The sequence below is a fragment of the Enoplosus armatus genome, chromosome 7 (assembly GCF_043641665.1).
Source record: "Enoplosus armatus isolate fEnoArm2 chromosome 7, fEnoArm2.hap1, whole genome shotgun sequence".
In the NCBI taxonomy this organism is placed as follows: domain Eukaryota; kingdom Metazoa; phylum Chordata; class Actinopteri; order Centrarchiformes; family Enoplosidae; genus Enoplosus; species Enoplosus armatus.
Window position 1 is genome coordinate 20,698,642 of NC_092186.1, and position 139,339 is coordinate 20,837,980.

The 139,339-nt window shown below is 40.9% G+C and overlaps 5 protein-coding genes across 5 annotated transcripts; 2 read left to right on the forward strand and 3 right to left on the reverse strand.

The window, feature by feature from the left end:
* The first annotated feature begins 362 nt into the window (after positions 1 to 362).
* On the forward strand, positions 363 to 24,656 carry rfx2 (regulatory factor X, 2 (influences HLA class II expression)). Its single transcript, XM_070908681.1, has 18 exons — positions 363 to 485; positions 11,450 to 11,558; positions 12,184 to 12,273; positions 13,718 to 13,800; positions 14,486 to 14,756; positions 16,054 to 16,128; positions 17,095 to 17,276; positions 17,477 to 17,596; positions 18,648 to 18,769; positions 19,165 to 19,283; positions 21,808 to 21,920; positions 22,136 to 22,287; positions 22,618 to 22,715; positions 23,152 to 23,301; positions 23,480 to 23,688; positions 23,830 to 23,983; positions 24,083 to 24,125; positions 24,236 to 24,656. The coding sequence occupies exons 2-18, from the start codon at positions 11,451 to 11,453 to the stop codon at positions 24,355 to 24,357; spliced, it is 2,211 nt and encodes a 736-aa protein (XP_070764782.1). The 5' UTR covers positions 363 to 485; position 11,450; the 3' UTR covers positions 24,358 to 24,656.
* A 1,730-nt stretch (positions 24,657 to 26,386) lies between these two features.
* fcho1 (FCH and mu domain containing endocytic adaptor 1) lies at positions 26,387 to 54,539 on the reverse strand. The gene is made up of 25 exons (XM_070908319.1): positions 54,510 to 54,539; positions 51,036 to 51,110; positions 49,873 to 50,014; positions 49,423 to 49,575; positions 48,626 to 48,730; positions 46,777 to 46,875; positions 46,000 to 46,096; positions 45,605 to 45,722; positions 45,370 to 45,394; positions 43,711 to 43,771; positions 40,894 to 41,075; positions 40,251 to 40,275; positions 40,073 to 40,129; positions 39,223 to 39,274; positions 38,066 to 38,190; positions 35,575 to 36,645; positions 34,254 to 34,360; positions 33,758 to 33,899; positions 33,003 to 33,114; positions 32,097 to 32,252; positions 31,880 to 32,012; positions 31,115 to 31,311; positions 30,158 to 30,222; positions 28,083 to 28,250; positions 26,387 to 26,964 (listed from the first exon to the last, which is right to left on the reverse strand). Exons 2-25 carry the CDS (start codon positions 51,077 to 51,079, stop codon positions 26,936 to 26,938), a joined length of 3,465 nt encoding a protein of 1,154 aa, XP_070764420.1. The 5' UTR covers positions 51,080 to 51,110; positions 54,510 to 54,539; the 3' UTR covers positions 26,387 to 26,935.
* A 31,968-nt stretch (positions 54,540 to 86,507) lies between these two features.
* Positions 86,508 to 93,570, forward strand: prg4b (proteoglycan 4b). Its single transcript, XM_070909616.1, has 13 exons — positions 86,508 to 86,574; positions 86,950 to 87,066; positions 87,365 to 87,487; positions 88,086 to 88,145; positions 88,756 to 88,815; positions 88,925 to 89,218; positions 89,835 to 90,569; positions 91,057 to 91,143; positions 91,369 to 91,505; positions 91,724 to 91,880; positions 91,968 to 92,075; positions 92,394 to 92,561; positions 93,461 to 93,570. Exons 1-13 carry the CDS (start codon positions 86,508 to 86,510, stop codon positions 93,568 to 93,570), a joined length of 2,223 nt encoding a protein of 740 aa, XP_070765717.1.
* A 63-nt stretch (positions 93,571 to 93,633) lies between these two features.
* Positions 93,634 to 116,102, reverse strand: tprb (translocated promoter region b, nuclear basket protein). Its single transcript, XM_070908609.1, has 51 exons — positions 115,952 to 116,102; positions 115,438 to 115,542; positions 115,260 to 115,333; positions 114,849 to 114,945; positions 114,630 to 114,733; positions 114,315 to 114,479; positions 113,924 to 114,016; positions 113,675 to 113,755; positions 113,078 to 113,165; positions 112,754 to 112,894; positions 111,603 to 111,706; positions 111,277 to 111,474; positions 110,873 to 110,980; positions 110,527 to 110,753; positions 110,072 to 110,235; positions 109,453 to 109,595; positions 108,776 to 108,924; positions 108,415 to 108,577; positions 108,145 to 108,279; positions 107,908 to 108,048; positions 107,540 to 107,708; positions 106,882 to 107,048; positions 106,486 to 106,638; positions 106,237 to 106,353; positions 105,628 to 105,831; positions 105,170 to 105,357; positions 104,813 to 104,960; positions 104,503 to 104,640; positions 104,145 to 104,276; positions 103,854 to 103,984; positions 103,528 to 103,738; positions 103,211 to 103,357; positions 102,785 to 102,983; positions 102,485 to 102,678; positions 101,763 to 101,824; positions 101,416 to 101,612; positions 100,927 to 101,217; positions 100,317 to 100,471; positions 100,142 to 100,219; positions 99,499 to 99,687; positions 99,228 to 99,383; positions 97,373 to 97,466; positions 96,482 to 96,642; positions 96,220 to 96,273; positions 95,976 to 96,067; positions 95,724 to 95,833; positions 95,508 to 95,606; positions 95,168 to 95,324; positions 94,715 to 94,836; positions 94,498 to 94,593; positions 93,634 to 93,864 (listed from the first exon to the last, which is right to left on the reverse strand). Exons 1-51 carry the CDS (start codon positions 116,100 to 116,102, stop codon positions 93,815 to 93,817), a joined length of 7,092 nt encoding a protein of 2,363 aa, XP_070764710.1. The 3' UTR covers positions 93,634 to 93,814.
* Positions 116,103 to 122,197: 6,095 nt separating this feature from the next.
* On the reverse strand, positions 122,198 to 123,753 carry pdcb (phosducin b). The gene is made up of 3 exons (XM_070908324.1): positions 123,708 to 123,753; positions 122,976 to 123,124; positions 122,198 to 122,713 (listed from the first exon to the last, which is right to left on the reverse strand). Exons 1-3 carry the CDS (start codon positions 123,751 to 123,753, stop codon positions 122,198 to 122,200), a joined length of 711 nt encoding a protein of 236 aa, XP_070764425.1.
* Between the last annotated feature and the right edge of the window lie 15,586 nt (positions 123,754 to 139,339).

Sequence of the window (139,339 nt, forward strand, 5' to 3'; positions counted from 1 at the left end):
AGTTCTATGTTTATTTTTGCACATCGTTGTTCAGCGTCCTTGTTTTTAGCTGTATGTCTATTTCTATCTTCCGGAGTCAGATTCCTTATATGTGTACAATACTTGGCTCATAAAGCTGATTCTGATCCTAAGAGAAAAATGGAGATCTCTGGATAAACTGAATTTATGTGATTTATGCGCTTCCACTGGTTCCCTAGCTAATACCGCCTCCTAGTGGTTCAATTCAAATTTACAGCCTTAACTGGGCGGGACTCGTGTCCCGTTGGCCCCTCCCTTACACAGTGAGGGCCCTGACGTAGGCATTCGAGGGTAGCAACAGTTGCCTCGAGACCCCCTCGCGCCATAGTGACTGTAGCCGTGGAGACAGTTACTTACCAACGGGCGCAACACTCAGCAACAGCAGCAGCAGCATCTGGAAGTCACCGAGCGAGTGGGAGAGAGGGGAAAGAGAGCAGAGCCAGGGCAGAACTTTTCTCAAGGCAAAGGTGATTATATCTTTATAGAATTTAGATTCTGAATTTAATTTGGAGAAAAATGCTCTGGGATCGAATGCGTTGCTAGCACTCTTGGTTATTTTCCACAACATAACTTTCCCTTCTTTGTGGCATCCGCCCCAAGTTGCGAACGGCTTTCCACTCCTCATTTTACCTAACTGACGTTCACCTATTGCTGGCAACAGCTTCTTGCACCTAAAGCCAGCTTGGGGAAAATATCTATTTCACCACTGCTACTCATGTAGTTACTCTTTGCTTGAACGTTACACACAGCGTCAACGTTACTCCAACTCAAAATGGATTACTGGATCACTTTACACTTGTTGCTACGTTGAGAGTGTGTGTAGAGTGTGTCGAGATGTATGTGAACGCACTTCCAGCTCGATCCCAGCAGGATGGATTGTTAGGCTACCAGTCAAGCTACAGCTAATGCTAACTTGGACAACCAGCAGCGATGAGTTCAGTTGTGAGTTCAACCTTTTGTCGCGTTGTTAACGGCAGGTCTGTCTTGTTCGTCACAACACGGACAAACTTAATTTCTTCCCGTGTCTTTTCTCAGAACCGCATTCAAGCAGGTGGGAATGGAGCTAGCTAGCGTTAGCAACGTTGGTCCTGGTGCTCAAACTGTAACTAACGTCCGCTACAAGCAAGCGTTAACTCAGCAGGAGGACAACTTTCGATTCAGCAGGCAGTGTGCCAGCAGATTTTCACTCACAAATTGCATCGTAAAAGGAATAAAAAAATACTACAAAGTCGAGCACAGATATATGAAGTTCTCCCGGCGACGTTACGACACTCACCGTAACCAACCCCAATGCTTTCGCTGGTCTCGAGCACAGTAAACTGTCAAAATGAACTAATGTCCGTTAATAAGATTATATAACCTTTGCTATCTAGATTAAACAAAGTTGGTACTTCACAACGTTGTTATGTTTTTATTATTTCAGAAATCGCTTGAATAACTGGATATGTTACAGCTAGGTGGTGCTGTGATGGTTCTTTTATTCTGCTCTGTCTTGTTTTTACAGTCTTGGGTGAGAGATGGAGTATTTAAAGTACTGTTTCATGTGCTTTTAAATCTAGGCATTAAATCAGACCCACTTGTACACGTTATGTTAAGCAGAATGAATCATTAGACCTGATTCCTATTCTGTCCCTCATTTAATTTAGCTCCATCAACCCACCTTTCCAGTTTTACTGATGCTATAAACTGTATATGAACAAACCCAAAAGGAAATTGCTTGCTAATAGCTACGTTGTTCTTAGCAGCACTGCTTCAGTGTTCAAGTGGCAGGTCTCATTAGGGTTGCTGTTTGACCTCTCTGCAGAGTTAAAGGCTCATATCAATCTGTCTTATAGCAATAATGAGAAACCAAGGAAAATTAGACCCCCAGTGATTTTAAATTCCTTTTCATTAGTTTTACAGTGTGGCGGTGGCAGGTTTCCAGCACTTTGCATACCTTTTTTCTCCTTTTGGGAGTCTGTCTCTTTTTGTCCCCTGAGATACATTCATTCTAATGAACTATCTTTTCAGAGACAGCTGTCAGGTGCTCGGTCATTTGTAATGTTGTTTGCTATTGAAGCATCGGGAAGAATCTATGCAGCATGAAAATTTCTCTAATTAACGCCCTCTCTGCTCGGTACTAATGAATTGAGTTATAAACTTTCAAATGTGTATTTACATAAAGTATTCATCTCGTAAAAGAAGAGAGCTCAATGATTAATTTAAGGAGATGTATTATTGATGTAGCCCAATATCTATTTCCTCTTTGGTGAAAAGGGGTCAAAAAGCAGGTCTGAGTATGCTTATATTAATCATAATTAATATCTAGGCTGCATAATATGTTAAAATGTAATGTTCGTGAAGCCTCCCTCCCGCCATGATATTACTCCCTTTGGCCAGAATATAGGGAAGAATTGAATGTGCATTAACAGGAGACTCCGCTTGTTTTGAAGCAAGTCTCAGAGAAAGAAACTTAACATTGATTGGTCAGACACCTCACCGCAGCTACAAAGAAAATAAAGAGATGACTGCGCTGAAACTGTGTGTGTAACCCCCCCCCCCAATTTAAGCGTGACACTGTTATGTTTACATGGCAACTTGATATACAAATACACCCAAGTCATGGAAAGAAAGGGGATGGAGTGGGCCAGGGGGTGAAATGTTATTCTTTTAAAAGTCAGTGTTTTTAATCAGGTTATTTTCATCTCCCTCTTTGTGGTAAGAGTGCATAGCTTTGGCTTGCAGAGGCAGGTCAGAAAGAAATGGTGCTCAGAGAGGAGACTTAAACAAAGTGGAAAGCAGCTGGTGGTTGGAGAGTTCTTTTAGAAATTTCTTACTGGCTTTAGTAAAGTACAGAAAATTATTAATGAGAATGTCAGTTTGAAAGGACAGGTAAACCCCCCTTTTTTTCTTTTAGTTTTCTGGTGTAGGTTACTTGTAGACTATCTGTATCCTGAATTTCACTGACCAAGCTTGCCTTTATTAGCCTATCCTGCAGCCTGTGATCATGGTCGTGCTTTGGTCCATTTCAGCAATGAGTGCCACACTCACCTGTGATTTACATAAAATTATGCTCCCTCTTAAGGCCTAACCTTGTCTCCTCTTGCCTTCTTTAAAGCCATTGCGTGCATGATTGTGCATAGCAGTGTCCACCGTTAACCGTGTGCCATTTTGAGTGTTTAATGGACCCATGTGTGTAGTACAGTTCAGCTATCAATAGGACAGCTGCAGTGGTCTCTTGGGCAGCGGGTGACCTGACACAGCTTTTGGTCACATGTTCTGTGTGTGTGTGTGTGTGTGTGTGTGTGTGTGTGTGTGTGTGTGTGTGTGTGTGTGTGCACATACATGAGTGTGCTGTGTGGATGTGCTTGTGTATGTGTGTTTGCTCATGCTGTATTTAGCTTATCTTGATGAGGCCTTCTGTTGCCTCTGGGAGAAGTTCTCAATCCAATAGCCTGCTACAGATATAGACATGGACCTAGTCACTGCCATCAGTTTTGTTGCTGCTGTTTGCAGTTGATCATATCCATATAGAGTTGCATATACCCCCTGTACTAACTGAACTGCCTGGGTTTTGCACATCTCATTGTCTGTCACTGATATTAACACAGTTTTAATGGGTTATCCCATAACTCCAGTCAAAGGCATGTCAAGAAATCATAGAGCAAAGCAGGAGAACGGAGAGGAGAATGCCTTGTGGGGCTTGTTAAGTGGAAAATAATAGTGCCATTTGTACACATGAAATGTTTCAGTTTTATAATCTTCATAATTCATTAAAAGTGATGTGCTGTTACTGTTTTATAAGAATCTGTTGAAAGGAAAATAGTTTAAGTGTCCTCGTGATTCTCACATCACGTCTTCCAGCTTCAAAGATTTTTGGAAATCATTGTAGGCTTACGCTGCTAGGATACAAAGAAACAAATCTTGTCATATACCAAAAAAATGTTGCCACTGATTGGCCCTCGCGCGGTGGTGGCAACAAGTTGAAACTCGTTGTGAAATGAAATGTTTTTCAGTCTGTCTCTTCTGTCTGTGTGTGTGTCATCAGAAACATTCTTAACATTCCACCTGTTTGTATCGTAGCTACACAACTGCTAATTAAATTTCCTGCCACAAACAGCAGACAAGGCAGTTGCATTTGCATTACAATGACAGACCCCCCCCTCTCTCTTTCAGGCATGGATAGTAGCAGCCCCCCACCCTCTCCTCACTTTTCCTTTCTTTTGTAGAATTTTAGGCTAGTTTGTGAAGAGATGTTTATTTGGCTTAAAAAAAGAACTTCTGTCACTGTAAACCTGCTACAAAGTAATTACCAGAACCAAGACTAGGTCTTTAGTGGAGTGAGATTTACCAGATTTGCAAATGATCAGACCCAGACAGTATTTTTAGATTCAATTTGTTGGGTCTTCGGCTTTTCAGAAGCTCTTTAATTAGGAGATTTTGGCAACAATGCCAGGCGACGCCATTGTCACAGGTGAAAACAACCCTGTTTCAGCTAAATGGTGGATGTCCTTATATAGTGCAGCCCTCAGATCCCATTCCTGGTCTTTGAGAACCCTCTCTTCCCACTCATTAGCTTCAAAGGAGAGCAAATGTTAATGTTGTAATGTTTAATATGGGGGGTAATTTAAAAGCAGCGTTGTATGCTAATTATGTTTCATGTAAGAATTAACAGCATTTGTGTTGCCTGACTGAAGAGTGTTTCAAATTGTAGCCAGAGTAGTTGGTCTGGCAGTAAAGTGTTGACAAAGTCAACCAATCTGTTACATCAGTAAAAACAATATGGAAGGCAATGAAATTAATAACTGAAACGTTTGAACCTAAAGAGCACCAATATGCAGACCAATAGACAGGATGTCGACCGTATCCTGTCACCACCTTTTACTGTAACTTCTATGACTTCCATCTTGATGCAAATTGCCATGCAGGAACACTTTTCAGATCCTTAAGTAATTTGATGGTTAATGATGTGGAAATGACACTGAATAGGATTTGCTAAATTACTGTGTGAATGCTGCTGACATTATGTAACTTATCATTTTTAATATCTAAAGCATATCACTGGATCTGGCTGCTGGCTGTAGAGATGATTTAAAATCCAGACCTCGTTCGGTTTCCGTTTGAAAGGTAGAAATGGATTTAGGTTGTATGCTAGTTTGACTAAAATTATGCTTAAGTATGAGTTTTGACCCTAAGTTGCTATATTAAGATTGCACCATGTTATATTAAACACATTAACATGTGGCAACTGTAGTTATTGTAGCAGTATCATTTACAAAAAACAGACTTGCAGACTTCGTTCTTGTGTGAATGGCAGTGACTCAGCATTTACCCGTGACCACTATTCTGGTATGACCTGTCAAATGCAGACTGAACCCATGTTTTTAATGCCAAAGAGGTATTAAATACTTAAATCTGAGTCTGATGGCAAGAATTCAGCATGGCACAGTACTCCCTGCATGAACAACAGACACTTGGATCTGTCTCAAATTTCAAGCATTAACTGATGACTCATTGTTTGTGTCAAGTAGTGCCTGTGAAAACATACTGTACATACAGTATGATGATTCTCAGTGTCATATCTGTGTGGAGTGAACGCTTGCCAAGAAGGCAGACTCCTCCAGTGCAACAAAACGCTTATCTCTGCTTCATCGGTCAAGATCGAGGCAGCACGCTGCCAGCGTCTGAGGTAATCTTTACAGAATGTGGTTCCCTGGGAAATAAAACTCCACAGGTTGGAAACACACCTGTTTGAGAGAGCAAGTGAAAGCAGATTTAAAGAATGTCAGCATTTTGCATCTGGAGTGAGATTCAATATTCTTCCACAGAATAGGATGCAAGTCCGGGCTAGGCTAAAGCGTTAGGATACTTAACACGTCCAAGTTGTCAGTCTTGGTGATTGGTTTTGATTTAATGCTATGTCTTTGTGAAGATTTTCAAAGACATGGCAACGTTACCTCAGGCAATGAGGTTATGTTCGCAGTTCTTTCTATTTGTCTGATAGTTAGCAGTAAATCTCATTAACTTGTTTCATAAAGTTAGGTGGAATGGTAGGCCGTGGCCCAAGGAACAAGCGATTCGTTTTTGATTAAGATCTAGATCCCGGATCCTTGTGAAAACAGAATAAAAAAAACATTTTAACATCACAAGTGCATTTTCAAATATTTAATTTCATCACTTCATTTTCTCATGAAGTTAAACATAACCACTTAATATTCAGTCACTTAATATTTTCTATTATTTATAGAATAGAAAAATTTAGCACGTTGTGCAGCCCTGGCAGGTGTATGTGTGCTCTAAGTTCTTTCTGGATTTGGGAATATGTTCAGTGATGCATAAACTTTAAGAGGGGCCCGTACTATATGCTGTGGATCTAGCTGTGACCATGTTTAAACTGAGATTTAGCTAATCTTTACATGCTGTGCAGATATGAATGTAAAGGCCCTGAAGTGAGTTGAAGGATCAGAAAAGTTATTGCATGATGGTAATGTGTTTTTGGGTGTGCCAGACATTAATAATGTTTTGGAAAATGGGGAATAAAACCGATATCCAAGAATCCCTAACTGTTAGCATTTGCCAGTTTCCATCTCCTTAAGCAGCCAGGTGACTCGAGTGAAGTTCCCTCCTACACATTAGATAGATACTCGTGAAAGAGGGAGACGCCAACACGTTTGAGTATAGTCTGATTACATTCCCTGTTATGACCGTCTCCCCACTCCTTCCCTCCTCGTCTTTGTAGCATTTTCCAGTTGAACATCTCAAAAATGTTCAGTTTCAAATCCTCATTCTTCATGTCGAGGTGTTAAACATTAAGGATGAGGGCTGGGGGTGGGTGGAGGTGTGTGTGTGTGGGGGGGGGGCAATGGAAATCTGGAAAGGGTTAGTAGAGGTAGGGCGTTGGGGGAGGAAGTTAGTGTAGAGCATGGGCGAACACACAATCTCCATGGCAACAGTTTGATCTTTCCCTCTGTGGCTGTCAGGCCTGCAGCGCACATGGTGACGGAGTGGACAGGTTGTGCTGATGACCAGAGGTTGGGAGGTGAGCTGGAGAGGGGAGGGGGACGCCTGGATCAGAGACAGTGGTCGGTGTCTCCTTTTTCTACTCTCTCTCTCTCCCTCTCTTCCCCTCAAACTCTGCCATCTGCAGACCCCAAGAGCTGCTTTGATTGGATTAGCCATGAATTAATGAGACAGGCTTGAAGAACAGCCTCTGTTGTGGAAATGTCTTATCATATCTTAATTCGCTCTTTGTGTGAGCGCGTGTGCCTGTGTGATCTTATTTTCTTTTTTTAATGAAATCAAAGAAAAGCAAGTCTAATGTTTTTTCAAACACCCAAATGACAATTACTTTATTTTGCAATAAAAATATAATTCTCAAATTGGGGGACACATCTTAAAGCCTCATCAGAGACCTGTTGCTCCTCTTGGTACATCATATATACTTGAGACATCTGCATATGGCTGAACAAATGTCCTCTGTAGATGTCCCTTTAAAAGCAACAAGTGTTTGCCTCCACTTTATTATTATTTTTATCTTCCCCTGAGTCAGAAAAGGCATCGCTCTGCTCAAACTGTTTTACTATCTCCTCTGCCCAAGGAACTTTGCAAAGACTCGGCCTTTGGAAGTGTTGTTTTTGGGTGGCGTGACTGTAAAGCAACCTTGAAGAATAGACTGTTGTCTCCCTGATGACTTAAACATTCCTCCTTCTTTTGAGCTCAAAGTAGTTGCAAAAACAGAGCACTTCATCCTGTCCTCTTCAATCAAGTCAAAACCAGCATAAAGTCTGTACATTTTTATATAACTGCAACACAGGACTAAGTCTGCCTCCATGTCCCCTGTTGTCTGAAATTAATAGCTTACATAGTATTTATTGTTGTAAGTTTCTACTTAGCGTGAGATAGAGGGATCAGGTGGGGGGATGGCATTGTTTGGTTTGGGAAGTATTCTGTTGGTTGCATAGCAACAGGCTCCTGGAAACGGGAGTGGACGGTGTTGCCACTAGCAACCGTTGTTGCTCTGCAAACAATGTGGGCCAGTGCAAACATGAGCCAAGACTGTGGGCTCCTGCTTTTAATTGAACATCTGTATGTGTTTTTCTCTGATTGAGCCCTGTTTAAGTTAGATATGTCAGTGACGGATGTTTAAATCTTGTCTGCACTGTTAACATTATAGACCATAGCATTAATGCGACTTTGGGGTTCTTCGAATGTGACTCGTCTTGTTTCCGTATAGCTTTAAAACTCAGGTAACTCTTGAAGGAGGGGGCTGTTGTTGTAATGTTGTTAAGTGCTCATCTGGGATTTGCCTGAATGAAAGCAGACTCACAGACCTGACATGAAAAGTGTGTAAAGTTGTCTCTGGGTTGGAGGCAGAAAGGTTTTGCCCTGAACAGCAGCCCATCCAGAGTAGCAGTTTTGCAGCAGTGTGCTATGTCTCCTGCTGTGTTCTACCTTTGTGCCTTTCAGAGCTGCTAGTGGGGAATTTGTGTGGCTTTTAACCTTTCCTGAACACTAAGCAGAACGACTCCTCTCTGCCTGCACTCTCTCCTGTCTCTCCCCTCCAACCCAGTGATTTGATTTGACTTTAATTGAGCTTTAATGGTGGAAAACGTGCAGGTCAGTGCTCTGTTTCCTTATCCCCCACCATTTTGCTGTGCCACCCACTCCCTAATGGCATGAAGAAGCCCTCAGGCTTGTGTCACTTCCTCTGGTGAAAATGACAAGTCTGACGATAAATGATGGGATTGTTACAAGTGTATTTATAAACTAAGTGACACTCCATAGACAAATTCCTTGCTTTAGGAAGATGCTTGAGCATTGCAGCGGCTTTCAACATGTTCACTCGTTGTTAGCATCATTCTGATAATAGCCTTTTGGTACTTAAATGGCATACAGGAAAGAAGTGTGAAGATAAATTATAATGGAATATGAGAGCCTTTACATGTAAGTGCTAATTGTGCCCTGTGCTAGAAAAGACATAGAGGGCTATTCATGGTAGACTGGATATGGAGCTTAGGACCATGTGTGTGTCTGAAGATTGACACATATCAGGAATTTCAACATAGGCCTCCTCCACTCAGTCTATTAGTCATGTAGGCAGAGCAGTGCCTTTGCCTGTGGCAAAATCTCCACAAATGGAAAATGCCAGTGGTGGCACACCCAAATAGGTTGTTTTTCTATCTTAAAGGTACACTCTCTGAACTGATTTTGCTATTGCATCCAAGAGTACCCCCCAAACCCTAAATATCCCCCAAGTTACTACTGTCTAAAACTGTCAAAAAGGGTTCAAAAGGGTTTCAAATGTTGGTTTTGTGGCTAGCAGGGAGATTTGTTTTGTGAATTTGTGTGCTGGTCGTCCCCTAAAATATTAAATTAGTGTATCTTTAGCAATCTGTCCAAGGTCCAATCTGTTGATTTCTGTGCTTCTTTCAGATAGTTTACAGATCAGAAGTGTAATAATCTGTTCACAGCCAGATTACAGAAATAAAGAGTGAAAGTGTGAGACTGGCTCCTCCTGTCAGTCAACATGCAGTGTGATGCAGCCTTGAACAATATTTTGACCTATGTCAAACGTCATCCCGTGCGATTCTGGGTAAAATGAGAATCACTATTTTTTAGTGTCAAGATCTGTTGGAAAACTATTTTAATGAAACATTTTCTCTTGCAATCTCTTTTTGCCTGTGGGAACGTCTTGATTATGGGTGGGAGGGATTTTGTGGCAGTGTCTGTGATGGCTTCATCATGTTGTATTTAGTGGCAACATTTTAGGTGGTTGTATAAATGAGTGGTGTTATCATGTATCATCTAAGTCTTTAACTCTGAAAATGTTCCACAAAAGAGGATGTGACTCCTATTTTGGTGTGTGCACAACATTTTTGTTGGAACTAAGGTTTGGTTAAATTTATTCCCTCTTCCTCTCCATCACCGGTGGGGTTTCCTTGATTCTGACTCATTTTGCCCCTGTTTTTCTTTTCCTCTCTAAGTCACATGTGAGATTTCTTTTTGTTATTGCCCCTTCTGTCTGAGTTCAATTTGTCACATGGTCTAAGGCAGTTAGTCATTTATTGACAAGAGACACATTTAGATCACTCGGTTTGATGCAACGGATGGAGGAAGGCCTTCTTAATACTTATGTAATGCAGACGCTTGAAATGGAATCACAAGTTTAGGTTGGGTCTTGAGAAAGCCAAAAGACAAGCGTGGCTGCACCTGTTGCTTGTGTCTAATAGCTCAGCCTCCAGATTACTGCAGCCTAAGTGGTGTTCGTCAGATCTCTTCCAGTAAATTAAAATAACATTGTAGTGCATGTCGTGTGTTATGACTAATCACAGCGTGTCTAGAGCAGGTTGTGTCTTGCGGCCCTTTGCTGTAATGCTTCCGGTGAACACCATTTTCTCGTCTACCTACTGACTTTTACTGCTGCTCCTGGATTTCTGCTTTAAACCAAAGACTGCTCATCAATTCAACCCACCCCCCAACTGTGCCGTATCTCCCTCTCCCTCATTCTAATCCTCCTCCCCCTCTTGTCTTTGCGGTCGCACTCGAAAGTTCCTTGTGCAAGAGCTTTATAAAGGGGGGTGGAGGAGTGAACAGGGAGGGGAGGAGGGGGGTTGAGTTGGGGGTGGTCGTCATGGATTCCTCACCATAGCAACCGACAAACGTTTACAAAGCATTGAGGAATTTCCTCATATCAGCTGGATTATTGGAGCCCTCAGAGAACGGCTCTCGTTCGAAACAAACACTGGATATCATCAGGACCCTGGCAGGGGCTGGAGCCCCACTGCCATTTTCATCTTTTTCCCCCTTCGTTTTTTCTTTTTTTGAGAGAGTGGGGAAGTTGTTTTTTATCTGCCTACTCCCCCTTGCAGTTCCATTCTTCTCTTCTCCCTGCCTTACTCCCGCTCTTTCCCTTTCTGTCCTTGTTGGAAAAAGAGAGCCTTTGTGTCACTCCATTTTTAGCTCCCCTTTGCTATGCTGTGCACATTGTCACCTAGTGGAAAGCCGAGTGGCGGCAGTGGGTTTGGTCCTCAGGAAGCATTTTAGTCCTGTTGGTAACTTGAACTCCTGTACTGTAACTTTTCCACCTGGGTCTGATCTGTCAGCAGGACCAGGAGTGTCTGTGTAATACTGTTGAGCTGCTTATTTCGCCATTGATTAAGGCCCAAGGTGGGCAGCCTCTGGGGCTCTGAGAGCTTCACTGACTCAGCTTGACTTGGCAAAGCCAGAAACCCCCTGGGTGACAAAGAATACCCTGGTGGCTCCAAAAGAGAAGGGGTGGGGTGGAAGAGCATTTATTTCGTATGGCTGTCCATGTGTCTAGACTTGAATTGCTCTTATTCTTTTTTTTTTTTCAAGCCTCAGTGTCACCTGTAAGAGTATTTCTTCAGTCTGGTATAAAATCCCCCCTACTCATGTCTCTTTTCTCCTTCTTCATGTGTCCCTTGCAACCCAGCATGCAGAGCTCCGAGGGAGGGTCAGACACCACGACCAGCGTGGCGGCGCTGCGGACGTCATCATCAGCTCAGGCCCCTGTGGTACAGCCTGTCCCAGCCTCTCAGCAGGTAGGGTACTACCTCTACCCTGCTGCCACTGTAACAACAGGACAAATGGGGAAAGTCTGTAATGACGTAACTGTTCTATCCGGTTTCTTTCCAAGTGTTAGATATAACAGACTAGTTATTTTGGAAACCAAACCAGCCGTTCACTATATCAGTGCTTGTGCATGGTGTCTGAAAAGAAACAGTGCAGTATCTTGACAACAAAATCTCTCGTGGACTCACTCATAGTTTAATGTTCCATGCAGCACCTGCAATAAATAAAAATGTTCTTTTAATAGTGGTTCCAATTTGTAACTTGTCAGCAACTGAAGCTGCCACCCGTCCACTCTGCCAACAGATGCCTCTTGTATCCATTTACCATGCCAGCTTCTGCCATAACTTCTCCCCGCCTTATTGGACCAGTACTTCCATTTTGCCACAACCATTTGAGGCTGTAGAAAGCCACAGTGCTGTATGAGCGTTAATATGAGCATTAATCTATCAGCAGTAGCTTAAAGTCTTGACGGAGGGCATTTGTTGATAACTTTGCCCGTGTTGTGTTGACTGTCATTTGTTTACAGTGATGTGTGTATGTGTGTGATTGTGCGTGCATACCTATGTAATTGAGTTATGTCTTGTATCCACACAGAGGGTGCTGGTTCAAGCCACAGGCTCAGCTCAGAAAGGAGGACAAGTACAGCAACTTTCAGTACCCAGGGTTCAACAGGTCCCTCAGCAGGTACACAGTGCTGTACATACTTATACAGTGCTGTGAAAATATTTGTACACCCCTTGACGTTTTACAATTTTTCCAAAAAGTTAATTATAATGACTTTTATGACTGAGCCTGAGACCTATACAGTGTTTTCTTTTACAATAAAGTAACAAGAAAATAATTTATTTCTATGAATTCAAATAAACAGAATCTAATGTTGGCAAAATAAGCACATAGCCTGTTTCACAAGGGCTTATTTGTGTCACTTACAAATATTTGATAAACTTTCTGTCTCATTCAGGTCAGAATTTACATTCAGGTTAAATAATAACAGTCATACTGGGGCGTCGTAGGTTTGGCCTTCGACTGACACATTAGACAGTAAACAAGTTAAAAAGCAACCAAACCATGTCTGTGGACGAAGATCCCAAACATGGCAGCCCATTCATTCCACCGAAAGCTGCTCATCCAGGGCATGTGTCAAAATGTTTCTCCTGCTCCCTGTGCCCCTCATAGGTGTGTGAAAGTGTCTTTCTCTGGCTGAGCCTGGCCCACTGCCTGCATACATGAATAACATGAAAATAACATCGTAATACAACTCTTGGTAGCTTTTAAATACTTATTAGCCCTAAGGGTTGGTAATTAGAAGTCATTTTGTGTGTCATGTGTGATGATGCTGCTGCTTCTTTTGTGATGATGTGTATGGCAAAAAGTCTTCTCTGGCTCCCTGGGTATATTGTGAACGTGAATGTGCTTCCTGGGGGCTTGAACCAAATCCCAACTCAAGATCTGTGTGATGTCTAGCGTCTAATGATGAAAACCAGGGGCTTACCTGACTGTCTGGTATTAGGTCGTCTAAGGCACCAGTCTTATATTTCTAGCTGATGTCACATGACACAAGATCAGCCAATAGCAGATGGACAGTTCATTATGTGTTTTTCACCATTCTTATGCTTGTATTTATTAAACCACAAATTATCAGTTCAAGTTAAAATCAATTCGATTATGATGTCACCAGCTTTATTTTTGAATTACAGGGGAAATGTGCATTTTAATCAAACATTGTTCCAAATCACTTTTACTCGTGATCCCCTTTCAAAATAACGTGCTTATTTAGCATTTCAAATATTATAGAAGCTCTACATAAAGAACCTTGGTAGGTCTGAATACATTAGGCAGTGTTTTTTTAATGTTAAATGATATTGTTGAGGCTTCTGTTTTGGACAAATAATTATGCACAAACCAAGGGGTGTACAGACTTTTTCACTGCACTTCATGTACACTCTGTAATTGTGCACATGCCTACACCCACAAGCAAATATTCTCATTTTACGCAGTACTTGAATGATTAAAAGACTCCGTCTCTGTTCCAATTGCAGTTGCTATTTGACTTACATTTGCACAAATGGGGAAGCATAAATAATGATTTTCCTTCTTCCTGCTTTGGTTTCCTGTTGTCTCTCTGTAGGTGCAGCAGGTGCAACATGTCTACCCATCCCAGGTCCAGTATGTAGGAGAAAGTGGAGAGACTGTTTATGCCAATGGAACTATGTAAGCAATGTTACATTACTCCACAATTATAACAGAGGAGTATGTTACATGTTTTTCATGTTGTGTAGTCCAAGTACACTATGAAATGAAGTTTAACTCAACCCAGTAAAGTGTACAATTATATTAAGATAAACTTTAGCAATAACTTGACTTAACTTGTAATATTTGTTCAGAATGTTTATCATAGTTACAAATTGCCACTGTGTCAATGTAATGCTGTAAAACATTTTTGTTTTTTAAATTAAACAGACACATCTCTGTGCATAATATTTGGCTCTACTCCAAATACAGAGTTATCTTGAATTATGTATGAATAGGTGCTGGATGAGAAGCCTAAAAACAAATACGACTTTCCAGACCACTTTTCTCATCATTTTAACATCCAACTTGCTTTTAAAGTGGCTCTAATCAAAACGCCTAATTGAAGCCAAAGTGATTTTTTTCCCCCCACAGCTTGATGTTTGATTTGACTCCAGCTTAACTAAATATTTTGATGACATCAGTTATATTGTTGTCTGTGTAAGAAGATTATGTTCTGCATCAGCAGTGCTGTGTTCCTGTGCCTCGCACAAAGAAGTGAAAAGATTGTAAACTGCTCTTGTACTCCTAAAATCCATCAGTTGTCATGAAATGTACTTTGTTCAGCGTCGTCATGGAATGACTTATTACAATGATCTCTCCCCAGCCGAGCGGCCTACTCCTACAACCCTGAGGCTCAGTTGTATGGGCAGAGCAGTGGGGGAACCTACTTTGATTCGCAGGCCGGTGGGGCTCATGTCACCACGGTGGTCTCCTCTGCAAGTGGTGGGGTGCCCCCTCATGGCATGGTGGGCATCGCTATGGACGTGGGCAGCAGCCACATCATCTCCAGCGGAAGCACCTACCTGATCCACGGAGGAAGTATGGAGGGAAGCCGCAACCACATATCACACTCGTCACGCTCCTCCTCAGCTATGGTGAGCAACACCCATACCGACGTTTCTGCGGTACTCTGAAGCACTTTTTCCAATAGAATGGGATTAATGAGCCAGCAAAACAAACAAACTGTAAATCAGAGTTTCGCACCCACCAAAGCCAAATGACTGACCAAATTTACTTGGGGGATTGTTTGTCTTTTCTCACCTGCTATGTGGCCAAATTATATTTTTTATTCTCTAAATACTGTAAATAAGTTGTTACTACTAACTCTCAGTACAACATGGCTTACTGAGAAGAGACCCCCACTACCATATGGTGTTGTGAACTGTCATCACTGCCACCCGAGCCTGTGTCCAGACTGGCCAGGCTCCCGGACAAGCCTGAAAGGCAGGGAGAGACACACAGGGTTTACAGCAACCTGAGTTGGGGCCTCCCGGCTCTGCAGTGACACACAGAGAGCAGAGCAGTACAGGGCAGAGAGCCTGTAGAATCGGGACGCTGGCTTAAATAATTCAGCACTGCCTTGTTTCAGAGGTTTTCACAGGCACTTGAGCGCCCTGTGAAACAAAGCAACCCCTGGGGCTCATTACCATTTGGCCATGAGCCCTCGGGAGCCTTCTTAAGGCTTGGAACGCTGCCTGCCTCTTTTTCCTTTTCTTCCATGTCTCCAGTTTGGCTGCAATACCACACATCTTTTCTTTTTTGACTTGATTTTCTTCTACAGCTCAACAGAATGTCCCTGGTTTTGTCATTCACTTTACCCGCCAATTGGACTCTATTATTTTTTGTTGTCCAAAGACAGAATAATATGCCAGTGTACTTTATACCATGACACTTGCTTTTGTCGTAGTTGCAACTCACTCTGAATTTTAGTTTTTTCAAATATTATTTCTATGTCACATTGTTTGATAAGTTTTGGAGATGGGGTGGGGTGTGGTGGGGGTAGGCATTGTTGACCTGGTGTCCCCAAACTTGACGTGACCTGCGCCCCTGTTTGTGGTTCCTATTTGCATACATTAGAGTGTCTGACCGCAAACCTTCACTGAGCAGCTTAACCCTATGAGTCCCTTGATTTGCATGCTTTTGTCAGCCAATAATGGATTTGGCTGCAACACTGACTGATTTTAATGGAAATGCAGAGATCTGGCTGCTCGCTAACAGTCTTATTTCCTTTATCTGTTTTTTTTTGTGTGTATGTGTGTATATATATATTTTTTTATATACCCCTGCTTATTTCTGTCCCCTCTTTTTCTATCTCTCTCACTCTCCTGCCTCCTCCCTCTCCTATGTCTACTTTTTTTCCCTTTTTGTTTTGCATGCTTCTTCTTTCTTTAGCTTGAAATGGCGATTGAAAACCTCCAAAAGTCTGAAGGAATTGCAAGTCACAAAAGCAGCCTGCTCAACAGCCATGTAAGTCAACCAGGAACTTTCTTTGAAAAGGACATGAGAGAAAGTGAAAAAACAAAACAAAACAAAAGCTGAACGTTTAGGCAGTGTGTTCCACTTGTGTTCTGCAAAGTTGAACACGCTACCTACTGCTAGCTTAACTTACCCTCAACACTGTCCCACTGACACACATAATTGTCTTCGTCCTTGATCTGAACTTTGCTATCACTTTTTTGCATCTTGTATATATTTCTTAATACTCTGCATGGACTCAAATTGATTGATTTATTTTCAAGATTTCTGTTTATTTCACTTCTAAGTACACCAAGACGTGCACTCAGTATCACAAAATGTTATTGCAGTATAACTTTTCTTGTTTGGAGGCTGTCAATCAATTATAATGAAATTTAGATACGATTGATGTAGTATTTCCCACCAGACTTTTCCTCACATGGGAAATTTGATGGTGATTTGAGGTTTCCCTACACTCCAACTCTTAACCTCAGCTGCCATCTCACAATCTCCACATCATTTGTATGAATAGTGTTTGAAATATCTGCTTTAAATTAGCAAAATGGTAATTTGAGCTTTTTATGCAAATTCTTTATGATTGCGCTGTTTCAGACAGGGCTACAACTGTCCTCCTCAATATTGACTGTCTTGGAGATTTGTCTGATAGAATAAAAAGCACTTCAGATGTTTGAGTGTTCACTCAATCAGCCATTCTCTATGCTGTAGTCACTTACTGCTTCAGTCAAGAATATTAAGGCCTAAGCGTAGCCACAGCGGGAGTGCAATGGTCTCTTTGGTGTTTAACCTCCTAAAATAGGTGGTTATGTGTTGTGTGTGTGGTGTGTGTTATCTGTCTTTTGATGTGATAATAAGCTGCACTGCTCCTCTTCATTTCTGGCCAGGTGACTGTCACAGAGCAGAGTTTCTCCATTGGGGCTCACTGATTGTGCAACCGTGTCTTCCTCTGTGTGTTTTTAGCTACAGTGGCTGCTGGACAACTATGAGACCGCGGAGGGAGTGAGCCTGCCCCGGTGCTCCCTGTATAACCATTACTTGCGGCACTGTCAGGAACAGAAACTGGATCCGGTCAACGCAGCCTCCTTCGGCAAGCTCATCCGCTCGGTCTTCATGGGCCTGAGGACCCGCCGCCTAGGCACCAGGTACAAACAGGAAGAGGTTGTTGTCGATGCTGAAGATGCCGATAACAGTAATCATGTAACCATTATAGATGTGACGAGTATGATGATGCTTATAGGCATTGGAGACTTGCTGATGGAAGAGGATAATGATAGTGATTACACTGATGGCAAGTCTTCTCCTCCTCACTGGTTTCTGGCTTTTCTCTCACTGAATCTACCAGAGGCAACTCTAAGTATCATTACTATGGTATCCGAGTGAAGCCAGACTCACCACTCAACCGGCTGCAGGAAGACACCCAGTACATGGCCATGCGGCAGCAGCCAGTCCACCAGAAACAGAGGTCAGCACTCTCTCCCCATCTGCCATTTTTACCTGTCTCCTCCCCTTTCCTTTATATTTGTCTTGCTCTCTGTCACATTTGTCACAACTTTCATCCTGTGTCATTTTGTTGGTTATTTTTTCCTTTGGCAATAATTTTGTTTAGGTGTTTTTTGAATGAAGATCATATGTTAATCCTCCTCAACTGTGGAATAACCTTCCATTGGGAATCAGACAAGCTACAGCAGTGTCCTCTATTAAAAACACATTTTTTATAAAATGGCTTTTAATTAGAGTTTTTCTTTTTGTTTTATGCTTTTGATCATGTATTTATTGTAAAGAATTTTTTATTTATTTCATTGTCTTTAAACTTTGTTTCTTGACTGCATAGGACTTACTCTGATTGTAATTGCACTATGTATTTTCTGTTTTTATGTCTGTGAAGCACTTTGTAAACTCGTTTTTTAAAAAGTGCTATATAAATAAAGTTTATTATTATTATGTAGAAGTGTACTCTGGGGTGTGTCAGTACAACATGACATCAGAGGTGTCGGAGGTGAAACGGACTTGAAACTTTCAATCAGAGGAACACGGCTTTTCAGCCTGTTTTAAAGTTACTCGTTAATGGTAATGCAAAATACACACCATAGATAGTGTTTAGAACCACGATAGTGTGTGTGTGTGTGTGTGTGTGTGTGTGTGTGTGTGTGTGTGTGTGTGTGTGTGTGTGTGTGTGTGTGTGTGTGTGTGTGTGTGTGTGTGTGTGTATTGGTTATCATCCCAGACACACCCACCAAACTGAGGCAAGCATATCTCAAAGGTAAACAATTTGCTCTGATGGGAAGAGGAAGAAAACCAGCAAAATGTTGTTTTCCTTTTTAAACACACCCCTGGTATTTCATTAATTAGCCCCGCTTTGGCTGAAGGTGTGCTTACCTGGGAGTTAGCTGTGTGTTTTTCATTGGAATGAAAACCTGCATAGTCCCAGCCCTCAGTGGCACGTTCTTTCTTATTCTCTTCGTTCCTTCAAAACCCAACTAACCAACATGTCCTGTCCTCTGCTGTCTGTACAGGTTCAAACCTCTACAGAAGGTGGACGGTATGTCTGACAGCCTGTGTGGGAGCTCTCAGCACTGTAACAGCACTCCAGAGCAGTCCGTAGCTGCTCAGAGCCAACACCACCAGCAGTACATAGGTAAGGACAGGAGCTGGTAGGTTGCCACGACAACTGTTTGTCACTTAAGATCACGGAAGTGTTTTAAACTCATCACTTCTACTTCTTTCTTCAGATTTCTTTCTGATCCCATCTTTCATAACAGTATTAGATTTTTTTTCCCCCCAATTAAACTGAGAGTGGAATCATATTTGGCACAGCTACCGCCACGTGTTGGCTTTACTCAATCATACATTATAAACACACGTAATAATTTATTAACTATGGTAATAACTGTCCAACCTGTAAAAAAAAAACTGTCAGGCATCTTGTTTGTTGGGACAATTATAGGATATGTGTCACTTTATGATCTACCCATACAGTTTTCATAGAGTGAGCCTTTGTGTGTGTGAGTGAAACATTTTTGCTTTATGCAGATACGTCCCACACCTTGCCTCCATTTCCCTCTCCTGACTTGGGCACCCAGCCTCTGCCTGAGCGCATCAACATGAATGATATCAAGAAGCTTCAGTCACTCTACAGAGACCACTGCGAGGTACGTCATCACATCACAGCACCAATCTTTTTGTATTACACCTTTCACACCGTAGGAAAGTTTGAACAGATATTTAAGTTGTGAGCAGTGGCTTGCCCCTCAGCTGTGTATTTCCTCACATTCAGACTTGCAGCAGCGCTCGTCCCTGATTACACCACACACTGCTTTCTGTTTGAGGTTGTTATAGGAGTGCAATGCTAAATCAGTGAAGTACTCTTTTTAAGATTCAAGCACCTTTTTAAAAATCTAACTATACATCTGTGATCCGTTTTGAAACGGCTTGGAGTGTGGAGTGCCACAGACAAGTACTTTGTCACTCAAAAAATCTTGAGCAAGTGACTAAAACACTTCTGGACTTCTTTGTGGGATTTCTTGACTATAAGAAAATTAAAGAATAATACCAGCCTCATCAGGGTGAATTGGTTTAATAAGGGCAGATACACATCCTGAAACAGGAAGCACGATGAAAGCTAACTACAGCTAGTCGACAGGTGTCCTGTCAAAAAAATCTGTTTATGGAAATGTATGAAGAAATGGTGTATTATGTAGTGACATTTCACATGTGGCAGAGCATCATTCATAGACTATTGGTAGGACAATGAAGTAGTGTAGTAGGCAGAAGAATAACCCTCCAGGATGAAACGCATTGGCAATGAGAAGAGTATAAATAATATTGAACATTAAAATTTGGGAGCTTTACATGCAGGAGAGGGGCTGTGATTAAAGCAGCAGAGCTCTGGCTTTATCATATTATCCCTGCCCTCCCCTTGTCCAGTCTCACCACGCTCCCTTTGTTCCAGCCGTCTTTTCATCTCTGTGCAGCTTTCAAGACATGCCAATTAACCTTTCAGCGCGCTGGGTGGACATCTTGGTGTCTTTGTGGTGGCCTCCCCTTGGGCCTTTGTGTTGCCTTGTCTGTGGACAGGCACATGGGCTCCTGTCTTTGTCTGCCAAGCGCATTTCTGTCACTCTCACAGCTCTCATTGCCTCTGTGTGTTTAATGTTTATGCATTTCACTTCCCCCCCCCTCTTTTTTTGTGAGCCAACAGCGACCTGTTAACACATTAGCCAAGACTTTTATTGACACCATTTAAAGTTACAGCACAAATAAAGGTAACAAGTTGGCCTAAGCGTAAAACAATATCTTATTTCTTACTTTCATGCAGTTAAATTAGTCTCTTTTCTTTTGAGCAGGGCTGATTTGTATCCACTGTCGGGCATGTATTTATTAGTGTCATGGTAACAACAGCCAAATATTCAGTTATCAGCCGTGCCATTAAATTAAGTCTTAAGCACAAATGATTAGGTGTTTAATAAAACTTTTAGGATAGTAAATCACACTGTAAACCGCAGTATTTGTCGTGCGTGTGCACAGATGTGAGGGGTTAAGCTTCAGGAATCTCTGCCGCAGGCCGCTCGTCTGTCTGTGACCGTGCATGTGAACATGTGTTATTTCTCCTCCACACTTTCTTCTTCTTCTTCTTCTTTTTTTTTCTTTTTTTTAAGGCAAGCTGTTTTTCCTGTGTGGTGAAAAACTGTGGAGGCAAAAACGCTCTTGTTTAGAGGGGATGGGGGAATTCTCCTTTTTGTTTTGGAGTTCTGTGTTGGACCTGTTGCTTGGGGCAACCGTAAACAAGGTTGCCATGGCAACGGCTAGAGAGGAAGCAAAAACATATCATGTGATTGAAGCCCTACACTGCTGTGTAACAAGATCCAGCGGCAAGTGCATGTCCTGCCAGATAGAGAAAGAAGAGAATCATCCGGTCACGGTGTGAATCATACGACTCAACGCAGAGATATACCAAACAGTTTGAGACAAAAAAACGAAAGAGTTTGACCTCTGCCTCATGTGGAGTCAGGCTGACGTTTCCTCTGTTGAATGTCCTCAACTACGTCTACAGTGCTGGTTGTTTTGTTTTACTTTCACATATGCGTGTGGAGGTTTAAAGATCACCCTCTTTTTAGAACCAAGTTACGGCTTTTTCTGTCCAAGCCCTGAAACTGTTGTTTATCATTTTACATCACTAGCTTCCCACTGCTTCCTTTCGCGCTCTTGCAGTGTTCAATTTTGTGCAGTATACTCTGCTTTCTAAGGGCCTCATGCATATGAACAGGAAAGAGGAAGTCACATGGGTTAGTTCAGGTCAGCGCCTCGCCTAAGAGGAGGCAAATGCATGCATAAATCTATGAGACTAATCTGCTTTATAAAGGCAACCAAGATTTAAAAAACAAAACTGATTGAAATCAACTAAGAAAACTCCAGATGAAACCTAGACGTGGCCTTTAGGATCCTCCTGATGATTAATGTGCAGGGAGCTGTGTTTGAGCTGGCTCATTGTCTAACCAGGAGGGCCTGGAGTGAGCGAGAGGCTGCCTGCCTGCCTGCCTGTAGAAACTTTGTTGTGTGTCTGGTTGCCATGGCTCAGCTCTGTATGTTTTGTCCCCCCTTCCTCCCTCTCTTTCCCCTCCTCCCTTCCCTCCCCTCATCCTCTCCCCCGCCCCCTCCCTCGCTGCTCTCCTGCAGGCTACTTTGGACGTGGTGATGAACCTCCAGTTCCACTACATTGAGAAACTCTGGCAGACCTTTTGGTATTCAACACCGCCATCTAGTGACGGAAGTACTGCCATCCCCAGCAGGTCAGATCACATATACAGGAAGAGCAAAGCTTCAGCACTGAAAAGAAAGCTACTGCTTTTACTTTTGTTAAGTGCCACGTATGAGCTAAATTAAATATTTAATAATGAATTAAATAATAAATATTTAACAGTATGTCAAATCAAAACACCTCTTTGCCTGACTGTCTGCTGAGTTGATTTACAACATATATTCTTTCCCTCCCATCTGTGTGTAGTGATGATGACCTGGAAGGTGTGATCCCCACAGAGAAGCTGGTGGCTCTGTGTAAATATGAACCAATCAGACTATGGATGAGGAGCTGTGACCACATCCTCTACCAGGCTCTGGTAGAGATCCTCATCCCTGATGTGCTGCGTCCTGTTCCTAGTCAGTACCATTGATATTTTTACGTGTTATGATTTTAACTTTGTGGGTGTTATCCAACACTCCTGGATCACCTCACTATAAGTAACACACACTGATGAAGTAATACCAATCCAGCAAAATCTAATCCTCAATGTCCCAGTTTTCCTCAGTTATACACTGACACCACACCCAACGACACATTCAAGGGATTTAGCCAATTATTCGGTTCCAGAATGACTTTAATCTTCTGTATTGCAGTTGGCTGCGTTTGCACAACTCTACTTAAGATGCTTTATGCATAGTTGAATGTAGTGAAGGCAGTTTGTAATCCAGGCTGTTCTGTTTCTTCAGGCACTCTCACTCAGGCCATCCGTAACTTTGCCAAGAGCCTGGAGGGCTGGCTGACTAATGCCATGACCAACTTTCCTCAAGAGATTGTCCGCACTAAGGTAACAAGAAAACCCCCTTTTCAACAGCTGTTATCTAGATTGTTCGTGCACATAAAATATGCAAATTGTGAACTTAATTATGAAATATGTCTCTAGTGGGCTTATAGAATCTATCACATTCAGCCTTTACGGTTACCTGTAATCATCTCATGTGGCTGGTTCGTGGTCCATGAGTCATATGTTACTATGCATGTGACCTTAATGATCGGATCTATTAAAGATTATACATGTTTATGTAGATATAATATTAAGCCTGGATCTGATTGAAAGTGCATTATATTTACACCGTGTTCATTTCTCCAGAGATGGTCTCGGTGAGTAAATCTTGTGCATATATGAAGTGTAGCACAGAGAGCCCGAAAACCCAAACTGGGTGCATGTCTGACATAAAAACACTGAGCGACATAAAATGTCTGGTTCTGTCTCCATGGTGTAGGTGGCGGTGGTCAGTGCGTTCGCCCAGACACTGAGACGTTACACCAGTCTGAACCACCTGGCCCAGGCAGCCCGTGCCGTCCTCCAGAACACCTCCCAGATCAACCAGATGCTCTCTGACCTCAACCGGGTGGACTTTGCTAACGTCCAGGTAAACTCGTCTGACTGCTTCCCCATTTATTAAATGTCACGACTTCATGTTAAAATGTCAGATGTCACGTTGCACAAGGTGCCGACTGTTCATGCCAACTCTCCCAGAGTTTCCCGTCTTGCTGTGTGATGTGGTTTTCTTGCTGAATGTGGTTGGGTGTGTTTGTTTTGTCTAACAGGAGCAGGCGTCATGGGTGTGTCAGTGTGACGAGAGCGTGGTTCAGCGTCTGGAGCAGGACTTTAAGGTCACCCTGCAACAGCAGAGCTCTCTGGACCAGTGGGCTACCTGGCTCGACAATGTGGTCTCTCAGGTCCTGAAGCCTCACCAGGGCAGCCCCAGCTTCCCCAAAGCTGCACGCCAGTTCCTGCTCAAATGGTCCTTCTACAGGTACTTTCCTTAAAATTGCTGCATCAGTCTGCTTTGTTTCTACATTTTAGAGAAAAGGCTGATGAAGCAGTCTGTGGTGGTGTAGCTGTATGTCTCCAAACAGCACTTTATAGATGATCTGTTTCTCTCTCCTGCCTGTAGCTCCATGGTGATCAGAGACCTGACCCTGCGTAGTGCAGCCAGTTTTGGCTCTTTCCACCTAATTCGTCTATTGTATGATGAGTACATGTTTTACCTGGTGGAACACCGCGTGGCTCAGGCCACCGGAGAAACTCCTATTGCTGTCATGGGAGAGGTAAGAAAGGAGATGCTCAAAACACTAATGACAGTGATGAAAACGATGCTGAAAATTGTTATTTTGTTGACTAATGCTGTTTCATCTCTTGAATCACAGTTCAGTGACCTGAGCTCCATGATGCCATCACTCATGGAAAAAGGTAAGCCATCATTATTTACAGGGATAGTTTTAATGTTAGTCTGGTCGTCACAGTTGATCTAAAACTAAACTATTTCGACTCCCACAATCCCTCTCTCCCTGTGCCACTAGATGCGTCCTTCTCTGATGAGATGAGTGACCTGGGCAGCGACGCTGATGCATCCAGAGGGCCGACTGAACCGGCTGTGAAGAGAGAGAGGATCGAAATGAGCCACCCTCTGCAGGAGATGTGAGTCGAGTCTGAGCAGGGCCGGACTGAAAGCCACAAGGACCAGCATCTCTCCCTAAAAAGGTGACCCTAAAGTGGCTTTTGGGCCGAGCACACTGCGTCCTCCTGCAGTCGGTGTGCGCGATGTACATAGAGGAGAAAGTAGCAGTGTCAGTCCTCCCCCCACTGGCGTTCATAAGGACGGTGATCTCTCTCCCTCACAGGAAGCTCACGTCTGTTTTTTTACTCACAGGGGCGTAACACAGGTCTGATTTTCTTTCTGTTTTTGTTGCAACTGTGAATGACTTTGTGCAGTACCTTTTTATTGGATGTGTAACTTTGAGTGGTGGTGTGTGGTGTTTATGTGATTCCTCTTTTTTTTTTTTTTTTTTTTTTTTAAGTCCAACTTAGCTGTGCCATAGTGTCATTTGAGTGCCTTAGATCGCTAACTTTGAAACCACCACTACAGATGTCTATCTGTCCCTCAGCTGTGCCTCTACCGCAGTATGAATGTATCGTCTCCAAACCTCAGACATTCAAAGCACCTTTAACATTAATTAGGTGTGTACACTCCTTGTTGCCTCTGCTGCAGCTTGCAGCAAACACACACACACAAAAAAAAGAAAACCCAACAATGAACATGCAACCTACTGACCCAAAGGACCTTTCCCTCAGTCGTTCCCACCAGCTTAGCCATAGTCGCGGCTCTGTAGGGCCTCGTAGTCTCGCAGTAGTCAGGAAGGCAGGGAACCCAGTATGTTACCTGTGTAAGATGTTGGTTTGTTTACCTCAATAGATTTTTATGCTGTGCTGCGTTCAGCTCAGATGACATGAGGCAAGTATTAAAAAGAAAAAAAAATGTAGCCACTGTTGCGGTTTGTGTCTCCCACTCCCGTTTCCTTTCATGTAAATAGTTTAAAATCCTGTGATGGCTCCTCCGTGTGCTGTACAGATGCACTCAGAAAGCCCTCAGTCAGTCATACCTGTGGTGGTTCACTCAGCCGCCACAGAGTTGGGAATTAAATCCAGAGTAATAGACTTACTGGAGATGGGATGTTAAAACCGAAACTGGAATCTGGTCTGTGTCATTGAGCCTCATTTCATGATAATTTCATCGAAGGAAGACAAATCAATACACGTTAAGAGTGTTGGACCTGTAAAACCAAAACCCTTACACAAAAAGAGGATCTCGGTGGCGTCTGAGCCAGCACACGCTCCCCTTCTTCAGATACTTTGACCTCATGCTGTTACTCCGATAAAAGTCTTATGTTCTGTTTGAATTAGTTAGAAAAATACATGCGTTATTTGGGGAATTTGTCCATAATAAATTATATATATAGATATATATATATATATATATATATCTTTGTATGACGTAGAAAGTGTGTGCTCTGTGGCCTTTGGTCTTTGCCTAATCTCCCTCCTCACACTGTACTTGGTTGGTCACATTGTGTCAGAGGAAAATGCTTTGATGTGTAATTGATTAGACTGGCGTTTGTGATAAATTTGTTTCCAAACTCAATTGTTTAATGTATGAAATTCAGTTATTACTGCGGTGCTACTGCGCCCGAGTAAGCTATTATACTGTCACAAGAGAAATTTCTATTTATATGACCTATTCTGATTTGATTGACATCAGCTTTGTGTTGAAATTTGTTTGGTTGATTTACCCCCCCCCCCTCCCGCGGATGATTTTGTTGTAGCGATGAGAATCCTTGAGCTTGAGTTATTTAAGGCTTTTTGTAACTTGTGCCTGTCACAGTAATTTGCCTTCAAGTGCTTTGGAGAAAAAAAGTAATTTCTGTGTGTAATTTGTAATGTTTTGTAAGGCTGTTTTAGATTTTTGGCGGAGAATTATTTTTTATTGAACTAGATTTGGTTCTTCTTACAAGTATACTGAACCCTTATTTTTGTGCATTTTTAAACCTGTTCTTGACTACACTTTAACTAGCCAGGACAGATGATGGTCTGTAATAAACTGCATAGTTCAGCTGTATTTTGTACTTGGTCACAATGTGTAATAAAGTGGTGTAAACCAGAAGGTTTGAGCACATTTATTTTTATCAAATATCAACATCACAAAAACTCTATTTGGAACTAACAGCTGCTTTACAAATATTTCTTTTGCTCAGGTTTGGTAGAAGATCTTTGATCCTTTAAGATGCTCAAGAGATTTCTTCCATACAGTATTTACATAATTTAAAAATCCTAGTTTCCATGGCAACTCAGTTCATGACAGTAATATGCTTAATTTTTATTCACACACGTTTTCCTTACCGCTGCAGTTGAGGAAAGGTTCGGACATCTAGCTCAGTTTGCAGCCTCAGAACATGACGAACAGGAGATTGAATAGAAAAAGAGTTTCCCCTCCTGCTAAAGGCAGGACGACTGAGTGTACAACACACAATTTAAATTAGAGGAAGAGAAGAAGAAAAGGCTTGGTCCTAAAACAGCAGGACACTGTCAGAAGTAAGTGCACATCGTCCTTCAAGACCGAGCTGTCAGTCTGAGTCTTCAGGTTTAGCGTCTCTCCTCCGTTCGGCCCTCGACTCACTAAAAGTGCAAAGTTCTCTGAACCGGCAGCCGGTGGTCCTCTGCACGATTCACAAGGAGCAGCCTGCCATGTACTTCCCTGTCAAACACACGACAAAACGTGAATGTACAAAAAGGAAATGCACTGCCAAAATAAGCCTCAACCTAAAGCGGACATTTGTGTAAAAGCTTTTAGTGAAACTAACTCATTTTAAACACAAAGTGAACTGAAAATGATCTTTTAGTTACATTAAATTAACCACATTACTTAAGCTTTGATTATTCTCTTCATGTTTTATCTTATGAATACGTCTGTTTTTGGTGCTTTATTTTGTATTTATGTCGGTTGTCTTATTTCTTTTGTGAAGCACTTTGTGACGTTCTGCTCTTCAGGCGCTGTACAAATAAAGTTATATCAACTAATGTAAATACGTTCATGAAAATGTATTCCAATTAACTCATACATTAACATAAAAAAAAAAAATGAACTTGAATGTTACATGTTGCAACTATTCTTTTTAGGGCTGCAGATAATGATTATTTCCATTAGTGATTAATCTGTCCATTATGTTTTCGATTAATGGTTGAAAGAATCAATGAATCCCGCACACTGTCGATGGCTTGTACTCACTTTATTCACACGTTTTACGTCTGAGGACAGAAACATAGTGAATCAAGTGAGAACAAGTGATTGACTATGTGCTTTTGGTTCTTTCTCAGTCTGATGCACCTGTCTAAGACTTTCTGTAGTGCAAGAACTATTAATGGTTTATGAAATATTAATAAATAGTCTTAATATATAGTGATATAAAACATAAATCAAAACATTTATATTAGACCTAATTGATTAATCCATTATCAAAATAATCAGCAATTAACTTTCTGTCAATTGACTAATTGATGAAGCACTAGTACACATTATGAAAACTATATATAAATATAAATATATATAATATATGGTCCACAGTGATGAGGACCAGACTGGCACCTGAGGGTGGATAATGCCCACTTATACCATCATATTTCTTAAGTTAATATTAGGAGGTACATTTCTACACATCTTTTTAAATAAATACACATGCAGTGTCATAATAAAATAAAATAAAACAGTTTCGGGTGTGTTAATGAAACTTTACCAAAGAGCCCATTGTCAGCAGCCAGTGTAAGACAGCAAACCCAAGTGTGTGTGTGTGTGTGTGTGTGTGTGTTCAGTGTCACCTGTGGCGAATCTTTTCTTGACCAGCGACATGCGGTAGCGGCTTCCCACCAGCTCCACGTTCATGCCCGACAGCGAGGCCCCGGTGCCCACAAACTGAACAGCCAGGCTGGGTGGAGGGCCGCGGGGAACCTCCAGGCACTGCCAGCTGGCACACAGAGTCCCTGAGCCTGGGACACCGCCGAGAGACACAGCTAAGATTAGAGACCACGAACACAGTGGCTGTCTCTACTACCATTGATGAGATACTAGCACTTTGATTTTTAGTGATTATCACAAAGACGCAGCTTCTTCATGCTCTTCACACAGCAGTTGACATCAACAGCTCAGATTTCAGTGTAATTTTCTATTTCTTTACAACCACTGAAAGACTGAGAGAAAAAAGAGACAAAAGAATCTTTGAAGACAGAAAACCAGTAAGAGCGAGCAGAGCGGTCGAAATGGACAGCTAAAAGTAACAAGCGTGCAGCTTCTGCTTCTCCAAGTGGAAACAGTGCGAATGCAAACTGAACAAAGAAGAAGAGTGACCAAGAATATAAAAAATAAATAATAATTGTTGTTTTTGTTGTTGGGTATTCCATTTTATTTTTGCATTATTAGTAATTGTCTGATTTTACTTTGCAGTCCTGAAATGTTTTAATCCTGGTTCTACTGTTCCGTGTAGCCAGCACATCTATTGAAGGGCCACGATGAGGGGGGTCGTCTGAGCCCATCTGGGGGGGGGGGGGGGGGGGGGGGGGGGAGGGGGGGGCTCTGGTCTACATTAAAAAAAGCACTAAACTTGGTTGGAAAGTGAACGTTTTTAGACTTTTAGATCACATTCAACAGTTTGACAGCAGTTTCAACAGCATTAGTTTGTTCTCATCTTCTCTGAAATATTCAATTCTAATCAATAAATCAACAATAACAATCAAGCGAGACTCAGAGGCCTCTCTGTATGTAAATATCACAAACACACTCACGTCCATAGATTTATTGTGGATGATAAAAGCAGCGTGAAGGAATATGAGGAGAAATGCTGATAAATGAGGATGAACTACTTCTTTTCAGCCGTCACGCTGAGAAATGTCTCCTCAAGACGACGTCCAGTAAAATAAATTAATTACTGCCTCAACACTGCCAGACATTAATCATGAAAAGCAGCGCTTTTCACATTCTAGTGACAAAAGAAACATAGAGCAGGAAAACAGTATTTTCAGAAGGGACGGGGAGGAGTTATGGCGACCTTTCAGTGCTTTGTCACTGGCTCATAAAACAGAAAAGTCTTCTAACTATAAACGTTTTCAGCCTTTAACATCCCATCCATCACTGATGGCTACGAATAGTCTCTTTTTCTCTGTTCTCCAAGCCTGTAGCTTCACACAGGGATCAACAAAGTATTTCTGATTCTGATTCTGATAATATATCATTAGATGAAGAAAAAAGAACAATAAAATAAAAAGAGGAAATGCGCGGTACAAAGAAGCACACAGGTGAAGGAAACCTCGAGCTTAAATTTGATTTAATTTAAGACTAGAATTTAAGATTAGAGCCAGAAAAGCCTCTGTTATCTGCCGTCTCTTATCGGTGCACCATTACGGTCGAGAAATAAGAGCAACAATCAACTTGACACAAAATAAAAGAGAAATAAAAACGCTCGTCTTCGTGTCAGTTCAGTATTCGGAAGCACCCGATGAAAGCAGCTGCCACCTTCAGATGCTGATGCTGCTGTTAAAAAGGTAATGATACGCCTTCAGACTGTAGCTTTTTAAAAAGAGAAGGATGTGGAGAACACTCGTCTCTTTACGCAACTCTTGATTACTCATTTCTGCATTTGTAAGACAGAAATGTAGAGCTGTGAACCCCCGAGAGGGAAGGCGATGAAGCTGAAAATTCTGGCACTCATTTTAATGAGGAGGCAAATATAAGAATCAGATTGCTGCTTTTAAAAGACACAAAACAGGCCGTCAGTTAGAAAGATGTCAATGTGGGAGCATGTACGTCTTTGCCACCTACATTTTCTTATTAGACTTTCCCTTGTTCAATGAGGGCTAAAATAATAAAAGAGGTAAAAAGAGAGCAGCAGCAGAGCTCTAACCTTTGCTGTGGTTGGTCGGGGAGAGGTTGGGGAGTTTCCACAGCAGCCGTCTTTCCTCAGCGTTCCTGCAGACGCAAATAAAAAGTCTGTGAGGCCGAACCCGCTTCTTAATCGCCACTGTTTGACTTTCTTTAGCATTTCTCATCCTGAAATTCTTAAAGTGACACCTTACCAGCGATAATCAGAGGGTCATCAAAACATTTCTGGTATTTTTAGAGCAGCAACAAACAATCATCTTCTCTATCGATTTTTATTATTTCAGCAATTAATGGTTTAGTATATGCTGTAAAAAAAGTCAGAGTTTTGTCTGATAATTTCTCCAAAATCCATTTTCAATTTACATGATAAAAGACAAAAAAAACAAACAAACAGCAACAACAACATGAAAAAGCAGCAAATCCTCACATTTGAGAAGCTGGAAACAACAAATGTTAGGCATGTTTCAGCAGCTCTAGGGAGGGCAGTATCGATGGATTGTCATGAAATTTGGCATTTGACAATTCATGAAATTTGGTTCAGACATTCATGAATCCTGCTGACTTTTGTGATCCCCTCAGTGTTCCTCTAGCGCCACCATGAGGTTGCATTAGTGTTTTTTTGGTGAAATATCTTGGCAAATATGGGATGGATTGCTGTGAAATTTGGTACAAACATTCAAGTCCCCCTCATGATGAATTATAGTCACTTTGATGAGCCTCTAACGTTTCCTCTTGCGCCACCATCAGGTAATTTCAGTGTGTCCAATACTTTGATGTATGACTAAATACCTGCAAAATTAATGGCACTCCCACCAGCCGGAGCTGTACTTTGTGTTTAGTGCCAATAGTTAAATGTTTGCATGCTAACGTGCTAAACTAACATGGCAGACTCTCGCTAAACCAGTTACATGTGACTGACAGTTCAACAATCAACAGAAACTGAATATTATCCCTCCATCATCACATCTTCACTGCTCACCAGGAGGCAGGCGGCTGGCACTGCAGGTCCGTGGCGCTGTGGTCTAATGGCAGCAGCACCTGGACAGCGGTGAGCTGGGTGGAGGGCGCGGTGGCGGGACAACAGTGGTAATCCAGGGACACCCGCGTCACTGTGCCGCTGCGCTGACACTCTGCAGACAGCAGGAGGGGGGCCCGACCCGGGTCCTGAGACGACACCTGAGGAAACAACGGAGACTTCAATTAAATGAATTTAAGAGAAAAGAAAGAGTCCAGAGCAGGTTTGGTATAACCTTAAGGTCAACTGAAGGAATGGGTTTTACAAAATCTGATGATGCTTTGTTTTATGGGTGCCTAATTTCTGATGAATAATTTCCTGATAGTTGCCACATAAGTTTACTAGAAAAAAAGATGTAATTTGGTACCAAGTACAGGGAAATAGAGACAGTTGTTAACACACTTCCAATTAAAGGGCAACACAGAGAGTCCTCTAGAACATGCAGAAATGTGACATTTGTCTACAAGAAAACTTCAAGGAAAGGTTTCCAATTATAAGCAAATAGTGAGTGAAGATTTACTTCGGCTTAAATTTAGCTTTTATTTCAAGGAAATTCCTACTTTCTTTCCAGTAAACTTCCTGCAAGTCATTTGGAAATGATTCAAGAATTTAAGACCTGTAAAATAAAGCATCAGTATTGAATGTTTATTACCTTAAAGAAGTTAGAAGAAGAAGAAAAAGTATTTAAAAAAGGCCCAAATAAGCAGAAGGTACATTTTCAATCCTGACCTGATACTTGAGCAGGCCAACGTTGTAGTACGAGGCCTGAGGGTTGAGTTCAGCCTCTCTCTGCAGGTAGAGCTGCAGCGCCTGCATGTTGAACCAGAAGTCTCTGGTGTCTGGGTCACTCTGAGACGGATCACTGGAGAGACATAGAGGCACGGTGGTTAAGGATTGCATACAGTAAAAAAAACAGCTGCGGTTCAAAATGCAGAGGGCAGCTGACCTGTAGAGCAGCTTTTGATTCGGCAGGAAGTGATCGATCCTGGAGATGTTGACCAATCTGAAGCTGAGCACGGGAACGTTGGGGTTGGCTGTGAAAATGCGGGTGATGCCTGCCGGGAAGGACATCGTCAGGTCGCCCGTGATCTTCACCAGGCAGCTGGAGAAAGAAGGAAACACACGAACCAAGTTAAAATTAATCCTGTTAACTCTGAGATTCAAGCACCCGACAGATGGGCATTATCGATGTCATTAAAAGGGGAACTCCACCGCATTTTACACATTAACATCAGTTTACTCGCCAAGAGGAGTGCTGCTCAGCAGATGACGACTCAAATTGGGCTTCAGAATTTTTAACAGTCAGCCTGCGTTACAAACGGGGGGGCATGGAGTTTAAAGGACACTGTCAGATTCCAGATGGACAGTTAAAACAAAAAAGGGTCAAATTCAATGCAGCAGAAACAGAGATATCATCTTTATTCATTCCACACATTATTCTTCCCTGTCAAAGCCTGGTGTCTACATTACCCACAATGCAATTGGACTGCAAACAGTTTAGTTGGAGATTCGGGTGTGTGTTCGTAGCCGCTAATGTAGCCTTGAGCCGCTAGTCTCAAGCAGAGATGAGGAGCGGGCTACAGAGGTCTGGTAAGTTCACGTCTTCCTAACTCAGCACCTGTAGATATTTTTCATTTCCAAACTTGCAGTCTTCACCTCCAACCAACGCTGACTCACGTGACATCACTTGAGGCAATTTAGCAGATTTTGTGCAACTTTGTTCACATATGCAGTAAAACTCCCCCAGACCTGTAAACAGACTTTGATGTGTAAAATCAGCTCCTCTCGAGTTCCCCTTTAAGAGCAGAGATGTGATTTTTCTTTTCTTTTCATAAAGTAGCATCATGCTGACCGGTTGTGCTGTCCACCTTTGAAGTACGCATTGATATATTCGGTTATGGCTGCTGCCACTGGCCACGCCTCCTGTGTGCTGAGGGAAATGGGACTGGGACCTCTCGACAGGTGCACTGTGGAGAGCAAATGTGATCATTCTGAGTCATTCTGTTAATATAGTGAAGCAAGTCATGTTTAAAGGAATAGTTCAACATTTTGGGAAGTATTTTTATTCGCTTTCTTGGTGAGAGTTAGATGTGAAGATCGATACCATTCTCAAAATATATATGAAGCTACTGCCAGCAGCTGGTTAGATTAGCTTAGCACAAATACCGGACATAGCTAACCTGACTCTGTCCGAAGGTAACAAAGCACCTTTAAAGCTCCTTAATTAACACATTATCATCTCATCTTGTTTGTTTAATTCGTACAAAAAACAAAAGGGTAAAAATGACAAACCACAGTTTTCTGTTATGAAGTTATGTGCCGGACTATTTCTTGGCCTGGAGCACTTTGATTTTTGCACTGATGTACAGGAAAGCTGCTTCTTGTCTTAATGCTAAGCTAAGCTAAGCGTCTCCTGGCTGTAGCTTCATGTTTACCGTACAGACATGAGACTGGTATAGTTCTTGCTGGTTCACGCTCACTTCTACAGAAATCGTGTCGCTACTGTCCAACATCCATCCTGCGGTGTCACTTTGTTTATGTGCTGAGGCTTACGGGGTCTTTGTTGGTGGTCCTGGTGCTGGTAGGGCAGCGGCGAGGCTTGTCCTACCCTGGCAGGACTGGGCGCTCGGTTCTGGCCCCCCCAGTCGTTGTCCCGGGCCTGAGGCCCCCACTCGCTGGGGCTGGAGGAGGAGGAGGAGGTGAGGGAGGGGCTGGGCTCAGGCAGCGGGGAGGAGCACAGAGACCGGGACTGAAACACACAGGGACAAAGTTGGACCAATATTGGCACTATTTTCATATATGATGCCCCATTCATCATTTATACAGTTTACATGAATTTGGTTATATAATATTTGCAATGTGGACATTTTAGACACATTAGAACCACCAGAAAGATAATATTTACAGTATTACAAGATTATTATATCAAAGTGGGTTGGATTTGTCTTTTTTCACTCAGTTAAGTTTCAGTTTTCCAAAAATGTTATGAGGCTGTTATGAAGTCATGATTAAGTCAAATAGTTATAATAATAAAAAACATAATATTAAGAGAATATGAATGTCTTAAATTAGCTGAGCTGTTACCTCATGACGGGTAACTCACCCTCTCACAGCCGCTGAGTCGGCCTGAAGTCCTCTTGGCCCGGGCCGCTCGCGGAGGAGCAGCTGCGACCACTTCAGTCGTGTCCTGTCTGAAGTTCTGCTTGGACCCTTACAAAGACAACAGACACACAAAGTCACACACATCACACAGTGAAACGGGATTATAAAAGGGACAGACAGCCTCTAAAATCAGCCAGAAGTTGTGTTCAGAGCAGCCGGAGAGACGAGCCGAACGAGAAACGCTGCCAAAACAAGCTGGCACAAAAGCTGACGACATTTCATTTGTGTTGGTTTAATTGAGGGATTTAGCACCCGAATATTCTTCAAAGAGATTTTCCTCTTCAGTGAGAAAGAACCAAAACATCCTGCATCACTTGTACTCATTTTGAAAGTGACGTTTTCTTGAGTTTATGATAATATGAGGTGAATTTTACCTGCTAAAGCTTGTTAATAAAGTGAGTAAAAGGCATCGACGGTGTGTGTCAATGAGACTTAATGGTGTGTAAGAACTTTTAAGTAATTGTTACTGAGAAAAAAAATTAGGGAATACAGACTGTAGTTCAATCTTGTGTCTCAATTTGATATTTTGAAGATGTAAGCAACTATGATGAAATGAGCATTTTTAATATGATTTATAACTCTAATTCAAACAAAATCTGTTTGCCAACGTGACGTCTTCAGATCACTCGTTTTCTCTGAGCAGCAGTCCAAAATGCAAAGATATTTAGTTTACCATCACTGATGACAGAGAAAAGCAGCAAATCTTCACATTTCAAAAAGAACAGCCGGGTCATGTTTGTCATAAAAACTGACTTAAAAGAAAATCCTTGCAGCCAATTCACCAACTAAAAAGAGATTTAGCTGAATAAGCCCTTAATGGACGGTTGGCCCGGCAGACCCCTGATGGAAAGATTAGGCTTCATGTTGACTAATTATAAAGGCTGTCTCAGTGCAGAGGTGTGCTTTTATTAGAAATTTGCAGAACAGAGGCGGACATTTCCTGCGTTGTATATGAAAATGTGTCTTAATTCAACCGTTCTGGGCCAAAGTTCTGAAAGTCTTGTTTGGATGGTTTGGTTCAGCAATGCCTTTGACTCCTGATTTATGTTTATTAACGCGGTAGATCTCAAATACCAAATATATCATAATGTGAATCTTTTAAGTTGTTATGGTTGGTCTCTTTCTCTTGCTGCTTTTTCGATCTATCTTCTCCCATCAAGCAACTCACCTTTGTATGCACTTTATTTCTACCAACCTCAATAAAAACCAAAATACCTAAAAAACAACAAATAAATCCATACCCTTGTGAGAGCCGATGCTGCATGGTATCTGAGTGTTCAGATCCAGGCAGTCTTGATCTTTGTCTGTGGAGAAACACAGATCCTCCTGTGGTCCTGAATGCCTCGTGAGTGGAGGGGCGTTCCTGCGTGGCTCACTTTCTGATGATCGATGTTTTCTCCTCTCTCCTCCTCCTGCTCCTCCACCCTCTCCTTTTCCTCCTCCTTCCTGTGTTTTGGAGCTGCTCAGCGCTCCAGAGACACCTTCACTAAACGGGTTGTGGACAGAGTTCCAGTGCATCAGCTCCTTCTTGGGCTGCGCTGTGGGCAAAGAGCTTGAATTAGCATCAAGTCCCAGCCTGTTGCTACTGGTAGAGACACTCCCGCCGCCGCTGCCGTGTGGAGGGATTAAACCAGCTGCTGCAGCCAGTGACGACTGGTGCGTTGGGCTGCCAATCATCGTGATCGCAAACGGGTCATCAGAAGAAACAGGAGGAGGGAGGCTTCGGTCTCGTTTCCTGTCTCTGTCTTTACGATTAGAGGAGGATGAGGAGGAGGAGGAGGATGAGGTTGGGAGTGTCTTGGTGTCGGCAAGGGTCATGGAGAATGGGTCCCCTCGCACCTCCATCCCCCTGCCCTCCTGGGTCGGGCGAGGCGGTGGGCGCGCCCAGGCGTCAGACAGATTCAAAGTCTCCTGGGTGACCGTCCTCTCAAACGCAGCGAGGAAGGGGTCCTCAGGGGGGATGTGTTTGCAGTTCCACACTGACGACTCCATCTCAGGTGGGGGGAGAGACTGGGAGAAAGCAGGGAACCGCATGGATGAGGAGTCCATATCTGGGGGGACACGAGAGGGACGTGACGGGCCGACGGACCAGACGCTGACAGGGTCGTCCTGCGGGTGAGGACTCCGGCCAGGGGAGGGGTCACGGAAAGCAGAGAGGAAAGGGTCCGCAGGTCGTCCCAGTGTTTGTGTCTGCTCTTTACTCTGTGACAAAGGGGGCCAAGCTGCCCAACCCACCGGCTCAGGGGAGGGCCCCAGGGGCTGATGGGAAGGCGAGTCCAGGCCAGAGTCTTCGACGTTCTCCGGAGAAGAGGAGTCGGACGAGAAGGCAGCATCTGACACGCACATTAAACACATCACAGGATTTCAAGGCAGCAAATCAGGGGTTACGGATACCACAACTGTATCAACACGGTATTGACATCAATTTACCATAGTGGCCCAAATATAACGTTTTTTTCTTGATATTACATTTGAAAAAAATGGGGGTCATATTATTTACAGATTCATAAAAGCATCCTTGAATGGAGCGAGCACCAAAAAAGCTCAAACAGACAATCGGAAGGAGGGGCTTATTTACAATCAGAGAGTTTTTTTTAATCAACAAGACAACAGTTAGCTACAGTCCAAATTTAGTCTCCCTCATGGTCATTTCTTTTACAGGTCTCTACCTCTAAACATCTGATATCCCACCTCCTCTGATCGTCTCAGAGCGGCTCGGTGGAAGGAAATTGAGTTATCTGATGAGCTTTGGGATGAGGGGATGGAGGATTAAAGAGCTAGTACAGTTTAAATTCATGCATTGCATTTCAAAAGATCAGACTTAATAGGATCTTCCAAATCGGTTTCAGCCATTTGTAACAAATTTAAAAAAAGACTAATCTTCTCTGGGATTTAAAGCATTTTGGGAGGAAACATTTCATTGAGTCAGTATAATTATTGGGCGGTTGTTCACTAAAACTGCCACATGAGACCCAGCAGACTTTAGTGTTTTGTTTTGTTTCGTATTATAGCTGAAAGAGAATGACATGGTTTCCTGTGTTTATTTGGAGTATTTAGAGGTGATGAAGTACTCCTCACCTGACTCATTCTGTCAGTTTGTAAAGATTTGGGGGCCATTTATTAATTATATCAGAAAGCAAATCGACTCGGCTGCAGAGGTGTATATTTATTTATGTGCCTCTCTTGAGTGTGGCTGAATGTACAGTTTATTTGAACTACCTTTTCAATCATACGCATTGTACATCCCCGAGCTGAGGCAATATACAGACAGTTTCAGCCTGTATGGACACTGGAGGTGCAGCATATGTGGGCATGCATGGACAATTATTTGCTCCTCCAGCAACCTTGTTTGTTGTTTTTGTTTTGTTTTCATCGTATGTCGGTGGGTTTTTCAGGGTGGGGGCCTGTGTGTTGTTGCCTCTTGTTTGTGTTTTTGTTTATACTTGTCCTTAAAGTTCAACATAAAATCTAAAAAAGGAAAATAATTTCATCATCAGGAGAGTGTGAGTGAATCAGCTGCACTGACAACGTACCTGGACAAGCTACAGAAATCTGGGATTTAATTCAAGTGTTTCGTGTTTTAGTTTTAGGAGAGACTTCAGGGATGAAGATGATCTCAGGGAAACTTCCCACCTGGACTAGTTTGACACTACAACAGCTGTTGGAAAATGGGAGATGGTCTCATATTTGGGCCAATCCGTTATTAATATGAACAGACAAAGAACATATCTTTAACACAACATCAAGTCTTACATTCAGAGGCACCAAAAGCGCTCTGCTCTCTGAGTTGTTCCCGACCATCAAAGCTTTTGGACTTGAAGGCCGACTCCAGCGGCGGTCCAAACAGACTGTCTGAACCCGATGCTGTTGAACTCAACCTGGTGAAGACCGAGGACGGGAAGAGAAAGAAAATCAGGGAGAGTGGTGGGAGTGATTGAGGAAGCGATGAGGTGGAGGAGGGGTAATAAAGGGAAGGAGAGTGAGAACAGACGTGTCGGTGTAAGTGAGCGAAGAGGAAATTGGGGGATTGTGAAGGATCTAGGAAGAAAAAAGTGCATAAAACGGCAATCAAACCCTGAATCCTGAGGTTTTTTTCTTTTTGTAACTCTCTGAAAAGATTGTATGTGTTATTTCCCTCTGTGTAACTCTGTGTAAACTCTAACTATAAGAATGAATGTTGTATGTCATAATAAATAAGTGAAGATCTGGTATTTCCGCAGGGTCGGTTCTCTCTTCTGTACTGTTTGAGGTTGAAATGAAGATGGAGTGGCTTTAATTCTCCTCCCATTATTTTGTTTTACGAAACCGTTCACGCCAAACTCAGAGTTGTAATTCAAAGTCAGAGATAATTTTCAAAGAATTTCTGACGGCTATGATGTCTCCCACTTGCCAGGAAGAATTGTTGTCAACAAACCAGTGGCATTTCTCTAACGACAACATCTGTAACTCTCTGAGTAAACCAACAATCTGATATTCACACTCCCTTCGGGCCGCGATTGGCCACACATATATCAATTTCTCTGAAAACTGGGAAAATAACTCTGGTTTAGGGCTGTTTTTGCTGGTTTGGGTTGCTTAGTTCCAATTAAAAGGAAATATTACTTACTGCATATTTTAGACTTGTTTTTAGACAGTGTGCTTCCAACTTTGTGGCAATATTTTGGGGAAGGCCCTTTCCTGTAACATGACAATGTCCGCCTGCATAAAGCCAGGTCCATAAAAAAATGGTTTGGTGTGGAAAAACCTGTACAGAGCCCTAAACCCCATCAACCTGCTTTGGGATGAACTGGAACTACAAGCCAGACCTCATCACCCAACATCAGTGTCCTCTTTAAAAACAACTTAAATCAATCAGTCTTTCTGCACCGCTCAGAGACAGACATGAGAGATGAGGGGCAGAGCCATCTTACCTGCTGTGATCAGGACTGGAGGTGGACCTGCGTAGGCCCTCCTGCTCTCCATCTGCAAAGAGACCACACACACACATACACATACACACACACACACAGACACACACACACACACGAGTGACTCACAGCAGAGCATGTTTCCTAGTAATCAGGACTAATCAGCAGCATGGCGCTCTTCGTCAGAGCGCTGAGGGAAGGCTGAGATCGAGTGGGATAGGACGACATGAGGGAAAACCTATCAGCCATTAGCTTCTCTGTGATAAATACCAGCAATTAGCCCGGTCTCACTCGGCTCCAGCCACCGCTGCTGTGGCTGCAGAGTAACCGCTTTAATCAGACGCTCATCGTTAATCCTTAATCCTGCCACCTCTGGATTTAGGAGAGAGAGAGACTCCTCGCTGCTGTGAAGCAGCAGGTTGTAGCCTTCCACTCCAGCCTAACCTTCTGGCAGCTGGCGAACGTGTCGGTGATAAAACATGCTTTGGAGCACGAGCAGAGGGCCGGGTGTGACTAATGAAGGGTGGCTGTTCATGCAAGGTCAGCCAATGAAGAGATTTGCTGTCTAGAGGGGAGAAAACAGGCTGGAGGTAGAGATGCTGCACGAAGGAATAATCACACACTGTGAGCGTGTGAGAGAAATGTTTTTCATCCTTTTCAAATTACAACCACCGACGAATGAAAGGATTTTAACTTAAAAACCTCGTTACAGGTATAAATGCGCTACATGATTGATGATAATCTTTTGTCATTGCAGCACAGATTAGTACAAAAACAATTACTTTCATTATCGATACAGACAGACAGGTAGATGGATAGACAGCAGCGAATGAGACAATAAAGTCAGACTCACCCCTGTGTGACAAACCCTCGCCCTCTTCTGAGCGACCTCCTGCAGTACTCGAGTTTCCTACAGAGACACAACAGCTTTCAGAAGTCTGGACTATAAGATGCCGTACACAGACTACAACATACTGTGTATTTCCTATTGCTTTATAGTACAGGAAAGAGACACATTTGAATGAACTTACTGGAGAGATGCCGCTTGATTGAAACCTGAAAGTCAAGAGAGGGGAACAGATTTGGTCAGTGCAATGGACTCGCGTAAAGAAAAAGGATGGTTTTATTTTGTAGTTCTCTTATTGTCCAAAAATCCCACAAAAAGACCAAAAACAACAACGAACGAATCCGAACCCTGTTCGCTGTCTGTGGCTTCAAGGCCACTAGTTCCAACTGATGAAGACAAAGAAGTAATTTCTTAAACAGCTGGACACTGTAGTTTTTAGCTAATCAAACAGTAAAGAGTAAATAATGTGTGTTCAGGACTATTTTCTGCTGCAAATGAACATGCATTTGGGGCTGTAGTGAGTATTTACAGCAGCGGAACTCAAAATAATCTACAGCGTCCATGTTCATTGTGGTGATTTAGGATTTTGGTCATTTAGGAAAGGTTTAGATTTGAGTGTGGAGACTCATTCAAAAGGTAAATATTCTAAAAGTGAGGTCCACTTATTTAACTATATCCAGAGCTTCTTCAGGTGGTGGACGTACTGTAGCTCAGGGAAATGGCTAAATGAGGAGAACCACAGAGTTTTAGATTGTCTTCAGAGGAAATCCTGAAAAACATACAGAACGTGACAGAAAAACCAGAACAAGCACAACCTGCTGCCATACCCCTCTGTTGGGTGGCAGAGTGAGCGCCCCCACGGTGGCTTTCAGCTCTTTCTCTGTGGCGGCGGAGTTACTGCGATTGCTGCTGGCGACCGGTCTGATCTGGATGTGGAACTTCTTGGGCTCCTCGTCATCGAAGTCCGAGTCACTGGAGTAAAAGTTGTTCTCCTTCTCCTCAGAGCAGCGTACAGGCAGAGAGGATGGTCAAGGAGAACAAGCTCATACTGTAGACTGGGAATGCAAAGTGATGGTGTTTGACAAGTGCACATCAAGAAAAGAAGGCGTTACAGGCACTCTGACTGAGACAGACAAAGAGAGAGCCCTTCTTGGCTCATGTTATAATATTTTTGTAATATAATTGTTTTGGCTCCGTTTTAATGTGCAAAACTCTTAATGCAAAGAGCCAAACTGACTTGAATTCTTACGTTATTCTATTTTTTACACATGCTCGTTCCTTCAAACATAGCCACCTAATATTAGCACCTAGCACAAGTTTCAGAGCTGAGACCACTCAATCAACATGTGTTTGTCAACATTTCTCTTTTATACATTTTTATGAACATTTTTAAGAGCACAGTGTTGGGAGAAAGTGGAGAATTGAGCCGAAGCAATTGTAAAATACACTGGGTCCAGACCTTTGAATCCGCCCACTCGACTACTTCTGGTCTGGCATCATGGCATGAAACAGCAACCGCTTTTTTTGGTTGAAAAGCGATCAATCGAGATTCAGGCGGATTCAGGCGGTCTCTAGTGATTGGTTAGGAAAAATGGAATCCCCCCCGCCCCGACGGAAATCGGTTAGAGTGGAGGCAATGTCAGACTGAAGATGGAAACAGAGTGGAACATGTTGACAATTTTGTCTGATATCAGGCAACTTCAGCTAACTTAATACCTCCGGTGTGAACACTATTCAAAAATAAAACTAATATGAGACCAAAAAAATGCATGGGAGCACATTACAAACCAGCGGGTGCAAGTTTTATTACCCCGGCTCATCGTGAATATTGCTATTTGGACAAATGCTGTGACTTCCTTCAACAGCAAAGAGTCATTTTGATTCACTGTAAGGTTGATTAAAGCAGGACAGAGGGAAAAAATTGCAGTGCAACACAGACACATACGCAAAACAAATAGAGGTAGAAGCACCGCAGAGTGTGCTGGAGGTGAGGGGTGCAGAGCAGGCAAACCGCCACTTCCTGCCCCAACGAATGTCACCTCCATGTCCTCGTTATTTGGACTCTGCTGCACGTGAAGAGGAAGTGTTGCGTCTTGTCACGTGAGATGTGTCTTGTGTTCATCAGAGAAACTGCAGGATCTGAATGTGAACCATCTATTCTGAGCAGGCAGGGGGCCTCGAATGGGGGCATGACAAAGTCAGGAAGAGTTGTTATCTCAGAGCTGTCAGGACCGAGAGCTACCAGTGATGAATGGATCAAGAGTCAGGACATGGAGTGTTAGGGTTAGGAGGACAATTCATTCACATCCCATGCTGGTGGACAGCAGGCTTCAGCTCGTCTGTATCTAACGAGGGGGATGCATTTAGTGATTTGCGCTAACAAATAGGATAGAGATCTTAAAACTGTCTGGCTCTACAGTTAATGAGGCCATGAATGTAGACGCTTGTGTGAACTAATTGGTTAAATCCCGCCTCTCACCTCCGACCTTCCGATTACGCTTCATTTGAAACGTCTCCATCTCAGTGAGTCTGTTCAGCAGTTTCATGAGGTTAAGTTTGTGATATCCTTCAGACACCTCTATGAATGTGAAAGACGTGGGTGTTCCAACTGAAGTGATGTGATGAATTTAAAGAAGGCTCCAGATTTGTTTTTACAGTTGTGCCTCTAACTCTGGTTACTCTCATTTCCATTGAACTGACAGTGTGTTGCTGTACAGATGTACAGATGTGGTTAAGGTTCTGTTTATCAATTAGTCAACCAACAGAAAATTAACCAGATTTAATTTATCAAAATCATTGTATATAAAATCATTAAGTAAAACTACCAAATATTTGCTGATTACAGCTTCAGAAATGGGAAGACTTGCTTCCTCTGATTCATATAACTGAAGAAATGACAGCCTGAGAAATGACAGCTGTTTTACTTTGTGTGGTTTATGGTCGATGTCTTAAACCCCTCAGTCACTAAGCTAACCCTAAATAAGCAAGTTTAAGACGTCACCTATGATGGGTAATTGTTACTATTTGCTAAATGCTCAATACAGTGCCCATACACTTCCCTGTTGGAGGTTTTCATGTTTTACTGTTTTACCACATTAAATCAAAGTGGGTTAATATGGCACACTCAAGTCCCTTTAATGTTGACATGATAACAGATCTCTTCAAAAGGAATCCAAATTAACTATGAATAAAACTTCTTTTTATAGGGCACTGTATATAAAACAACAGCAAATTAAATCAATAATGTGGCCCCAGATGCAATATACAGATGGGTGACAAACTAAAGGAAAAATATAAAGAAAGGAGTGGAAAAACATAATGAATACAGATGTTTCCATTCAGGTCACGAGGTATGGTTTGATAAAAAATATGTGAATAATATGGTTCAGGACAGCACTCTCCATCACCATCATCAAAACACCAAATCTTCTGGAGGAAAGATCTTCAAAAGAAACTTGGATAATCTTTACTCCTTTCTCACTCACAGAAAAAAAAAACCACACCCATTGACAGTAACTTGATCCACTTAAAACAAAGAATGAATATGACCGATTATTAATCAAAGAGTGAAAAGTTAAAAGTTGTAATATGATATTATGGAGTGAACCATCCTGGCTGAACATGTGTGAGCAGAGAAAGGATATCATTCTGTGTGCTGTCAGCTCGGATGACAAATCCCTCGTCGTCGACTTCCAGGGGTGAATTCTATATGAATGGGAACAAATGCGCACGAGAGAAAGAGAGGGAGTCAGACACCAGCTGGGTCAGCAGCACTTCAGCCACATACCTGACACACAGAAGTGCTTTGTCATCCTGTGTAACTCAGCAGCCTACATGAGCAACGGAGAGCTTTCGACAGGAGTGTGTGAGTGAACAGTAACAGTAACAGACCCTACAAATGTTAAAGGCATAAGTGTGAGTCAGTGACTAACTGCTACAACTATTAAACATTAAACACCTTGTTACCAACAGGTCAAACAAAGCTGCGAGCTAACGCTACGGGTGTGCTTTAAATCATTTCATCAGACCAGGATGTCTGGATCCATGTCAGCTGTTTTTTCGCTGCAGTCATATGATCTTCAGAATAAGAGACATGAGGAAGGCCAGACTTATGATCCAGCCAACGTGGGAGCAATTATTTTTAGACTGTTTTAGAGTGCGGACACACACAGATGGTATTTGATTAGATCTGATTTCAGTAAACAGATCTCAACAGGTCAAGCTGACATGGCGTGTAGCCATTGATATTTTTCTCAGGAGTTGTTGGAGACCAAAAGAGAGATAAAAGCAGAGTGAATATTGCACTTACATTCATCAGGAGCCCAGAAACACGACTCCAAAGACATAATAATCTTGTCTCCTCTATGTCTAAGATGTCACATTCCTCATAACAAATTTATAAGGCGATGATATGTCAGTGGTGTTTGTTGGTGAGCTTGTGTTAAAGTTCTTCTGCCCTCTAGTGGCAAAAAAGAACAAAAAACATCAATAAATGCAGCTTCAAGTAGTAGAGTCCTTCACTTTACCTAAAATCTAAATTTCATCCAGCCTCTCATTCAGTCAAAGGTCTCCTCACCACCCAACGATATATTTTGGGGAAAACACTATTTAAGCAACAGTATTAACGCAGACTTGCAGACTTTTTCTTTTTCCTTAAATAAAAACTATTATAATGTTCAATCTAGAAGGTGAATGGACGTCAACTCTTAAAGTGACCTCTGCTAACATTTCTAGTACCTATCACACTACAGTCAGAAACGTAATACCCTTGAAAGTGTAAAATAGCAGCACCAGTAGTTCTGTGATCTGCTGTTTACTCTCTTCTTCCACGCCAGTCCGTTAGGTGACTTTCTGGCAGCGTCCAAAGCCCTTTCACACACAAACACATACCCACACACACACGCACTTTCTCTCATACACCACTTGCACACAGGCAGGCACATACACAAACACACACTCTTTTCACGCAGTTACGTACTTCCCCTCTGTCTGCCAAAGAATCTCAGAAACCTCTTCTCAGAAGTACTGGAATAAACCTGGGAAACCCCACACCGTCACTCATGTCATTATCACACACTCTCATGATCCCCTGCTCACCTTCTTTCTATAAACACACACACGATTCTCCTTCCACCCCCCCCCCCCCCGACCCCCCCCCCCCCCAAAAAAACCCACACTCTTCTCACAGTGCAGAAGTGCTACCAAACACAGCTGTCCGCAGGGATAACTGCAGACAGGACTGCTAATCGAGTCAATGGTTTTGGAGCTGCAATGTTTGGGTGTGAATTATATCTGATACTCACCAGCGCTTCTGTCACTGCCGAGTCTCTGCAAATACAAAAACACACATTGGTGTATCTTGTTTTCATTAATCAATAGCAACATAGACTGAAGCCAGTATCAAAGACGAAGATTCAGTTTCAGAAGATCAGGGCTTGTAGAGCACAGCACTGTGTGTGTGTGTGTGTGTGTGTGTGTGTGTGTGTGTGTGTGTGTGTGTGTGTGTGTGTGTGTGTGTGTGCGTGCGCGCACACTCACGTCGAGTCTGGCTCCTTGTCCCTCTTGCCCAAGCCGGGGATCCTGAAGGCTTTTGCTCGGCTCTTCTTCCCACCTTCAGGTGCCAAAGCTGTCATGTACTCCTCAAAACCAACCAGAGCTGCAGACGACAGGCAGTTTGATAAGAATAAAACACATTCAGAAAAACACACACACACACAAACAAATATATGCATGAAGACACTCTCAAGCACTTGAACCACTCACTATCTGTTGTATTTTGTCACTATGAATTATTCCACCCCCCACAACATTGCTTTGAGTGTGGGTGTGTTCACATTTCTGTAGTTATGTAAGCTGCTGAAATTGTGTGTTTATGCTTTTATTTCACTCCTACTGCAAACAAGCCAAAATTCACCCAGGTGAGCTCACTGTACCTGGCCTGTCTTTGCCGGTGCCCTTCAACTCGGCAAATTTCTTGATGAGGTTGTCGATGCCAATGTTTTCCACATTCTGCTTGAATTCCTCGTGAACCTGCAGCAGATGATTATTTGGTCCTTTAAAAAGCATGAAATATTAGAATAGATGGCATGCAAATTGTTGTTTTTGTTACAAAAGCTCCGTGTGATAACTTGTTATTGTAAAACATTAACTTTTACATTAAACATTACATTTTTACCAGGGTTGTAATTGAGCCCAACAGGATGTAACGATGCATCCAGCTTAAAAAGTCTTGAAAAAATGCTGTTGTTGGTGAACACTAGCATGAAATTGAAGTGCCGCATGGGAACTTTTGAACACCCTCAGCAGACACTAGAGCCCTGTGGAGGGTAATGTTTACTTTTAAATTGAGAAGATGTTGATAATAATAATCAGAAATCTTAAATAATGTTTTGTACCATTCCACTTTTAATGCATCTGCAAGGTGCTTGTTTGTGTTTTAACATCATCAATTATGCAACAGCAGAAATGAAACTGCAACTGCAAATTCGGACCATCTGACATGGGTGCCATTGTTATTACTCCACTGATAGCCTGATGAAAGAAAAACAAACTGTTGCTGACATTGGCTCATGATTCAGAAGTGACACAAGCGTAGTTCTACTCTCTGGTCCTAAACTATGACACGCTGAGAGGTTTTATAGATATATAGAGAATAAAGGACACATGCTGCTCTGTCGTCAGAGGAGGGTTTAGTGTCAGCAACAACATACCTGTCCCACTTGAACATGGGTGTCTTCTATGGAGTGGGAGTAACCTTTGATCAGCTGTTTCATCTGCCGCAGGTGGGCCTCCTCGATTTCCTGAAACTTCTACCCACACAAACATGTCCCCACACACACACACACACACACGCGCACACGACAATGAAAAAAGAAAGAAAAGACTGTGTTACCATGTGAAAACCTCAAAACTCCACTGATGACTTATTTGTCTTTCTCTGTGGGTGACATCTCTGGTTGACCTTTTGTGTTAATTAAATCCTTTCTAAACCAAACAAATAACATCAAAGCTACACTGACATGTGCTTTAAGACACAGCTGTTTCTTTAAATTGCTGAAAAGACAAATGTTTTTTTAATCAAACAGCAAAGAAATGCAACTTTTCCAGTAGTTTTCCAAAAAATAATTCCATAAATGAATATTTGAGAATTAGGATTTTGTATTCCTTTTTGGTGATGAATGGTATGTTCATTGATATGAGGCTGGCCTTGTTTTTTGTCTGGTTTTGTGTTACCTTAGTTGTTGCTTGTTTGTTCTTAGTATGTGTTTTGTTAATATTTATTGCTGTGGTTGTTACTGTTTGTTTCTGCAGTTCTTTCTCAATTCACCCTCTCTGCAGAATGGTACGAGATTCAGGAGCATTCAGAGAGGCAACCAGAATCCAATAAAACAGCAACTTTAAACTCGATATCTACTGTGTGTATTAAAGTGAAAATAGCTTTTGAGCAAGATCTAAGGATTCAGGAGCAGCTACAGAGAGGCAGCCAGCCAGCAGAAGAGGCACCGGGTTGCCAGGTCTTTAAACAAGCGATAATTCGAGAGGATTTAGTTTGATCCTGCTCTTTATTCTGCCAGCTCATTTGTCGTTGTCTGGTTCAGGGGAATTGTCTTGATATAGTGCCATTGGCTTTTGTTCGAGTTTGTGAGCAGAGTTTTGCCAGTTTCTTTTGTCCAATTAACTGGGCAAAACCTGGGCAGAGAGAGCAAACGTAAAATATTTCTCTGTCATATACACTGACAACCCCCCATAAAAAGTGGAAAAAGTAGCCTAGCTCTTTTGAAATATCTTTATGTATATTTCATTATATTCATGGCAACAATAACAGCACAGAACAATTAACTGTTCAATTAACCCAAATAACTTAATACCTGCAGGACAGTCTGTATAACTTCATGTTTACGGCTCTGTGTCAATGTGACTTTTATCTTCCCTTGGTCCAGACCAAATGAACCAAACTACAGGTCTGAAAGTGCCCTCAGTGAATGTATTTATTTATCATGATGAAAAGCACCCTGTTCTCTTATTTACTGATCTGTTATTCATTCGTTCTTCCTCTATTTCTTCTTCGATCGTTTGACACTTTTTTCTCCAAGGTACCACATACTCCCACAAAATAATGACCATATCTTCCCCCCGAAAGCTATTAGAAGAGATAATTGGTCACAAAGATTTCAGTCATCATTTCAAATGTAAAACACAGAAGCACTCATTGGGGTTTGTTGAAGATTTCCATGGAAACAGCAGCAGTAACCATGGAAGTGTGGAGGCAGTGATTAAAGGTAATGAGCGGGGGGCAGGATGTGCATGTGTGTGCAAGTGGGTGGGTGTTTAGGAGTCGGGGGTTGAGGTTTCCATTTTTGGGGAAGGCATGATGTGGGATAATAAATGAAAGCATAAGATGGAGTTCTTGTGTGGTGGGAGGTTACAGAGAGGGTGAGTCACAGAGATAAAGAGAAAGTTAAGCCCAGGAGAAGAAGAAATACATAAAAACACCACAATCAGAGGGTGGGAGAGAGAAGGAAAAAAGTGGCCCTCAGCCCAGCTGCAGTCAGAGCTGACCTGGGCGGACTCGCTCATCTTCTGCTCAAACTCTCCTCCCACACGGTTGTACTTCTCGATGCACAACGCAAATGACTCAGCCGCTTTCTTAGACTTCAGCTCCGCCTAGTGAGAAAGAAAAGGAAGAGGGAAATAATGGCCTTTAGCTACGGACTCATTCACAAACCTGAAATGAACATAATTAGCACAGTGCATGAATGAGAAACATTTCTGCCCCATAATTACGACTACTTCAGTCGAATTCAGTATTCAGCCTGTGCCCGAACAAAACAAGAACAGCAATTTATTCACTGCGTGGAAGTCTAAGAGCAGAGCAGGTAGGAAATGTTGTTTTACATAATTGTTAAGACAGGATGAGTCTAATTGATTTAACTTTAATATAACAGACACTCTTGTCCCATGAGTGGACCACAAGAAACAAGCGTATGATGGATTTTAGGGTCACAAGACAGACAATAATAACACGACATCCCAGAGCTTTCTAAGGAATATTGATGGAGGACACTGAATCGTCTGGACTTGAATATACTTTCAATACAAATTATGCACTTTCAGATCTATTATACCTTTCTGTTTTTTACGAAATGATTTCATAATTTCATCTAACATCATGGTTATCTGTTTTTGGAAAGAGATGCTGCGGTTTCTTAAAACACCAGAGGTAAGTGAGAAAATGTGGCTTTTGTGTGAACCAACCCTTTCATTTTATTTCATCGGACACTTAATTAGCTTCTGTTCTGTTTAAAATCTGAACTGCCTGTGAAACAATCTTGAAAATAGAGAAAGTGGTGGCTAACTTTCTCCAGTTCTTTCTGTGGACCTCCCTCCTTCCTGAGCCGGTCCAGCTCCAAACACTTGGCGTGGTAACCCTCCTTTGACTTCTGAAGGTGACCGCTCTGAACCTGCAGCGCCTGCACCGCCTCCACTGTCCCCACCATCTCCTCCTTTGTCTGGGTGATATGCATGCGCACGCACACACACACACACACACACACACACATACATACACAAAGAAAAAGACAACACATCGACATACTGTACAGATCATTATTGTACTGTATTATACTTTAAAGGGAAAATGCAGCAATTACCATGAAGGGAGAAGACAGTAACTGGATTTTCTGAGAGATAAATTGGATCAGGAAGACAGAGGCTCGATGCAGGCAAGTAATGAGAAAATATGTTCTATTTTATGTCTATGTTCAGGACAGGGTATCGGTAAAGCATCCCTCATCCCAGTTACGTACCTTGCGGTGAATTTTGACCTGCTCGTCTCCGTACTTGTTGATGTCCCGGATGAGATCGTTCATCTTTCTCATCAGCTCGAGGTGGCAGAGGGCCAGTTTGTCAGAAGACACCCTGAACACATCCCACATGGGAGCAAAGGTCCTAGGAAACACATACATAAGCATCACGCACACACACATAAGACTGCAGAGTCTTCCTTTATTTAAGATTCATGAAAGTGTCATACCGTGGTTGTAAAATTACATGACAAGAAACAGCCAAAAAAAAAAACATTTAATGAAATAATATATATAATATGTTAAAAAAGAATCAGTGTGGATAGTATGAAGATGAAATTTGTGAAGACATGGAGAGACTGAGAGTGTGAAATCTGAATCTTTCCATGGTGGGGTTGGGCACTTCCACCAGCCTAAAAACTGACCACACCCAGCAGCAAAGCCACAGTGTACTGACCCACCAAGGTGAGAAGTTAAACCAACTGGAGTTGTTTTTCAGTCTGGATTAAATAAGCAACAATCAAATTTAAAATAGGAAAAAGGTATGATTTATTAAGAGTTTAACATTCAAAAGCTCAGCTTATCTGCATCATCAGGATTGTGTGGGTGTGGTTTGATCAGATTTGATTGACAGTGAACAAACTACCAACCAACTGTCATCATATTTAGATGCAAATGTTGCTGAACCCTGATTGGTGCATGGAAGTAAATATATGACATGACATTTTTTTCTAACTGAGCGCTGTCCAAAACTTTCTAACTCAGTTCATGCAGGACCATATCATTTATAGTAAGAAGCCGATTAAGAGAATATGTTTTCTGCACCTTTAAAGGCCAAATGTGCTCTTCACTTAGCCCTATTTGTTGTTTTATCCAACCTTTAATAACTACATACATTACTATTATTATATTATACACTATTTTAAAGAAAATTTGTCATATAATAGACAACATATTAACATATTAACCCCTATAGGCTAAATAGCGGAGATGGCATCATTTTAATAAATATGGACATTTGGTGATGCAGATGGTACTCATTCATATCTCATGTATAGCCATATGACCATTACATGTATAATTACAGTAACAACTTCCAACAGTACAAATTCAGCTGTAAGGCGCTGAAGGGGATGAGGAGGGGTTGTTTACATGGCGACACTCACCCCTGTGGACTTCCGTTGCTGGCCATCTTGGCCAGTTTGCTCATTGATTTGGAGTAGGTCTCCTCAATAGCAGCACTGCAAAAACAAACACACACACACACACACACACACATAGTAACATTAGCAGCATAACAACTACAATAACTCTAAAGCAGGTCAGAAGATGAAAGATCTTTCTTTTTGTTTCTCTACTAAAGTCTAAGTTGCCAGTAATGAGACAGGAAGAGAAATGCTGTGTGCATTCTCTAACATGTAAATTCCTCTAAATCAACTTTAGACTGGTGAGTGTGATGTATTCCAACAGCACTTCCTGACAACGCTATTGCCTCTGCTAATGGCCTCATATGTCATGTTCTTTATCTGGTGCTTACTTTGGCCCAAACTCTGGGCATCCACCACCAGATTCAGTGAGATAAAGATTAATGTTCATCAGTGTTGGGTAAATGTTGCAATAAGCCACATCTAAATGATAAATAGACTTGTTTTGCAAGGCTGGGCATAAAACTTTAATAACCATCTGTAGACCCTGAAGAGAAAGAAGGAAGGAGCATTGATCCCAATATCCTGAGGACGAACAGAACAACTTACTACTGAGAAGTACTGAGAGTCGACAAACAGACTAACACTGTCCATCTTGAGCAGTGATGCTGAAATTGTTCACAATAACAATACAATTAACTAGCTCAATACCTGCTGGATGTGTGAATAACCTACTGTTTGTTAACAAGTTTGCCATATCAACTGAAAAGATGATGATATGTCAATGTCGTACTCAAAACTTGTTACTGCTGTCCTCAAGCGGTAAAAATAAATCAGTTACTGCAGGATTAAACAGGCAAGTTTCAATCTAAAACAGATCTGCGTTTACCTGACAAAGATCTGATTGAGATCAAAAAAGAGAAATACATTCAAAATTACAGTATCACTGCTTATTTATTTAGATTATCTATTTATTTAGACAATAAATAAACAATATTTGTTTCAATCACATTCAGTTTGTGTCAGACCAAAATGACAACATTTCTGTCCCAATCAGATGATTAGTTGATTTTGTTTTCTTGTGTGTATAAGTTCTATATATCCAAAGGTTTTCTATTTACAAACTGCCAATTCTCACATTTCAGATGCGGAAACCAGAGAACAATTGTGATTTTAACTTGATAAAAGAAATTGAACAATGAATCCATTATCAGAATGATCTTTGAGTGCCATACTGATGACTAACTAATTGATTTAGGGCTGCAGATTAGATTCATTATCAATGAATCTACCAATGATTTTCTACCACTAAAGCCTTCAAGTCTTCAAATGTCTTGTTTTGTCCCAATAAAAATCCAAAGAAATTAAGTTTACCTTCATATAAAACAAATAATTCTCACAGTTAAGAAGCTGGAACTAGGGAGTGTTAGGCCTTTTTGCATGGAAAATTACTGAAACTATTAATTGATTATCAAATAGTTGCTGATTAATTTTCTGCCGGTATAATGATTGATTAACCAATTATTTTAACCTTAAACACCATTGTTTCAGCCTGATGTCTATTGTGTCCCCACTATAAACAGTCCCCCACTAACAAGAAGTAGCAATACATCTCCATTAAACAGAGTACCTGGATGAGGGTAGTGAATGTGACATTCAGTAGCTGAGAAACCTTGAGAATGAGTTGTTATGGTACTTTAACTGAGTGTTTCATATAGTGTCTTATATCAAAATGACCATTCAGGCAATAGAGAGAGAGAGAGAGGCGGAGGAAATCTATCAACACAATTGCCTTTCCTCCGTCCTGCAGGATAACGCACTGTTTTACCCACACTCCCACAGGGCCCCCATTTCATTTCCTGACTGTTGATTTGTTGTCTGCTGCTGTCCGAGCAGATAAGTGAATTTCCCCCAGTGAGGAATGTGCACAGGCACTCTGAATCAATGTCAGGATTATATCACTGGTCTGACAGTGCGCTCTGTGTACGTTAACTTCCAGCTGTGAGAGCACAAACTCCTGTGGGAACCTCATTATTCCCCTGAATTTACTCACTGCTAATTACTGATTAGAAGAGTATTTAATATAACAAGCTACCTACTTTAAGAGGACAATTTTAATTTGGTAATTGACAGCCCCCCCCCTTAGGTACTACTGGCAAGCCTGTCAAGCTTTCAAATCTCACACAGCAAATATGTATTTTACAATAATAACGGTGGTAGATTTAGCACTCTAAATTCTTAGGCATTTTTGAAACAGTGGGCCCTTGATTTCAGACAGAGGTAAACACAAGCAGGCTTCTCATTTCTATTCGGCTAACATCAATTTTATCAGCTGTAACCGCTAGCTACAACGTTTCTAGCTGACTCGTTTTTTTAAAAGGAAATCATGTAAAAGGGTTTTAAATATGCACTTGATGGCTACACACACGACATTGTGCTAAAAGACAAAGGCTGAAGCTAACAGGTAAAAGGCAAAAAGTCAACACTGTCACCAGTTTATGATCCCTGAAAAAAAACGAAAATAACGAAGAACCCTTGTTCTTGTATGACAGAGTAGAGCTGGTTAAGTACGATGAGGATATTCCAACGTAACCTTGTTTGGCTTCTTACGTACACACTATTTTTTCGCTTTTAGCATTATAAGAGAAAATGCACAAAACACGAAACTCTCCTGGATAATGTAACAATCTATATGTTTATGTTATGGCCACCAGTTTTAACTATTTCAACGTTGTTTCTGAGGAATATCTACAGCGTGTTATTGCCACATGTTGATCAGTGGAATAGTGTGCTCCACAGCGCTACTGGAGGTCTAAAACGCCACAGGGAACCTTAAGCTTGGTTATTAGATGTTTCTTGACGAAATGCCTCTTGGGAGTCGTCTCAAAGTTTGTAAATACACAGGCTTGTACTTTACGCTTATCAAAGAACCACTGGACTGATGATTTAACCATGAGAGTTTCAAAGCGATCCAACTGTGAGTCACCTAACATTGTCTATGGTAAAAATGAACTGGATTTTTACATCCAGAACCAGAGGCGTCCGACATGGCGCCTCCCACTTTGCAACTCTATTGAGAAACCCAGCAGTTGCAAACGTGGATAAAGATACACGGCTGTACTGCAGGAAGCTCAAGGATTAAGCCACCTACTCAGGCTTGTGAGTGATGGAGAGATGGTGCACTTAAAATAGTAGCACAGTAGAGAGGACAGGGGTCAGAGATCAGAGCAGAGTATTAACAAAGAAAGACTTGTTAAAGTGTTCACTCCATAATCTGCATTCTGCTGACGGAACTCCAAAACAGAATTAATCATGAGCATCTTGTTACACTTCATTTATAATCTCCGAGCATTTCACCCAACCTTGGGTGGAGAAATTCTGCATTATTGACTCTGTACTTGGAAAGAAAGATGAGATGAGATGAGATGAGATGTGAGAGTCCCATCACCAGCATCACCTCCCACACAGATACTCACAAATATACCCAAACCTTACCTCTCACGGACAAACTCGGCGAGCTCTTTGGTTGCCAGCTGGCCATGCTTCATGTTGTGGTAGAGCACGTCGAAGCCGGTATTCTTCTCCCCCTGCCAAGGTACGAATACAACACAAACACACACATCGTCTGTTAGCACGAGGAAGAGCAAACCAACATTTGGACGTTAAAGAGAGTGATGTCAGTTGGTGCTTCAATACAGTGAGTTTAAGCCTCATTACATTTTGCCACTGATATTCCTCCGAGGACAGACAGTCGGACTTCTCAGTGGCTCCCAGGAAACATTTCACCATCAGTCACTTACAGATCATTCAACAAACATTTACAGTATAAAATTGATATGAAACTGGCTTTTGGATTGTGTTTAGAGTTCGAGAAATAAAATTGATAAACTGCAGGAAACAATAAGGGTGTATTGTAAGTGTATTGTTGAAGTTTTTTCAACACTGACATCAATACTACACCTTAAAAGGCACAATTGGTATATTATTAGCTTTCTGGGAGCTATATGTGCAATTAAAGTTTACTTTAAAATGAAAAATAATTGTTTTTATTTATCAGCTGATCATAATTGAGCCTGTTTTACTGTTTTAAGAAAACCTCTAAAGGCCGTTGATCGGTACATGCCCTCTGGACTACTGTGCCACAACAAAATGATGCTTACAATAAAATCACATTAAATTAAATATGATTAGGCAAAAACAAAAAGCTGCATAATAATTATTTAACTATACAAGCTATTAGGCGGTCTGTGCAACATTTCTCCTCATCTCTCGCACACATCACAGCCATAAACTGATTTTGAGCTAAAGCATCAACACAGAAGGTAAACAGCCCATCAACACCTTACAAATATACAGATCTTAATTTAGTAAGTGAAACACAATGAAACACAATGCTCGCCCACTCTCTCTCTCTCTCTTGTCTCTCTCTGTCGCTGTCATTTTCAGACACCCTTATGTGAAAACCAAAACTGTTTGACAGAAAATAGTGTATTTATGTAGGAGCACTTCCCTCACAATAAGAAGTTGAGGGCCTTTAACAGTAAAACAGTAGAGTTTGTACATTAGTATATCAACAGCTGTACCAGTTTGGTTTAGATATTATCACTGGTTAACTGTGTGCTGATACGTACTCAGTACATGCCCCTCTTGTAGAGGGAACACACTCATTTTGGTGATGGTATACATTTAAAAGGTTTTTCAATATTGCCGTCGTATTAATTCAGAGTAACATGCTCGTTTGGTAACTTTGGGTTGTTGGTTAACTGGCACTCTAAATGTAAAACATGTCTAAATGTTGGTTTGGTAAATATCAAAAACTACAGTACCAATTATGTTCTTCTCTCATAATCTTTGGAGCATTTTGTTGCTTTTGGTTTAAAGGAACAAACCCAACAGAGCTGATGCTTTACTGTAAGTTTCAACTACTGCACATGTGGCTTTGAACTGCTGCTGCACTCCACTGGAACTTATCTCGCTGTTTGCTGTTGTCCTCAAGGCGAACATGACTCAGTAAAATGTGAGAAAACCACAGCGCTGGGTTGTTGTTGAGAGAAGAGTTGTCTACCTTGCAGCTAAACAGATTTAACACAGACTACAGCAACACCTCACACCCATTGCTGTCGTTATTACACAAACCTACACCTGCGTTAACTTAAGTCTTCATAATCCGAAAAAAGAGGGCCCGACTCAGACAGCATTATTGCAAATAGGCGGTTTCGTTTCTCGAGCCTCGCCACATTTTTCAGTCAACAGACGGCCGGGCTGTCTGTGCAGGGACACAGACAGCTGCTACTCAGGACCTAAAAATACCCTGTCGGAGGAGAACAGACCAGTTCCCAGGTACCAGGGGAATGGCTGGAATGCCAAGGAAGGGTCACCCAAAACCACACACACACACACACACACAAACTGACTACCTGCCCAGTGAGCATGCTGCTAAGCAGAGACACAGTCAAGCGCACTGGGCTCCAGACTCCCAGCGGTCAGGAACAGAGACGGCTGTTTTGAGAGGCGTCTCAGACAGGTCGATAACACAAGACCTGACAGAAACAAGCGAACCCAGCCACTGAAGCATCACGGCTGACATCAGCTTAAGACGGTCATTTTCCCTGAGCTTTTTTTCTTAATGTGAAAGATCAAAACATTGCTTTCATTCAGTCCAATAAAGTTTAGGAAGCTTTAATCTAGTGTGCAGATTAGACCTGAAAAAATAAGTTGTTTCATCGATTAGTCAATGAACAGGAAAGATTTCAATAATAGATTCATTCAATAATAAAAATTCTCTGGATCCAGCTTCTCGATTGTGGATTATCTGGGAAATGTTTCTGGAAAGACATGTTGGTCAAGTTTTTCAAATGTCATTTTTGTTGTCAGCACCACAAGTTCAATTCTACTCGCCACAATGGTCAGGGAGGAGGCAGAAATATATATGTCAATGTATATCACAAACTTTATTAACAGAGATGCATCTGGGGGGATAACACTAGTGACAAGTGAGATAGCAAGTCTTTTTGTGTGTGTGTGTGTGTTTATGTGTGTGATTTGGGTGAACTGACCCTTTATGCTTCTATATACCATAAACATATAATACAAATATGATGTAATTTCTGGTATTGTGAAATAGAGTTATTGTTAGGTTCAATGACACTGAATACAGCATGAAACAGCTAATATCAGTCGTTTTCTTATCTATGTTCAATCCTATTTTCTCCCCTTCTTAACAAAGGATAAGGGTTTGTATTATTACAGCTGAATGCTCTGACATTGGCTTTTCATAAACAATGGGCGTTCTGCAGGCACTATAGTGTTGTTCATTGGCAGGGGCAGTTGGCAGACGCCTTTTGTTGAAACTCTACCCTTGCCACTGAAAGGTGAGCTGCCAGTCTAAGCCTTCAACACACACACACACACACACACACACACACACACACACACACACACACACACACACACACACACACACACACACACACACACACACACACACACACACACACACACACACACACACACACACACACACACACACACACACACACACACACACACACACACCTCCACAGCTAGACACAGCACCTGTCCGTCACTGCTAGCAGGCTAGTCTGTCAGCTGTATGCAAATAGAGGTTATCCACAGACCACTGATTATTACAGTGTTCAAACGGTTTTGTGTACAGTATTCGATAACAGTAACAGTCAGCAAGAAGCCTTCTTGAATATTTGAAAAAGCACATATGAGCACTCTGTGCTCTGAGCGATATGCCGTAACTTAATTGCAGCAGCATTTGAACTGTTTAGCATATTATATTTACTTTTTCAAATACTCTAATATTTACTCACGTCCTTGTCAGGAAAGGTGAAGACTCCACCATCATAACTTGACATAAAGTAGTTTCTAATTCGACATGCCACCGTTAGTGTGCCATCTTATGCCGCTGTCAAAGTTTACAGCTTTGACACCCCTAAAGCTGCCAATATACTTCATCAGCAGTGTGTCAAATAGCTTCGGTCGGAAACCCTCTAAAAAAGGCGTAGCGGCTGCAGCGCTGAACGCATTTAAAGTTAGAGGGACTACGCACCAATACCGACAGAAGGAAAATCTTGGTGAAATTATATATTCGTGACCCAGTTTTAAAGTGTTAAAGTGTAAATTTGTGTTCAGTAGTAATACATGGGCTTGGGGCTGAGTGCCAAAGACAGGGTAGGAAAGTCGGAAAGTATTGAGAGACGGACAAACTGACAAAACAAACAAAACTATAGAATATCACCAGCCTTATCCTTTAACTGTTTATAGATGTATGTATAACTCACACAAAGAAAATATATGTATTTCCCCATGTCAAAGACTTGAGGGAGATGGAACAGTCACCTTTTATAATAAGGCTCATTGTATGGGAACACATGCTTCAGACTGGCAGGTGCAACAAAAATGAAATGTGAGTGTCCTTCTTCACTCTTGACTGATACAGAACTATACCCGCGCATATTTAAGTATGCAGGTTCTTGACCGAGCAAGCAGCTGTGAGCTGGTACTTGTAGATGTTGAGTCTAAACAGCACATTACATGACAGCTTCAAGCCCACCGACAGTCGTCTTCTAGTGTCTTCAAGTGCCGTAATGTATTCCTTAAGCCTTCAGTGAATGAAAATCCTTCATGTCTGATATATGCAAACCCCCTCTTCTCCCCCCTCCTAGTGATCTCTTTTTTCGTCAATTAAGTTGACCGTTTTGGTCACGCACGATGGACTCCATTACCATGACAATGGCGGGGGGGGGGCTGACGGGAGAGGAGAGGAGTGGAGGGGGGTGTATATGGGGAGGTGTAAAATCTGTACAGGGACAACTTTCTCATGAAGACTGAGACTTCTGACAACCACTGAGGGCTGTGGGGGATCTGCTGAAATTTGTTAAGGGGGATGGTAAGCAGCGGGGAAATTATCATTTTAACTCAGTAAATCAAATGCCGACATTGCTGTGTTGAGGGGTTAGGATGCCTTCCTCAAACTGCTCATCGCCGTGGTGGTCAGGCCCATTAAACTTTACGAGCTTTAAAAACAGGTGTGCTGATCTTCACTTTCAAATCTCAAAGCAGAACTAATTTCAATACATAACATTTGCAGTATATTTGACGTCCAAGCATTCCCACTAAAAAAAACAAACAAAAAAAAAAACAGTTAAAAATGCAAATCCAAGTTCTTTGGGGAAAAACATATTAACAAGGGTCAACGTTTAGGTTCAGCCAAGGGTCAGTTCTTTCAGCACTGTTCAATGGTGGAGACACTGCTGGCTAACATATGTTATTGAGGAGACATATGCCTATATATCTATTCCATACTATTTTAACTAACTAACTAATACATTGAACTATTTTTTTTTTGTGTTTTTCTGCAAAAGAACTTGATTTGATGAATCTGAGAACTGTTTGACTGATGTTGAATTGATTAAGCTACAGCAGACTTGGCCTGTGCAGTAGTAGTAGTCTCATCTCTCTCTCATATTCCCTAATATAGCTATATTTAAGATGCTGACACTATATATTCGAACAATTAATATGGTCTTCTGTTTAGCCATAGGTTACAGTCAAAGACAGCACCTCCTTATTCGTATGTCATGTTTCTCTCAAACCTGTGAAAAATGCTGAATAATGAACAGTTTGAAATAAAATAATAGATAGAGAGATAAACCTTTATTTTATTGTCCAATGCAACTGCAACAACTGTCATTTGTGTCTGAATCTACAGTCAATTTCTAAAACATGCCTCTGAAGGAAATATTCTGATATCACTGACAGGCTAAATAATTTGGATGGAATTTGGCCAACAAGCCAGCATTTGCCGAGAAGGTCTCAGAGGTTCAGAGCTGCTCATGTGAGGTGAGGATATTCTGGTAATAACACACAGGTTTTACAAGCTTTACTGTAGGGACGTGTAAAACAGAACAAGGCCTGCAAAGCTTTGCTGGGAGCTATGCCGACACTGGCACTCAATATTTTAGATAACTGAAAGTAGAAACAGATATTTTTTATTCTATACTGTCTGAGCCAGCTGACAAAGTCCACCGTACTCATTGTATTACTCTGTGTGTGTGTGTGTGTGTGTGTGTGTGTGTGTGTGTGTGTGTGTGTGTGTGTGTGTGTGTGTGTGTGAAGCCTGTGAGTGTTTTATGTGTCTCCCGAGTTTTTCCCATCTAACTGCTCTCACTTGATTCTAATTAGGCGCATCTTCAGACTTCCCCTCAGGCTTGTATGAAACTAATTACAGACAGTGAGGAAACTTGGGCTGCACTAAACTCTGCACTGCAGGGCCTGCGTCACAGCTGCTTCACTACAACAAATAAAAGATCTTCATTTGCATGTTTGCCTTAAACGTCCAAGTCGTGCCGTCGACCACAAAACTACAGAGGGAGTGAGGGACAAGGGATCTCTGCTGAGGGCTCCTCGTGGACAAAACCTTTTATATATTAGCCACAAAAACAGGCTCTAGGCAAGCAAAACCTGCTTTTATACCTAAAGGTCAGGAAACCAAGGACCTTGTGATACCAGCCCACATGTTTTGCTTTCAATGTTCATTGTGCTATGGCCAAACACAATGGGCATTTGCTTTCAAATAGACTGAATAACAGATGATTGACAGCTGTCTCTTTTACCTCAGACACCAGCATAAAGCCCTCCTACACCTGACAGGATGAACACACAGTCCACTGAGCTGTCAGCGGTCTTTGCGTCTGATTTTCAAACTTGAAAAATATGATTGATGTTTCAGAAACATCACATTTCTCCTAAAATATCCATCAAAATCCGATTAATTTGAGGAATAAAAAGCCATGTAAAAATGAAGAAAATACAAGAAAGAACGCTCTCAGTGATCCAAGTGACGACAAGAGTACAAAAAGAACAGACTGACAAAGAAGACTTTTCTTAATTAATTCTGTTAGGACAGCACGCACTTTCTAACTCTGAGAAGACACACAGAGCGCGGTGCAGCGAGGTGTGAAACAAGTGCAAGCATATCAAAATCAAATTAGTAAACAGGTTGCACGTCTCTTCTCCAACATCCTCGGGGAATAATCATCACATGTAAAAGAAAACCAGCGCGTCCTGTTTATCAATTTGATTTTAAAGGACAGTATGTGCGCCACTAAATCAGCAGACTGGAGCACAGAGCTTGGTGGCGCTCATTAATTCAACTGAGACAATGTTTTGTCACTGCAGTATACTGATGATGTAGACTATACTGTGATCTCAGCATTATAACAAGTAGTGTATCTACACCTTCACATACTCCCAGTGGAAAAAGTCTTCTAGACTTCTGTTTTTGCTTTGAGGAGTTGTTTTCTTCCAATTTTGTGTGACCAGGAAAGTGAAGTGTTGCTCAGCTTGGCTCAGGCTTTACAATACAGTGCTTCATTCTCTGGCAATGTCTAGAGCGGTGCCTTTAGTTCTGGCCATTTGTCAAATCTGCCTTCACAGTCTGTCTGAGACTGGATCCAGTGTCTGAGGACATTCCTGTACTGTAATACAGCGCTTCAGTCATATGAAACTAAAGGTACAGAGCAGAACAGAGCACAACTGACCAGAACAAAAGAGAAAAGACAAGGCGGCTAAAGCTGGAATCAATGCTTCTCCGGGGTGCACGAAAGTGAACGAGCACAGTGGTTGCTGAGATGTTAGCGTTTCTTTTATGCATAGGTCCGCAGAGATGTTTAATACGTGCATCTTCTGAGAAGCATAATTTCACCGTAAGGCTCTGCATGTTTTCAGCAGACACAACACTGCCAGCAAGTCCACCAGGGAGGGACAGTTGTTAGAAACATCTAGACATACATACATATCACAGCCTATAACTAGTATGACGTACGAAGGCCATACACACACACAGGACAGGCCTTAATACTCAGTTCAGGACAGCTGTTCATACTGCATCTAATTTGTTTAGACTATTGTAGAAGTTCAGATCTAACTGCACACCAGACATTTGAATTTCTGCATATGATAAGAACATTTTTGGGAGCAAACATTGTGTTTTGCATTTAGCTTCATTGGGTTTGTTCTCTTGAGTTTCTTATCTCTTGAAGGAATAAAGAATAATAACAGTTATTTGTTTATTTGCACTCTACCATCACCCAAACGAAGATGCTTTTTCAGTTGTGCCAGAATAACATTTATTCTATAAAATAATAAAAAAAAAATTTGGGTGTGTATACATGTATTTAAGGATATCATTTGTATCTTCCAGCATCATGAACTAACAGAAATGTTGCAGATGTGCAAAAAAACTGAACTGCTGGTTTTGAACACATTTCATTTGTAGTTCTATAAGTGACTTGAAATTTCCAAAATTGTCACAGGTAAATGACATAAAAATTACTTTCTGTCACAGTAATTTTGAAAAGCTACAAATACATTCAAATCAAATCAATCATTCAAATACGGACTGCATTTGATCCAGCTCTTATGTAGCTGCAATATTATCAGGCGTCCGTCTCAAGTGAAGCTGGAAACATTCCACTCCTGCATCATACTGTATATCACTAAGCCATCCAAGAGGCAGACTGACCGGTCTGTCAGCGCTGCTGTGAGTTTAGCTGACTCACAGAAACTTTTTCTGCTGATTGGGCAGGTTGAGCCGAACAACAGTCCCCCAGCAGAGAGGTGTCAATAACATCAGGAGCAGGTAGCAGCAGCAGCCTGTCATTACTGATGGCTCTAGCCAATTTCCTGTAGGGGACAGTCTGACAAATTCACCTCTGCTAGTCTAAGATGCTTTATTTATGCCTGCTTTGTTTCGGAGGAGGAGGGATAGGCCCAGCACTGTGATCATTTGAATCATATTGCTATCTATCATGGTATAGTTTATATCCTATAAAAGAAAATTCTAATTAACCGTTTATAGATCAAATCACCACCCGAGAATGTTTTTGGCTGACCCAGTGAATTTAATACTTAAAACTACGGCTAAAATCACCTTACCCACCCCAAGCTGTGCACAATCATTTCATGCTGAACGTATCCTACTTCCCTTATATTCACACACCAGAACATGAACACAATCGATCTATCTTAGCTCTTAATCTAAGTTGGCACAGAACAGATCCACGAGGAACGACTGAGAAAGAACAAGAGCAAGGAAAGGGGCGGAGGTAAGGAACAGGGGAGGAGAGATAAAATCAGAGAAGAGACGGAGACAAGAGAGGGAGGGAAACATGGGAAGGAGAAAAAGTTTCGCACTGTGTTTACTGTTCTTCACCCCGAGAGAAAACACCACGACTCAAAGTGATGGGAGGGCAACATGGCATCATTAAACTGAGAATCAGGCAATAATAAAAACCCACTGGGCGTTGTTTCTGTGTGTGTTTCTGTGCACACACACTCTCGTATCTGCAGGCAAGGAAGGAGCTGTTTCTAAGAAAAGAAGATACTGTTTACTGTACAGCCTCAAAACAGAACAGCTTGCTGATCTTTACTGTTATTCTTTGAAATAGTTCATTTAAATCCCCTTGGATATCATCCAGACTCACAACAAGGACTTTTCATGGTCTATTCACCGCTGCAGAGAGAGAACACGCGGTCCGTACAGAGCGGAGAGGTGGGAATATTATTACAGGTCACCTTAATCCGAACATTTTTCCGTTATGTTGCTTTTATTTCCATCAACTAAAATCCCACCAGAATGAGGCTACTGTGTGCAGTGAAGCAGGCAAAACTGCACAGTGGTGTCTCAAATGAAGAGAATCACGTTATACCCTTTATTCTCTTATTTAAAGCAATGTGACCCTCAAAAAAAATCTAACCGAGTTTCTGTGGATGAGTGAGCTTCACGTTCATGGTGTCCCAATTCCATGCAACATACTTATTCTAAGCAGGTTTTGAGTCTGTAGTCAAAACAGCCAGCCAACTAAAAAAACCTTTGATTTTTGAGTGAGCTTTTGAGGACACCATTGTCCCACAGTGCAATGCACAAAGGAAATGGAGGAGCTGTTCACAGCTGGGGAAAAAAAATAAATAATTGTGGATGATGGCTCCAGGAACACCTCAAACAAAAACAACAACTACATTTTGGGAATAAACATTTAGCTGTCTCTTTGTTAAGTTTACAAGCCAGTGGCATACTAAAATAGTATAAAATGGTTAAGGATGTTGAATTATTGTATATATGTATACATAGAAAAGCCATAAATCCCTTGACATTTCAGTTAATACTGTGCTTTGGCGGAGCATATTCCCATATTTCCAGGCAATCAAATTACCCCAAACTAATTACCCCACAGTAAACTCGGGCATTTGAAGCCCATCAGAGTCTGGGGCCCTGGGCAAGCAGTTTAAGGAACGGGGATAACATAAAGGTACCACACAGCCTGCTGAAAGACATTTTCCATTATCATACTTTTTGATCATCTCTCATGAGGAAATTCTTTTGTGATGCATAAACTCTTTCTGAAAATGTAAAATCTAAATTCCAAGAATAACTAAGCAGCACCAATCCTTAAAGAAGTTCTATTCCTAAGACTTAACAGCGCCTTAATTTACGGATGTACTTAATTATAGCTGACGGGTTTCCCCTGTGGGCCATGAGCACAGCTCTTATATAGTTAATGGGAAAGGACAGCGTGCTATGAGGAGGCTTTGTGAGCGGCTGTGAATGTTCTTGAGCCAAAGAAGACGACGCTCTGTGTGTGTGACTTGTTCCCAAGTGGCTGTACCGTCTAATTAACTGAAGGGGTGATTTGTATTACACAGCTATTTGCGTCTGAACGCAGACTGGGTGGGAAACACAGTTATGAATATGTAAACACACACACACACACACACACACACACACACACACACACACACACACACACACATATATATATAAATAACACGAAATATTAGCTTAAATGATCAAGGAAATGTAGCTGTATTTCAGAGGTCGGCACTGTGATAGCGCCGAAAATCTTATATTCCCTGTGATACAGCAGCTCTCTGACCTTGTCTTCCTGCCTGGCTGAATTTCTGCTGCATGACTCCCTGTCTGCTTGCTTCCCTCCCTACTAGTTTGCTCTAATTTTCTTGCTTTTTCCACTTGCCTCCCAACCTGCAGACCTGCTCTTCTGCTACTCTGCCCACCGCACAAACACTGCAATATCCATGGATCATAGATGGGTGTTTAGCAGGCAAATAAACAAACAGACAGACTGTGCATGACTGTACAAATACACTAACAGCTAAGATTACTAAGCTCATAATATTACTCATCCATTGAAAACACACATGCATATCCACATCCAAAGAGTTTTGAGTACCATTGTCTTGTTTACTGCTTTGGCCTTTAATTATAGAACACCTCCACTTATCTAATCAGCTTTATTTTTAGATGCTGGAACACAAAGCAAAGTTGAACCACCATTTAGACAAAAGCAGACCTGATGTCACTTGACATATGACATTGACGGATGGACAGAGAATGATCTATAGGCAACCACTCTTCCTCATCTTTGCCTCAGGTACAAATACCTGAATACAGGCTCAAATTGGGGGAAAAATAACTTTATATTAGAATCTTAAATGTTCTAAAACCCTTCAGGTTATATGTGCTCATTGTCCTGTGAATTAAAAGTCATTTTAGTTCAACTGCTAAAATATTACTGAGGACTTTTCTAAGTCTGATGAGGCGAGGTAGAAGAAGTAGGGCACACCTGAAATAGATGTACCAGGTGTGCTGGGACAGAGCGGAGAGGAGGAAGTGAGGATGGATGAGAAAATGAGGAAGAGAAAGAGACCTTGTAACAGCTGACAAAGTCACTGGGGGATGAGAGAGTGTGTGTGTGTGTGTGTGTGTGTGTGTGTGTGTGTGTGTGTGTGTGTGTGTGTTTCCACTTTACTCATCTGTGGAAAGTTGCTAATGACGCCATTAATTATTGCACAAATTAAGCTAAACAATGCCATAATTAACTAGTACTGCTATATTGATTTACCAGTTTATTATTAGGTACACTTGTAAAATCTAAAGCCGTCTAACAGAATACATCCTAACTCTGTGAGGCTCGTTTAGATCACAAACACATAGTCACACTGCCGCAGACACAGTCTGTGCATCCGTTTCTAGCTAGCTTACAGCTAAATTTAAAAAATATATATATATTGTTATGGTATTGGTACTAAAACTCAGGCATCCTACTGGTCCTAATGACAAGACAATGTCACACATACTAGGTACCACAGAGTTATATCAGACAAATATAAACTGTGACACTGCTTCAGAAAATAGCCTGTTACATTTAGTAACACTGCAGAAAGTGACATTATCTCTGCCTACAAGAATATTCTCAATGAGACTGCTCTCCATGTGGCAGATAATAACGCCTGAATATAAAATCGATCTCTATTATTTGCAAGTGAGTGGAGGAGGGAGACCGCAAATGCTTCCTGTGCGTACCTGACGAGCAGCAGGGAGCCAGAAGCTTGGCTGCTTGGCTGAGAATATAAATGAAAAGCTCAGTGACTAATGTTTGTGATTCAGCTATAATAGGCGGATAAGTAATATGTGGCAGTTAAAGCTCAACTTATAAAAGCCTGATCAATGGAGCTATCATAGGCACGTGTCCATCATTATATTGACTCATTTCCAGGTGATATCAAGTCACTTACCCAGAAGTTGTTCTGAAAGAAGGCCATCTTCACTCAGAGATTCACAGCAATCTGTAAAGGAGGTGGAGGAAAAGAAGTAGAGCTGCGTTAGAGAAGTAGGTGACATTAAGACTTTTCTTTTTTAATCTGCCTGACCTCCATTTTCTCTAAGTGCTTGCAAGAATGACCTGGAGGATGCCTTTTGGGTTTCATGTAACAATCTGTTCAGCCTTGTCTCTGTCCTCTGACAATAAACTGCAGCATTAAAGTCTCTGCAAATTGCACATAAACAAGTTTCCAGAGAGTCCTGACTTTATAAAAAAAAAAAAAACTCCTGAAGCACCTTTAATGTAGGAAGGGAGCTCCTGTGGGAGCACAGAGGAGAGCTTAACAAATGACTTCAAAGGATAAACTCAGAGGATGGAGGAAGCTGAGGAAGGAAGCAGGGAGGAGGAGTGACAGGAGAGATGGGGGAGGAGGGGGAGGGAACACAGGAGAGGAGAGATAAATCGATGGAGGGAACGAGGCAGAAGAGACGGAGGTAGCCACCAAGGAGATGATCACAGCTTGTGAAAGTGGTAGCTGCAGTGCTCGTCGGATCTACTGACTGAATGACACTACTGATCCTAGTGAGGGTTTGCTTTTGTTTATTTACTATTCTTCTATGTATGGTGGAAAAGAAAGCATTCATTTATCATTTCAGTGATGTGCAAAAACATCACAGCAGTAACTGCTTAGCACTAAAGAAAAAAACCTGCCACATTATACTTAATACAAATTCATACTACTAAAATAAAAATGAAAAATATATATTAGGTATAATTATTAAAAGGAAAAGTTTGACATTTTGGGAAATACCACTCTCATATCTGTACAGTAGTTAGTTTACCATAGCACAATGACTGGAAACAGGGGGAAACAGCTAGCCTGAAAGGAAACAAAATAACCCTATTTATTAAGTGTACTACAAAATTTACACTAAGTATTATGTGGCTGTGAGGTCTGCAATTACTTTTGTGTTGATTTTTCACAGAATATCAGAAAAAAAAGAAAAAAAGAAAATCACTTATGAATCAAACAGAGTGGCCATGAGGAAGGGTGACAATCTTCTTTACCACGCTGGTTCAAGCTACCTTGCTCCTCCTTTGTCACAAACATATTGTCAAACTTTCTGTGCACCAGAAGACCTTTTTGAAATTAAGTGTTTTAGACAGAAAATAGAGGAAATTGTTGCAGCTTTCATGAACTGGCTATTAGTTGAACAAAGTCTGCAGAAGAAGAAGATCAGGACAGCTAAGAGTCATTGTTAGGCTGAAGAGGTTTTTATGGATTTAGTAATCTAATTTTCTGATACTATGTCACTATGTACTGTAGGACATTACGCTGAATTGGAGTCATCTCCTTAGCTTACTTTAAAGATATCAAAAGTCTAGTTCTAACCTACAAAGTGAAGAGACATGTTTTGTCATGACTGCAGCGTTTTCATGAATGACACACTTTTTATTGGCTGATGGCAGGAGGGAATACACTGTCGTAGCAGCTGAGCATGCACCTCACACAAACCTCACAATCCAATATACACACATGCAAAAGCACTGGAATTTGGTTCTGCCCTTTCCAAAAGTATCCATAATGCGAAAGTGTTTCCCCAGGGCTGCCCTCATACAGGGTTCCTGTTAACTGTTATTCTGCTGACTCTCTGTGTGTGTGTGTGTGTGTGTGTGTGTGTGTGTGTGTGTGTGTGTGTGTGTGTGTGTGTGTGTGTGTGTGTATAAACAGCCCTTTTCCCTATTGGCACAGACTCAGCTCAGGCCTGGTGACCTGGCATCAACACACACATAACAAACACGGGAAGACCTACTGTTGTCATTCTCTCACACACACACACACACACACACACACACACACACACACACACACACACACACACACACACACACACACACACACACACACACACACACACACACACACACACACACACACACACACACACACACACACACACACACACACACACACACCTTGTTAATTAGCTCAGCAGAGGACTGAGGCCCCTGCAGACAGCATTCTGTTTGGCAGAGCAGGTCACAGAAGGGAGAAAGATACAGAAAGACAGAAATATTATCGAGCATAGCTGGGTGATGGTTCAATAGTTCAATATTGCCATTTATTGATTTTCAGTGGAATGGTAGAGTGACAATATGATCATACCCCGCATTACCCAAATGAATAATTCCAAGCACACTAATTAAAACACAATTAGTTACTGAAGTTTTAATTTTCAATGTGTGGAAAAACTCTGATGTAAAGCATAAGATCACAAGATGTGACAACCTTGTCAACAAGGTATTTTAAACTGAAAATGTAGGAAATTATAAGTAACAATATTATAAAAAGTATTTTTTGTAATATCAGTACATGATATTTCATTGCTCATGCTGGCTAGTTTCTGATTTATATCTCCTGATTAATACCACCAAAAGACTCCTGGCCTCTGGACTGGACTATGGGCTGACTGATTGGTTGAACTTCTGGTTATATATATATATATGAGTGATTATTGTATCTATTTTCAGTATAAACATATGGGATTCAGACAATCTTTTCAGCGAAAAGTGGGAGATGAGTTAACTTGGATCTGTAAGAGATTCATAATGTCAATAACTCAATAAATTAAATCTATTGACCAACCGTAATATTTGAAAAATATCCTGACATTTGAACATCAAACATTGACACTGAATGAAACCATTCATTCACTTTACATTTTACTCTAATTAGTTCAGAAAAATGTGTCACTTAACTGTAATGCAGCATTTTAGATCAGGAAAAGACGAAACATATATGCTATACCTTGATATTAATATCTAATTTGATTGATTATCATATTGATATTAAATCCATATATTGCCCAACTCTACAGAAAACGCAGGCCTTAAACCAAACAATCCAAAGAGAAACTTAAACCCAGCCAATCAGTGAGGTGAGATTTCTAAAGGTCACCAGCCCACAGCCAATAAATGCAGATTTTCATGGCAAAATAACCATGTAGGGGGACAGTGATCCTGACCAAACCACCAGATGGTTTCAGGGGAGCAAAAAGAGGGACAACACACCGTGATGATGAGGGAAACAGAGCGGAAGCTGCTTGTTTTCTTCTTGTGATAGCCTGGTGTGCCATATTGAAACATACTGTAGATCTGGGCTAATTAGCCATTTTGTTTTAATCCTCACGGTTTTGACACAGCACGATCCAGAAACACAAAGACAGAGAGAGGTGTGCACTGGGACCCCATGTGGATACCAGCCACGTTGGGATGTATAGAAGTAGCTGACATCCAGCATTCTCCATCTGGTTCCAGCTAAACGTTCAGCTGAAGTCAGCTCTGAGGTAAACAAAGCCCAGAGAAGAAGTGGGACACACTGTGACCTTGAATCCTCATGCTCAACATAATTTTTTATTCAGAAATTAAATGCCCACACACATTTTGGTCTTGCTGCGTGTGTCACCATGCACATATGGTTAAACCACAGCAGCAAATTTCAACTTACTGCAGACACACACACTAAACTATAACAAAAAACTAGAAAAAGACAGGAATTAGGGATGCCCTTTGTGTACTGGTGGCTGATATATTATTCTCAGATAAATGAGAAAATGAAATTGACTGATAACAATAACAATTTTTTGGAAAATAGGAAATTACTTTCTGTGGTTTAGAAACAGCCATTCTGACACTTGTTTCCCATTGGAGCATACTATAAAATGGCTACTATACATGTCTTGTGATCCTGTTTCCCTGCCAATCTGTTTACATGCCATCATGCTTGATCAGCCCCTGTCTTTTATGCTCGATGATTATGTTTGAAAGGTCAAAGAGCCACACAAGCAGACAGACGAGCAAAGAGAAAGCATGGAGAGACAGAGCAGCAGCACAGTCACACAGATAGTAAAGTAAATAAAGAAACACAAGGTTTGAGGAGAGGAGCATATCATCACCAGACAGACTGTAGGTCAGTCCGAGAGACAAGGCAATCAGCCTTATCAATGGAGACAGACTAACTTCTTCTCCTGCTCTCTGCCTGACAACACACAGATGGCTGCCATGAAAAATTAGGACTTAAGAAAAGCAGATGGGGAGGAGTGAAAGAAAGTCTTATATGCAGACAAAAAATATACACAACCCATTTAATTCCTGCAGGAAATAAATGGTGTATCCCCTCCGCCCATGCTGAGCATTTCTGTTTTTTATTTCCCTTTGCGCTTTCTTTTGCCAGAGAGGAATCTACTAGCAGATGTCTCTCAGAGGAAAGGGAGGGAGGGTAGGTCAACACAAACTCCCGCCTCCTCACCACCTCCACCTGCCTCTCTCCCTCCTCTGGGGTGAGAGAAGAGATGAGAGAGGTTGGACAGGAATTACTCCCCATGACACTGTCATGAGAACAGCCTCCTCCTCTGGCTCAAAGAGCGAAATAAAAATGAAATTGGGTTAAATGTAATGACACAGCCGAGTGTGGAATAAAGATGCTTCACTAACCTCTGAACAGGCACATTTGTCAGAGGCTCAGGGAGCAAAGCAGGAGGGAGATAGAAAATGACACAAAGGAATAGAGCACAAAAGAAAGAGGACAGATAGAGGTGAAAAATAGAGATAGAGAGGAGTGAGGAGAGGTGGGTGAGACTAAGAAATGAAACACACCAACAAGCAAGCATTTTGCAAAATCAGACAGGTAAACATAAACAAGCCCCCAGAAAGGTGAAGGACAAGTTGAAAAGATGAGACAAAAACGTGACATAGTGGCTATGGCTAAATAAGAGGGATAAAAGTCTTCCCCACAACATGTTGCAAATATTCAAAGCCAGCGGTGCTTTAAGTTAAACGCTAACATCTGCATGCTAACATGACAATGCTAACATGTTAAGAAGGCAAAACATTTACCGTGATTGCCATTTTTGTTCAGCATATTAGCATGCTAACATTTGCTAATTAGCGCTAAACACAAAGTACAGCGGAGGCTGATGAGAATGCCAATTTTCTGGTCGTAAACCAAAGTATTGGACAAATTAAACATTTGATCTTATAAAGGGCGCAACCTGAGGGCAATGGAAATATTTCATGGCAATCCATCCAATGATTGTTTAGATATTTCACTCAAAATTACAAATGTCAACCTCATGGTGGTGCTGCAGGGGATCACAAAGTCAGTGGGATTCATCCTCTGGCAACCATGATTGTCTTAATGGCAATCCATCCAATAGCTGTTGAGGTTTTTCAGTCTCTGGACCAAAGTGGTCGACCGCCAGACAAACAGACAACAGACTAGCTTCTAAATTGTGAAGGTTTGCCCATTGTATTTTGAACATCTTTGGGTTTTGGACAAAACAAGCAATTTCAAGACATTACCCTGGAAAACTGTGATGGGCATTTTTCACTATTTAAAGTCAATTAATCACAAAACTAATAAGTAATTAAAATAATCCTAGTGTCCAGACATGTTTTTAAAAAACATTTTCAAGTCATTACTATTTGAGATACCAGCAATGCAGTCATAGTTCTATTCCTCAAGTGCAGGTGTGAGGCGCTGAGAGAGGTAGGACAAGGACAAACAGACTGAATTTATGGAGCAGCTAGAGCCATACAGAGGAGGTCTACTGCACTGCAGATCGACTCGTCTGTCCTTCAGTATTAGTTTTAAACCTGATTTGGCGAAGCGTGGAGGAGAGATCATTTCGTGTCAGGCCTAATTTCCCCTTCACCGCCACTGACAGTCTTCTGCACTCCTCTGCCACATCTTCCAGCGTGGGATGACTCACTGCTGTGGCTGGATATTTAGAGCAAGACTTCACTGTGGACAATTAGTAGTTTATTTCATGAATACAAAACTCATGTGGTTTGATAGGATCAGTCAAGCTCCAGTACAAGATTTCAGTTCATCTGTACCGATGTCATTCAATAGAGCTTCTCTTTCCATTAGTAAGAACATATTTTTGACACAAAATGGAGCACAGAGAGCTTATATCTGTATACTTATTTTGATGCTCCTTTTTATTTTTCTCTTTCAACTACTAAACTTACCTGTCTGCATGATCACTAGTGACTATCATGAAAAACACACGAACTCCCAGGGATCAGTAGTGTCATGTCAAGTCAATTTTATTTAAATAGCTCAATATTACAAATTTGCCTTCAGGGGCTCTACAATCTGTATAACATACGACACCGTCTATCGTTAGACCCTTGATTCGTATAGGGGGAAAAATAAATCTTTAACATGGAGAATAAATGGAAAGAGGACAGGCTACACAAACACACAAGAGGCAAAGCTCAAGCATACCATTCACACAGGTGACCTTTGGGAACAACATATGGTGAAGAGAATCTAAGCTCAAAAGGTCAACTTACAAATGATTCGGAGCTTTCAATGCATCTCACGGTCTTCATTCAGTGAATGGAGCCGGCTGGGGAGTCATCACGTGACCTAAAAGTGAACTTTTGGTCACGTGATAACATGTGGTCACATGCATATAACAATATTCGATTATATTTTACCATAGATTGATTTGCAGATTATTTTCTTGATTCACCGATTCATTTTTTTAGTCTATAAATTAGACATTTTTAGCAAAAAAATAAAAGGAAAAATGCCCCTCACACTACCACAGCACCCAAAGTGGTCAAATTGTTCTGACCATTCGTCCTTAACCCAACAATATTCAGTTTACTATCATGTATGACCAAGAACATGAGCGTATTCACATTTGAGTAGCTGAAAACAGAGAATGTTTCGCATTTTTGCTTGATGGACTAATCGCTTATTCGACTAATCGATTCAGCTCTGAAACATTTCAACAATCGATTAATCATTCAAGTCATTCACTGGTTCCAGCTTCTCAAATGTGAGGATTTGTTGCTTTTCTCTGCTTTATAATCATTGTAAAGGGAACATCTATGGACTGTTGGACTGCAATTTGAACAAGTCTTTTTGGGCTCATTTTTCATTACTTTCTGAAATCTTACAAACAAAAAGATGAATCAATTAATCGAGAAAACTAGATAAGTCAATCGAACTTGTGTATGACGCTGAAATACAGATCAGATGAATTGTCTGCATCAGACCTGATCTTACACGATATACGGTATCCTGGTGGTGATTCATTGAGTGTGTATTGTGAAGAGAGTTTCAATCATCAACAACAAATTCAGCACCCCTAAATTGTCAGCACAGCCCACAAAGCCAAATGCGTCAACAAAAGCACTAAAACACCAAAACCAGAGCCTGCACTAAACAATGACACGCTGAAACCAACAATCACATCACCCACAACTTGATGACAGAATCACACCCTGTATTTAATGACTAAAGCAGCTTCAGAAACGCTGCGCAGAGATATTCTCTTAAAGAAATAAACAGGCTGCTTGGTGAACGTGTGCTCGAGACCGAACGAAAGAAACAGTGAGACAGCAAACACAAAAGACAGGAGGCCGTGAGAGAGAGAGAGAGAGAGAGAGAGAGAGAGAGAGAGAGAGAAAGAGAGAGAAGCAGAGTGATAAACACAACCCAGGCAGTCAGCTCCCCATTGTCCTGGCCTGAATGTGCTTTTGTCGCTGCAGCATACAGACCCAGTCCAGTCCAGTCTATGACAACGTGCCAGGCGGGCATCACTTCCAAGCCCTGGCATGACCAGCGGTGTGAGAGCAGAGAGTGCACAGCGTGACAGCAAACAATACCCGTCGACGTCCATACACAGCTCGAGATGAGCATGTTTGCAGAATTGCAGCTGTGAATTAAGAGAGCCGAGTCTAACACTGCAGTTTATTGCATCTGAGGAGAGACCGAGAACACATTTACAGCTCTTAGTTGTGTTCCATTTGTAATTCGTTTCTATTCTTAGTAACCCATTAACATGGCTCCCTCTCATTTTTATATAAAATTTTCTTTTGTGGAGCCACATACAGTATGTCTGATATTTGTTAAATGATTACATGATCGTTACGTTGTCAGGCTGTAAACGAAGACGTTTTCCCTCCTTTTTTACCGATGTGAAATTATCTCACCTTGAAACCACTGCCAACAACTCTCCATGCTGCTATTAAGCCAAGCAACAAAACAATTAGGGCTGCAACTAACAATTAGTCGCTTGTTTTCTCTGACCAAAACTCCCAAATATTACATTTAAATGAGAGAGCAGCAGCAAATCTTTGCATTTGAGAAGCTGCAAAAGGCAAATGTTTAGCATTTTAGCTTGATAAATGACCTAAATGATCAACTGACTTATCTGATGTCTGTTATATGAATATAAGAAAAAATATATCTATTTTAAATACACAAACAAAAACAAGCGATTAAGGCTGGAACTAATAATTGTTTTCCTTATGGACTGACCGGCCAGTTGCATTCTTGATTAACTGATTCAACATAATTTTACATTTTAGTACAATCTGACGGATAGAAATTGCTAGTTTTGTCCGACCAGCCGGCCAAAACCAAAAGATATTCAATTTACAATGATACAGAGAGAAAAGCAGCAATTTCTCACACTTGAGAAGCTGGAATCTGCCAATGTTTGATACTTTTGCTTGATAAATGGCTTAATTAATCTATTATTAAAATGGTTGCAGATTAAATTTTCTGTTGATTGATTGACAGACTAATTGTTTCAGGTTAAGGGTTAGGGTTAAACAAGTTATCTGATATCTGTTCTATGAATAATGAATAGGAAGAAGATTTTTAAAACAGCATTTTTAAACAAGCGATTATGAACATCATTATGTAGTCAACTGTTCATGGAAATCCAGTTTAAGCCTGCCATTATATTCGAGGTTTCCCTCCTCATGGCGGCAGCTGATTCCTTTTTAAACTTTGAGATAATTCAAATAATCTAAAATTGAAATCACCCTCCATGCTGCTATTAAACAAACCAACAAAATACTTTTATTTATTATTCACTTCTCCTTATCACACCTTTTGAGCACAGCATAAAATGAACCAGTAACCCAGAAATAGATCCAGGACCAGAGCCAGGAGGGGATGGCGCGCTCCTCCATCCTGCCCCAGGACCCTCCCATCTGCCATGAGGAGACCTTGGCTGGGCTCATTCACAACCTCAGGCACAAGTCATGGTTTTACACGGGGGGCTTGTACAAGTTTTCACAGCAGGATGTCACCTGAACTTTTAGATGTGTAATCACAGCTGCACTACATCTGTGAAGAAAGAAAGTACGACGAGTTTTGTTTGTGTTTTCATTACGCAACAGGTTAGCTTTACCGTTTCCTGCCTCATATTTCCTGCCTCTGGGTTCTGTCCTGCTTGGCAAAGAAGAGAAAGAGCCTTGCAGCGCTTTAGCCTACATATGAGAGGCTACACATCTATAATTAATATTTGTCATTGGCACCATGTGTGTTGTAGGAGAGCCAATGGGGAAGGAGGGAGGCCGCATCACATTAAGTAATCGTAAGAGGATCCTTATGGGTCAAGGAGAGAGAAATACGAGTCATCAGGGAAGTTGAAGAGTGCGGCTGATTAACTATGCATGGCTGCAAGCGTGTGCACATGAGCATTCTTGCTTGTTTGCATATTCAAGCAAAAGGACTCAGCAAGTTGTTGTCAGATAAAGTGTCAGCTTGGCACAGGCATCTAGTCCATTCAAATATAAATGCAAAATAGGGAGCTCTTCTCATTCAACTGCTTCTTTCTCTCCTCCTCACCTTCCCCCTTCTTTCTGTCTACCTCCATTGCTGATGTGCAGATAGGTAAAACTCGAAAAAGCAACAGGCATGCAAGTGTTTGTGGTTTAGCAAGTGGTTGTGTGCTGCATGGCTGTGAGGAGGCAACCAATCAACAAAAGCTTGAAGGTGTCGCCAAAGGTTTGGGCACTTTTTAAACCACCTGTACTATGTTCTAGGTGGCCAGCGTCTTCACTTTCTGTGATCGACTAAATGACAACCTGTGACTACATTTCGAAAGAAAAATCTACATGTTACCACTGGCACCTGAATATATCCAAGCTTTACATTGGATGTTAAGTGCTTTCACAGACTGACCAAGCCTTCACATTGAAAAATCCACCACACAGTAGTCACCAATGCCTTGGCACTACTGTGAATCCAGTAAACATGTCACACAGTGCAGGGTTACTGTTGAGATATTAGTAGAACTATGCAATATGTTACCATGCAATATTTATTGTAATCTTTGGTATGGTGACAATGCTAGCATCTAGCCTGGAGCTTACTCATGCATCCAAAAATAATGTCCAGACTTTCTCTCTCCAACAGTGTCTCCAAGACAATTAATGGTCATATTAGATCTTTACATTTACTATTCAGTGTTGAGGTTTTTGGTGCTCTTGTCTTGCAAGATGTTCACCAACTTCAACAAAAGATAAAATTCATGTACCAGCAACATCACAAGCTGTGTTGCTTGTGAGTCTAAAGCCACACTAGTGGTTTCGTGAGGCTGTAATGCTCATAAACCAAAGTAGGCAAACTGAAACTTTGACTGGATGATGGCACTAGATGAAAAGTCAGAGGATCACAAAAGTTCACAAAGACCAAGAATGTTGTATGGTCATCCATTCAGTAGTTGTTGAGATATTTCAATCTGAACCACAGATGTCAACCCCATGATGGTGCTAGAGGAAGGATCAGGGGATCACCAGAGTCATTAAGCTTCAGCCTCTGGATACCATGAATATATATGCAAACTTTCATAGCAATCCATCTAATAGTGGTTGAGATATTTCAGTCTGGACCAAAGTGGACTGGCCGAACAAAAAACAGGCACAAAATATGACTTGCCACAATTGTGCCTGTAAACTGAGGAGAGGTGAGAAAAGACAACTGTTCCTTCCGTCACTGGCGCGCTTTTCTTTTTTAGTGATAGTGAACTTCCTCCCTTCACTCTGTCTCCTTTCTCTCCATCCCACTCGCCCTGACTCACTGACTTTCTGAGCATTCAGCAGGGAAAAAGGTCTAGCCTATCTCCTGTTGAAGTCAAGACACCGGGGAGAGTGTTGTTTACTTCTTTGATATCAAAAGACCTAGCAGCACTCAACTCTCAACTCCTGCCGTTCGCTTTCAGGGGCAGAGAGAGAAAAACAAAGCTGGCAGACAGTCCATCGTAAGCACAAGAAGACAGCTGTGCTGCAGCGTGAAGATGCAAATACTGTGGCTTATGCTATAGCAGTTTGGAAATAAAAAATCTATCAAGCAGTCAAAAGGGGAATTCCAGTCTGGTTGCTTTGGTGCAACCACGTAGTGGTGGACTTGCACCTCCTAAAAGTGAGGCAATGAAGCGAGGAGCCCATCACAATATTGGAAGAATCAAACAAAGCCGACAAAAGATAGACTACCTGTATTGTTTAAAAGATTATTATCACATTTGGTAGCATACAGCAGAGAGTAACAGGAAATGTTGAGAAAGAGGGGGGGGGGGGGGTAACATGCAACAAAAGGTCCCTGGCCAGATTCAAATCACGGATGTTGTGGTCACAGACAAGTAGGTCACTGTGGAAACCCCACTATGTATTATTTTACCATAAAAGTTTGAGGCAAAGTCACATGTTTACAAACATTACTGACATCTGAAAATATCAACAATTTAAGTTGTTTAGTGTAAGTCATATAAAAGACCTACCAGTCAATTTGAGAATGATGGCGGGCTCCACTCCTGTATTTGATTATCAGGAGTGGGTATGCCCGTCTGAATAACAAATGTGTCTTTTAAGTTCTAAAAAAAAAAAAAAAGGGCCTATCTGGTGAAGGAGGAGCCTCCTCGATCCTATTACAGACGATATATTATGGCCCAAAGAGTTAAACAATTTCTCATCAAAAGCCGTTTCATCTGATCCTTCCTGAGTAGAAGTTTGTTTACAAGAGCTGCGTCGGGGTGTCTCCAAGTTGGGTATCATTCTCCAACAGAGGCAAACAAATACCTGCCATACCTCTAAGAATTCACATAGGATATCTAGAACAGACCAGTTAATATTTGCAGGCATGAACAGCTCAACCTAGAAACCCCATAATGGGTCTCTGATCTGGGATATCCCACAGTAAACCCAGAACTGGTTCTGATTCAGTTTGTGGGCTTGATGAATAGTCAGTGTTTTCACTTTCCTCAAGTATCTGCATGGCTGATATTATCAGCGGATTTCAGCTTATCACACATATGTCTGCATCATAGCATTATGGCATATATGTTGGCCAATAAGCAGCAAAACGTTACAGTACAGAAATACCAAAGATATATTTGAGGTAATTCACAAACAGTCTACATGAAGCAACTGACAAGTTATTGTCAACTGTAAAATGTCCAGCGCAGTACATATCTTGGTCACAACTCTTTGAAAAACTAATTCTTAATGTTCTAATGGCCAGTGTGTCATTAGGTTCAAGTCATAGGTTCGTATGATTGCATTGCATCTCCAGTAAGAATCCTGACTACAACAGACAACCTGTCTCAGGATGCAGGAGGACCATTTGACCAGTGAAATACAGTGATATCCATTTCAACTCACAAGCCCACTGACAGACCAAAGATCCACATCAGCTCCAAAAATGACTCCGAGTTAGCATCAGATGACAGAAATATCCTCTGACTGTCAAATGAATTTATGTCAGTAGGACTAATGTCAAAATTCAGTCCAGTAAAACCCTGCCCCACCTTTGCAGATGATGCTGATTCTGAATCCCTCTACAGAAAGACTAAGATATTTTGGTTTGTTAGAGTGAGCATTTCCTACTAAAGTTTAAATTCTGGATTTACATTAGACGTTCAGCTCATACATTTACTTGTCTCCCGTAAGTTTCTCCTTCAGTGCTACATTTCCTTCCGTTCATATGTCAAACAAACGTCTCTACTAGTGCTGCTAGTTTCAATCCAACAATGTCACAGCCATGCATGACCAACTCGATATTTTGAATAGCCTAGCGTTAGCTCAGTCTTTCGAGCCAATTTCTGAATTACATTTATGTTACAGAAAGAGGTAGAAAGACACGGAATCATTTCTTACCTGTATTGACTTTTCCAACAACGTTTATAGAACATTTTCCATCCCCAGTCTTTCGGCAGCCGCGGTCCACCACTTGTATGCACCCTGAGCGGTTTGATTATAGTAGTAGAAATACACCAGGCAGTTTTCAGTGTGCACGCAAACTCCCGCCCAGCTCGACGCCGATTGGCTACTCCGCCCGTCAATCAGAGAGAAACGTGTAGTAGGTATAGCAACCATAAAAAGGTGGGTCTTAGAGAGTATACTAGAAGCCTATTGGGTATTTGTTTCCAGGGTAACGCCCACAAAATACAGAACGTAGACATGAAATGTAAGGGACCTGAAGGACGTGGCTTCTGTATTCTGCCTCTCTGGAACAAGATCAGACAAAGGGTAAGCAAAGTTCAGTCATTTAAGAACTTCTGTAACCCACTTTACTACTTTACCCCCCGCCCCCGTTTTTTAACTTCACACTGTCTGATAGAACCAAGTACCACATGTTTATATCAGTCTGTTCCAACTCCTCACTGAAGCTATTTGATGATGATTGAATGGGTTACATATATATTTAAATACATATATATATATATATATATATATATATATATATATATATACCCCATATATTCATATATACTTGCACTCACAGACCTATATGTCAAGTTATGTACAATACACACATATGCATATACTGTGCACATGCAGACAGTCTGTTTTATCCTTTATGTTGTTTTAATCCGAATCTAAAAGCCTAAGCAGGGACAGGGGCTGCAAATCAGCTTCAACTGTATGCCATATATCTGTATCTATGTCTGTTGCAATCATACTATGTAACGAAGTATATCTGTATTGTCCCCGTTAAATAAACTAAAAAATAAACAAAGATTTTTTTTTACACAAAAAAAAAAAATTATTTTTACAAAATAACCCATATAAGGAACAGATTCCTCCTCAATCAATGCTCATCTATCACATCGATTTCTGTATGTCCATGCAGTCAGCCTGATTAACACAACCTGTTATTTACCACCAATACAGAAAGACATGCATATATACAACCTTTTGCATATAGTCACAACAGATGTAACCTAAAACCACAACACAATGTCTTTGTTAAATTGTTTTGTGTCTTTGGGAAAGATGTGTCCTTCAGTCACTCTTATAGCGTCGGGGTCACCACTGAACCAGTGTGATACCTAAGAAATGTGGCTCACTACCTGGCCCTTTAAAGTTTAATACAACACAGCTGCAGCATTGATTTCTCTTATAATGTCACTGTCAGTCTTATAGGGCAGCTAATGAATGACATACCTTTTTTATATTAATTATACATCCTCACTGCTGGCTATAATGAAATGTATAAATGACCAGTTGTGCACAAGCAGAAAGCAGTAAAGAAGTATACAATTCACACACATCCAAGTTAGCTTTGATTTGGATGTTACAACTTAAATGATGAAATATATATATATATATATATATATATATATATTTAATGTTGTTGAAATTATGGTAATGTGTACCTTAGACGTCTCAAAAAAAACTGACTGAGAAATATAGACCGCCTTTCACCTGCAAATCACCAAATTTATGCATGTGATAGAAGTGCAGCTTGAAGGATAACGAGACAGCATGTCCATCATACTAGCACAGGATATATTTCAGGGAGTGAGAGACAGGAAAATATGTACCATCATGTCAACCTCCTTATCAAAATCAGATGCGATGGTTGAGATGCTGACAGTAGTTATGGGGGGGGGGGGGGGGGGGGGGGGGGGGGCTCAGATCCTGATGAGTGTAGGACACATATTCTTGCCAACAAGCAGGATGTCATCCCTTTGGCATTAACAGTCGAGCCGAGTCTGTACTCGGGTCTGTCCCAAATGACTCAGGACACAGAACAAGGTTGTATCTCTCTGCATAACACTGCTGCAGATCTAATAGGGTGAATTTGAGCAACTCTCAGTGCTGTGCCTCACACATGGGGGCCCTCACATGAGTTTGTAACAGGAGAAAAGCTGAAGATTGATTATGGGTCTGAATGAGGAATCAGACATCTGTGCATCAACAAGTACTGTGAAGGAGAATCAACTTTGGATAAATACTAGTTGATAAAGGTACTATCAAATGAAGGCAAGCATCTAAAACTGGTCAGTTGTATTTTATTCTGTTTTGTATTAATTTAGATGTCTGATGAGAATTATATGAATGCTGTATTTTGTTCTCACAACCAACAACCAGGTAGTGGATTTAGATGAAGAGCTGAATATCCATGCAAAAACTTACATTAAGACTTTTTTTGCAGCTCACTAGTCACTAGTTTTTGATGATATTCAAAATGTATAAATGTGGCCATCATCTGTCAAATGTACATGCAAAAGAAGACATCTTTTGGTTGACACTGAGAGCCCTGCCATGAGCACAGCTGTTGTGACTCACTGCTTCAACTTCACATGTCCTTTCAGGTGCTCTCACACATCAAAGACATGAGCAGCGAGAGGCCTCAGCTGGAGGTGTAGATGCTTGATGTGATGCAATATTAAAATGAAGACGGGGTGCAGCCGAACATAATGTCAACGACGGTGAAGTAGCACAGCACAAGGTTATACTTAGTGTACATTTCCTGTGTAGGAACTGAGACAGTTAAATGAGATTATCATCACTTCCACCTTCAGACTCACACTGAGCTACAGCCAGGTTTCTGTGAGGGTTAGAATTAATGCAAGATTTACATCGTGTAGAGTATTTCTTGTCCGTATGCTAAGTGTAAGATGACATACAGGAGGGCGACATAAAAGCTGTGTGATTATACACAAACCCTGTTTTTCTGTAAACAGTCAGATTGGCAGGGTCCCTCGTCTCCATCTGCATTCACAAATGAAAAGGAGATAAGTCTTTTGAGCCTCTAATCCACGGTAAAATCGTCCAAGTGAAATGAAATGAGCTGTCGAATTTAATTATGTATCATCAGTCCCTGCCACCTGTTGGTGTTCCTATTCTTATCCCGCGTGAGTGTTGCTTCAGACACCAGTCGATGCGCTCTCATTTGTCTCCCTCTAAAGGTCCTTTCTGATCATGCTTCATTCATCGTATCAATATGCTGTAAGCAAATATATTGTGACAGGCATTTTCATTATTTCATCTAGATTTTGCAGATGGCGGATGAAGGGCTTTCACTGGCTGGGTCATTCCACAGCTGTCTGATCAGCAATAGTCTTCTTCTCACAGCCTAATTAAGCATGTTAAGTACAAATGTAAATAAAATTGAATAGGAATCAAACTGAAAAGACACTGAGTCATGCTGTGCTTGTCCTAAGATTATTGCAGGCTAAGATTGTTGCGTTATTTCCTGTTTTGAACTCAACTTTATTGTGTTTGTTCTTGCAGAAACATGTGGCACTCATCCAGAAAGTTACTGAGCTTCTATTCAACTTGATGGCAAGAGCTAAATGTATCTACTGAATGAAGCCCAGTGTGCACACCCACATGCTCTGCATCACCTCTCCTCCTGTGTGTCTCCGTGTTTCTGCCTCTTTCTCTTTCCAATCAGCTTAACTCCTGCTTGAACAGGCTGTCTGATTAAAGCTGCCAAGACGGAAGATGGCCTCCACTGCTCACAAGGCACAAACACAGTTTTGGATCCAGAAAAAGAAGCTGACTCTCCCCTCTCAGCGGTCCTAGCATCTCCCCCGGGAGATCCAGTGTGCACGACATCCATCTGTGATAATGAGTGCTTTGTGCCTCGTCTCAGTGATGTTACTGCCTTTTGCTGGCTGTCCCTCTGTGCCAGGTGTCTGCCTCTCTGTGGGCTTGTTGGCCTGCAGGGGAGGTGAACAGAGATACTGCTGCTCATGTCTGTGAACCATCAGGACAAAATGATGGAGAGGAAGTCACAGCGCTACATGAAGATGAAACTTAACACTTATGGTGATCAATGATAATTTTGTATTTCTTGTATGATTGTCAAGACTGTATATCTTTCCATACATACATATCTTGCTACTGATATTGTTGCCTCAATAAACTGCAAATCATCTGGTTAAATAGCACTTTTTCAGTTTTCATTAACTCAAAGTATGATGTACAAATGTATTATTAGTTTACTATATTTTGATAAACAGCATACAATACAATAACAAGCACAACAGATAGGAAGGATCAAGAAGCCGTTAGCCATTAAGACCTCCCACTAAATTAAGAATAAAAAACTAATTTAAAAAACAAAAATATAAAACAAACAAAACCAGAGGAATACAAAATGAGCAACGCAGCTGAAATAATATTTATATAAAAGTAAGCAATTCTTTACACATCATCAAGATTAATTGTAAATTATATTGCTTTAATTCGTGAAGGAAAACACTGAACATAACTGAAATTACTGAAATATGAGAGAGAAAGTGCATACAGTATGTTTATATATGTAACATGAATGTTTGTATTTTGTGAGCACGTGATTTCACAGACTAGGAAAAAAAAGCTACAAAAAGAAGATGGATGACTACAGTTGAACTTTATTTTGTCACGAATGCACCACTGGAGCATTCGTGACATTTTTATTAGGGAGCATAGTGTCAGTCATTCATTCACTTTCCATCCAGATGGACCACAAGCTGCTTTCTCCAATCTGAAACCTGCCATGTCATCCTCTGGGGTGCATCACGGCAGGTTCGCTTCCTAAATTGTCTGAACTAGGGAGCTTTTGCACACACTAAAGGGACTTAATAGTTGCAGTAGACCAAAGAGGCAATAGTCTAGTAAGAGAAGACAGCTTCCACACTGCAAAACTTTTAATTTTCAAACTTAAATTAGGGCCACAAGCTTGACAGTTAAACGTTTTGCAATGAGACCATATGTAGAAACCCTTTTCTCTTGAGCCGTTGGATGTCAAACTATTGCAGAGCTGTAATGAAACTCAGACAACCTTGTAAACACAAGGGGGCGCACTGACCCTACTTTCAAAACTTCAGCTTGACGCACTTGGCTTCTCAGTGTGGCATGAGTTGTCTCTGGATCAGTGTTCTTAAAATTAAGATGTCAGGGGCTTGATACTTCCTCTTTTCATAGCGCCATAGTGGGGGAACTGTTGTGTTGACATTTCCCTTAGTGTCTGGATCTGACTGTCAGGCCTAGTCATTTCAACCAGATCCTGTTATCATTATTGCCTTGACACAAGTGCACTAATGAGCGCTTTATCTCTAATTGGACCATGACATGATGGGAAAATACCACAGGCATGATATGGTCCATCAGCACTTCCAATCACAAAATAGCCGCAGTGCAGACCAGCCCTAAATCATAAAAATACATCAACACGGTAATCAGTCTGGTATAGTAAGAGGGATCCTGCTTGTTGTTCCCCTTTAATGACAAAAACCTACAGTGATTCTGTAAACTTTAGAAGAAATCACAGCTAAATGTAGTTAATCTATGTGTGAAAAAATAGATTTTTAGATTGTTTATTTTTTTGTCAGTCTGTTGTTTTTTTTCCTGTGAATTAATGGATGATATTCTTTTTTTACACCTTTAAAATGTGTTCGAATAAGACAAGTGAGGGGGAAAAAAATCAATCTTTGGTTGAACTGGTCACATCCTGTAATATACAAACTGGTGAGGGGTCGCAAGGACAAATAGCTTGTTTTCAGGAGTCACATTATAGTTGCACCTCTAAGACAAAATTATACTTGTTTTCAGCCTTGAACACCTGCTAATGGAAAGGATAAGTAATAATGTTATATCTTATATATCTTTAATAAGTAAATAAATGTAAAATTAAGTTTGTAGCTACCTCCACATTCTGAAAATAAAACAGGCCGATCTGTTTATGAAATAATATAATAATAATAATAATAATAATAATAATAATAATAATAATGCATTGTTATTGATTAAACGGCCCAAAAGTATAAAAAGGAGTAAAAATGAGTTCCAATAGTAACAATGATCCAATGATATAATAACATAATGCTGACAGGGCTCATTCTGCCCAACACATACTTCTACATTAAGTACCTCTTGCTGATAATATGTACGTTTACTTAGGTAAAATTTTGAATGCTAGACTTTTACTTCTAATTTGGTATTTTTATAGTGTGGTATTGTTCCATTTACTTAATAAAATCATCTGAACACTTCTTCTGCCACTGGTCTCTCTTATGTATTATTATGTATTGCCATTTCATTCAATGACTGATCCTGATAAACATCAGGGGGATAAACTGAGGCTACTATGGTTCCTTTTGGCAGGTAACCGTAGTAACAGTAGCCTGCTTGTGCTTGAATATCAGTTAAGTCACTGGTGAAACAAGCTAGCATTAAGCCAACCGTCTGAGTTAAACCACCCGTTTTCTTTTAAAGACTGAACAATAAAACGCCCTGCTGACCGTTGAAGTTAAATAAACTACGCGACTCAATTGTTTGACTGTCCATATGGTATTGATTTGGCAAACCAAGTCTGTGGTGATGTGATGGTGTCCAGTTCACCCTGCAAGTCACCACTTTTTTTTTCTTTTGCTCAGAGGTGTGTGTGAAGTCAGCCGTCTGTCTGGCACAGATGTGTGTTGATGTGCTTCCAGCTGTTTGTGGGGAATCATGATGTCTAGACCTATGGTCTGACAGGACTGGAGGATCCTCCCTACAGCCTCTGAGATCATCACACTTTTAATTAGACCGGATCCGTCAATTAACGGGAAGTCAGCTGGTCTCTCTCAGCCTTTTAAAAGCAGCCGAGTCAAACCCTCAGCAGGAATATGAGAGAGGCTCAAACAGGGTAGGTCACTTTTTATTTCCTCTTCTATCGCTCAGGATTTTCAGACATGAACATGAAGGAGGACAAAATCTGATGTATTTATTCTTTGTTTGTCTCATGCATTTCAGATTTACAGTTTACAGAAGGATGTCTTCCACCGTACTTTGTGCTCTTATTTTGCTGGCTTGTGCTTTGACATTTAGTGCTGCTCAGAGTGAGTATAAGTTGTGTGACATTTGTATTTCATAGAGAAACATTTAACTGAAATGTATTCTTCAGTGTTCTGATTGCCAGAAATGTGTTTTCTAACGAAGGGCTTTCCGAGAATGTATCATGTGTTTTCTGTACTTGTACTCATTCATGTTTACTCTGCTAATAATTATTTACCTGAGGGGGAACCTATGTCTATGTATTTGCCACTACTTCAGAAATCAATTTCTGGCACAGTTGTATTATTTATGGACTATGTCCTCAAGTAGTATATTATTGGAGGAAAAATTTAAAGGCACAGGTGCCATCTCATTTTCCGTACTACATGTCCCTTCTCTGACATGTTTTCCTGTTTCCATGTGCTCTTTCTCATAAACAGCAGGCTGCAAAGGACAATGTGGTGCTGAGTACAACAGGGGCTCCATGTGCCAGTGTGATTATAACTGCCTGTCTTATGGAGAGTGCTGCAAAGACTTTGAATCCCAGTGCACCACAAGTGAGACTTTTCTCTCCTGATATACTTAGAACCAGTACCAGAAAGAGTTTCTCAGTTAATCTCAACCTACAGACACTGATATTCACATTCTGTGTTACTGATTAAAACAATTCATAACTTATTTTGCACTAAATTTGCACTGCTTTTTACCAATCCCCGTCCCTGCGGAGAGCAGAATTTCATATACTGCCGGGATTTTCCATATGAATAACAAAATAATCAGTCTCAGTCAGTCTCACTGTGTTGTCTTATTGTACAGCTCTCTTGTGCTGAAGCCTGCTGTGTATGTGTGCAACAGAAAACTCGTGTAAAGGGCGGTGTGGGGAAAACTTCAGAAGAGGCCGGCTGTGTAGCTGCGACTCTGATTGCATAAAATACAAGCAGTGTTGTCCAGATTACAAGATGCACTGTGATGCAGAAGGTGAGCCTTGTCCAACGAATTCAGCATGTTTGTGTTATTTTCTGCATGTTAACAGATTTCCTTCACAGTTTTGTGCTCAGCAGTATCACCATTACATTTGCTGTCCCGATAAAGTTAAAAATAGACATGTTTGGTGTCTTCTTTTGTCATTTGGTCGTCATTTGATACCAGCAAATACAGCGATGCTCGTGTGACAGCATGGCAAGTTAAACCAGCCTCCACTTGAGATTAGCACATGCGCATGACGGGTGAAGTGCAGAGAAGCCAGGATTAATCTGACATGGTGAATTTGCATGTCCACCAGCATGTGGAGTAGCATGCAGTGCATGCAGTACTCTGCACCAATGCAGTGGGTTACATTTGACAATATTTTCTGTCTTGGTAATTACCACAGAAGAAATCAGTGGAGCAGCCAGTGCAACAGCACCAGTGAAGACTAATTCATGCAATAATGTAAATGATAACAAGCCCAAAGGTATATTTCTTTGACTTGGCTAAAAGGTTGATATTTTTTCTACATTTTCAGTCATTTAGGATTTAAGGAAATTTGTTTTTAAGGGGTTAACTCTCTAACATTTATTCATGAATATTCCCACAGGGCCGACTCTGAATGAGGCAACAGAGCAGGATCCTACATACAACGAGGGGAACAACCCAGGTGACTATGAAATTTACTCAAGGAAGCTACTCAGAACTTTATTTGGCATCTTAAGAGATAGCTACAGTACTTGACTCCAATGACAGAAACAGAATCTGTGAACTTTTCTCACAAAGTCTTTTGTTTTAGATCACATAAATAATAATCCTGAGCAGAACTCAGAGGATTTAATCAGGCATATGTCAGAAGGACGGCAGGAAGATGTTCTGGGTTGACTGCCACACTGTGGTTCTCTTGCTGTGGTTTGCTTTGGGGGGCCAAGTCTCACCAGAACAAGCCAAGAGCACAAGCCTCACTGGCCAAAAGAAACACAAGGAAGCAGTGTTGTCATGAGTGTGTAGGAGGGGTGTGGGCACAGGCTCAGTCACAAGAGAGGAAAGCACAAAATGAAGCCAAGAAAGGATGACAGAACATTTTCTTGGAGGTCTTAATTCAGGATTTGGCCTGGAATAGTTTTGTGGGTGGAGATACTCTTGCATCCTCGTTACTTCTCTCTCAGGAGGAAGACATGTTGTGACATTTCCGTCTGGAATCTCACAGTCAGTGATGACAGAGATAGTATTGAGTTATTAACGTTTACATTATTTGATTTTGCCTTATTTACCCACAGATGACCATTTAATTCCACTGGTCAGTCCAACGTCATATCCACAAGAAGGTCTCAGTGATGGTGAGCAATGATGTGCATGGACAATGAATCTAGCTGAGCGTTTTTTCCCCCAGTAAAGTTTCATGAGTGTAACATCAAGGTGCACATCTCACTTGGCTCATTCTTCTAGATAAGTACAGCCAGATCTTTCCCAGTGATGGATTTTCCAACAACGGAGTGGTGGACCCGGAGGCGAGCCCAATCCCAGAGAGCACCAGTGGATATGGAACGTCTACAGCTGACCTGCTGCATCAAATTTCTCCTGAACCCACCCAGGATCCAGACCCTCTGGAGTTCAGTCCAGAGACATTTACAGTTGTCTCTCCGACACTGACGACTCTCTCAAATAATGAGCCAACACAGGCCGACGACAGCCCCTCCACCCTCTACCCCACCATTGGAGAAGCCCCCACTGAGAGCACAGGTGTGTGATATCCAGGGATCGATGGGTGGCAAATTAAGATGTTGTCACACCACCAGCTGCCAGAATAGCTTTCTTCCACCATTCTCCCAAAAGATATTTGGTGTTTAGATGACGGTGGCAGAGAGCGCTGTCTAACATAGTCTCCCATAGGTGTCACACACACCTCCACCCTCTCATTGGAAAATCCAATACAATCATTGTTTTAAAAATATGTTCTTGCTCTCTTTACTCAAAAACTAACAAAAAAAAAAAATAAATGTAATGCTTCAAAACTGAAGGAAAGCAGAGGAAGCCTCCACAGAATTACATTTAAGAATGTCAACTATTTCAGTTGATTATCAACGTTTGACAATGTTTAAGTTTTTTCTAATGCCTCATACTTGTCATTGGTTTGTTCTACTGTACAGGAGGATGGTCATTTACGTGCCTATCAAACTATTCAGTGTATGAAAGCATCTGCATTTGTTACATGTATGTTTCTCTTCTCATTTATTCAGGATGTTCCTTTACTTTGCCATCTGTACATGCTGTTCATCATTTATTAACACGCTTTATTTACTGTCGAGTAAATTTGATTCAAACGTAAGAGTTCATAATCATGTTTGTCCTCCTCCAGATACCGCTGATCCTACCAGCTCATCTGAGCCAGGAACAACTGTCCCTCAGCCCACAGCAGTAGTTGACCATGTCTCCAGCCAGCCTACTCCACCCTCAGTACCCCAAACAGAGTATTCTCCTACAGCAAACCCCCCAGAGCTCGAGATGGTGGGGCAGGAGGAAGTACAGCCTGAGGCACAGACTGTAGCCTCCTCTGATAAGCCAGAGATTACAACCCGACCCTTCACCACAGCTTCAGTATCCACAGGACCCACACAGGACTCCACCGTAGTCCTGGAAAACTCCGAGGTCACCACCATCCCTGCCCCATCAACGCTAGACCCAACACCCATCCCAGAGGCAACCACTTCAAACCCCGAACCAGATGATACTGAGAACAACGCAGAGGATGTCACTGCAGGAACTCCCCCTTCTCTGGCAGACCTTGAAGATCCTTCCATCAGTGTTACTCCAGCGGGGTCCGGGAACCTGTCAGAGCTTGATGGCCTGACGACCCACATTCCCTCATCCACAGATGCAGCGCAGGATGACACTACAGATGACGTTAAACCAGGAGTAACCACTGCTGATCCACTAAATGTCACCCCAGAGCCAACCAAACCCACCTCAAAACTCCAGGACAAACCTGACCCATTCAAGCCAAAGCCAGCCAAACCAACCAGCTCCAAACCTGAGACTAAGCCTCTGGACACACAAACTCTCACCATAGACGATCCTAGAAACTACCAAGCAGGTAAGAAATGTTCTTATCATTGGTCCAGACTCTCAACACAACATCCATAGAAAACAAATTGCCTCAAAGATTAATTCTGTCTGTGAGAGGGGAAAAATCTTCTCTTCTCTCTTTCCTGTGGGCTCTGCTGAAATCTAATTTATTTTACATGAGTCTAACACTATTGCAAAAATGGAGAACTTTAGTTTCTGGTACATATTGCACTGCTCACAGCCTGCTTTAAGAGCTTTGTTGTTTTTCATTATGCCTCTGGGTCAGCTGAGCCTCCTTCAAAGCGTAGCTACACTATATTAAGTGACAGAGGTGGCTGTTTTCTCACACTGTAGATGAATCAAACAGGCCTTTGAAATTGGAAATAAAGCTCAGATACATTAAAGAATGGTAACTCATTCACCCAGTAACTCATTCTGTGATAGCATGGTTTCTTTGACTCATTGCTTGTTTATCCAAACAGATAGTTTCCTCACAAATGTGTCCTTTTTCCCAGATGACAGCAACGATACAAATCTGTGTAGTGGGCGGCCGGTCAGTGCAGTCACTACGCTGAGGAACGGCACAATGGTGGTTTTCAGAGGTTAGTGCGTTCACAGTCATTAGATCTAAGAAGTGTATCACACATTAAGTCAAATACCAGTTAATTAACATACAAGAGTGCGGTGGTGGAAAGTAACGAAGTATATTTACTCAAGAACAATTTTGAAAATATACATTTCACACAGGTTAACTGATGACTCTGGTAATCCTTTAAGTGCTGTTGTATGCAGGTGGGCCACCCTCATGCTGCAATGTTTTCTTTCAGGGCACTACTTCTGGTTTCTGGACAGACACAGGGTGCCTGGTCCGGCCCGTGGCATCACACAAGTGTGGGGTGTCCCTTCCCCCATCGACACTGTGTTCACCCGCTGCAACTGCCAGGGCAAAACATACATTCTCAAGGTACATTTACTCATGTCATCCGAATTTGAGGGATTTCATGGATGTGACCCTTTGCACCATATCAGGAAGCATTTTTGCTGCTTGAAACACAATCTTGGCCCTTCTTTGGTCTTTTATTTCCTCTTGAGCCCTGTTGGCCCATATCCACCTCTGTAAGGTATTGTAAAGGTATATTTTAGTTGCCTGAGGTTTAATGTTTCGGTTTGTGATCTTTGCAGGGACGCCAGTACTGGAGGTTTGAAAATGATGTTTTGGACCCCAACTATCCAAAGGTCATTGAAACAGGCTTTGATGGGCTTCGGGGCCACATCACTGCTGCTCTGTCTGTGCCTCAGTACCAGAGTAGGAGAGAGTCGGTTTACTTCTTCAAGAGAGGTGATGATTAATAAAATAAATACTGTGTATTATACTAATGTTCTGAATGAATGAATACATTCTGAAACTGACTCTTGACTCCTCCAGGTGGATTGGTCCAGAAATATTCATACCAGTTTGGCACCAGTCCCACATGTGGCAGGAAACCCCAGTACGCCGTTTACACAGTCCGCAACCGAGTGGTTCGACAAGCAGGTACTCCAAGAAATATTCAAACTTGTGCGACATAAATGTATTTTTCTGGGTGTTTGCTGAGCATTTTAACAGATTTACTTAAAAGTCACATAAACATGTTTTATTTGAGTTGCAACACATGTAGTTCTCTGAAAAAGTGAGTCATGGTTTTGTTGGGTTGAGAGGGGCAGCAAGGTCCACCTTGTAAATAATTGGCAAGTGGAAATAAATTGCCCGTGCTCCGTTTATGGGACTGCAAACTGTTGAAGGGGTTGTGAGGTTTAACTGAAAAATATCAGTGTAAAAACAATTCAACTGAGGAATCCATAAACTATTAAGTCAATTTACTAACTTTACACTCAATTGTTTTGCTTCCAGTGTCTCTTCTAGGGCCAACTGTCAACATCCGTACGTCTTGGAGAGGTTTCCCCTCCACCATCACAGCTGCCGTGTCCGTCCCCAGCAACAGAGAACCAGAGGGATACAAATACTTTGTCTTCTCAAGATGTAAGTCATCAATACATGCCACGGCTGTAGTCACAGCTCTCCTTTGAACAGATTTAGAGAGTTGATTTAGTTTTACTTAACGATATTTTCTCTAAACTCATTCTTGGAAATTTGTCGGAAAACAAAATATAGTTTCAAGCTGTGTGTTCTGCTCATCAAGGCCCAAATTTATAAGGTCATTAGTTTGAGAAGAGAGAAACTCACCGCCCCAATTTTGGATTAGCTCCCCACACAGATTTGCAATGGAAGCCTCTCAATTTACAGAACTGAAATAAAAGTTGAGGTCTTTACATAGCTGTTTATTGGTTGAAGATCTCTGTTCTTATAATAAAAAATAATATTTAATTGCTCATCTTCAAAAGAACAAAGCGTCCTTCACGTGTCTGTCTGCAGTAAGACTTCGTCACATAATGTCTGAAATGCCTAACGAGGACCATGTGCGTCTGGGTGTGTCAGGGTGGGGTGGGGGGATTAGGCAGATGTAAAGGTCATTGAGGGTGGTGTCCATTCACCTACAGCTCAAGTTTATTATGGACCAACCACAGTAAAAGGTTCCATTTTAATGATTTAAAGTATACTGTAGTTCCTGTGTGAGTTCAACATTTCAGTTCAGTCTACCATAGATGCGTCACGTCAGGAGGGTTTTACTGTCATTTGTCATTTAAGAAACACTACAGCTCTTAAAATTCAGGTCCTGCTGGAGCCAAAAACTACCAAGTTAATGTCCTAAACACGCTGAAGTCAGGACTGTTTGAGGATGCGTGAGACTGTTTATGCCAAATTCATGTTCACTAAAATGGAAACTGGCATGTACATGGATGAAAAGTACATCCTTAATATCATGCATAAATGAAAATGCTTAATGACCTCATCAACAAACCATTCTATTTCTTTTGCAGCCAAATCCTACAACGTGAGGATGGATTCTGAACATCCCGTCATTGCTGCTCCTGCAGCCAACGCTTCCCCTCAGAACAACGACGTCTTCAAATGCCCAAAGAAAGTCTGATGAAAGAAAACTGTGTTTTTCTTATAGTTTAAAGTTTATTACATTCTTCATAAAACACACTGATTCAGAATGGACTGATAACAAAAGGTACTTTACAAGCACATTAAAAAACTAAAACTAAAAAACAACAGGCTTCAGAACATGTGAACATGATCAAGGCTGAATACAGAATCTGAACTCTGATAGGAAAATGTGTTTCTGATGAGTCCTCCAGTCATGGTTGTCAAGTTTTCTCATTAGTGCTTCATCTCGCAAATCGTCTCCCATGTACACCGCGAGAAGGAAATCCTTGACCTGTTGAGATATAAAATGTTTTTTAAAAACAAAGCCTGCTATGCTGATGTAAAGATTCTGTACAGTGGCTGTATAAAATCTGTATGAAATGTAAAAGAATGATGTTGTTATTCTTATCAACATTAAACTGAATTATAACATATGAAAATATACTAAATGCTATGACTGGTAATTCAAATCAAACAAATGCTTTGCCAAGATGTGTGCACATCATGACTGTTGGTCAGAACCATCATAAAGCATGTACAGCTGCCAAAAAACATGCTGCACTGGAATCAATGTGCATTACGTGCTAGTGAATAAAAGACAAGATGATCGGTTCAGGTTGATTCAGTACTATTTTTCAGGCATGCAACAATCTGTAAAAACTATATTATTAAAGAGCAATAATATCATATTTTATTATTCAAGTTTTTCAAAAAAAACCCTGAAACAATCTGGCAATTTGTAATTTGATATATGATTTACAATAAATATGGAAGCATTGATTAAAAAAATGTGTGACCGGGTGTGATACTACTGGGTTTATGCTGCAGATTTTTTATGTAGTATTTGTTTCTTCATCTTATGCCTTTATTAGACAGTAGAGAGGTGACAGAAAATGAGGTGAGAGGCTTGAGGAATGCTGCTGACCTCCTCTCTTCATGCGGCCACCGCGGTGTTCTGGCCAGCGCTGCAGCTGTCTGCTGGGTCCAGGTCTAGAGGGTTTAGGTGGAGCACTGCTTGTGTCTAGACAAAACATAACACATCAATCAGAACTGTACACTAATTAAGATACATAAAGAGATAAACTAAATGATAAAAACAGTAATTCACAGCAGGGATCTGCACAGTCATGTGGCTACACTACCTGCAGAGCTGGAGGAGGGCTCCTGGCTGGTGGAGGGGAGGCTGGCCTTGTCAGATGGCTGGCTTGGCTCCTCTAGATCTCCCTGCGAGACCACTGGATCCACTGACACTTCTGCACTGGACCTGGAATAAACAGACCAACACACAACACGCATATGATCTGATCAGATTATATAGTCCTTAAAATTACCTGTAAAAACCTGAATGCAAGATAATACCTGCTAACTTCTACAGTCAGTAGTTTTATGTTCGATGGAGAGAGCAACTGATTTTCAGTGAAAAAAAAAAGGTCATAACAGGCTTGAAGTTTGCAACAAATAATGAACACTGCTTTTAAAAAAGGGGGCAGGGAAAAGCTTGCTGACTGGAGAGCCAGAGGTCTGACTTTCAACAGCAGCCAAAAAAAGAGACACTTCATGAAAAGATTGGCAAACAGCAGAGGAGCAAGTCTCACCTATCAGTGTCTGGCTCCAGGAAGACGTCGTCTCTCTCCTCCCCTGTGCTGGCTGCTCCTGGCACAACCAGGCCCGGTGTGGACGTGCTCACCATGGGAACCGACTGGGAGGCGTGCTCAGTGGTGTCAGACTGAGCCACCTCTGAGAACACCGTTACTGGAAGAGAGGAACACACAAACAAGATACACTCACTGATGTTGTTGTAGCTTCTGATAGCACTCCCAAATCTGAACATTTCCACCCAGCTTACTGACTGTAAACTGTGATGAGTATGTTGATGAAAAGGGTGGGTCTGTAACAAAACCGATCCCTTCATATCAGACTGACAGAGACTGATACCTGGTGCTGCAACTTGTAACGGTGTAGTGGGAACGCTGCGTCCACCAGACTCCTCTTCATGAGTTGCAAGAAACAAGGGGCTTTCATACATCCCAAGACCTGAAGACAAAAAACGCTTTCAGGTTCTGTAAAAAACACTACACTCATCTTTCTGTTGCAGTTAGCTGGTGGGATGTTTAATGCTGTTTTACATGAACTGTCACTCTGCAGGATTACCTCCTTGTGATGCGAGCTGTCCCAGGTCAGAGTGCGAGGAGGAGCTGGTCTGTGGCATGTCCTCTGAAAGACCAAACCTGAAGCGAGGCACACCAGCCACTTGGGGAGAACTGACAAACACAAAAAATAACAGACACAGTCATCCAGTGCCATCAGACAACAAAGTGGTAGATTTTAAATGATTTTCAAATATCAAATGTTTCCCAGGCATTCTGACTTCCCGCCTGGTCTGTGTACACGTGTGAAACTTACTGGATGGCCTGGTCACAACCATCGGCGCGGTGAGGCACCACCAGAGTGGGAGTGCTGGGAACCATCCTGTCATCATCATCAAAGAAGTGCTGCTGCAGAGGGAGAGTATGGCAGAAAGTTTTGACTCAAACATGCACACACAAAGAAACACAGGAGTAAAAGTTCCTCATCAACATTTGTGTAAATGTAATGTTAATGTAATGACTGCAAATTCTCTGACGTTCTCCAGTTGTAGAGGACTTACAGTGCTGCCTGGCAGCCCGGGAGTGAGCTGAGGGACTCGACGAACAGGGATACGCTGTGAAGGTACATTTAAAAAACAACAGCTGATTAGCAGTGTTACGATCTACACAGAGATGACAGTAAAAGACTAATACTGTGAAATGCACATTTGCAAAAAAGTTATGGGTGAGTTATGCCATAAAAAAAATCACATGAATCAATAAACAATAACCCAAAACAATGTTCTTTTTTTATTCATAGGACAGATTAACCTTCCCTCATACCTGAACCTGAGCTGGTGGCCCCAGTTCTGATGTTGGGGCTGGGTGGATGTTCAGGCGAGCGGGCAGCTGATGTGTCGGTCTCCGTGGTGACTGGGGCATCCTTGTACCAGAGCTTGTGATAGGTTGTTCTGAAGAGAAGGCCTCCATTGCACTGCCGTCAACTACAAAAATAATAGAAATGCTCAAATAAACGGATGGTCATTTTATTTTAAATAAATACACTGGATCAGAGCTAAGAATATGAACAAATCAACTAACTCACTAACCAACTCATTCTAAATTAATCATAGGCTCTAAAATTCAACAGCACAAATTATGTTTAAGATCAAAAACTAATGATTACTTGAAAGCATCCAAAAGTTTAAAAATATGAGAAAGTCAATATGATTTAAGAGGAATATGTAAATTTAAGAAACATTCAGGTAAAAATAGAAGGCGCTATTGACTGCCTACACCTTTTCGGTCAGCAGAAAAAAAAATCTTTCAGCTAAGCTACATTATTCTTTACTGTACTGTTTTGTTTGGAGTGATTATTTGTTTTTTTCTACCCTTTTTAAAAATCTGGCTGGTTCCCTATTGGAACCATTGTTTTTGTAATCATGGGCCCCCCAGCGGTCTAATATAATCAATTTGAGTTCTACATGTAAGACCCCAGCTATATAAGGCCACAAAATAACTTAATTCATCTGATTTACTTTCAAAGTAAAGCAACCTTTATGTGCCCTTGTTGGACATGACCTTTATTTTGACTACCACTTGTACCACTCTTCCCTTCAGACAGACAACAACATATTACATCTTCCTCAGTCATCGTGAAGTGTCAGATAACTAATGGGATGGCGGGACAGTTTGTGAGAGTCTGTGCGTTCGACAGGGTTTCCTGGATCTTACAGCTGGGTGTCTGGGAATCTGCTGGCCTCTGGGTGGAGTCCAACGCCCCTAAACTCTCCTCTGTCTCTGTGCCCGGGTCTGTTACATCAGCTCCCTGAGAAAGGAAAGAACAAAATGAAATAATAAAGAAAATGGGTGGTAAGAGAAAAGGAGTAGAATTTTAAAAAAGTTAAAACAAGGGCAAATAAAGAAGTAGAGTGAAAAAGAGGAAATGTGAAGATGAGTAGCAAAGAACAGCAGTTGGGTAGAATCAGATGAAGCAGGTTACGGGATGGTTCCCACACACTATAGATGCCAGGATATACTGGCAGAGCACCACATACAGATTATGATTCATTTCCTCCCTATATGGAACAAAGATGCCCTTCAGAAAAGGCCAAACATTCTGTGTAAAAACACTCATATACTTCCATATATATATTTTAGTTTAAAATGTTGAGGACCCAGGCAAGCTTTATACAGTATACACACAATTTCAAATCAGACAAAATCATTAATTTGTTATGCTTTTGTGTGTTATTATATATTATATTATGAAGGTGCCTTGGATTTTTTCTTTTTTTACACATTTTAGGGTCTTATCTGTGATGCTGCCTCTAAAAAGAAAATAACCATTTAAAGTTAGCAGACAAACCCAGTATTGGGAATCATTAGCTGTAACACACAAAGATAGACATTTCCATTTGTATATACAATACGATTCTACTTTCTTTCTCAATATTGGAAATGCATTTTCCGACTGTTGAGCTAAGGGAAAAAAACAACAACAACAAGAAAACAGAACACCATTTAATCATGAAACCACCATCGATACAAAAAGTAAAAAATAAGGCCACCAAACATGATTACCATGATGAAACAACATTAAATGATACACTGCTGTCATACATGGGCTGATGATGGCTTCATGCAATGCATCAGCAGACGTGTCAGCCCACTGACAATGAATAAAATTCCCCTAAAAAGATCAACACATTAGGTGATTCTGTTGTTTTTGAAGTGCCGTCTTTTTTCTTGACTCTGTTTTTGGGAAACACACAACACATATTTGTTAGCCTTAAATCTAAGATTTAAATTTGAGACTAACCCAATAATTTGAGTAATATATTCTATGTAATATAGAATTTCATGAATGTTAAATGCTGCTTTCATAGTTGAATAAATATGTTTCATTAAAAAGAAAGCTGTATTTCATTATTCAGTGATCATTTGATTTGTATTGTCTTACTTTCCATCCAGGTTTAGAGAATTCAGGGAAAAGTCAAAAGTACAAAGTTACAAAAACTGGCTTTCTACTGTGAACAACCCCGCTCATATATCTTAAGTGTCTCATACTACTCTTGTTGGCACCTACATTTTATATTCAATAGTTTTGTAATAAACTTCGGCCATTGTTGCAGCGGGTATGGCCCATGTTCTGCCAACAACTGCCTTCAAAAAAGTAGTCAATTTAAAAACATCAGACAGTGGTTTATGCATTTCCCCACTTCAAACAACTTTCACACATGCAGATTACAAGTGAAAACCTGTTTACTGTCCCTTTGCAGACTCTGACTCATCACACTAAACATGTGCAACCAAGACGAGAGTGAACAGGTAAACAACTAAAGTCAACACACATGCTGCATTCGCGCAGACAGAACGTTACGACACACGTAGAGTGTGTAAAATGCAAGTGACAGTGAGACGAGACAGTGTGGAAAAACTGAGTGTGTGAGCTGGAAATGGTACATAAATCTCTTGACTGAAAGCGTGGGAAGGGTTAACATGGTGTACTGGATGTGACGCTGTGGGGGCGAGGATGTATAAAAGGTCAAAGTTGTAACTGTGAGTGCATTATGTGTCATATTCAAACCTCTGTGTCATCTCCTTCATAGGCCTCGTTGCCGTCTCCGCTCCCCTCGTTACTGTCTTCTCCTTCCTCCCCCATCTCGCCATCATCTTCCTCTTCATCCTCTTCATCTTCCTCCTCCTCTTCTTCATCTTCCTCTTCTTCCTCCTCATCGTAGTCCTACATTGAGCAGTGGTCAAATCATTGGTGGCAGGAAACCAAGACATTTTTAAAAGACAAATTCTGCGACTGGTGTCATATTGCCTTTTAAAATCCTCATCAGAAAACTCTCTACCTGCTCCTCTTCCTCTTCATCCTCCTCTTCCTGGTCATCCTCACTCTCGGTGTCGGTTACTATGATGATTACTTCCTGCTCCACCTGGTCAGGGGTGTCACTTTGGCTCAGGGTAACCTCTTGGTCCATCGTGACAGACTGGGAGGCTGCACCCTCATCTCCTTCCTCTAGTGTTGAAAACTCCTCTGTCTGCAGGGCGAAACAACGGGCACTATGAACAACATGCAATCTATTCATCTATACTCTTTTTTTTTTGGAAAAACTAAGATCTTCCATAAAAAGTTGTGATACAACTTGTACCAACAAGTAATTACCACATTAATGCTGCTTAAACTACCCCTACCTGTTAGACCTGTTTACCAGTACATTGTTTCTCAGGAGATAGGACTTCATGTCAAGTCTATAGCTATAAGACATTTCAGCTTATAACTCTTCCAACATAAAAGGAGCATTCAGGTTTTTTTGCATTGACAGGTGAGAAGCAGATGTAAAAGAATTTGCAGCATATTCATCCTCTCTAAATGACAGAACATCCTGTTTGCATGGTGAAACAATGTGATTAACAGGGAAAGTGAAGCTAATATCTCATTACTGCAATGAGCTTCTTTGGAATTGTTATTATTTTTATCAGGTGATGGCCAACCTGGCTTGCTTCACCATCTTGACTGTCTGTTGGCACCACCCCCTCAGCCTCAGAACTGTCCTCCACCAGCACCTCCTCCTGAGGAGAACATACAACATGCTACATGACACAACTGTACCAGTTTTCAGATCCTTAAAGACACATATTAAGATTTCTATGAACCCCCCCTCCTCACCTCTGGACCCACTCTCTGGATGATGCGCAGCTTCTTAGGTATAGGAGCCCTGGAGGTATCCTCCTGAGTGGCCTCTGTGTCAGTGACCATGGTGGCACTCTCCTCCTCCTCACGAGGCCTCTTGGACATGGATGAGGTTCCTGGCGTTGCTGAAACTAGAGATAAGGCATGTGTATTGTTTAGACTTCTCCCTGATACTGAGGTCAAATTATACTTTTAAATCCACACCATGGCTAAATGGTTGCTTAATCAAAATATATTCCAAAAAGGAGCAAATAATAAATACAACAGAAACTAAATGTGGCTCATACTGGATAGCTGTACCAACAAGGTGGGCCTGCACTCATGTCTATCATTGTAGCATCTGTAGCAGCAAGTACACAAAATAGACTTGACTATATTTTCCCAACTTGTATGACACAACTCCAAAAGACTGAGTCTGTATAAAGACCAACACCACATTTTTTCTCTTTAAAAGATGCTGTAAAGAAAAAAATGGGCATTAAATCTAGTATTGAGGAGGTCATTATAATATGCACATGTACCTCTGCTGTATCTCTTTCAAAATAAACCTACAATCAACTCAACTTCAAAAAGTCTAGTTTCTCACCAGTCCCAAACACAGAGGAGGTGGAGGACGTTGAAGGCCATTCCACCTGCGAGCTAGGTGTTGCCTCAATGACCACAGGTGGTGGCTCCTGGTTGGCTGGCTCTGCATGGGTCACGCTCTGTTGCTGAGTTGGTTGGACAAATGCTGTGGCCTGTGTCTGGGGCTGCTGCACAGTCAGCATGGGGCTAGCTAAAGTGGTCTGGACGTTCGGGCTGGCGGAGCGCACAGATCCGCTGGCACTGCCGTACACAGTCACATGCTCCACTGGAGGGCCTTCGGTGGACTGCATTGCTGTAGAGGAGTTTAAGTTAGTGGCAAACAGATTCAGCTTTTCATTGAACCTGTCGCTGCATTAATTAGACCTAACACAAGCACAGAGGACAAGCCCTTTGTAAAGGCATACCTTTGCTAAAATAACTTTTGACACTCTGACAATCTTTAGGGGCAATCCTCCTTTGGAAGTATCTGAAGCCTCACAGTTAGACTTACCTTCCTGGGTCTCCACCTGTGTGGTGGGCATGACAGTGGCCGTGGGTGTTGGGGTGGGTACAGTGGCTGGGGTGATCATAGGCCTGATGCTTGCTCTTGGAGTGGGTTTGTTCCCCGGATTGACAGGCTGCTTGCTGGCTGTAGCCACTACAGGTGTTGGCTTAATGTTGGCAGTTGGAGGCTCAGATGTGCTGGCACTGACAGAGACAAAGATCAGGACATGAATAATGACTCTACAAATGGACATTTAAAAAAAAAAGTATGATCCGCTCACTTCTATATATTCATGTTGCACTGAAGTATAAACTTATAAATGATAAGCAGTTTTAGCGTTTGTGTAATCATACCTGCCCCTGTCTGCAGCTGGGGTGGTCTTCAGACTGATCTGTCTCTGCTCTGTGCTCCTCTGCTGCTCCTGGGTCTGAAAATCAGAAAAGAAAGACAAAGTCAGGATGGAGATGAACAAGATGTTTCACCAAACATGCAACAATGTCACTAGACATGCTTTTTAGACATCAGGAAGTTGCCATTGTATGATCTTATTATCAACTATGTATTCAAGAAATTGCCCATTGAGGAGCAGTTGTCACATACGCTTATGTAGAAGTTACAAGCTCTTCACAAATGATTTCTGGCTCTATGAACAAAACCTGAAGTTAGGATTCATTTTACAGTGATGAAAAGTTGATGTAATTTCTAGGAGCTTATGGGAAAGTTACCAACAAAACTGACATCTACAGATGATTTCGTTTGTAAACAAAAACACTGCTGATATAAAAGTTCCACCTCTTTTCTTGACATCCTGTTTTTAGCATTTATAGGTAACTAATGTTTTTTTGTTATCAGTTTGCTTTATGACAGCTGACTGAATGAATAATGGATATTCCTGTCTATATGTAAATGCAAATTAAACCATTTGCGTTTTGTATAGCTCAACATAATGTAGAGTACATCTTGCCCACTGCAAATTACCAACTGCGACGTGTTTATCTGAGGGAGTATTCTGTGAAAAAAAACTAAACAAAAATGAAAATGTGTGTCTTGTGAAAACTTTAAAGCAGACTCTCACCTTGCTGGGGCCTGCTTCAGGTTGCTCGTCTCTCTGCTCTTGTCGCTCCTGTTGGCCTCGCAGGTCTCTCAGTTCTCTCTCCTGTCGACTCAGGCGGCCCTCATATTGAGACTTGAGAGCGCTCACTCGTACCTCCAGCTCCTCACGCTGTTGCTTTAGCTCCTCATTTTCCTTCTGCAGCTGGTCTTTGGTGCCTGGACATAAATAAAGCAAACAAGCAACAACACAATAGGTATAAATAGAAGAGAGGGATCTAAAAAATAAGGTCCACTGGTTGTAATATGAGGGACACCCTCTCACCCATGAGCTGGCTGATCTTCTGCTTGGCATAAACGATGGCCTTCCTGGTCTTCTCCTCCTTCTCAGTCATCTGCTGTCTTTGCGCGTCATCCTGAGAAACTTTATCCTGCAGCTCCTGCCTCAGCCTGGTCAGCTCCGTCTGCAGCCTGGAGGACTGCTCCTGGGCATTACGCACTTCAGTCTCACGCTCTGTAACCACCTGTCACAGGCCAGGAAGACATGACACTAATCAATGTATGTAGAAAAGACTGGAGCACTGTCTATAAACTGCCCTTTCCAAGAATATTTTTGCAGTGATGTAAACTGTTAACAATGCAAAATATATGATCTTGCAAACTAATCACCTAATAGAAGGCTAAGAAGAGCACTAATTTAACTACAAAGTGGACAGTTCAGTCAAAGGTTTTGGCTGAAATGATGTTTAACCTTGTTGAGGTTCTCAAGCTGTCCTTCCAGCTCTCTGGTCTTGGCTTCGGCCTGGCTCAGAGAATCTCTGAGGCTCTGCAGCTCCTGAACTGAGGCTTGACGAGCCTCCTCTTCTTGGGATGGGCCTGCTGCGGCCTCAGCTACAATCTGGAGGAAAATGCAGTAGGAAAGATTAATTACGCTCAAACCAGCACAAAAGGGGTGGCTTTAGGCAAATATTCAAAATAGATTGAAAAGTTTAATACAACCGTGCACGTATTGTTTAAAGCTTTGCATTACAGACTAAGCAGTGATTTTATCAGCTACTGAGCTCTCACCTTGTCATGTTCCACCTTGAGTTCATCGTACTGAGTCTTGTAGCGGCGTCCAATCTTCTTGACCTGGGTGATAGTTCGCACCTTCTCCAGGAGTTCCTGGTTCTTGGTCTCTACTTCCTTTTTTAGCACGTTCCTCTCCTCAGTTATCTTACTCATATTGTCACGCAGGTTCTGTATCTGGCTTTGCAGGGATGTCATGACATTATTGGACCTAAAGGGAGAAATGAAGAGAGTGTGAAAATGAATGGTACCAGTAGGATTGAAGGGAGAAAAAGTAAACACTTAATATACAGCTCAAGAAAAATTCAAGAGTTAAAGTACTTCACCTGGCAACCTCTGCTTTAAGTCTGGTGCTCTCCTCAGTGAGCTGCTGAATGCGTTTGAGATGTGCCTCCTTTTCAGAGTGCAGACGCTTGTACTCTTCTGGATCTGAATCTTTTTGCTGGCTCACCAAATGCTAAAAAAAAATGTGAGAATGATTAGGAATAACATGGTCATCACTTCTTCTTAATACATGTTACAAGCAATACAATCTACTTTTCTAATGACAGATGTATTTTCCCCTTCTTAACAAGCAGCGTTATTATTTTTGCCCCCTTTCTATTCCTGCCACAGACCTGGGTCCGAGCTTTCCAGCGCTTGATCTCCTCTTCCAGTATCTTCTTCTCCGCCTGCAGCATGCCGCTCTTCTCACTCAGCTCAGAGTTGGCTTGCTGCAGTGGCATGATGTCTGACTCCAGCTTTTGCACCTGAAACACACTGAAGATGAGCTGAAACTGTTTGGGTTTGGAGGTTCACTCAGGAATACTTGTAATACAATGTAACTTGTCAGCTTGTATACCAGCATAATGGCGTGAAGAGGTTACAAGTGTACAAAGGCATTAAAAAAAAGCATATTTTTTTTAAAGCATATTATAGGAGTACACATCAAATTCAACACAAGCACTACATTTTTCTATAAAACACAACCGGTACCTTAGCTTGGGTTTGCTGCAGTTCTTGCTCCATCTTGTCCTTCTCCTCTCTCAGCATCTTGTTGGTCTCCATCAGGATGCTCATTGTTTCTGTCTTCTTCATCAGCTCATCATGCTGAGCCAGGGTCTTCGCAGTCACCTGAGTGCGATTAGCATTGGGATTTTAGTCACAAATAGAGTCAAAAAATACACAGTCTGCCGGCCTGTATGTTCCCTACACCTGCAAAGCTGCAATCTTTCCTAGTTGAAGAAAAAGTGGTTGTTGTAAACAACAATATTGGTAACAGTGTCAGTGAGTATTAAAAACATACCTGCATCCTCTCCTTTGCGGCACTCAAGCTGTCCTGCAACTCCTTCAGCTCTCGCTCCAGGTGCTCCACCCTCAGACGGTAACGCAAACTCTCCCCTTGGGCAACCTCAAAACGAGACTCTGAAATCTCCTTCTCCCGACGCACGAACCTGTGATAAAGAACAAATATGGATATCGAGAATAGTCGAGAACATGGAAATACAGGAACAAGACAATGGGTAGGCGGTACAAAAAGGTCAAAGTGGCTCAAGAGTAGAGATAGAGAAATCAAAACCTTCATTAATTTTTTCTTGATTTTTCAAATTTACCAAGATAGATTTCATTGGCAAGATTCTGATTTGAGATAAACATGCTTTACCTGAGAATCTCAAGGACTTGGTCTTGAGATTTGCCCTCTTCAGTCAGGGAGATGTTCATGGGACTCTCACTGGCAGCACGTTGCAAATTGTCAGCCATCTTGCTGCTCATCGTCTGGATCTGCTCATGCAAGAGGGTGTTCTGCCTCTGCAATTCCTCATAGCGGCTCTCCATCTTGGACATCTCCTCCTATAATATGAGTAAGAAAGAAATTACGTTAAATGAATAAGAAATTAAGATTGAAATTACAATTCATTTCTACTAGAAGATAAATGATCAACAGTGGTTGGGAAAACACCTTAAAATATGGTCGAATCAAAGGGCCTTGAAATAAATTGTTAGGCTTACAATGTTCAATTTGACTGTGCAAAAGATGTTCCTGAATTTTGTGTAAACTCCATGTTACTATATCTGTCTGGTCATCACCTATATATCCAACAAATCCCCTCTACGACTAACCTTGAGGATCTTTTCCTGCTCCTCCCAGGAGACCCTGGCCTCCAGTAGCTCAGCGCTGATCCTCTGGGCTCTCTCCTCCAGCTGGTGTTTGTGCCCGGCAGCCTGCAGGGCCTGAGCCTTAGCAGCCTGCAGGGCCTCCACGTCTGCTGCATGCAGCATCATCTCCCGCTCATACTTGTCTTGTGCTTCAGCTGCAAGCTTAGCCTTAAAAAATGGAAGAGAAGATTCGATATTATCTCTGCATGTTAAAAGTAATATAATTTAATTAAAGTTGCTATTTTTGTTGCTATGCAATATCAAATACTTGCACTAATGACTGAAGATTTAAGTAAAATAACCTAATACATTTGATATAGAGTTGTACAGAGGAATATTTTATGAAATCCATATTATGCAAAATGTTAGGGATAAAATGTGGACATGACGTGTGGTGGCTTTTCTTCTGTAGGAGCTTTCTCTAAAAACGTATTTGAGAACAGGAACCAAACAGTAATCAGATTCAGATCTGATTACATTAACAGGTGATTGCATCAGCCTTCACTAGAACATTCCCAATTAATAAGAAATGATCATAGTCATATTCCTCTATGTTTTAAAATAGCTGCTTACCTGCTCCTGGCTGTCTTGTAGAGCTTGTTGCTGCTGGGCTTCAGCTACCGCCACTCGCTGTAGCACCGCCTGGTGATCTGCCTGGGTACTGCTGAGACTTCTCCTTAGACCGTTCACCTAACAAACACACAACAAAATCAAAATGGCTTTCCTCACTTGTATAGTATTGAATAACTTTTTATTTCATAGGAAAATCTAAATGCAGCATTTTGATTCAATATGTGAAATTCTTTTTAGAATTTAATATACCTGCTCCTCCAGAGAGGCCATGGCTCTCCTCTTCTGCTCCTCTAAGTCTTGTTTGCCTTTCTCTGCTTCCAGAAGCTTCTCCTCCAGTTTAAGGTGCTGCTTCTCAGCCTCCTTCATACGAGCTTCAATGGATGAGCGTGCCTGCTCTGTTACCTGGTCATTAGGCATTTGCAAATATAAAAATGAATAATAATATAAATACAATTTTAAATCAAAAATTCTAATGTGTGTACAAAAAACAAAACAAAAAAAATCAAGCAGGACTTTTGTCAAACTTAGCATGGTATGATGCACACCTGGTACTCAGTACTCAGTTTATTGAAAATGCAGCATTTTGAAAGATTGCATTTTCAAAAATCTTAATGCCAAGTTTGGCAGTTTGGGTTTGTTTTGCACCTGTTTCTCTTTGTCCAGGGACTCCTCCAGGCTCTGAGCCATGGCTCTGTACTGCTCCATGCTGGAGGTGGCAACCCTGAGGCTCTCTGCCAGCTCCTCTGCGCGGGTTTCAGCCAGCCGCAGGCGACCCTGTAAGTCCTCTTTGTCTTGATCTGAACCCTGCAGGCCTGAAAGTAGGAAGAATCAGTGGCAGAGGTGCAATTTGACAACAGTATATTAAGTATGTGCTTTTAAGAGTGGAGGATAGATTGTGGACTGAGGACAACACTATTATATTGGTAACTGTGGCTTAGACATGTAATTGGCTCTTTTACTGGATTCCGTCTCATGTAACCTGTTAGAACAACATGAGCTAGTGAGACCACAGCATCCTTGAAAATTTCTTTTTTTAAAAAGTCGGTCAATATAAAACTGGGCAGGTTGACAAGAAAAAGAGATGGAGCCTTAAGATTTTAGCAATTTACTTTTATTACCTTCCCAAAAAATGCAAACTAGCATAAAAATGGTCAGTCTAGAGCACAATAGTTAGTTACTTTTCAAGAAGCCATAATCACTAACTTCCAATGACATGGGATTGGATGACAACCAATGTAAATTCCATACATTTGTGCTGTTGTGTGACATACTGCTGCCTGTATGTGTGTGTGTTTGTGCCAACCTCTGATAATGGGTGTGGAGGGGGAGCTCAGGATGTGACGTGCTTCGCTGCTGCCTTGCTGCAGCCTGAGGGTGTTGACCTCCAACTCAGCAGCATTCAGCAGCTCCTTGGTCTTCTGGTGTAAAGCCACCTGTGTCTCCAGCTGCCTCTTTGCGTCCATCAACTGGATCTATGCATGAGCAATGAGTGACATTAAGAAGTACGGTGAGCAAACTATTGAATTCCCTGTTAAGTTGTTCTTTAAACACATTGAACATTATTGATTTATCAGTACACCACAACCCCTTTGATTATAACTAAGGCAGACATAACTTGGTGGAACAATCTTGTATACCAGCAGATAGACAACCATTCAATTTTCTGCTTACTTCCTGGTTTCTGTTGAGCAGATGGCGCTGTTCCACCTCATGCTCCAGCCTCTTCTGCAGCTGGGAGATCTCTCGTTCCTGCTTCTCCAACTGGCTGTTTAGACGCTGACGTGTATCAGTCTCCGAACGCTCAAGAGAGGCCTAAAAGAGCACGGCAGTTATAATTCTGAACTGTGCTTGTGTGTGTGTGTGTGTGTGTGAGAGACAATAAGTGAGAATTTCATACTCATGGATTACCTGAATGGTCTGGAGGTTGGTCAGCAGCAGGTTCTGGGTGTGTTGTTGGCTGTGGATGGTCTCTTTCTCCTGACTCAGTCTGGACTCCACCAGCTTCAGCATGTCTCTCTCCTTACGCAGACTCTCAGCACGACCCTAAGAGACGGGTGAAATAAGTCTAACTCAAATTGTGCACCACTGCAATTGACCTCAGTGATGATGAAATGCAAAGAAAACTCTGGCACAAACATTGACTTGGAAAAGGAAAAGGTTGCTGGAACGAAGACAAACCTCAGCCATGGTGAGTTTCTCTTTGGCAGCTCTCAGATCCTCATTCAAAGTGTGGATGGTCTGCTCATGCTTCTGTGTTGAAGCTGCCATTTTCTGTCCTTTCTCTATGAGGGAAGCAATCTCTTTCCTGTAGCCCTCAACGTTGTCCTGCAGCATCTCATACCTGATGTTGTTGACACAGTGTGTTTTTAGTGGCATATGTGCTCTTCTATGTATTCTTTAAGGTACATTAAGTGTTGAGTAAACCAGAAGAAGCAATGGCCAAGTGTCGTTTTACTTTAATAATTACATTAGAATAGTAATTACTTTCTTAAGGCAAGCTGTTCGTTCTTATATATATATATTTTTTTTTTCAACTGACCTCTTGGAGGCAAACTCCAGCTGGGTGGCTATCTTGGTCTTCTGGGAGTGGAGGTCAGAGAGCTGCTCCTGGAGCTTCTCGCTCTGCTCAGTCAGTGCCTTGTCACTCTCAACACGCTCCTTCTTATAGGTGGTGAACACCTCCTGCAACTGCAGACGCAACCAGACAGTTATATTTTATTTCATCACATTCATGGTTATTGTTGTCTGAGAAACACTTCGATCCATTCATATGAGACTGTCAAATGTTAATCACTGGTCATCAGTGTTCACTGAAACCTGGGTCTGCAACTGTAGTTCCATACACATCACTGCTGTACCACTGAATTACATTTTCTGATGACTTTTCAATAAAATAAGGACCAAATAAACCAAAAACCTTTGTTCAGTTTATTTCTAATTTGCCCACTTGGCACTGTTGCACTTTTTCCCCATCACAATTAATTCTCTGGCATCATTAGCCACAAAAAGTAATAATTTGTAGGGCATATAATTTAATATTCAATATATATATGTTGCCATCTAGTGGCAGACATGGGAAACAAATCAAACAAAACATCAGTGCAGTGGGTGACCAGTCCACAGATAGCCTCACTATAAGAAATCTGGACAGCCGAAGCCATGGCAGTGTGTGAACATATGACAATTTAAATGTTGTCTGGCAAATGTGGCACTCACCTGTCGCAAAGCTGCCTTGGCCTCCAATGCTTCAGTAGACTCTGTTGCCATGGAGACGAGTGCAGTGGGCGTTCCTGTGGTGGGAATTGCAGCAGGTGAGCGTCGGGGGGTGGATGTCAGCGAGAACTCCTCAGGTGGCGTACCTTAAGGAAAAACACTCACAAGTTCAGTGAAATAGGAAAAATCATCACAACACTGTATAAGAGAAAGTGGTGTGTGACTGAAACTGAACTACTTTAATCAGAATCAGAATCAGAAATACTTAATTGATCCCCGGGGGGAAATTGTACAGTACCGGTGCTCCCATTCAAGAGTAGAAAGCCGCATAAATTTAGAAATAACAGTATGTACAAAATATAAAATGTATGTACTGCACTATTGTGTATGACTATATATGTATTGCACTGACATTTAAGAATAAGTAATAGTAAGGTAGTATATGTAGAGGGAGGTCCAGATTTCTAGTCTGTTTCTTCTGAGTGTCTGACACTCAGAGGGAGGAGTTGAACAGTTTGATGGCCACAGGCAGGAATGATTTCCTGTGCTTAATGTATTTAAATGCTCATGTACATGAAGTCCAGTCTTGTGTCAACAGTATACATTTTCTCTTGTCTGTTACCTTGCTGAGGGAAGCTGACTCCGGTAGCCTGAGCCAGCAGCACACGGTACATGTCCCTCTGCCTCACGATGGACTCAGTCATCTTAACCTGTTGACTGCGTTGCTCCTTCAGGGACTCCAGCTCAACCTGGGCTTTTTCTAAACTGTGCTCCAGTTCACCACGCCTGTAACAATTCATCTTTATTAGCATAACTAACAATTTGACATCTTTGGTTACTTATAATAATGTATTTATGAATACAAAATTTAGATTGAGATGGCATTTTTGGGTGTTTTTATGCTTAGCTCTCTTATTCTTTAGCATTGTTTCCCCCCAGTTTTGTTGACTTTGGGCGGCAAGACATGGGTTAGGGTTAAAAAAACAAACAAACAGTTAACTGACTTACAGTTCTGTTTGTTTATTGCAAGAAACAAAAAGAAGAAACAAAAAGAAATCTGCACACATTCTAACGTACTTATTGCCTGTCGCCTCAAACTCCTCTTTCTCCTGGGCATCACTGAGCTCCCTGAGGGCCACCAGAAGACGCTGGTTCTGCTGCTGTAGCTCCTCTACACTGCGGAAGGTCACCAAGTGTTGGCTGATCACCTCTGATGTGCTGCTGACATCTGCTGAGCTCACTTCCTCTTCATGAACCACATGGTTTCCACGAGCCTCTTCCAGCTCGATCAACAGCACACGCACCTGGCAGGACAGACCAAGGACGGCATGGAAAATAAGAATTTGGATAAATCTGAAGATACATATTTCCTGAAAATAACCAGTATTATCCTTTAAACTGGAGGAGGAGAGTGAGAACCCACCTGCTGAGCCATGTCTCCCAACTGCAGTTCACACCTCTGGTTGTCTCTTTCCAGAACAGAGGAGCGCTTGTTAGCTTCATCAGCCTCCTTCTGCAGACGGTGCACCTCCTGAAGTAAACACACATACATGAAAAAGTACTATCAATAATTGCTGACTTTAAGCACAGAAGCTATAATGTAATGCAGAATGTATTCTTTACTAACCAGTTTCAAAATAAACAAATTATCAGTATTATTTTACCCATTTAGCTCCACTGTGAAATGTATTTATTTATTGTACAAACCATAAAATTTGCTCTTACACATGAACACAAACAAAGTAACAATGCAGGAAAAACAGAAATGTCATCTAATAGAAAATCCCATTCTTCTGAACATACACACAACTTGTCTGCATTACCCACCTTTACAGCCTGCTCCAGCTTGGCGGAAAGACTGGCCACTGACTTCTGCATGCGCTCATGTTCGTCCCTTTGTCGTTTGAGAATAGGGGCTTTTGCTTCCACTTCCTGCACAATGTCATCCAGGTACTTGTTGACCCGCTTGTTCTCTAATCGCTCCAACTGCAGCTGCTCCTGGCTCTCCACATATGCTGTATACAACTGAAAATACAGATAACATCTTGTATCAAAGATGGGAAACATGGGCATCCAATCCAGTGTGACACTACTAAAAAGACTTAACCTTAATATGGTTAAAGTAATTTGGGTGTTGAAATTCAGTCATATACCTCTGTCAGCTTCATGCCGGGCTTTATCTTGGATACAGTCGCTGCTGTTGGAGACATTGTTGTCATTTGCTCCTCTGTGAGCACAGATGTTGTACCGACAGGGCCTGCACATTCAAAACAAGGAATAAGGAGAGATCATAGGTAGGGATGTTAATAGTAATAAACCGTTAACCGACAATACGAATTTTGACCGATTAATACTATCAGTTAAAAAAAAAAATTAATAGCCATGATGTTGCTCCTGAGAGACGACTACAGCACCCCTCATCAAGCTAATGACCCAGAGGCAGACGTGGACAACTATATGAGCGACAATCCCCCCTCATTGGATCCTCTTCACTAGTGGAAAAGTATTCAGACGCGCTTCCCGAGGCTGGCCACTCTAGCGAGGCGTTATCTCTGCGTTCCCCGAACATCAGTACCATCCGAGTGGGTATTCTCCGTAGCACGTCTCACAATCAACAGACAGCACACCAGACTATTGCTATTTCTGAATAAAAACCAGCAGACAAGCTGTCTGCTAGAGAGGACTGAGGTAGGCCTGGCCTGTTTCTTATTTTAGGACTATTTGAGGTCTGACAAATGCAACAATAAGTTTCTGTTTTGATAACCTGTCGGCTGCTTTTGATAATGAATTAGTCTATTACAAAAGTCCGGCTACTGTTTGCTAGGCCATTTATTTATTAATAAGTAGCAAATAACATATTTTTCAACATAGGAGATCTAGGCTGTAAAGCCTACTAAATGTTCTATACAGTGTCTCAGCACTGGAGAATTCAATGTGTGTCAATGTGTGAATCCTCATGTTCTGTTGTTGTGCTGCTATTGCACATATAAAAATAAACCCTTTCTTACGAAAGAAAAAACATTTGTTGTTGGCCTATTGGTAATTTTTAAATGGGTCACAGACATTCATCCAATCTAAATAGTACATTTTAATTTTGTCGGTTAATTGTTAATGATTGGTTAATGAGAGTCGGCTATCGGTCAGAAAATAATTTCAAAATTAGCATCCCTAATCATAGGTCATAGTTGTTCATATAAAAGAAAATCCCTGCCAGGCTTGATGTTGGGTCATCTTAAATTCAAGAATGTTTTTGTGTGGATTTACTTTAAAATGTCAAAACAGTACCAGAATCAACCCAACAGACCTCTAAGCTTAGAACACGACAGCAGCTCATTGGCATTGTCCAGCTCTTTCTCGAGACCCTGGATCCTCTCCTTAAGCTCAGCTACACTCTTGTCGGTGGCACCATTCATCTCCTGCACCTTCTCCTCAAGGGCCTTGTTGGCTGTGGCAGATGGGAGTAAAAAGAGCAAACGTCAGGGACTACTAACAACTGGAAACTAAATTAGCAGTTAAACATCTAAGCTAAACAAGCAAAAATAAGCATTTTCAGACTCTCTTCTAGGAGGAAGTCAAGTACTAAATAATGGGAATGGTTAGTTGTGGTCATTCTGTGATAGCCTCGCACCTTCTCCAGCATCCTTCAGCAGCTTATGCAGCTCCTCCACTGCCCGACTCAGCTCTTCGCTTTTTGCCTCAGAATCTGCTGCTGCTCCCTGCCATCACAACAGGGTTAGTGTTGGCAAAACAATGGCAAAGGAACTTAACCATATCATACAGTACAATCATTCAGTCATGTTAAATATAAGGCGCGCTAATAAACCCACATATGAAAGAAATAAGTAACATTTATTTTATCGTCAGCACTTTATTTGGAAAAGGAGAAATGTGGAACATCACTGCAGTACGTCTGCACCAAAATTCAGGTGATTTAAGTTGATAAAAGATCGAGCTGGTACTGCCACAACGTTCACATATCACATCCCTGATTTCCGATGTTGTTTAAATAAAAAAAAAAATATATATCACAAATTTTCTATCATATTTTACCATTATAAATCTCATCTAAACAAATAAGCCAAAAGACACGAGGTTCGGTTGCATATTCTGAAAATGTGAAACAGTGATACTCCATGGACTTTAGCTGGAATTAATCACTGGGAGTAAATGCTTTAGTGGTACAAACTACCACACCACATGGGCTTGTTGTCATACATATACATACCTTGTAAAGATTGGAAAGCTTAATGTTGGCATTCAGCTCGTTTCTGAACTTTTCCTCCATGGTGGCTTGTTGTTCCTTGGCCTAAAATGAGTAAAGATGTAGTTAATGATTAAGCTTCACACTGAGTGCTACAATACTGATGAATTTGTTGCAGAATATACAGTACTTCTTGCTTCTTTGTAAAACAAGACAGGATGAAAACTTATATAGGCTGTAAGAAATACCACACACACACACACATACACATACTTCTTTTAGTTTGCTGATCAAGTCCTCATTCTGTTTCTGAAGGTGGTCATTTGAAGTCTTCAAACTGCCCACTTGTTCTTGGAGTCTGTTCAACTGAAAGTCACAAGCAAAAAAACATATTAAGTAATGACCATGGGAGATGATGGTGACCCTTAATAAGAAAGTGCTTACATTAACTCAATACATAGAGAAACTACTAACAGCCAAGGTATGAGCAGAGGACTGGGCAGTAAGGGACTGTATGAAGTAAATTGCAAAGTACCCACCCTGTAGCTTGTCTATGAAGGTGGAAAACTACCAGTAGCTTTTTTTTCCTCCATGCCATTCACCTTTGTAAACATTTATATCTATCTATCTATCTATCTATCTATCTATATAAAAAGAGACATGCCTCATCTTCCTTGTTCTCCAGGTTGCACTTCAGTTCCAGGATCTGGTTTCCCTTCTGCCGGGACAGGGACAGCAGTTCCTCACTCTTAGCCTTCAATTCCTCATTCAGCCAAGATGTTTGGCTATGCAGCAACTCCTTCTCTTGTTCCATACGCTTCTCTTTGTACTGTAATGGCAAACCACCACAACTTTAAACAGTTACTTATTTATAAAAAGGAACATGTGTAGTATAGTAGAAGGCAATAGCTAAAGTCACTTCCTCTACATACAAATCTGATGTTATTCAAATCAATGTAAAAACAACAATATAGCTCACTTTAATGTTTACTTCAGCTGCTTCAAGTTCATCTAACTTCCTCTGCAAGGCCGTCTTGGAGGTGTTGACTTCCACCAACTTATCATTGAGTTGCCTGAAGTCATCTGGTGGAGCAACAGAAATAACATAAGTGCCATGTCCAAGTAACGGTTAGTATGTATGTACGATTAGACATAAAAAGTTTTAACAAATGTCTCCAGACTAATTAATCTGCCATACCATTTAAATGCTCCACTTCCAAGGATCTCCTCTCCAGTGTCCGCACAAGCTCTCGCTTTTCTGCCTCCAGTTCCTCTTTGGCTTTTGACAGCAAAGTCTAAACAAATGCATTATTTTAACTATAGTGACTGCTGGTACACCTTACAAATTAAAACACTGACATCCATATAACCATTAGTCATTTCAACTAACTAGTCAATTCAAAAATCAACTCATTGGAGTTGAACGTGTTTATTTATTTAACATTTTCCAAATTATTCTTCTCTATATGAACACCAATAGGCTTGACTGAGTCAAGTGTAGACATCACCCATTACTGTGACTTTTACCACAGCCCTACTTCTGACAAGTAGTCACTACAGTTGCCATGGTTTGTGTTCATTATTACATGGCTGACTTTGTTCGCCTTACCTGCTCTGATGACAACCTCTCCTGGGCGGATTCATATTCCCTGTTCTTGTCACGCACACTTTTAAGTTCCTCGTCTACAGGGGAGATTTGAAGAAAGGCAATATCATGAAGTATAGTGTAAATACAACACAGAGAAGCTGAGTCAAGCTAGCTGATATTGCAATCAGTTCACTCTTACCGAGCTTGGTAAAATCCTCTTTGAGTTTGAGATGTTCTTGAGTCTGTGACAAAAATTCTTCCTGACACTGAGCAAGTTGTTTCACTTTCTCGAAGAAATGTTGCTCTGTAAGTTGAAGGTCAGCAAAAACACAAACATGAAACGTTAGAATGCATACGTGACTACCGTTACTTTAGCCAAACCCCTATTTCGCTACTGTTCAATGTCATCTTGTTTATGTTAACGCTTTACTGACTGTTAGCTAGCTAAGTAGGTTAGCTAACGTTAGCATTAGCGTCAAATCGTGGCTAATGATAACCTGCAGTTTTACCTAACGTTAGCGGTAGTCCAAATTCCCAAAGCTGTTGGCAGGCATAGAAGCGAACATTTAAAAAGCACCAACCCGAGGTTAATATGTTAGTACGTTCAAAGCAAAATTATTAACTTTAACTTTGTTCCGACCGACATGCGTGCATGGTGGCCAAAGCAAAACACTTTAGCCCCGCAGCTAATAGAATACCAGGCAACATCTTACCGCTGTCAACCCGAAATTGTTCCTGTTGTGCTTTCAAAGAATCGATTTCATACTGCTGATCCGAAAGAATCCTCTCGAGTTTGTTTTGAATAGTTTTTGGTAGCTTAGAAATCTCGGAACCTTCCAACTCCTGCAGCAGCAGTGCCGCCATTTTTCCGACAACAACACTTCGAGCAGGCGCAGTTTGCGACTTGACTTTGTCGATGCTACTGGGGCATTATGGGAGTTGTATTTCTTACAATTAAACTTCAAAAACAAGCAGGTGTAACAAAAAGACCATTGATATATTATGTCACAGACATATTCACGAGTGTGGGAAAGTTAGAGTGCAGATTCGGCGACGAATAGCTTACTTTGCTTTCACTTTTGCTTGGCGAGAGAGACTAAAGATTGTTCCACAGACCATGGCTCACAAACCATAGAAGTACTGCAAAACAAATGTAAAGTGTGTCTTGAACAAATTGAGAATAATGAATAGAGCTTTAGAAGTATAGATTTTGTCGCTAGCTATGATTATGTAGCAAGTATTAATGTGTAAAGCTTACTGCTACAACTCTCAGTAATGATTATGTTTCACTAGCATGACTTCATTTCGTAAAATATTATTAATATTACAAATGGTTGGAGATGAAATTGAAACATCAGTGACAAACAAAGTCAATGAATTGTCTTAATTGTCCAAATACCTGCACAGGACTGCTTCACAACTGAAACATAGGCCTAATACTGAGGGACTTTTTTGTAAGACTCCAATACATGCTGCATAACAGGTTTATATGAGTATTTAAAGTTCATTTCAAGACAAAATCTTAATTCAAGGTCCACTTAACTAGCTTTTTCCTGGAGATTTCAACTGTGCAATGAAGTTTGCTCAGTTGTCATGGAGATGTCAACACCTGTCTTTTTAGAAAGCCAGTGTAGAGTGCTAAGTGTAAGTGAGCCTTTAATTATTCTTTTTTGTTAAACTGTTGTTTCCAAGGTCAAGAATAAACTTTCATGCTAAATCAATCCGCAATAGAAAAAAATAAAATAAAATAAATTGTGCATTGTGGATTGAAACCATTCATTTATTAAGTCAAAGATGGTCAGCAGATGGCGCCAACATATACTGAGACAACTGAGTAGTGTGTGTCAGTCGGAAACCTTCTGTGGTTGTTGGTGTGTGTGTGTGTGTGGGAGGATTTAATTCAGCAATGGATATTTTTTCTTTGGAGTAACTTCAGTTGTGCAGTCCTGGGAAGTCCAGAGATGACCAAGCAGAACAATCAGTTTCCAGTTATATTACAATAAGGTGCAGAACAATATAATACAAAACATCAAGGAGCAAAGCCGCGTCATCCCTTTAAACATGTTGACCAACCACAGGGTTAAGGGCTGAGGAGAAAATAGGGAGGTTTTTTTTTTTTTACCTGTATGTGTCCATCTATTTATGTACTTACTCATTATGAGCTGCAAAGTTCCCTGTTGCATTCCCCACAATGTCATGATGGTGATCAGTGCCGGCCCTAGCCATTTTGGTGCCCTAGGCGAGATTATGATTTTACAGAAAATATAATTCAACATTTAAATTAATAAATCAAACGTGAACTTTTGTGATCTTTGATATGTTCATAAAATTTTACAAAGGTTATTTTTGTGGTAGCTCGTGGGATTTGGACCAATGGCCTCAGTATCTTTAAAATTTTAGTTTGGGCTTTGAAAACATGCAATATATTCTCACAGCCACGGTGCTAATTTTGTCATTTTTTCAATAGATTATAAAAGTGCTTTTTTTTTTTAACCCTTTCGGGTTATGAAAAGTGTGTAAACATGTTTTATCAGAAGATGCATTTGGAAATTCCAAAGAGGTTCTTGAAAGGGCAATGTCTAAAAGTCAGCAAACATTTTTTCTTTTCATGTGAACAGCAGCCCTATAGTTTCAGTTTGATTGATAGACTTTGAGTTTCAGTCTCTACTCTATATGTGGGCTTTAATTACTTCCACAGTTTCAATTTCAGTCATTTATTAACTCCGTCCCCGGTGACATACGCCTGGTAGGTATTTCTGTCCCTGTCTGGACCAGTTTTGACAAATACCTCAGTGGTTTATGGATTCATAACCAAGGGAATACTTCTATGAGACAAAAGACTGACGGCACGAACACAAGTGTTAGAGCAGAAGTGTTAAGGCAGAATTTTGCTCCAGGCAGCAGATCTATTTTCTTACACTTGTCTGTCACACCTGGATACCAAAATGTACAATAACCTATAGCAACACTGCTGTACAAACGTCTTAATCTGAGTCAGCCATGTTGGTTGTTGTCAGCACTTGTCATAAGAGTGAAACGCAAGGGCTGCAATCTATGCGTTTGAGGCAGTTGCAGCCAGTTCCCATTTTAACTTCTCTATAATAGTGAATCAATGCAGCAGTGACCTGCCACTTACAGTGTGACAGAAATTCAAAAGAACTTTGGTTGTGCAGTGATTTTGACATTTTCATCGATCCACCCATCCCTTCATTAGTCCATGTATCTATCTGTTCATTCACCCCAACAGTAAAGTCACTAGCGTGAGAAACACCAACCCAAAGGTGGACTGTGATGCGGGGGTGATATGAGCTCTGTAATTTATTTGCTGTTGCACTTAAAGCTTTGTTACTCATCCTCATACCCCTGATTCGTATCTCTTCCATCCTGCCTCTTGTTATCTTTAACTGTTTGCTCACTCCTCCTTTGTTTTAGTAATAACACAACAGTATTCTGCGTTGATGTAGTGGTTGCATCGTATCTACTCATTCCACTCTTATGAAAAGAGGTTGTTTTTTCAAAATACGTACAAGTTTAATGTCATCTTGCATAAATGAGTCAAACAACAACATTTACATCATCACTTAATTGAAAATAATGAGTCACGAGGAACTTACAAATATCTAAACTAAGTGACTTAAAATAGGTGTTCACTTATGATGACAGCCAATGACCACAGTTCATAGTTATGTCATCTCACCCAGTATCACCCACATCCACTGTCCATATTTGGTCACAGGGGCCATGCGCGCCTCAAACCAGGTCTCCACTGCTGTGTCATGACATCATCTCAGTGCAATTGGTCTTTATATGGGTGAACTAGAGCATGGCAGCTGGGCTTTCCAAGAGTCCAAACACAAAAATCACAAAAGTCCTCCAATTAGCAAAGCAGCATAAACAAAGAGGGAATCAATACGTCAGAAATGGGGGCGGGATCAGGTGGTCACTGCAGGGGTAAACATTGAGGTAAACATTGGTGTGAGGAGAGGGATGAGTCAAATCATGCCCTGGGGCCTGTTCCAAGAAGCAAGTTCAAAGAGGTTTCTGGGTTACTTTTTGGGTAAAACCTGAAACCCCCCCAAATCTGGAAAACGCATTTGTTTTCTTTTACCCAGCAAAGCTATCCACATAACTCAGTAAACCTTCTTCTTGGAAGAGGACCATGCTTTGATGATGAACATGTCCTACAGAGTATCGAGGGAAAATAACCATTAAACCATTAAAACTTGTTAATGGTTTATTATTTTTTCTGAGCTTACAGATGAGTCATTGTACTGTATTGAGGTGAATCTTCTCTCAACCCTAGCTTGGCCTCCCATTGCACTCATTGCACTCATTGAAGCCCTGGTACCTGTTGGAAGAACATTTATACTGTACATGGCAGGGAAGTGTGGCTGAAGCTCAGAGGCGTATTTCTGGGTAGAAGCTGGTGTGAACTTTGTGGGCCAGTGGTGGCACACATGCACTGTCTGAAGAGTCAAAGTGGGATGTTCTGGCTAGTTGGCTGCCACTCTTGCATACAGTGCTGTAGTCTAGGTCAGCAGCAACCAGGCTGGCTGACATGTTTGGGCACCTCGGGAAAACCTCTCACTTCTCAGAAAACTCTTGTGGGAGGTATCCAAAAGGGTTTGATAAATCGTAGACACGCTACCGTGTGATAGTGAAGTGTTACCAGCTAGAGGCTACACGAGCCGTGCCAGATGCGGTACCATGGTACCACAAACACTTGAATATCCTCAGAGAAATATGTGTTAGCGTGTCACAGTTCACTAGCTCTTACATTTTGAGTAATTAGAATTCAAGAGCCCCTTTGCAGGCAATATGTCAGAGATTATTGGAACTTACTTACTTGAGACCACATCAAAGTAGAAAACTTGGAGATGATTTTGTAATGGTATGAAGCTGGCATGCTGTGTACTGCATACTGTGTTATACAATTTAACAGTGAGATTGAGATGCCTGTTTCCCTTTATGTCTTTGGACATAAACAGGTGTAAAAGCACTCAGTATACCTCTACTACTAAAGCTACAACCTTAATCCTGTAAGAGGATTGGCCTGATTACTACAGCATAGATCTCTGCACTACGCTCACACTCTTTGATGACACATTACAAGCTGCTATCTGATATTATGACTATGTTAAGCATGGTAAAAGTGAGGCCGCATCAAGAGTAAAGGAAGCAGAAAACCAACAATTAAACAGCTATTGTCGGGACTTCCTGGCAAGTCAAGATATATGACTCATCAAGTTTTAAAAAGACAAAGTGAAACTGGCTATATTGATAATATAGAAACTTACAAACACCTTCTATAAGAATTCAAAAGAGCCAATGGCCTGCCTTTGTTGCAAACCTCTGTTTCCTGCAGTAGCAGTGGATGTGTTTGTGTGGTAATGTGCTTCTACAGATATGAGACAACTTAATTTAATTAACAACAAATCAAATTGTGGGTTAGTATTGCAAGTCTTTACTTAGAAATCTTAACCGGCTTTTATGTTGTGGTTTTGGCATGCCTGCAGCTCATTGGGGTCACAGGGGAGTCAAGTCTATGTTACAAGACTAGCAGATGAGGTTATTTAACATGTGACAGCCTGCTTCAACAGGAGAGAAGAGAGACGTCTTCTGTAAAGGTATGCAACCCTGCATGTGCCTATTTTGCACTTGTCTTCCCTTGGTGCCTCTGTTTTGAATACACTAACAGGATTTTTTCAGAATTCTTATTGTTAAAGAAAGTTGAGATGCAATTTAAATATTTTTATTTATATAAAGAAATGTTCCTAAAGAAAGTTAGAGTGAATTTAAAAACTGAACTTCAAAGCAGTTCCCTTATTAACACTTTATATCTTGTTTGTTTGTTTGTTTAATCAGTGCTAAAACTGAAGAGTAAAACAAATGATGGTTACTTTTTTGACTTCCTAGAGTCTTGTTGTCACCATTAGGTTGCCAGGCAACCAGCAGACATTCTTATCATATCATCTTATCATAAATCAATAAAAATGCAATGCAGAACTGTTTTATGTAATTTTATTCTGGCCAACATGTATATTAGGCTATGTTTCATCATATTCAAGTACACTGTTTAAAATAGTAAGCGAATCCTCGATCCTGTTGGCTGAGTCACACTACGAAAACCCAAGACCCACGGTTTCCTTTTTGTATATTTCCATGACTCTCTGCCACTTTCACAATATAAAATACACAGAAATGGATGGACTCCTCACTGATGATGTTTCACTGATTATGCTAAAATACCAGAGGACACAAAATGCACCTCCCACCACACTGGCTTAAGAAGCAAGGGTAGATAATGTTGGACTGGACAGTTGGAAGACATGTTTAAACAAAAATGTTTCCACATCCAAAGTGCTTTGGCCTCTTAAGTCTTAAGAGTCCCTGTTTAGCTCTTTAGTTTTTTCAATTTTGGCAAAAAACAAAACAAAACACGGAGACGTTAAGTATACATGTGTATAAATATTGTATCACATTTGAGGATGTTACTATGAACCCTGGATTTATAAATAACTTGTACACAGATTAACCTAATCAAATGCTACAAAAAAGAATTAATACATTTTTACAAGTACACACAGCATGTAATATGTTCTGTCATTACAAAATAAAACATTGCAATTATTTTAAATTACAGATAGCTGTTTTTGGCTTTTGTTTGGGTGGTGGTGAGATTTGTGATATATTTCTTTATAAATAAATAAATTTATCTCCTGACTTTACTGTAACCCACACCCACATTTGAGAGTACCCATATCTGCACCAACTGGATGTAAAATTTCTCTTGTAGAGAACAATCCTCAAACACTAGTGAGCTAGAGGAGATGTTATGGTTTTTCTATTTGCCCTAGCCCAAAAGAATAACTTATCTTATGTCATAAATTGTCTTTCATGGCTCTCTATCCAGCCCTCCAAGACAGCTTCCTTTCTCCCTCAGCAGACAAACTCGTTGTTTACTCTACATCGTTTTCTTCTTCATCTTCCACACCAGGCAGCTCTTTCTCTGGCAGCAGGCCATAGCTGTTGAGGAAGGTCTCCACATCAGTAGCAAAGAACTCCTCGTTTAGGTGCTGCATGCAGGCCAGGAAGTTCCCTAGTAATTCTCCAGCCTTGTACACCAGCAGCGTAGGCAAAACTTCATCTGAGAACCTCTCGGCAGCACCGGATGCGACAGCATCAATCCTGCAGAACTTTACAGTGGGGTACTCAGTGGCCAGACAGTCAAGGCAATTGTTGAGCTCCTCACAACCTTTGACCCCAACCTTGTAGATGTGGACCACCACCACTGTACTGTAATGCTCCTTTTCTATGACTTCCAGGAAGGCCTCTCCACTGTCCAGGTCATGCACACCTTCAAACTTGGGCCCAAAGCTGAGTTTATCATGCATCTCCTGCATGCACCGCTTTCTGTATTTCTTTAGACACCCTTCATCTTCCTCCTTGAGCAACTCATACTCTTGGACACTCATCTGAAAAAATGACATTAAAACAATAGTTACATAGTTGCATTATTTGTTATTTTCTAATGGTTATTAGATGCATTGATTCATTCATTAAGGCAAGAGTTTTCTATGAAGCTCTCATCAGACTTCCTTTTTATTTGTACAAATCTGTACTAATACACAAAGATGTAGCTGTTTCATAATGTTCAAAGATCACAACCAAGAGCACAGTGTTTTTTGCCCATCAGAGTAAAAGTCTGCTTTTTTGCTGTGGTCTCTTTGGTTGTACCTTGCGGTTAAGGTTTGCTCTGGTGTCGTCCTTTGGTCTGTTCGGGGATGACATTTGTCTCAGCAGTTCCTTTTTTGCAGGTGGCAAGTTGTCCTGGTCCATACTTTCCAACTTAAACTTCCTCCAGTCATTGATAACTCCTTTTGGACCTGTGGAGAAGACAAATGGCATTTTGTATTCAGTTATTGAAGGGTAGTGACTAGTACCTCAGGCAAGCCAACTCTGTCACCTCTCAAAACTCACTCAGGTCGTTTCTTAAATTGTTTTGTTGTTTTAATCCTGTTTTATTTTTATTTTTGTGCGCTTCTCATTGTTTTACTGTTTTATTCTGTGTTATATGTATGATTAGTGTATATAAGTATTTAGGAAGACATTGTGAAGGCTGAGGCTGAGTCAAGGCACACATAATCAATGATATGTGGGATTTAATGCTTATGATGAATCATTGGTGGGTATTGTGTCCTGTTTTAATTTGGGGATTAAAGCTTCATCCCAACCCTCTCGGAAGTCCACTAATTGTACCACTGTTGCGTAAGAAAAAGAAGATTAGGGCGCCAGTTCAACTGCCAAAGCTCTACAGATCTGCACTCTACTTTGATTTGGTCTTCCTGTTGTCTGCTTTTATATCACTTAAATGAGTGTCTGCACAGATAGATAGACCAGATCCAATGCCAGGTTTTCAAAGAAATATTCAGTTACTGTGTGATGTTTGAAAACACTGCTTCTACTCACCTGTGTGGGTTGCAGTCTCTTCCAGATCAATCATTTTGTCAGACATTTTTCTGGTTAGCTACCTGACAAAAAAAAATTGAGAATCGGAGTTAAAGGAGGTAATTCATATGATGTGGTTATTGAATGCATGATTTGGGATTTCAGTGTTCGAATGAATAATTACTTTACTTCTTTAGGGTGTTTCTGGCCTGTGACATTTGTTTGGTCTCAATTAGATAATTGTATAGCTACAGATTTAGAGTCCTTGCACTATGACAGAGCTACTGGATACTAAGTGAGTCCCCTGATATTTAATTAAATTAATGCAGTCTAATAGGATTACTGAACTGCAACAGATCTCTCTCTTGCTTGCTGTTAGCCCTTAGGGTTGCCACTTTAAGATGGAACTGGCAACTAAAAACATGAAACCACGAAGAAAAAAATTAAACACAATCATACAACAGCAACAATAGAAAATAAATGAATGAATATATATATATAAATAATCTTTCAGGTTGCATATTGTGACATGTAATTTCATGTGCCCATAATAGAAAACAGAGAATGTACGACACATTTGCATTAGATGTAAATCTATAGCCGCTCTTCAATACACTCTGGGTCTCACACTGCTGTCAGTGTTTGGACCAGTAGATGTATGCGACCTTCGCAGAGCCAATATCTCATTGGATAAAATGGCCTATCCCGAGTGTTCAATTCCTGCGTGTAGTCATGATGCTGATCCGGGCTGAGGATCTTTGTGGCCACCTCTCTCACCCTCAAATTCACAAGTGGAGATTTGCCATGATTAGTTCTAGCACGAGCAACTGAAGTCACAAATAAATGTTTCACTTCTGTGTGTCTGTGTGTGTGTGAGCAAGAGACAGACAATAAACTCTTGTAAACAGCTGACTTTCAATTAGACACAGACCCATGACTAAATTCAGACGCAAAAGAAGGAATCCTTTGTTCTCATTCTGTGCAGAAACTTTAAAACAAGAAAGAAACTAAATCAGAATTGGTAAAACATCCCTATATGATACGTAATATTGTAGCATAGACTAAATGGCAAATTATATACATGAAAAATCAAGATGGCCCCCAAAATCATGTAAAGACACATAAACCAAATCTCCTATTACATCCATTCAAAACTAAACTTCCCATTTCCACACAAGTTTTAGCTGATTTCACTTCATCATCTTCAATAAATAAGGGACATTAATAGAGTTTTTCTTACCTCCCACAGTCACAGTGAAGTCCTCCCGTTGTGTCAGTAGCTAACTTCGCACTGGTCTACACTTGATCACTTCACGAAGCTATCTGTCGCTGGATGGTGTGTGTTTTTGTGTGCATGCGTGTGTCTTTTCCAGCCAATGAGCTTGGTCTAATGGAGATTTCAAAAAAAGACCCTATAGACCAAACAGAAATAGAGCATAGATCCTAAGAGGATTTCACTTCAGGAATTAGAAGCCTTTACTTGAAAAAGGCCCAACTACACACAATGAAGAGAGAGTGAGAGAGAGAGAGAGAGAGAGAGAGAGAGAGAGAGAGAGTACAGTACAGTGTTGCATTTCACTATTATAAACAGCACATTAAGAGTTAACTCAAACAAGGCACTATATCCCTGAGATGAACTCTCAAATAAAGTGATCTTGCCTGGAATTCAGTTCTTCAAGGCATAGAGTTTCAACACATGATGACACAAAACACTGCGAGCAACGGGTGGGGAACATCTAGTGATGCTTTATCATGTGCTTCTTGGTTATTTTCAAAACAAATGTCACACTGTAGTCTCTTCTCCCTGAACTAAAAACTGTTCCTTTTATATTTTCCCCACAAGCAGCCTTAAAGTTAGGAGAAGACAGATTTTTGTATAAAAACTGAGACAGATAAGAGGTAGAAAATAGGAGCGTCTGTACATCTTGTCACGGTTTACTCACGAAAGTACGTATTATTTTAATTTAAAGGGTCTCTGTGACAGCTTCCCTGCTTTAGTATGCTCATGGAGGACTGTCTGTAGTCTGAGTGCCAGCATAGCTTCATTAAAAGTGCATATTCTAAGGTTTCAAAATACATTCAAACAATAAACGTCAGGTATATTTCCACAAGCTGCAGTGTGCAACAAAATACCTCAATGACTCCTAAGTATTTGTCTTTCCCAGCAAAATGCTGAATCACTGCAGTACAAATCGGAAGAATAAAAGCTCTCCACACCCACATGATATTTACAGGGACAGCTCATGCAACTGCGTTTGATTCCTGTCCTTCGCCTCCGTGTCTGCGTCCTGTATTTATTGGCTTAAAGGATTACAAGACTTTTTTATTCAGGCACACGCAGTATGCATGTCAGGTGGGGTTTCATTATTCTCAGTCCATCAATGAGCGTAGGATGCTTAAAATGGCATTGAGCAGATTTTTTAGCACCTTTTGTTCTAAAAATGTCTGTCAGCAACATCTTAGAGTCCATTATTAGCCTCGCTATCTATCTATCTATCTATCTATCTATCTATCTATCTATCTATCTATCTATCTATCTATCTATCTATCTATCTAACAACAAGCAAAACATAAAGATCATAAAATAAGTGAAATAACTACATATCTCTATACAAAAAAGATACAGAGGAAACTAAATAAATCAAAATCAAATAAGCTTTAGTGACTTTTTGACAGAAAATCTACTTTTGATCTGTCTTATGTTGGTGGGCAGCATATTCCAGGCACAAGAAGCCTCTCTTCACACTGTTACTGTAAAATAAATGAACACATAAAACATGGATACACATAGAGAAAACCTATAAATCATCTTTTTTTTGCAGTAAGGGACTTTCTTTTTTTTCTAATTGTGGCTGAACATGCGCATATATAATTTAGAGTAATTATGATAGCGGGAATAGATTGAATGGTGTATCCTTCACATGATAAAATCTTCAGACAATTAAAGAACTCATGTGTTTGTTAATCCACAGATCACATCAGCAACACATTATGGCCAAAAGTAATCTCTCTGAGAACAAACAGTCCTTAATGGGAAATGGCAGAAAAGCCTTTTCAGTGGCTCTATGGGTGCAGAGGATTGTGTATCTGTGGCTCTGTTACATCATCATGGATCATTGGATCACTTCTCTTGGCTGGATAACAGGGTGACACTGGATCAGCTCCTCCACACCTTTTTTTAAAAGCTAGAGGTCAGTGTTCTGCCTTCGTGATTTGGGCCAAGAATAATCATGCTGTTCTGCTTGTTCTGTCTTTTACATTAACAGTTAAACTACCTGACACTGACCGACCATCCCAGTTAATCCACTTCAGAATCATCATTGTCATAATAACATGTAGCTACTTGTTATATATCAAATGTACTCCTATAGATTTAATCCTATTAAATACATCAAGTTGACAGCAGCTTGCAGACAAAATGATTTGATTCTTTTCTTGTATCTCCACTTGTGTGCAACAAACTAAACCTTTTTTCTTAGTCTTTTGGTCTCTTTTGACTTTTCTGTGTCCTTACGTCCTCTAGCATTTGAAAGAATGACTTTACTACATGAACACTCCAATAGAAAAATGGTTGAAAAAAAAGAAAAGAAAGAAAAGGGTTTCATTCACTATGATCTCCTCAGTTGTATACCATGCCAAATGTGCAAAAGATGTAAAATAAAATAAAAGAATAGAAATGTTGAACTCCCAGACCTCCTTATTGCCCATTTCCTTATGACTCACCAACACCAGTATGTCTCTGTTTGGTTTTTAAATATGCATTCATGTCTACCAGCATGTCCCCTCCAGGCAGAGGCTAGAGAGTACAGACAGTGGCAATAAACTCATAAAACCATGGTAACCGGCCTAAATAGCACACAGTATTTATACGTAAAAAAAAAAACTGATGGGCAGTTAGGACAATGAGTAAAAACATATACGGGACCAGGAGAAACTGACAGTAAATTACGTGCGTGTGCATCTAGAGGCACATATTTTCTTAGGTGAACCATACGCTCCGTGACGTCTGAGGGTATAGAATTACCTCATTTCACAAAGCCTGCAATCACAACCAGTCACTGCTTTCCATACATCCACGCTGAGGTTTCTGAATATTCTGGTTTTCTTTAGTAAGCTTTGAGTTTCACAGCATTTAGATGTGGAATGTAAATCTCCAGACCTGCTGTGTTGCATACATGAGAAACTACTATACTATACTGTTGGTCATTTTTGCCTCATTGTCTTCAGGTGACTCAGTCATGTGCATACCATAGATAAGTCGATGATGTTGGGAGCAGCTAAAAACAGCTTTCTCCCCTGAGGCTATTAATTATTGACTTAGTAAAGGGAGGAAATCACAGTTAAGGTGACTTCTTGTACGTACCAATCTTATCAGACACCCTCCATGCGGGGCACAATGTCACTTTGTTCTTGACGGAGTGGTTTCATTCAGAACGTCAGATGAGTCATTCAGATAAATATAGTAGTATTTCTTTTTTTAAGCCTGTCATGGGTTCATGGCAACTGCGAAAGAAAGTTGATACTAAAAGAGGAAATAACTGTCTGTTCTTATAAACGTTTCATAGTTTATTTCATAGTTGCTCTTACCACTCACACACACACACACACACACACACGCACACACACACACACACACTACACCTTTCCACAATCAATGATAGACATTTCTGATGAGTTAGTGTCTGGTCTTTTGGTCTGTATAAAGGAAAACATTTACGCTTCTGTAATTTTCCTCTGAATAAGATGTGGTTTTCCCTTTGACATTTTAATCACCCTCATGAACAGGAATTGAGAGTCTTCCAATATTATGACAGCAGTAGCCTATTACAGTGTTATGAGAGGCTGTCTGAAAGTCCAGCCTTGCTTTATTTGAGGCCCACAGCCAACGCATTTCTGCTGCTCTGACTCAGGAGTTTTCACTTCCAGTTCGATGAGGCAGATGAGAGAGACTTTCCCGCCGTCCCTCACTGCATCACCTGGCTCCACAGTAATGGTTTTCTGAATTAATGTAAAACAAACAAACATACAACAGGCCGAAATGGCGTATGAAGTGAATGTCAGGTGATTCCTAACGCCTGTCCACTCCAGAGGCTTATTTTCTTTTTCATCTAAAGGTGATCAAAGAGATGACACCCTGTAAAGACAAACACACTCACCACGCCCACTTCCTGCAGCCAGGTGCACACAGGTGTGAAAGGGCCGAGCTCTCCGCCTCCGCAAATTCTTTTCTCCACATTCCTCACTTTTCAGTGCCTCTTTCCCTCCCTTTCACTTCCTGCCAGCAGGCTCTGGTAAGTGAGTGGAGACACCATATACCTGGTAACTTCCCTGAACAGATTATTATTAATTAACTCTAAACTTGTCAATGGGTAACTTCACCCAAATAAAAAAAAATCTTTTCAGTTTTGGTATATTTGTCCAGATTTGGAGATTTAGGCTCCCACCCTATTACAATGGAGGTGAATGGAATTTTGTTTGTGGTGCGTTTTAAATGCACATTTGGAAAATTCTTTGGAAACAGCAGCTCCATTGCTCGCTCTGTCAGTTGGTCGCCCCACCCTTTGGCGGCCACAATTTTCGCCCTAGGAGGCCGAAATTTGGCATGGAGGTCAAGTGTGTGTGTGTGCGTGTGTTTGTGAAGGTGTGTGTTTGTGTTCATGCCAATAGAGTGCTGCAGGAATGAGTCCTAAAACCCGGAAATTTGTTTTTTACAGTATTTACACTTCCGGTTCCCTCGTCTTGAAGTCAATGGGGTTTTTGAATGGGTTTTTGGTTAGATGCCTGAAATAAGGTCTGTGGTTAACACAAGCTTAAGAGATTTAATGTTTCCCATTGGCTTTTTGTAGAGGGAACCAGGGCGATGCTAACTTCCCTGCAACACTGTATTGGCAAAAGGGGGGTGTGGCAGTGGGAGTGGTGTGGATGCATACGTATATGTGGTCGCAGCTATTGCAAATTTGCGCTTGTTTAAACATTATTTTCAATGTATTGAGCAAAACAAGACAAGTTAAACCCAAACCATCTGCATGTCTAGTTACCTCCACGATTAACTGGATGAACCCAACACTTATATATTGCTTACTGTCTACTGCCTTCACTTACAGTAAAAGTACACTGAATGTCTGAAGCATTGGGTGCATGTTAACTCCGAGGCAAACAGATGGAAATTGTGATGAAGTGTTGATAGACTGAGGACAGGTTTAAAATGGATAAACTGAAACATGCAGTGGAGATGAGGGTGAATCAACAGCACGATAGACCCAGATGGTTTCACACAGAAAAATGTCACGTCTATATGCGTGTGTGTCTGCCCCAGTGTCTGCATGTGAGCACTGGAAATGCACGGACACTCGTCTGATCTTACGGAGAAAATTAGAAAATAACCTTTGTTACGTCAGTGATTCATTGTGGGTAAAAGTTTTTCTTTCCTAAATGCACTCCCTGCGTGTGAAATGGCACGAATGTCCTGCAAACTTAGTCGAGGCAAAATGACAAAAGACCAAAACAACAGACATAAGAAATTAATCTACTGTATTATTTTTGTGAAGCTAAATATTTTCCTTTTCTGTGCTCAAAGGATAAAAGGATGATGTGCATAAATCAATTACACTTCCAGTCAATTTCATTTAAAATTGTTTTTGTTTTCAAAATAAGAGAGTAGAAGTAATCAGCTCAGATCTAATTTCATCCATTCCTACTGTGCTTGGAGTCTTAAATGCATGTCACATGTAAACTGTTTTTATAACTAGGTTTGATGGAGTTTAGGGTCTGATTTGATCTCTTCATTCTTGGTTATATTTTATGCCTTTTACATTTATATCAACATTTTATTTTAGCAAGACCAATCAAAAACTACTCCAGCATGAGGTATAGACAAAACAATAACCCAACATGAAAAAAAGTATTGCAAAAGCAATAAAATGTTGTCTTTAGGTTTAGGTATTTGCAGTCTTTTTCATACGTTTTCATACACTCTTCTTCATGAAGGTTTTTTCCACTTAAACTTCAGACAATTCAGACAAACTGTCTCAGTTAATAACACTACATATTCACATTCATTGATCAATTAGTGAATCAACAGAGCTAATTGGCAACAATTTTAAGAATTGCTCAAGTAAAGTTAAACAAAAAACAAAACAAACAAAAATGCCAAAACACTGGATCCAGCTTTACATTTCAGAACTTCTGCTGATTTTCTTTGTCTCATAAGATACTTGATACTAAAACTGTTTTTTGAAGCCATTTTGAAGATCACCCTGTCCTCTGGAAACTTGTGATGGGCACTATTAAACAATTAATAGAACGGACGATCAATTGATAATGCAGCTAACTGTTAGCTGTAGCCCCAGGTATTGTTGCTGACCTCAGTCTTACTTCCCTTGTTTAATGAATCCCGTACGCTCACACTGACAACAGAATAATGATGTGCTGATACTTTTCCTGCACAACTGAAATTGATGAATTAAAAGGAATGGCTCCTCTGTAACTCCAGACTCTATTCTCTGTGCCTCTTAAGGCTCTCTTTAGGTCTGGCACTTTCTTGGCAGTAATAAGTTTGAAAGAGCAAGCGACACATTTTTTTCATTAGGTGCAAAAACTCTACTCCATCTGTTCTGCAATTTGGATTTAGACACCTGTTCACATCCAGTTCTGCAGGTGATATTCATTTATTTAATAATGTAACATATCTGGACTAAATGGACTCCAGAACTGCAGCTACAGATGTTTAATGGAAACAACACTGTTGGTCAGTGATTTTCCCTTGTCATCATCATCACTATCACTGTTATGATCATTCATGACATTGAGAAATAAGAGAAAGTCATGGGGCACAAGAAAATGTGGATTTAATTATTAAAAACATCTGTGCTTCAGTGATTAAATATCCCCAAGAAAGACTCTCTGATTCAGTCTGCATGCACGAGTGTGTGTGTGTGTGTGTGTGTGTGTGTGTGTGTGTGTGCATAGCTGTGTGTGTTTGTGTATATTGTGCAACGCTAAAGCTGGTCCAGTGAGTAGTGTGTAAGAGAGGGAGGGAGTGACGAGGTGGCAGCCACCCACCTCCTCTTCCCAGCCACTGTTGGTACTATCGCGACCCATTCATAAATATTACTCATCCCACACAGTAATGTTGTTGTTTCTGTTTTCAACCGAGAGGCCCTCCTTGACTGTTTCAGGTTCAGAGGGGAAAAAGTGACGCACACTTTAAAAACAGTGTACTGTGTTATATAATCCAAGCTGCCACGGGGAGGAGCTGCAGGAGCACCGAGCAAAGAGTCAGTCAGTGAGCAAAATGCAGCAGGTCTGTGAGCATGTGATGGTGGGAGGACTGCTGTAGTCAGTCCTATTCTCTGCATGGTGCTGGGATTTTATTTCTATTGGTTCACTAATCAAATATGTGATGTAATGAAATCATAAATATCCTAACCTTAACTCAACTGACACTCACTCACTCACTGATGGGAACCCGACACAGGGGAATTATAAATCAGTAAATTAAAGATTACTAATATTGAAATATATTTACTTATTAATTTATTAACTCACAAATAAAGGTTACACAGTGAGCAAGTAAAGATAAGATTTAAAAAAGAGATAAAAAAGAGCACTGGAACAAATCAGTTAACAAGGAGCACAATGGAAAACAATGGAACAGATAAAATCAAAGCAAACAAAGATAAAAACTGAATCATTTCTTACAGAGATTTCAAGATTATTTAAAATATGTAAATGAATCTCCAAGCTTAAAACAAAAAGTATTGAAGTTTTTCAATTAATCATAAATTCAGTGTGAAATTAACTTTTAGGTTTAAAATATTAATATATAAAAAGATTTTGAAGTTAAGTATGTGATATGTCATCTTCCCTTGACATTCGTTCTGCGTTCTGTGTCTGAATACCATGATACAAAACCGCTAACTAGTGATGCTGAAATAAAGTTTTCATAAAGTAGCCCATACTTGCTTACTTACTTGAGCATGGTGTTGCGGCAATTATAGGGCTGCAACTAATGATTATTTTCATTATTGTTTAAAGTGCTTGTAAATTTCTTGATTAATCGATTAGTTTATTGCAATCTCTCACCGCTCAAGGCATCATCTTGAAATTGCTTATTTTGTCTGACTAACCCCAAAACCAACATTCAATCTACAATTATATATAACATAAACCATCAAATCCTCACATCTGAGAGGCAGGAAGCAAAGAATATTCATTATGTAAATAGTTGCTGATACATTGTTTTCCAGATCGACTAATTGATGAATCATTTCAGCTTTGGTTAATTGAGTAGTGATCGAGCTTTTGGCCCCGCAAACAGTACACCACTGGTTCAACTTTTATATGTTTATATATATACATATATATATATATATATATATATGTATATATATACACATATGAGCCTCTTGTACATACAATATGAAGCATAAAAACAACATACACCATATTAAAATAGAAAATCCTAAAGTGTACTGAATCAAAAATAATCAAATAAAAGTTACAATAAATAAACACAAAATATGATTTAATGTGTCATCATGTGTCATTTGACTCATTTGACATGAGTATGTCTGTGTTTTTGAAATACAGTGTTTACAAGCTTCTTAGCAACAGGAAGCACCTCAGAGTGGCTTAGCTCAAATCAGCCGCGTGTTCACTGACAGGATCTCTGTCAGTCATAAAGTTTTCAGATCCACAGCGAGCTGCGACAGTGGTGCACACGTCACTGCACTGTAATTTTGAGTCTGGAAGCCCCGATACCAGATGAAACATCAATACTTCAGCGGTAGAGTCATGTCTTTTTATCGAACCGTGTTAATCTGGCAACATTTAATAGATCTTAAGCTTTATGCTTCACACCTTACTTTTTATGAGAAACACGACACATCAGATCTGGAGACATGGAGCTTCATCAGAGTTTTCTAGTTCTTTTCGTTGGGAAGAGGAAAGCGTTTTCAGCTTGGATGATACGTATTGATTACCTGATCTTAAATCTATGGTACTTTTCCTAAATGTTGGAAACTTTTCCAAATGTACTTCTATGGAAGTGTGTAAAACATACTGAGTAATTGTTCTATGCTATTTCTCAGTAAGATGTTCTCTTTTTCTTAGGCATGTTTCTTCCCTATATGCTTCACTGCCCACCACTCCCCTTCCACTTCCACCTTCACCTGAAGTGTTTACATGCAGCCTCCAGGCTACGATGACTCATCCACTGTAAACGTGCAAACAACTGCTGAATGTTTCTTATATGTTTTCTTAAGCATTATGTCATTGACTCACTCATAAGGAACTCCTTTTGAAATCACTGTGGTTGTTGTCCGTATATACACACAACACAAATACTACACCCACATGTCAGAAGACCTAAGAAGAATTATTTTCTGTTTGTTACATATGACACTACGTTAGCTGATATTTATGTGTGTGGCCACATTCGCGGGAAAAGAAGCTTGGTTGGCAACCTTCTGTTCTTTTTTTATTGTCAGCAAATTGCATGAAAAGACTAAAAACAACAATCAATCGAGCCAAATAAAAAGTATTGTCTGTCTGTTTCTTCATTATGATGAACATGGGCACTGTAGTTTATTCTGAGTCAATCCCACGAACACTGCCCTGCTGCCGAAAATACTCACTGGTGTATCATGTGTATTAATCCACCAACAAATGCACTATTTACTACTGTCTGACGTTTGCTAAAAACTACAGTGACAAGCTGGAGCTGGAGCCTTTTTAAAAAAAATTTAAGCATATATAAGTGAGTTGTCTTAAGATGTATGTCTTTAGTAGAAACCGATACAGAACATCTTTAACCCCATTGATGATAACATGATAACAACCCCCATGATAACATTCAAACTTATCTTGAACTATGAACTATATCTTCGGTTTGTTGTTGCTCTGTTACACGTAAGATCCGGTGTGACATTGTTGTGCCATTATTTTGGTATGTCTTCTCTTTTAATCTGAGGACATGCTTGACTTTGAGAAAACGATGGGTTTCTGTTATATATCGAGGAAGTGTATTTTTGAACTGGTGCTGGGAGCAGATAGTTTGTCGTCACCTGTTACCTGACATGTTGTGACAACACAGTACAAAGATGACACATGTCATGGAAACTTCTGCAGCAACTGCTGTTTGTGGAGGGTCACAGGATGAGTCCGTGTGACAGCCAATACCCAGAACTCTGGAGTAAGACACTCAGTTGGTAGTTGGCTGCAGAGTGACGAACTGGTTGTCCGCCCACATTTCCATCAAGATCATTGTTACTGTTCCAATTTCCCTGTTGTTTTCTGTGGAAAAGTCACACTAAAAGCGTGTAGTGGTTTTTCTTTTTCAGGAAAAGGGTGCTAACCTCATACAGGTATCATTTAACTGCATTTTTGTCATAACCAGCCAGCACTTGCTGCGCAATGTCCATGGAACTCATCATCATCCAAACTCCCCAGGCAGAAAACCAATCCTTAGAAATTTTACATAAACATGTAAGAGGAGGAAAATGTTATAGTATGTTTAAAGCTCAGTATTTCCAGTTTATCACTATTTCTTAATCAAGGTGGCTGAGATAACTAACAGCAGCAAGCTTTTATCTCATAGGTAGATGTCTAATTTGTGTTTCTGCATGTTTATTTTTTACATCTCAATTGGGACTAAACTCTTCTATTTAAAGAATAAAACAAAAACAAGTCTAATAAAGAAAGTAGAAGCTTGTGACATCCAAATTCCCCTCCGCAATCATTATGACCACATCCCCATTTGACTGAGGCACAGGAGACTATTTATATCAACACATTTGATAAGCTTGTAAAATAAGTTACGGAACTAAAACTACACAACATACAAAATGGCTCAAATTAGCTCCAGCTTGACTAACTAATATTAAAATGTGTATTAATGCATCTAATAAAGACAACATAAAATATATAACACTCACAGGGGAAATTGTTCTGCATCTGCATATCTGCATTGCTTTTACCAGCAATGGAGTATTTTACGGTATGTTATTGCTACTTTTAGGATCCAATTACTTCCTCCACTACTTCTCCATTTACAATTAATGGAAAATTAACTTTGTGTAAACTGTTATCAATAGTGTTTTAAAGAGGTTATATGAGTCAGGGATGTACAATTTAACAATGAATCCTCATTTTTGTGTAGCCTACGTCTGCTTGTAGATTCCATGAAATGATTAGATCATTGATCAGTCAAAATAAAGAATCAAATCTAAAGCTAAGTTTAGTTTTTGTACTGTTAACAACTGGAAGTTGACTTTAAGAAAGATTGGTAGCAATGTGGGATAGGCAGCCTTCAAACTGGCCCTCGGTTGCAACTTAACCTTAACCATAACCAAATTTTGTGAGTGCCAAAACATAACCATAAATAAATATGTCTAGTTTCAACAAGCGGATATTACATTGCAGACATTTAGGCGAGAAACATATGAAATACATTGTTAACATTCAGCAGGCTATCAACATTTCTGCGACTTGCCAGATATGTTGGTAAGCTACATTTTGTCATTACGTAAATATATAATGTAAGCCGGGTGACATTACGTCTGCTTGAAAATATATTTGCTGTTGCAAATTTGTTGTATATAAATGTGATTTCCAGGAACAAAACCGTCACAAATCACTGTTGAAAAATAAATCAGTTTTATGATGCGACAACGCTATTGTTAAGGTTAGGTTAGGTTTAGGCACAAAATGACTTGCTCCTGTAATAACTCCTACTGCCGACGGGGGCTTTGACAGTTGAACGTAAACATGTCATTTTGGTGCACATTTTGGTGCCCCCCCCCCCCGATATCTCATGTAACAACATGAATTAACTGATGATAAACACTGATAAGCCTCAGTCATATCAGAATCAGAAATATGAGAAATACAAGCTTTAAAAGGAAAAAGAAACAGACGTGATGATTGAGGGTTTAGTTGAAAAACAAAAATTCTCCTTCATATGAGAGTTTCTTCATGTGAATAAGACTTCTAAAGAGTTTCATTGTGTAATCCAACCAATGACACAACTGAAACCTATAATCATGGCTGTGGTGGGAATGTGTGTGCACATCAACACATACCTATACTCCAGAAACACATTAACACATTTTCTTACCACCAGCATTCACACTTAACATTTGTTTAAAGACTTTGTTCCCACTTAAGAACTCGTCAAAGAGAGCTTGGAGAGCCAGTCCGAATGTGATGCTGGATGTTCACAAACCTAACACACACATGCACGCACATTCATCGGCTGCCACCAAAGTTACGTGCTGATTCTGGACACCAATTAAGCATCGCTTTGCTGAATGTGCTCCTAATCAGTCTCTTGGCGTCCTGCGGCTGTCCTGCCAAATCCTGGATCCCTGTGGAGTCTGATTCACGGAGCTTTCCAACAAATACAAACACGTCACATCATTTAGAGGGCCTGCGGGAGATGAAATGAGAAACATGTGTCTCATTCTTTGAAAGGGAAAATTACTGACAGATTTTCAAGCCCTCAGTACATCTACTGAATTGTTACAAATGTGAATCACATGGCTGTCATTATACATTGGTAATGTTGTTAATCTGTGGTCATTGCTTATATTTTGATGTGATTTACAATGTTAGTATTTTCATGATTTATAGCTGCTCCACTTGCACCTGTATCATCTGATTCCACCTGCTTCCACCTCATAAGTTTGTTATTAGAAGTTTTATGAAGCATCGTGTAACACTTTCAAAGTATGTGGAAGGCAGAGAAGAATTAGTGAAAGGGCTGAGGAAATAGATATGACAGATATGCTATGCAAGGCGTGTCAAGGTACGAGAGCTCGAGACACCCTATTACTAACATGGGAAACCTTTCAAGACACCCGATCAAATAACTGACATTTTACAAGTCAGTTGTAACACGTTAGTCACTGGGGTTTTGTATGAGAAAGTGAGCAACACCGATACCAAAGTCTGTGTGTGACAAGAGGTAATTGTCCCTTTTATTAAGAATGACATACAGTAAGGGTGGTATCATACGTCTGCATGTGTGGGTGATTACTTAACTTCTGACGAAAAACACAAGCGCAGGTCCTGACCATGTTTACGGAGTCCTTTAAATAAATGTTGGAACGAAGAGGAATATTTATTTACGTGGTACAACATTTATTTCATATGCTTGTGGGTAGCAATACATTATCACCATCATTGTATTACCTTATCTTATGTTTTACATATAAAAGTAATGCAAAGTAATTAGTAGCCTAACTAGATAGACCTAAAGGAATAGACATTTTGGGAAATATGCATATTTTCTCTTTTCCAGTCTTCTGTCTAACTTTTGTCCTCCATCACTTAAATTGCTTAAGGAAGGGATCCCTTTGTGGCCAATACGGACAGGATGAACAATTACAGTGACCAATGACCCTTTTAATGTACGTATTGACATGTCAGTACTGTTTTAAGATGGCGATAGAAAAAAAATACGAACCTATTGTAGTATGTATGATGGCAGAAAATTACTACTTGGGCTGTACAGTACTTAAAACTCCAGTCTTTCAGGTTCGAGAGTGGAGTTAGATGACAAAAGATCATCTCTAATATCACTTGTACGTGATGTCATCCGTTAAGTCTGCTTCTTCAGGCCCGCAAATGGTTTTATAGGTATAACAGTGATGTGTGTGTATATCTGATAGATGAGTAAGTGTGTGCTATGATGATATGATATGACTGCATGTTGGTGTGATCCCTGACAGTTTAACAGCTGTTTTGTCAACCTGTGACGTAGTGCTGTCGACGGACTCTATGTGACCTTAGAAGGCTCTGTGAGAGACTGTAGGTAGTTTCTGTCTGAGGGATGCTCCTGTAATGTACATGTCAGACTAAACATGTGGGCCCATTGAAAAAGGAAACAATTAGGTGCCAGGCATTCCTCCTCGCTGAAGAACATACAGAGCACCAGGGTCAGAGCATGGCAGGAATGAAGGCAATAGATTTGTTCTCGTTTCTTTCTTTATTTTCTATCTTTCTGTCCTTCCTTTTTTAGACTTTTCCTTCCTTTCTTAGACACTTTATCTTGCAGTGTTTGTTTTCAATTTGTGCATATTTGTTTAGGTGACAAACGGATCAATTACCTCCTGATTTAGAAGTTCAATAGTAAAAAGGATTAACCTTGAGTGCCCTTAACCAGTTAATCAGTAATCATTGGCACATTTCCATGATTTACTGTTGGTAGATCAGAATTCAGCAAGATAGAATTTTCACCTGGTGTTGATAGATGGAGATAAAGCACCAGGTCTTCTCTTCCTCTTACTTGCACAATGTTTCATTGCGTGAGTGGATTTTATCCCTTCCCTTCCCAGTCTTCCCTCCAGTGGTTTCTTTTATATACTGTACATTTACCGACTTTCTTCCTGCCCATTACAGGAATGTATTAATGGCCAGGTTCCCAGGTAAAGCAGTGACTGGTCGGCAGAACAATGTGCCAATTCACAGAAATACACTCAGAAACCATAGAACAAGTTAGTGCAGTGGGTTTTAAGGGATCGTACCTAACCAACAACTCATACGCCCCGGGCCTTTCCATACAGCTTAGACTGTCGCATGTTCATGAAAGTATGAAAAAAATGTTATTAGTGTGAGTGTGACAGGAGTCAAGTGACACCATCATCATTTTG

Coding starts and splice junctions, on each gene's coding strand:
- pdcb (XM_070908324.1), bottom strand. CDS start 123,753: ATGTCTGACAAAATGATTGATCTGGAAGAGACTGCAACCCACACAG. Junction 123,125..123,707: donor AGAGACTGCAACCCACACAG/GTGAGTAGAAGC, acceptor TCTTCTCCACAG/GTCCAAAAGGAGTTATCAAT. Junction 122,714..122,975: donor GAGCAAACCTTAACCGCAAG/GTACAACCAAAG, acceptor TCATTTTTTCAG/ATGAGTGTCCAAGAGTATGA.
- tprb (XM_070908609.1), bottom strand. CDS start 116,102: ATGGCGGCACTGCTGCTGCAGGAGTTGGAAGGTTCCGAGATTTCTAAG. Junction 115,334..115,437: donor AGAGGATTTTACCAAGCTCG/GTAAGAGTGAAC, acceptor TCTCCCCTGTAG/ACGAGGAACTTAAAAGTGTG. Junction 104,277..104,502: donor TGCAGCAAACCCAAGCTAAG/GTACCGGTTGTG, acceptor AGTGTGTTTCAG/GTGCAAAAGCTGGAGTCAGA.
- rfx2 (XM_070908681.1), top strand. CDS start 11,451: ATGCAGAGCTCCGAGGGAGGGTCAGACACCACGACCAGCGTGGCGGCG. Junction 12,274..13,717: donor TTCAACAGGTCCCTCAGCAG/GTACACAGTGCT, acceptor GTCTCTCTGTAG/GTGCAGCAGGTGCAACATGT. Junction 21,921..22,135: donor AGTACTGCCATCCCCAGCAG/GTCAGATCACAT, acceptor ATCTGTGTGTAG/TGATGATGACCTGGAAGGTG.
- prg4b (XM_070909616.1), top strand. CDS start 86,508: ATGTCTTCCACCGTACTTTGTGCTCTTATTTTGCTGGCTTGTGCTTTG. Junction 87,488..88,085: donor GATGCACTGTGATGCAGAAG/GTGAGCCTTGTC, acceptor ATATTCCCACAG/GGCCGACTCTGAATGAGGCA. Junction 92,562..93,460: donor ATACTTTGTCTTCTCAAGAT/GTAAGTCATCAA, acceptor TTTCTTTTGCAG/CCAAATCCTACAACGTGAGG.
- fcho1 (XM_070908319.1), bottom strand. CDS start 51,079: ATGAGCAAACTGGCCAAGATGGCCAGCAACGGAAGTCCACAGGG. Junction 40,276..40,893: donor CTCTGCCACCCAACAGAGGG/GTATGGCAGCAG, acceptor CTTGACTTTCAG/GTTTCAATCAAGCGGCATCT. Junction 34,361..35,574: donor TCTGAACACTCAGATACCAT/GCAGCATCGGCT, acceptor TGTCTTTGTAAG/GGTCCAAGCAGAACTTCAGA.